General features: G+C 49.5%; 2 protein-coding genes and 1 pseudogene across 4 annotated transcripts; 2 read left to right on the top strand and 1 right to left on the bottom strand.

Moving 5' to 3' along the window:
• The first annotated feature begins 19,304 nt into the window (after positions 1 to 19,304).
• Positions 19,305 to 96,983, top strand: Ilrun (inflammation and lipid regulator with UBA-like and NBR1-like domains). Of its 3 annotated transcripts, none has more exons than XM_028888452.2 (5): positions 19,305 to 19,619; positions 43,959 to 44,113; positions 49,075 to 49,272; positions 75,455 to 75,558; positions 94,090 to 94,225. In XM_028888452.2, exons 1-5 carry the CDS (start codon positions 19,462 to 19,464, stop codon positions 94,123 to 94,125), a joined length of 651 nt encoding a protein of 216 aa, XP_028744285.1. In that variant the 5' UTR covers positions 19,305 to 19,461; the 3' UTR covers positions 94,126 to 94,225. The 3 variants fall into 3 exon arrangements, with proteins under 3 accessions (XP_028744285.1, XP_028744282.1, XP_028744283.1); XM_028888449.2 differs by having other exon boundaries at positions 19,309 to 19,619; positions 75,455 to 75,783; positions 94,090 to 96,983; XM_028888450.2 differs by lacking the exon at positions 75,455 to 75,558 and having other exon boundaries at positions 19,314 to 19,619; positions 94,090 to 96,983.
• LOC114706168 lies at positions 60,247 to 60,929 on the bottom strand (annotated as a pseudogene).
• Positions 96,984 to 119,239: 22,256 nt separating the features above from the next.
• Positions 119,240 to 135,520, top strand: Spdef (SAM pointed domain containing ETS transcription factor). The gene is made up of 6 exons (XM_037200000.1): positions 119,240 to 120,367; positions 129,080 to 129,511; positions 131,328 to 131,525; positions 132,351 to 132,398; positions 132,503 to 132,649; positions 134,894 to 135,520. Exons 2-6 carry the CDS (start codon positions 129,106 to 129,108, stop codon positions 135,070 to 135,072), a joined length of 978 nt encoding a protein of 325 aa, XP_037055895.1. The 5' UTR covers positions 119,240 to 120,367; positions 129,080 to 129,105; the 3' UTR covers positions 135,073 to 135,520.
• Positions 135,521 to 138,841: the final 3,321 nt, after the last annotated feature.

The raw sequence follows: 138,841 nt of genomic DNA, 5'->3' as shown, positions 1-138,841 counted from the left end.
GCTCCATGAACACCTACATGAATGAGCTCACATACATACACTTGGATACACATAAAATAAAAATTAAAGTATATCTTTAAAAAGTAAGTGTTTTAATTGGGGGGTAGAGCAAACCAGCTTCTGTCTGTCCATAGGAGTGAACGCTGCTACAACCACTTTGGAAAAGATTGGGCAGTTCTGCGAGCAGTGAACACAGCTATCCAAGGCCAAAGTATTCCACTCTCAGGCCACCCAAGAGAAATGAATCGGAGTCTATGTGAAGACTTGCCTGAGAACATTCAAAAAAACTTTCTCATAGCACCAAACTAAAAACTACAACTTCTATCCCTGTGGGAGGACAAACAAATATCCCACAACAGAACTCTACTCAACAGCAACTGCACTGCCAGGAAAAAATGAATTTGGTTTGTTTGCTTGCTTTGTGGTCTTTTGACAGGGTTTCTCTGTTTATGATATTTTGTTTGTGTTCTAACAAATAAACCGGCCTGGAGATCAAAGGGCAGAGCTAGCCACTAGTTAACCGTAGAGGCCAGGCAGTGGTGGATCACACTTTTAATCCCAGCACTTGGGAGAAGGAAGCAGGAAGATCACTCTGCGCTACACCAATCTAAAAGAGAAATGGAGCAGGGTGCACACCTTTAATCCCAGCACTAGGAGGTGAAGACAGGAATATATAAAGCAGGTAGAGACAGGAGCTCCTGCCCATTTGGTCTGAGGTTCCATAGAAGTAAGAAGTTTCCGGTGGCTGCTGCTCTGCTTCTCTGATCTTTCAGTTTTCATCCTCGATATCTGACTCCAGGTTTTTACTGTTAAGACTAATTAGAATCACGATTCATTTCTCTGTGTAGCCCTGGCAGTCCTGGAACTCGATCCATAGACCAGGGGGGCTTTGAACTCAAGAGATCTGTCTGTCTCTGCCTCCTAAGTGCTGGGATTAAAGGCAATCACAAATTCACCCAGTTTGGAGCACAGATCTTAAGTACATCGTTTGGCACTGTGATCCTTTGTTTTGTTTTTATGGGGTTTTGTTTTAGACAGCTCCCTATGTAGCCCTAACTTGGCTTGGAAAACTATGTAGACTGGACTGACCTTGAACTCACAGAAAACCTCCTGAGCTGCCTCCCAAGTGCTAGGATTAAAAATGTGCACCACCACCACCACTCAGTGATGAATTTGTTTTTGAGACAGTGTTTCATGTAGCCCAGGCTGGCCTCAGGCTTCCTAGGTAGTCCAAGATGGCCTTGGACTCTTGATCTCTTGCCTCCATCTCCCAAATGCTGGGATTACAAGTGTAGCCCATCTTGCACAGCTCTCATGAATGAACTTCTGTAAACAAGCTAGATGAAAGAATCCAGGCATAAGAGCGTACAAAGCATTCTTCCCAGTATGTGAAGATCTTAAGCAAACACAATGGTAATTACCTGGCAGGGAAGATACCAGGATCACAATGGAACGTTCCCACAGCAAGGCGTAATGACTGCTTTCCAGCCATGCTGGTCCCTGTGATTTCCTGGAATATGGGAAACTCATGTGCTTATTTTGTGATAATTGATAGTGACAGCTGTTCTCTCCCAAGGAAAAAAAAGAGTAAAATAACGCCGGGTGGTGGTGGTGCACACCTTTAATACCAGCACCCGGGAGACAGAGGCAGGCGGATCTCTGTGAGTTCAAGGACAGCCTGGTCTACAAAGTGAGTTCCAGGACAGCTAGGGATACACAGTGAAATCCTGTCTCAAAAAAAAAAAAAAAAAAAAAAAAAAAAAAAAAAAAAAAAAAAAAAAAAAACAACACACACACACTGCCAAAAAATAAAAATAAATAAAATAAAATAAAATGATTCCAGGTCTAAGGTTCAATCCCCCGTAATACACATGCAAAAAGTATTTCTGCCAGCATGGTGCTAACTGTACTCCCACTAACGGGGAGGCTGAGGCAAGAGGATCAGGAGTCCAAAGTCATCCTTAGCTATATATGTCAGGCCATCCTGAGCTACATGAAACTCTGCTTCAAAAAAAATAAATAAATAAGCTGGGCATGGTGACACGCACCTTTAATTCTAGCACTTGGAAGGCAGAGACAGGCAGATCTCTTTGAGTTTGAGGCCAGCCTGGTCTACAGAGTGAGTTACAGGACAGCTAGGGCTCTTACACAGAGAAACTCTGTCTCAAAAACCAATAGATAGATACATAGATACATAGATACATAGAGATAGATAGATAGATAGATAGATAGATAGATACATACATACATACATACATACATAGATACATAGATAGATAGATAGATAGATAGATAGATAGGCAGACAGACAAAAGAAAAATTAATTTGTGATGGACTAAAATGGAAAATGTGCACACAAGAAGCCAATTGGAAATAACCTGTAAGAACATTGCTGAGGAAATGGCAATTCGAACTTGTTCTAAATTTTGGTAGACAAGTGGGCTACATGAAAGGAGGCAGGGCCAAAATTCATTACTCAAACAAATGAAAAAACAAAAAAGTGGTGTGTGTGTGGGGGGGGTGTCTGTGTATGTGTGTCTGTGTGTGTGTATGTGTGTGTGTGTGTGTTTACGATGTACTAGAATGACTTACAGGCTGTATTCCAACTACCCCAACAGTGGCTCCCTATGAACAGAAGGTCCAAGAATCCAGTAGTTGTTCAGTCCATGAGGCTGGAGTCTCAGGCAGTCTTCAGTGTACACTGGAATCTTGAAGAAGTAGGCTCTAGTGCCAGTGAAGGAACGGACTTGCTCGTGAGGACAAGAGCAAGCAGGCAGAGATTGAGGGTTCCTTCTTCCGTGTCCTTTAAATAGCCTCCCAGCAGAAGGCATGGCCTAGATTAGAGGTGGGTCTTCCCACCTCAAAAGGTATGGATTAAAGGTGGATCTTCCTACTCTTGAACATATTGGCACAGGACACCACTTCCTAAATATAACACCAACAGCACAGACCCTGAGCATGACAATTAATAAATGGGACCTCTTGAAACTGAGAAGCTTTTGCAGGGCAAAAGACATGGTCAATAAGACAAAAAGACAGCCTACAGAATGGGAAAAGATCTTCACCAACTCCACATCTGACAGAGGATTGATCTCCAAAGTATATAAAGAACTCAAGAAACTAGACATCAAAATACTGAACAATCCAATTAAAAAATGGGCTACAGAGCTAAACAGAGAACTCTCAAAAGAAGAATCTCAAATGGCTGAAAGACATTTAAGGAAATTCTCAACATCCTTAGTCATCAGAGAAATGCAAATCAAAACAACTCTGAGATACCACCTTACACCTGTCAGAGTGGCTACAATCAAAAACACCAATGACAGTCAATGTTGGAGAGGATGTGGAGCAAAAGGAACTCTCCTCCACTGTTGGTGGGAATGTAAACTTGTACAACCACTGTGGAAATCAGTATGGCGGTCTCTCAGAACATTGGGAATCGATCTACCTCAAGACCCAATCATACCACAAAGATACATGCTCAACTATGTTCATAGCAGCATTATTTGTAATAGCCAGAACCTGGAAACAACCTAGATGCCGGTCAACTGAAGAATGGATTAAGAAAATGTGGTACATATACACAATGGAGTACTACTCAGCAGAGAAAAACAATGACAGCATGAAATTTGCAAGCAAATGGATGGAACTAGAAAATACCATCCTGAGTGAGGTAACCCAGACTCAGAAGGACAAACATGGTATGTACTCACTCATAAGTGGAAATGAGATATAAAGCAAAGGACAATCAGATTGCAACCCATAGATCCAGGGAGGTTACCTAGCAGGGAGGATCCTAAGATGACTGTGGCTTATAATAAGTTTTGGTTTTGCCCAATCTCTGGGCAAGCTTTAGTGAAACATTTCACTATTAGGATAAGAATTTGTACTGTATCAAGCTGATGAAAGGATCTGCTGGCTGTACTTTCAGGAGGGGAGGCTAACATCTTTTTAGATTATGGATTAGCCTATAGAAAAATATCTGCTGTAAATCAGTGAAGGGGAAGATGAATAGGAATCTTACTTACACAACTTAAGCAAAACATAGCTCTCTGAACAGATGAAGATAGGTCTCTTCTGTATCCCAGAATCTAATCAATATTTAAATATATAATTCAGCTATTATTTGTCTTAAAAGGGTTTATTGGGAAATGTTATCATTTTTACTATTTTCTTTAGAGAAAATATTTTCCAGTTTCAAATAAAAATAAGTGGATCTTCCCACTTCAAATAATTTAATTAATCAAAAATCTCTCATATGTGTGCCCAGCCTTTTTTATGATGTTTTAGTTAATTCCAGATTCCAGATGTAATAAAGTTGACAAAAGAGCCATCAACCAGGTGACTCTAGGTTGTGTCAAATTGAGAATAAAAACTAACCAGCAGAGTGTACAAGCACATAGGCCACAGCACAGTGTATGTGCAAGCACACATGTCACAAACACAGTGAGTGTGCAAGCAGCCATGTCACAAGCATTCATGTGGCTGTCAGGACAACCTGTGGATGTCTGCTCTCTTCCCCACTGTGAGCCCCTGGGGTCGAACTTGGGTAGTCGCGTTTGGAAGCAAGAGCTTTACAGACCAAGCCATCTCACTAGCTGTGCGTTGTTTTAGTTGTTGGTTGGTACTGGGTGTTTGTTTGTTTGTTTGTTTTTTGAAATAAGGTTTCTCTGTATAGCCCTGGCTGTCTTGGAACATGTTCTGTACACCAGGCTGGCCTCAAACTCAGAGATCTGCCTACCTATCTCCCAAGTGCTGGGATTAAAGGCATGCACCACCACCACCTGGCAAATAATCATTTACTTTGAATTCCCTTTTTGTTTATTTTAGTTCTAAGACATGGCCTTTCTGTGTAGCCCTGGTTTTTGTTTTTAGAGACAGGGTCTTGCTATGTAGCCCAGGCTGGCCTCCTATTTCTAGGTAGGCAAACCTGTCCATGAACTTCTGATCCTCCTGCTTTGACCTCTCCAGTGCTGGCATTAGAGGTGTGCACACCATGCCCAGCTTTGGACTACAATTTGAATATGGTTTATGTCATCAAACTCATACTCAGGGCCAAGGTGAGTTGGTTCAGCATTTAAAGGTACTTCCCGTGTAGGCGTGGAGACCTGAGTTCAATCTTTGGAGACCACAAGGTCGTGGGAGAAAACATTCTGGATGGCTGCCTTCTGACCTCCACACACAGGGCCTGGGGAAAGGGCTTAGAGGGTGAGTACTTGCTGTGAAAGCCAGAGACTGAGTTGAGATCTCCAGCACTCATGTGGAAGCCAGGCATGGTTATGTGTGCTGTAAACCCATCATGGAGGGGTGGAGACAGGTGGATCCTGGGAAACTGCTGGCCAGCCAGCCTAGTCTAACTTGAGGTTCAGTGGGAAACTGTGTCCCAAAAAAATGAAGCAGACAGGAACACACACATAAATACATGTAGGTAAAACACCCATACTCATAAAAAGTCATGTAGGTAAAACACCCATACTCATAAAAAGTATATTTTTTTGTGTTTTTGGGATAGGGTTTCTTTGTGTAGTCCTGGCTGTCCTGGAAATTGATTTGTAGACCAGGCTGGCCTCAAACTCACAGAGATCTGTCTGCCTCTACCTCCTTCCTGAGTGCTGGCATTAAAGATGTGCACCACCACTATCAGTCAAAAAATAAAAATAAAAAATAAGGTGGAGAGCAATTGAGGGAATAACCAGATATCCTTCTCTGACGTCTGCATGATTACATACTCACCAATCCCCCCAAAAAAACCAAAAACTTCATATGCAATTGTTACGTTGTTGATGTTGTCTAAATTAGATGTCCACGTTTTTTACATTTATCTGGTGTGTGTGTGCATGTGTCAAGATCAGAGGACAACTTGAGGGAGTCTTCACTTCTTCCACCCTGTGGGTTCCAGAGATCCAAGAGACCAGCCAGGGAGTGCCAGCCCAGTGGCATGTACCCGCTGACCGATGTCAGTCCTGAAGTCTCACAGTGCATTCCGCACTTCCCTGAGGTCTGCCCCACCACTGCAGAAACAGGGGCAGCCTCTGAGTAAGAAGTCCGCTGACAGCCCCGGCTGTGGTCAAGTCAAGGCGGGTGGGGTCAGAAATCCCTTCTCTGTCAGACCCAAGGCAGCCTGTGCCCATGGTCAACGTCAGACTCTGCTCAGTTGTGCTGCATTTGTTGGCGGACTCTGACCTCTTGGACTCTAGATCTGATTATGCCTGTCTCAACTTCTGGTCTGGTTCCACTTCACCCTTACCCCAGTGATCTCTGCGGTCCCTTTTCTGCTGGTAGGTCCAGGAAGCCCCGCCTCAAGAGCCCTAGTCTCTCTGGAAGGACCTTAAGCAGGTCCCCTTTACAGCATAATTCCCAGGGAACCCACTGCCTTGTACTTCTGGGACCCCTAGAGTGATGACTATTGGGGACATCGAAAGCCAGGGAATGGCTATGGAGTTCCACATATGCGGTGTTATTTTCATGTAAGCAACGTGCACATCTGAGTATCCCGGCAGCAAAGGGTAGGGAGCCTGCAGCTCTCCCCCAGTGCCAGGATTTCCACATACAACAACCTGGCATGGCAATAAATATGTGGAGAAAAAAATGCTGGGAAAAAAAAGTGCCAGGCCATGGTGACTCATACCTTTAATTCAAGCATTTGGGAGGCAGAGGCAGGAGGATCTCTGAGCCTGGTGTACAGAGTGAGTTCCAAGTCAGCCAGGGCTACACAGAGAAACTGTCTCTAAACAAACAAACAAAAAACATTAAAAAATCAAGAGTGGCCAGGCAGTGGTGGCACATGCCTTTAATCCCAGCACTCAGGGGAGGCAGAGCCAGGCAGATCTCTGTGAGTTTGAGGTCAGCCTGGTCTACAGAGCGAGATCCAGAACAGGTACCAAAAACTACACGGAGAAACCCTGTCTCGAAAAACAAGACAAAACAAAAGCAAAAAACAAAAAACAAAAACAACAACAACAACAAAAAACCCCAGAGTCAAATATTGGGGTGAAAGCTGAAAGATCAGAGAAACAGAGCAGCCACAGCCAACCTCACCTCGCCAACTTCTCAGCCGATCCTGCTTCCACAAATCCTCAGACTGAAAGCCTCTGAGCCCTCACCTCGAGGGTCTCAGTGGAACTGCTCTTAGTTCACGTCTCCTCGGGACTTGTATTCCATTCTCCACCCAGCCAAGTCACTTTCTAGGATTAAAGGCGTGTGTGCTTCCCAAATCCTTGGTAGCAAAGGCATGAGATCTCAAGTGCTGGGATTAAAGGTGTGTGCCACCATGCCTGGCTCCGTTCCCAGTGTGCCCTTGAACTCACAGAGATCCAGATGGTCTCTGCCTCCCAACTATGTAACTGGAGTTTTCCTGGTCCCACATGGCTCGCAGTTGCCCAGACCCAAATAAACACACAGACGCTTATATTAATTAAAAACTGTTTGGCCTAATGGCTCAGGCTTCTTGCTAGCTAGATCTTATACATTAAATTAACCCACTTCTATTAATCTATAAGTTGCCACGTGGCTTGTGGCTACCGGTACTTTACACCTTACTTTTCATGGCGGTGGCGGCGGCGGCTGGCAGTGTCTCCTGACTCAGCCTTCCACTCCCCAGAATTCTCCTCTCTGCTTATCCAGCCTATACTATACTTCCTGCCTGGCTGCTGGCCAATCAGCGTTTTATTTATCATCCAATCAGAGCAACACATTCACAGCATACAGAACATCCCACAGCAGGACTGCTGGGATTAAGGGTGTGTGCCACCACTGTCTGGCCTCTACATCTAATCTAGTGGCTGGCTCTGTCCTCTGATCCCCAGATAAGTTTTATTTGTTAGAGCACAAATAAAATATCACCTCATCAGTAGGTGTACTTACATATTTAGGAATATATATGTACATATATGTATGTGGCAATGATTAATGAAAAAAGGCCACGAATTTGAAAGAGAGCAAATAGGGGTGTGTTAAAGGGTTTAAAAGAGCAGTGGTAAGCCGGGCGGTGATGGCACACGCCTTTAATCCCAGCACTCGGGAGGCAGAGCCAGGAGGATCTCTGTGAGTTCGAGGCCAGCCTGGGCTACCAAGTGAGTTCCAGGAAAGGCGCAAAGCTACACAGAGAAACCCTGTCTCGAAAAACAAAAACAAAAACAAAAACAAACAAAAAAAAAAGCAGTGGTTCTCAACCTTTCTAATTCTGCAACCCTTTAATACCTTACATTGTGGTGACACCCAACCATAAAATTATTTTCATTACTACTTTATAACTGCAATTTGCTACCTTTATGAATCGTAATGTCAATATTTTTGGAGACAGAGGTTTGCCAAAGGGGTGGTGACCCACAGATTGAGAACCACTGGTTTAGAGGGAGGAAAGGAAAGGAGAAAATAATGCAATTGTAATTTCAAAATATGAATGAAAAACATTTTTTAATTTAGATGGCAAAAATAGTAGCAAATATATTCAAATCACCAACAATAGGAACTATAAAAGTTACTGCAGAAATGCATCTGGTATAGGAAGTAGCCATGTGTTGAACTGATTTTCTTTTTTTTTATTAAGAGATTTTCTATCCATTTTACATACCAACCACAGATTCCCCTGTCCTCCCTCCTCCCACCTTCCAGCCTTCCCCCCAGCCCACCCCCCATTCCCACCTCCGCCAAGGCAAGGTCTCCCATGGGGAGTCAGCAAAGCCCATTATATTCAGTTGAGGCAGGTCCAATCCCCTCCTCCCTCTCCCAAGGCTGTGGGATATCTCACCATAGGCACTAGGCTCCAAAAAGCTGGCTCATGCACTAGGGACAGGTCCCTACCCTACTGCCTGGGGGCCCCCTAAACAGTTCAAGCTAAACAACTGTACTGCTTATCCAGAGGGCCCAGTCCGGTACCGTGGAGGCTCCTCAGCTGTTGGTCCACAGTTCATGGGGTTCCGCTAGTTTGGCTGTCTCTGTACTTTTTCTAGTCATGCTCTCGATATCCCTTGCTCATAGAATCCCTCCTCTCTCTCATCGATGGGACTCCTGGACCTCCGCCTGGGACCTGGCCATGGATCTCTGCATCTGCTTCCATCAGTCACCGGATGAGGGTTCTATGATGACAGTTAGGGTATTCAACCATCCGATCACCAGAGTAGGCCAGCTCAGGCACCCTCTTGACTATTGCCCGTAGTCTATGGTGGAGTCATCCTTGTGGATTCCTGGGAACCTTCCTAGCACTGTGCTATTCCCAAGGTGTCTTCATTTATCATGGTATCTCTTTCCTTGCTCTCTGACTCTGTTTCATTCCAGCTCAAACCTCCAGGTCCCCTAAACTTTCATCCCCCATCCCTTGCCCTCCATTTGAACTGATTTTCATCAAAACTATTACATAAGGCCAGGCGGTGGTGGCGCATGCCAGCCTGGGCTACCAAGTGAGTCCCAGGAAAGGCACAAAACTACACAGAGAAACCCTGTCTCGAAAACCAAAAAAAAAAAAAAAACAAAAAACAAAAAACAAAAAACTATTACATGAAACTTAAAATAACCAAAATCAAAACAACCAAAAAGAGTGTCTGACTTAAGCAGTCAGAGCTCAGCCTGAAGAAATCAGGCCACACCCACCCCACCCCTGGGACAAAGAGTTCAGGAACTGTGCTGTGCTGTCTTTTACAGCCTCTGATGTGTAACCCTATCCTGTACCTGGCTCCCCCACACCTCCAGTCACATAGGCTTCCCAGACTGAATCACATGGAGGGGAACTTCCCGACACCTCTTGAATGAATATAAAAGCCTAGGTCAGATATTTCCCGTTGATCGGGAGATTTCTCTGAGTTCTTTCTGCTGAGCCTCTTCGCCGTGCCTCCCCACACCCTTGCCCCTCGATAGCCACACAGCCATCTCTTATTCTCTTCCTTGAAGCTTTCTCTCTTGCTGACGCTCCTCTCCGGGCTGTTTTTCATTCGTCTGTTCATTTGTGCTTGTTTTTGAGACAGGGTCTCATTGTGTAGCCCTGGCTGGCCTGGAACTCTCAGAGATCCACCTGCCTCAGCTCCGAAAAGGGCTAGGAGCAAAGGTGTGATCTCACTGCCAGCTGCTCCTCAGGCTTTAAAGAGAAGCCTGCTTTTTCATGAAGGCCTCCTTATGTCGCCTGTCTCTAAGCTGCTGTCCTCCCCCGAGGCCCTGCCCACCCCTGCCCACCATGGTCAGGAGGTCCCTCTGCTAATAAAGCTCATTCCTGAAGGGTAGACTCGTGTCTGCTTCTTTCCTGAACCCACCCCTCCTCTCTCTAACAAAAGGCAAAGACGGTTCACAGTTTTCATCAGCATCTTTTCTTCTTACCTTTTTTTTTTTAAAGATTTATTTTTATTTTACATGCATTGGTGTTTTGCCTGCATGTATGTCTGTGTGAGGGTGCCATATCCCCTGGAACTGGAGTTACAGACAGATGTGAGCTGCCATGTGGGTGCTGGGAATTGAACTCAGGACCTCTGGAAGAGCTGCCAGTGCTCTTAACCTCTGAGCCATCGCTCCAGGCCATCACTAGCATCTTCTGAAAACTCATGTAATACAGCAGGAGTGAGACTGAAAGGAAAACTGGAGGTGACGGGGAGAGGGAGGGAAGAATTTTCCAGAAGTAGATCTACATGCATAGACATATCCACCGCCACCACCCATGGATTCTGTGGGCTGGTGACTCATCTCAACTTGAGGTAGAGTCTCCTAGAAGAAGATGGTAGGGCTGGGCCACCAGCTGGGTGACCCAGCTGTCCCAGCAGCGCCAGACCCTGTGAGATCACTAACCTCTTTTTTCTGAGTCTCCTGGTTTGTGTGAGGAGCCACCCTGGCCATCACATTGTCACACCCCGAGATCAGCAGGTACAGTGAGTGTTTGGTTTTGCAGAGGTATTTTTTTGTTTAACCAAAGTTCAGGGCTTATTGGAATTTCCTCTAAACCTCTGGGGGAACCTGATGAATCATTTCACATGAAATGATTTGTTCTAACTTCCCCGTTTTTTCTTCACAGCTTTTTATCTGTGTCGAGTATGTCTCAAGACAGTGTCTCCATGAGAGTGCTTGCTCTGTACACAGGGCGCTGGGTTCTCGCCCCAGCCTCATACAAACCTGGAACAATAGAGTACACATGAAATCCCAGCAACTGGGAGGCAGAAGTAGGAGGATCAGAAGAATTTCAAGGCCATTCTGGGCTACATAAGACTCTGTCTTTAAAAAAAAATGGGGCCAGGGTGGCTGTAGAGATGGCTCACAAGAGTTCTAACTTCCTCTATGTTGTGGAATATTACTTTTACTATGTAAAGATGTGTTATATTTCTTTATGCTGCATTTGTGTAACTACGTGTTGCTGTTTTACCTTGCCTGCCTAAGGCACCTGATTGGTTTGATAAAAAGCTGAATGGCCAATAGCTAGGCAGAGGAGGGCTAGGCCGGGCTGGTGGGCAGAGAGAATAAATAGGGGCCAGGACCAGGCAGCTGCCAGCAGCTAGACACTGAGTAGGACTACAGAATAAAAGAAAGTTAAAAATCCCTGAGGCGAAATGTAGATGAAGAGAAACAGGTTAAATTAAGTTCTAAGAGCTAGTGGGACAGGCACAAGATAAGGCTGAGCATTCCTAACTAATAGTAAGTCTCCTTGTCATGATCTGGGAGCTGGTCGGTGGCCCAAAGGGAGCCTGCTACACCTCTACTCATGCAGAGGACCAGAGTTCAGTTCCTGGCACACACATCAGGTAGCTCACAATCACCTCTAAGTCCAGCTCCAGGGATCTGACACTATTATGAACTCTTCATCTATCCGTACTCACCTGTACACACACACACACACACACACACACACACACACACACACACACACACACACAAAACGAATAAAAGCAAAGTGTAAATATCAATCTTTATGTGATGGATGTTTTGCTTGCAGGTATGTTGTTAATGTATCATTTGTTTGGTTGTTACTCTTGGAGGCTAGAAGAGAATATCAGACTCCCTGGAACTGGAGCTATGATGTGGACAGTTGTGAACTGCCACGTGGGTGCTGAAAATTGAACCCACATCCTCTGAAAGAGCAGCCACTGAGCCATCTCTCCAGCACAAAATAAAACTTTTTTTTAAAAGGCAGAGAGGCCGAGTGGTGGTGGCGCACACCTTTAATCCCAGAACTTGGTAGGCAGAGGCAGGCAGATCTCTGAGTTCAAGGCCAGCCTGGTCTACAGAGCAAGTTTCAAGACAGCCACGGCTATACAGAGAAAATCCATCTTGAAACCGGCCCCCTGCCACCTCGCAGGGGGGTGAGGGGTGGGGGGAGGCAGACAAGTTCAAAAGCAAACTTAAAACTTCTTTCTCAAGGTTGCTGAGGGAAATACCTGGCTGAGCACAGACATATTTGACTGAGTTTACTGTGCCAGGGAAGGAAAATCACAATGGAGTAACACTGTTTCTAAATACTTAAAATACACTTGGGAAGCCACTGTAAATCAGAGCTCGCGCGCATGTGCATACACACACACAGAGTGTGCAAACTGACCTTCAAGCATCACTAGTCTCTGATGAGCTCTGGTCCCACACACTTGGTCTGGACACTCAGACCACATCCAGTTCCTTTCCTACAGACAGTCTCCCTTCTGCAGGGCTAACCATAGAGACTGACAAGTGCTGTCATTTCCAATCCCTCTGTGGTTAAAGCTGTACAGTCTCCATTTTGTAAATGCTAGAGCATGCATGTGCATGTATTTCAGGAATCAGTTCTTTCCTTCTCCATCTGGATCCAGGGAATGAACTCAGGTCATCAGATTTGGTAGCCGCTGACTTCATGCACTAGGTCATAAACAAATAATTTTTAAAAGTAAAATTTAAATCAGTAATTTAAAAAAAAAAGCAGCATAAGACATGAGTGGAACTTCCTCGGGGCCGCCTTTGGTTGGGAATAATTTGAGAACTCTGCCAAGGCAATGGTATAGTGAGCGTCGGGACTTGAGAGTCCAGCTTCTCTCTGGCTCCAAGGATGGGGACAGTCACTGAATAATTCCTACCTGGACTTCTGCAATGGAGAAAGAACGTCAGAGCAGAGAAACACTGGGGCTTTTTCCAACTCAGCATTGGGGTTCACCCACATCTGAGGCTGTGGATGTGGTTCCTCTCCATCAGTAATCTTCTTGCTGACTCGCTCGTGATCCAAAAGATCTTGAGGTCAGAGTAAACAAACGTAGAGAAAAACCCCTGGGGGAACTCTGTGGCAGGGAAGACGTGTTCCTGGAACAGAATGACTGTAGGGGTTTACACACAGCCCTGCTCAAGCCAGCTGTGGTTCTGTGCAGCGGTTTGCACACAGCTCTGCTCAAGCCAGCTGTGGTTCTTTGACCTTGGGGATTTCCTTGGAGAGGTCAAACTATTTTTATCACAAGAAAAATGATTTGATAAATTAAGGATGGGGACTGCTATTTCTAACCCTCAAAAACTGGGCAAATGAACCTTAAATAAAAAGGATGCTGTAAGCCAGGTGTGGTCTGTAATTCTGGCACTTGGAAGGTGGAGGCCAGAGGACAAAGGTTGAAGGTCATCCTTGGCTACATGTGAGTTTATGACCAGCTTGGTCTATGTAAAGAGATCCAAGCCAGCCAGGGTTACATGCAGCTAGAGTTTTCCTGGTCCTGACTGGCCCACGGTTAGGACAAATCTCTCTCATCCGCCAGTCCCACAGCTGCTTAGACCCAACCAAGTAAACACACAGAGACTTTTATTGCTTATAAACTGTATGGCTTCAGCAAGCTTCTTGTTATTTAGTTCTTATATCTTAGATTAACCCATTTCTATCAATCTATACCTTGCCACATGGCTCGTGGTTTACCAGTATCTTACATGTTGGTACTCATGGCGTCTCTGACTCAGCCTTCCACTTTCCAGAATTCTCTCTCCTTGTCCTGCCTATACTTCCTGCCTGGCTACTGGCCAATCAGTATTTTATTTATTAACCAATCAGAGCAACACGTTTAACATACAGAACATCCCACAGCAGTTATATAGTGAGACCCTGCCTCAAAAACAAAAGTAACCTTACCACCCAGAAAGAGGTATGGTTAACATGTATCCTCTCAAATTGCTTTTTTTCCATTTAAAGATTTATTGGGCTGGTTGGATGGGTCTGTGTGTAAAAAGCATTTGCTGTGAAAGCCTGAAATCCTGAGTTGGAGCCTCAGATTCCACAGCGGAAGGAGAAAACCAGTTCCCCAAAGCTGTCCTCTGACATCCACACATGCACCATGCGCACACGCACACGCACACGCACACACTCACACAACATAGGAAAAAATATTTGTTTTTATGTGTGTCTGTGTGAGTGCATGAGCGTGTGAGTGCATGAGCATGTGCGTGTATACCAGGGTGTGTGTATCTGAGCATGCTCTCAGAGGCCATGGGGACTGGTGCTCTCTTTTATCACTTCTCCACCTACTTTTGAGAGGCAGGTTCTGTCTGTCTGTCTGTCTCTGTCTCTTTCAAACTGGAGACTGCATTTTCTCAGCTCGTTTTCACTGAGACAGAATCTTATGTTGCTCTAAATGTCTTTAAACTCACTATGTAGCCAGACTGGCCTTGAACAAATAGCAGTGTTGCCAGCCCGGTCCCCTAGTGCTGGGATTACAGATGTAAACCATCCGGTCTGGCTCCAACGATACATTTTGTTTTGTTTGAGCCTGAGTTCCATGTCACCCAGGCTGGTTTCAAATTCACTATGTAGCTGAGGCTGGCCTTCAATTCCTGATTCTCCAGCCTTTGCCTCCCAAATGCTGAGAGTACAGGTGTGTGTCACCACACGAGGCTCTCTCTCTTTTGGCTTTTTTGAGACAAGGCCTCTTGTAGCCCAGACTCACCTTGACCTTGTACGCAGTGAAGGCTGGCCTTAAATCCTGATCCTCTGCCTCTTAAATACTGGGATTACACCATGTGACATGATACCCGGGTCATCATTCTGTGTGTTAACTTGGTAATTTTTGTCCTCAGGAAGCAGGAGGAAGGAGCAGAAAGTCTGGAATAGATTGTTTGGAAGAATGGGCTACACTGCCAACTTCAGAAACACACAGATCTTCGTCCTGATCATCCTGAGTTTTGTTCCTCATGACCTCACAGTTGCTTTTTGTGAGATAGATGCAAGTCAAACATACCAGTAAAAGTAAGTTTAACTTGCTAATCTTTAATCAAGTTGAACTGTTGAGCAAACCATTTGCCGCCACAGATGGTACCGATCTTCAAACTTGAATAGGATAAAAATCACCAGGTGACTCCTGAGCTCCAGCCCAGACATGCTGACTTCAGTTGGGCTCCTGGACGTAGGAATTTTAACAAGAGTCTCTTTTCAGTAGTCCTCATGGTAACCCCTGTAATCTCAGCAATTAGCAGGTAGAAGCAGGAGGATCAAGAGTTCAAAGTCAACTTCAGCTGCTCCTTTTGTGGTTTTCTGAGACAGGGTATCTCTGTGTAGCTCTGGCTGTCCTGGAACTCATGAAGATCTGTCTGCTTCTGCCTCATGAGTACTGCCTTAACTTCATAAAACAAAACAAAAACAAAAACAAAACAAAAACTAAACTAACCAGATGGGTAATAGTGGCCCACACCTTTAATCCCAGTACTCAGGAGGCACAAGCAGGTGGATCTTTATGAGTTTGAGGCCAGCCTGGTCTACATAGTGAGTTCCAGGACTGCCAGGGCTACACAGAGAAACCCTGACTCAAAAACAAACAAAAACAAACAAGCAAGAATTCCTAGAAGCTGGGCATGGTAATTCATGCCTGTAATCCCAGCAAAGAGATGGACACAGGTTTTTGTTTTTGTTTTTTTTTTCCTGAAATTCAACTTATGTTTGGCTTTTTCAATGTATATCTCTTTGAACAAAGTACTTACACCACTGACTTTTATTTCCCTGTCTGAAAATGGTAATAGTAATAATATTGGTGTGATTTGGTTGTAAGGATGGAGTGAGTCAGCCGGATGTGGGTGAACACCCCCTGGCACCAGGTTCCTTATCTCCACCCTCCCGTACCCTCCTTCCTCTTCTCCCATCTCACCGTCTGGAGATGGAGTGGGGCTGCAGGAGGTGGGGCAGATTGGAATAGACTTGGCGAAAAGAATGAAGGACAATATCATACTAAATCAGAAATTCCTTGGGGTTTTGTTTTTGCCTTTTTAAATTTTGGTTTTCTTCTCTTTTGTTTGTTACAAAAGAAAAGCCAGTGACTTTTAAATGATTAAGTATTATTATTTAAAAATTATGTATGCCTTTTTGTTAAGATTTACTTTTATTATTATTATTATTATTTATTTTTTTGTTTTTTTGAGACAGCGTTTCTCTGTGTAGCTTTGCACCTTTCCTGGAACTTGCTTTGGAGACCAGTCTGGCCTCGAACTCACAGAGATCTGCCTGGCTCTGCCTCCCGAGTGCTGGGATTAAAGGCGTGCGCCACCACTGCCCGGCGTACTTTTATTATTTTGTATGTGTGTATTAGTATGTGCACATGTGTGCAGGTGCCTGCAGAATCTAGAAAAGAATATTCAGTTCCCTGGAAGTAAGAGTTCTAGGCAGTTGTGAGCTGGCTGATGTAGGTGCTGGGAATTGAACCTGGGTCCTCTGCAAGAGCAGCAAGCACCCTTAACCACTGTGCCACCCCTCCAGCCCCCTTACCTATGTTTTCCATGGTTATCAGGAAGGGGGGAAAATAAAGGAGTCTTCAAAGAACAGGCAAGGTCTTACAGCTGCACAACACTTCTAAAAGCCTTCACTGCCTCCAGCCCTGTGGACAATCAGCTGGGCTGGGGTCAGGGCTCCTAGAAGGAGCCTCAGGAAACTCCGTCCCTTGCCTGTTCCCTCTTCCAAAGTCCTACAGCCGGCAGTGGAATACAAGTTGTCTTGCACGGTCACCTTCTTTTTAAATATATACATATATATATATTACATTTAGCCTATTAAATATAATATTAAATCTATATTACGTTTATTATTAGTGCGGTTGGATGAGTAGGTGGAGTCAGTGTTTTCCTTTCACCATTTCAGGTTAAACGCAGGCAGTTAGGCTTGGTGGCATGGCCTGTCACCACTGCCATCTCAGTGGCTGGTACCTTTGGTGGTGGGAATGAAACCTGGACTCTCTGGAGCTAAGCACGTGATGGCCAGAGGTTGATGTCCAAGGTCTTCCTCTCTGACTCTCTGCCTTGCTTGGCTAAGACAGGCTTTCTCACTGAACCTGAGGTTTGCCTTTGGGGCTAAACTGGCTCGCCTGCCATCCATCGCTCAGGATCTGCCCGTCTCTGTGCCCCAGGGTTGGGATGACAGATGCAAGCACCCATCCTTCGCTTTTTAAGCGAGTGCCGGGGATTCAAACTCAGATCCTCAGGCTTGCACAGAACAGCCATCTTCCCAGCCTCCCTAACTCATGTTTTCACAGAGGGTCAGCAAGTGAGAAAAATGAACTCTAAGATAGGCCAAGTGAAGAAACAACCCCTGCATACGTTGGTACTTTGGCCCACGTCGAATCCCAAAGCCATCTCCTCTTATCTCCTGCCTTGTACGATAACAGTTATGTTCTGAATGCCCATGCTAATGTCACTCCTACTGAGCAATGCAGTGTGCTTATATATTGTTACTTCATTACATAAATCAAGGAGAGAGGTGGCTCAGCGGTCAAGAGCATAAAATCAATTTACTGGATGGATCCTGTTGTTACAAGTAGTTGGCAGAAAGAAAATTTAAATCCCAAATGTATATGACCCAAAGCTACCCTCTCCCCTCCAAAAGGATCTCATGCAGCCCCGAATGACCTATGTAGCAGACTCTAGCCTTAAACTATTGATCCTCTTGCCTCCCCCTCCCAAGTGCAGGCCTTACAGGCCAGTGCTACCACCCCTGGCTGAAGACTATTGTGTGCATGTGCCACCACCATCTGGCCTTTTTTTTTTTTTTTTTAAGAAAGTGTCTTATACCGGGCGGTGGTGGCACACTCCTTTAGCCTTTAATTCCAGTACTTGAGAGGCAGAGGCAGGCGGATCTCTGTGAGTTCGAGGCCAGCCTGGTCTACAAAGTGAGATCCAGGACAGTCAGGGCTATTATTCAGAGAAACCTTGTGGGGGAGCAGGGCGGGGCGGGGGGGGGGGGAGTAAGTATCTGACTATGCAGGCGTGGCTGACCTGGAACTCACTATGTAGACCAGTCTGGCATGGAGCTCACAGAGACCCGCCTGCCTCTGCCTCTAGAGTGCCGGGTGAGACCAGCGTCACCACCCTTGGCCGTCAGCCAGACCTTATAAGCAGGGGCTGAGTAGCAGGTCTCAGGAACTCAGGTCTTCATGCTCACAGGCAAACAGTTTATTAAGCCATGGCCCCGGTTGCAGGTCATTTCTTACCATACCTTCTCCATACCTAGTTCTATCTGGCAACAGGAGATACTGAAAACACATTTGGTAACAGAATGGGCAGATGGGTTTCTCCACAGCTTTCTAATCCTTCATCTTCAAACGGGACCTCCAAGAGGTAGTGAGACACACTGCACACGGTATACAGTCATGTTTTTGTCTTGTTTGAAAGGCAGAACTGGATTTGCTGAATTGCAGCAAAGGCAGTGTGTGCATCTGGACCTGTGACTGACGCTTGTGTGCGGCTGCCTTTATTTCCTGGAGACGCCATGGGAAGGCTGCATAATTACATAAGCCGTCATGATAAACTCCAGTCAGAGGCCTGGGACCAAGCGTCCCCGGGGGCGTGCCCTCTGGGAAAGTGTCTTTTTTTTTGAAGAAGTCCTTTCAGAGCTCAGGAACAAGATCGGGCTCTATGGTGCCCTTTGCCCTCTGCCCTTGCCCCGTTCTCTGTCCCCCGAGGCGACTTCTGGCTCCCCCATCAGCACAGGGGTGGGGCTGCTGGTCACAGCAGTACATCCCAAGCTCGAGACCCCTCCCACGCAGCGTGGGGACTCGCGCGGGGACAGAGAGACCCGCCGCGCCGCCCCGCCCGCCCGTCCTCTCCTGCTCCCCCCCGACTTTCCCGCCCCCTCCGCTCCGCCGAGGTGAGGTCACGCGAGAGACGTCACCGGCTTATGACGTCACTAAGGGCGGGCCTCCGGGAGAGGAAGGGGCGGGGCTCAGGTGACCCCACCCCCACCCCCGCCGCGCGTGCGCATTGGGCGCGGCGCGTGAGGAGGCGGAGGCGGCTGGGCTGCAAACAGCGGCGGCGGCAGCGGCGGCGGCGGCGGAGGCGGGCGCTTGGGGGGGGTGGGAGGGGGGGGAGCGCGAGCCCGAAAGCTAGCCGGAGAGGGAGCGAGCGGTGCGGCGCGGCGCGGCGCGCGCAGCCCATGAGGCGGTGAGAGGCCTGGGGCCTGCCTCGGAGCAGCGCGCGCGGCGCCGGCCAGCAGCGGGCCGCCCTTCGTGGGGCCCGGGCCCGGGCGCGGCGGCCGCCCGTGGGGAAGCAGGCCAGGGCGAAGGAAGCTGGGCGTCCGGGCCCCCCGCCATGGAGGGCATGGACGTGGACCTGGACCCCGAGCTCATGCAGAAGTTCAGCTGCCTGGGCACCACCGACAAGGACGTGCTCATCTCCGAGTTCCAGCGGCTGCTCGGCTTCCAGCTCAACCCGGCCGGCTGCGCCTTCTTCCTGGACATGACCAACTGGTGAGCCGGCCCCGCGCGGAGCCAGCCGGCCCTGCTGGCCGCGGCCCCGAGGGAAGGAACACCCGAGCCCGCTGGCGGGACAGGGCAGGGCCGGGCCGGGCCCAGGCCGGGAGGTGGCTGGGGGAGTCCGAGCCCGACGAACGTGGGAAGAGGGGAGAAGTCGTGGGATCGAAGCCAAGGCAGTTGATCTGGGACGAACAGCGTGTGTTCTGGACGTAAAAAAAAAAAAAAAGGCACAGGAAATGAGCGTTGTGGAGTATTTTTCTTTTAAATAGGTGTGAAGGAACTGAGGATGGCAGGGCTGTGAGGGAACTCGGAGGGAGTGTGTTAGGTGCAGAGGTCGAACCCTGCCTGGGCACGGGAGGGATCTCGGAGCTGAGAGTAGATCGTGTGTGTGTCTCCATCTGAGTAGAGATAAGGAAAAAAACAACTTTTTTTGGAGGGGGGGGGGCGCGGGAGGAACGACCCAAACGATAATCAGCTGCGTTTGAACAAGGAAGAGTTGTGCCAGGCAGAGGTGAGATCTGATGGAGGACCTGGAGTGTCAGACCTGGGGCAAGATCTAGGAAAAGTCCTCAGAAAGTGAAGGAAAGGAGCCGATCTTGGGGGCGGGAACGTAGTGAAGACGCTGGAGTCCTGGCAGGGGGTTGGTTGGCGTTGGGAACTTTGACAAGCCTACTGAATACACGGAGTAGAGGGAGTGGAGACCGGCCGGCTTATCTGACCGAACACCCCTGGAAAAATGGAGAACGGTAGCTTAGGCTGGGGACCAAGTGTTTTGGCTCGTAGTTGAGTTGTGGAGACTGAAGCGGGGCAAACGACTATGGTACGGTACCGACGTGTTTCTCGGCTCTGACAGCTGCGCTTGTTTTTGGTAAGCACGACTTTCCCCTGGTCTCCAAGTAGTAGGGATTGTTGAGTTCGCTCAGGAGGAGGGAGGAACCGGAGACCATTAGACTGCCTTTGAAAGGCTCCAGGTGAAGCAACGAATCGGGATTTGGGCGAAAAGCAAGGAGGTGCATGCCCTTTGCCCCGTGTTCCGCGTTTGGTGCCCGGACTTGTGGAGTTTTGTTTCTCTTGGCACCCCTCGAACAAACTCGCGTTTATTTCCATGTCCACCAAATGCCTCAAGCAGTGCCTGAAAAGACTTTGTAAGCTTAGGTCTTTATCCCACTCCGTGCCTATTCCCCCCCGCCCCCCCCCCACCATGACGCTTATTTGTGGATGAGACCCATGGGTGGAGTGTACGTTTTTGTTATTGGTCTTTAAAAGCCAGTCGTTAACAGCAAGAGCGGGGTTGAATTTTTAAAGTTTGGTAAACTCGGAGGCATTGAATGCAGGATACAGCCTTTAGAGTTAAATAAGCGCTTGTAACTTCTGCTGTATCTTAAAAACAAAACAAAAACCTTAGAGGTTTATTATTTTGTAATTACAAGTTAGTATGTGCATGTGTGTGCAGGTTCTTTTGGAGGCTCGAGGCATCAGATCCACTTGGGCTGGATGGAGTTGGGGAGTTGTGAACTGCTAAGTAGTGCATGCTGGGAACTCAACTCAGGCCCTCTGCAGGAGCAGTGTGCTTTCTTAGCTGCCAAGCTATCTCCAGCTCCTCCGCTTGTACCTGAGGTCCAGGTGATCCGATGCAAGGATTGTAGTTAACTTTCTAGGCACCAACTTGCTGGGTTTGGTGGACGCATGCCTTTAGTCCCTGCACTCTGGAGACAGAAGCAGGCAGATATCTGTGAGTTGAAGCTAGCCTGGTGGTCTACATAGCAAGTTCCAGGCCAGCCAAGAGGTACACACCAAGATGCTGTCTCAGACTGCAGACCTATGACTGGAACAGAGTGACAGGTGATTGACTAAAGAAAGAAGGGCTATTGTTCTAGTGTCATTCCTAGGCGCTCTATCTTGTGTTCTTTTGCCTGCCTGCTTCCCACCTCCCAGCTTTTCCCTCTTATTTACAATAGGAAGCTTGGCATGTTGTTGCCAGTTTGGTAGGAAAAGAACATTATTTCTCTCCAGTTTCTCCTGACTGACCATTTAAGTACTGAAGTAAGTTTTTAGTTCACTCATTGGTTTTTGGTTTGTTTGAGACAGAGCCTCCACTGTATCCCAGGCTAGCCTCAAGCATGCATTGATCTCTTGAGTGTTCGGATTACAGATGTGGGCTATCATGCCCAGCTAAGTTTTTAGTGCTGCCAGTGTTCGTTGTTTTATTTTATTTTTTGCTGTCAGTGTTTATTACTGGAGTTATTCTGATTACAAAACCAACTTAATTTTATATGCTTGAGGGGTATGTGCTATCTAAGATTGTTTTGGGGTTTGTGAAAAGTGAGGAACATCTGAGGCACTGTGGGTGGCTAAGAAAAAGTAAGAACCTGACTGCCCAAGCCAGGTGGTAGTAGTGCACGCCTTTAGTTCCAGCACTTAGGAGGCAGAGGCAGGTGGATCTCTGTGAGTTTGAGGCCAGCCTGGTCTACAGAGTAAGTTCCAGGACAGCTAGGGTTGTTACACAGAGAAAAGCCTTGTTTTGGGAGGGGAAAACAAAAAAAAAAATCTGACTCCCAAAAGTTGACCTCTGACTTTAATACACCTGCATGCAGTATTCACACAAAGTAATAATAAAGGTGAGTTTTTGTTTTTGTTTGTTTTTGAGACAGGGTCTCTATATGTAGCTCTGCCTGTCCTGGAATTTTTCTGTGTAGACCAGGCTGGCCTCAAACTTACAAGAGATCCGCCTGCCTCTGTCTCCCAAATGCTGGGATTAAAGGCTTGTGCCACCATCACCCATCTCATATTTTTTAATTAAAAAAAAATTAAAGTTCTCAAAACAAAACCCCACAAAAACAAGACAAAGCCAAAGACCACACCACCAAACTGTGTACTTATGATCTGTAGCCAGAGCCAGGGTTGTTGCGCACACCTTTAATCCTAGCACTTGGGCAGAGACAGGCAGATCTCTGAGGTCAAGGCCAGCCTGGTCTACAGAGCCAGTTCCTGGACAGCCAGGGCTACCCAGAGAAAACCTGTCTCAAAGACTTTATTAAATAAATACCATACAACATTCTTTAACATTTAACTCTGAGCAGATGGAAGGTGAGAAACAATGTGTCATTCAAGTCTTCAAAATGACATCAGCGTGTGAGATTTGAAATACAGACAGAAGGTAGCATGAAGCAGAGCTTAGATAATAAGCAGCTAGAACAATACAGTGGCAGTGAACCTTTATTTTAAAATGAACATCCCGAGTCTTCTAAAATGAAACCCAAACTGAAAAGATTACACTGTTGTTTTCAAAATTAAGTATTTTTGTTGTTACTATCAACAAACTAATGGAACATTTGGCCCTTACATATTTATCATCTACCTCCTCCTCTTTTTTTGTTCATACAAGATCTTACATAGTTTAGGCTGGACTAGAGCCCCTGGTCTTCCTGCTTCTACCTCCCAGGTGCTGGGGTTCAGGTGTGTCCCCTCTCTGTCCAAGAAGTTCTGGTTATTTTTTTGAGACAGGGTCTCATTTTGTAGACCTGGCCGGCCTGGAACTCAAAGATTCCCTTTGCCTCTGCTGCCCCAGTGCTGGAATTAAAGGTGTTCACCACCACTCTGAGCTTTTTTTTAAAGATGATTTTTTTAATTATTGTTTTTACAGAGCATCTTTCTAGTACTTATTTTAGCTTCCAGAAATGGTGCTGGGATCAGTAGAACTTCTTCTTCACAAAGGCCACCAGTGACTGTGTCCTGCGGGAGTAAACTCAGTATCCAAAAGCCAAACTGAAGGCTGGGATGTGCTCAGTGGTTAGAGCAGTTGCCAACCATCCATGATATTCTAGATTGAATCTCCAGCACCAAAAAAGCTAAATGTAATGTTTTGTAGATTAGTAAAATTTCCTATTAGTGGAACTTTTTCAGACATGCTACTGGGCTATGAATAAAGAATTTGGCCAGGTGGTAGGGGCACACACCTGTAATCCCAGCACTTAAGAGGCAGAGGCAGGCGGATCTATGTGAGTTCCAGGCCAGCCTGGACTATATGGGGAGTTCCAGGACAGCCAGGGCTACATAACAAGACCCTGTCTCAAATAAAATAAAATAAAATAAAATAAAAAATAAAAGAATTTGTAGGTGATCAGTTGCCTATAATCCATCACATGGAAGATTGAGGATGCTTACCAATTTTACGTCAGTTTGGGCTGAATGAATCGTTGTCCTGTATTAAAATATTAAAAAAAAAAAAGATACACTTGTAGTTGGAGTTTTCCTAGTCCCACAGCCGCTCAAACCCAAATGAACATACTAACTGCTTCGCCATTAGCTCAGGCTTAATACTGACTAGCTCTTACACTTAAACTCAGCCCATTTCTGTTCATCTATATGTGTTCCGTGGCTTTACCTGTGTGCCATTACATGCTGCTCCCTGGATGTGGGCTGGCATCTCCTGACTCAGCCTTCCTGTTCCCAGAATTCTCCTTGTTTGCTTACCCTGTCTCTACTTCCTGCCTGGCTACTGGCCAGTCTGTTTTATTTATCCACCAATCAGCAACACATATTCACAGCATACAGAACGACATTCCACAGCATACACTCAATGAAATTTACCATCTTTTTTTTAAAATTTTCGAGTCAAGGTTTCTCTGTGTAGCTTTGGTGGCTGTCCTGGAACTCACTCTGTAGACCAGGCTGGCCTCTAACTCACAGAAATCCACCTGCCTCTACCTCCCAAGTGCTGGAATCAAAGGTGTGCCCCATCACTCTTGGCAGCACTTTATTTTAGAGGACCTTAAGCTAGGAGTTAGCCTTGGGCTGATATGTGAGTGTGGCTGTAGTTTTTCCCTGTTGGAGGATAGTGTTGGCTATTTTTTAAAATTAATTTACTTTATGTATATGAGTGCTTTATCTGCATGTACAACTTTATATCAGAAGATGACATCAGATCCCACTATAGATATTTGTGAGGCACCATGTGGTTGCTGGGAATTGAGCTCAGGACCTCCGGAAGAGCAGCCGGTGCTCTTAACCACCAAGCCATCTCTCCAGCCCCCGATGTTGGCCATTCTTAGGTTCATGCTGTGCAGTTTAGGTGTTAAAACCTTATAGGCTGTCACTAGGGTCTTCATGGAGCAGTGGGTTATTTTTTGGCTCATTGGCTGCATCTACCATGGGTATAAGCAGGTATTTTTCTAATGTCTGAGAAAGGGTTTCCTGTACACTAGGCTGGTCTTGAGTTTGTTGTGCAGTTTAGGATGACCTTGAACTTTTGATTGTCCTGCCTCTACTGGAGTGCTGGGATTATAGGTGAACAGCGCCACACCTAGTATATACCTTGCTAAGATTTTGTGGATGCTGGCCAATAGTAATGGTTTGGAACAGATGTTTTTTAGAAGAAGCTGAGGAAAGCATTCTTTTTTGTTTTCGTTTTTCAAGACAGGGTTTCTGGTTGCCCTGGAACTCGCTCTGTAGACCAGGCTGGTCAAAGGAGTGGGCTGCCACTGCCTGGCTAAGGGAAGCATTCTTGTGCAGTAATGCTCTCCTGTATAAGCATTGTCGGAAGCTCCCTGTTCAGTGAAGGTGGAACCAGAGTAATGGAGCTGAAATCTGGTGTGAAAACCAATTTTATCTGTAGTTGGACTTTCCTTGGAATACCACCTCCCAAATAATGACACGGAGACTTATTATTAATTATGAAAGCTTGGCCTTAGCTTAGGCTTGTTTTTAACTAGCTCTTGTAACTTAAACACATTTATATTAATCTATGTTCTGCCACATGGCTCATTACTTCTCAGTACCGGATATCTGACTTTTTCCAAGTCTATTTGCTTCAGATTCTTTTCCAGAGTTCCTGTCTCTGCCTGGAAGTTCTGCCTATCCTCTCTTGCCTAGCTGTTGGCCATTCAACTCTTTATTAAACCAATCAGAAGGTGCCTCAGGCAAGCGAGGAAGGACATAGGCACATCTTTGTTCACACAGTGTTCCAAAAGATTATCCCAACATTGACTTGTATGATGACCCATGAGTTCTCATCTAGTCTCTGGTTTAAAGATAAAACTTGATATTTCAGTAGTCGTCTTTAAAAGTATGTGTGAGTCAGGCTTAGTGGGGCATACCTGAAATCCCTGGAGATGAAGGTCATCCTCAGCTGTTTGAGACTTGCTTCAAACCCCCCCCCCCAAAAAAAAATGCATGTTGGGGTGAGGGAGTCATTCACTGATAGTGTGTACTTAACATTTGTGAGGTCCTGAGTTTAACTCCCAGCACCAAGAGAAAAAAGTGTGCTAAACACTAACATGAGAAAAGAACCTGAGAGGGCCAGGGCCAGCTGGTTGCCTGAGGTTATTCTCCACTGTGGAGAGTTCTTACTCTAGGTTTTCTGTTACGTTCCTTCTTAAGTAGCACATAGAATGTGGGACTCTTGATATAACAGAACCTTATAGCTTATAAATAGAACATGTTCATTTTAGGGTTTTTGCTTGTTTGGTTTTGGTTTGTCTGAGACAGGGTTTCTCTGAGTAGCTCTGGCTGTCCTGGAAGTGGCTCTATAGACTAGGATGGCCTTGAACTCAGAGATCCACCTGCCTCTGCCTCCTGAGTGCTGGAAGTAAAGGTGTATGCTACCACTGCCTGGATTAGGGGTTTCTTTCTTTTTCTTTCTTTCTTTCTTTCTTTCTTTCTTTCTTTCTTTCTTTCTTTCTTTCTTTCTTTCTTTCTTTCTTTCTTTCTCTCTTTCTTTCTTTCTTTTTCTTTTTCTTTTTCTTTTTCTTTTTCTTTTTCTGTAAGGTTTTCTTTTTTAAAAAATTGTTTGTGTGGGTTCTTGTGTGCTCTAACCTGCCCTGGAAGGACAGAAGTGTCTGGGTCTCCGGAAACTGTCATTGCAGGTGGCTGTGAACTGACTGATATGAGTGCTGGGAACCAAACCCTGGGGCAGTGGCAAGGCCTCCCGACCTTTTCCCTTTTCTTTTGAGTTATTGCTAAATAGCTCAGGTTGGCCTTGAACTTGATCCTTCTGTTTTTGCTCCATGAGTGTCATCTTGGTTTAAAAGAACAGAAAAAGTACATTGCTGTCTTTCTGAAAATGTTTACACTGTGCTGTTACCACAGGGCTTGCATTTCCAGTCACAGGTAAGGAAGGATTAACATTACAGTCAGTGTGGGCATAGGCGTATTTCTTTCTTTTTTTTTATTATTTTTTCTTTTTTATTAATTTTTGTGGGGAGGAGGAAGTGTGCATTCCAAATCGATAGTGGAGACCAGAGACAACTTGTGGGAATTAGGTTCACTCCTGCAGTGTAGGACTTGGTCTTGAACTCGGGTCATCAGGTTTAATCACAAATGCATTACCCACTGAGCCATCTTTTCAGTCCCAGGAGTAGTTTCTTTATCACCTCCCACCCACCACCAACCCAAAGTTCATCTACTGTGCAATAGCAAAAACTAACTACCAAGAAGTATTTTTAAGTGCTTTTATTATTTTAAATTATGTGCGTGTTTGTGTATCTATGCTGTCGTATGTACACGTGAGTGCAGGTGCCCATGGAGGCCAGAGGCATTAGATTCCTGGATCTAGAGTTATAGGCAGTTGTGAGTCATCCATTGTGGGTGCTGGGGGCTGAACTTGGGTCCTCTGAAAGAGAAGTAAGTTCTTTATTTAACCACTGAGCTGTCTCTCCAGCCCCAGTCACAAACAAGTGTGTTTTGGGTGGGTGCTAGCACCAGTGTAAAAGAAAAGGAGGAGACGGTTGCTCCTGTTAGATTTTATGATTTGCTCTCTGATAGTAAATTCTGAACCTGAAGCCATGAAGGAAGGTTGCGTGATACCCAGGAAGATTCTTGTGTCTACACTTAAGTTACCAGTAAAGTCTCAGAGTACAGTTCAGGTTGTGCAAAGATTTGTGTCTATTGTGGAGTTTTATTTGGATAGGGATGATGAGATCATGAGTGACAAGTGTGGAGTTGATTGTTTTTGGTATAGAATATTGGTGTGGTGGTGGTGTTAAGAATGAGAAAAATTGGGGTTGGGGATTTAGCTCAGTGGTAGAGCGCTTGCCTAGCAAGTGTAAGGCCCTGGGTTTGGTCCTCAGCTCCAGGAAAAAAAAAAAAAAAAGAGAGAGAGAAATTGCTGTCACAAAATTAACTGTCTTGTTTTGAGGCGATCCTGCTGTGTGACCCCAGCTGGCCTGAGGCTCACCTGGCCCCTCCTGCCTCTCTCTACCTCTTAGCTCGCTGAGGTCACAGGTGTGAGCCAGCAGGCCTGGTGAAATCACCCCAGTGTGCTCACAGGGCTTTGCAGCAGTTACCCCAGAGGCCGCTGCAGTCTTTATGTAATTGCCCCCACCCCTCCTGTCCAGGCCCCCACCACCATCATTGGCAACTGCCCTCAGTTCTGTTACCTCAGATGGAACTAGGCTATAAATAGAATGATAAAATATTTGACCTTTTGTGTCTGGCTTCTTTCTTCCTTTCTCCCATCTCTGCTTGTCCCGTCTTTCTCTTTTCCTTCCCCTTTCCTTTCCTCCAGAGCTTCACACATGCTAAGTTAGCCTGAGTCTCTGAGCTCATCCCAGCCCTGTGTCTAGCTCTTTGATTTAGCACGTTGTTTTCAGGGCAGCCATGTTATGTGAGTACCTGGTTCCGTTTTGTGGCTGAGTAATATTCCACTGTATGTGCATAGCACAGTGTGTGCATCTCTCACCTGCTGCAGGAAATCTCGGGGCTGCTGTTCCTGGCTGCTGTGTGCGCTGTTCTGAGTGTGGAACTGTGTTTGAGCACTGTTTTCACTTGTGTAGAAAGCGTCCTGTGGGATGGCTAGGTCCTGCAGTCTTTGAAGAACTGCTAATACTTTTCAGTGACTGATTTTACATTTCTGCAAGAGATGAATGAGAGCCTGTCCTAGTTTCTCCACATCTTCACCAAAACCTGTTTTGTTTTGTTCTTGTTTTTTTGAGACAGGGTTACTCTGTGTAACAGCTCTGGCTGTTGTGGAACTCACTCTGGTCTCAGACTCACAGAGATCCACCTGCCTCTGCCTCCTGAGTACAGCTACTTCTTTAAAAACAACAACAAAAAATCATCCTAGTGAATGTTAAATAATACTCCATGACTTTTCGGAGTTTCATTGTGTGGCGGATGTGGGTGTGTAGAAGTCAGGATGACGTTGGATGAACTAGGTCAGTAGGCCTTTACAGTGAGCACCTCTGTCTGCTGAGCCATCTCCCCCAGCACCTCCCCATGGTTTGGACTCCCGCTCTCCTGGTTCCAATAGCGCATCTTTTATGTTTGTTGACCATTCATACCTTTTCTCTGCGCAAATCTCTCTTCTAGTCCTCTGACCCTTTTCAGTTGGGTTTATAGGTTGTCTGTGAAGTTGTGAGAGGTCTTTATATGTTCTGGGTGGTAGACACGTTTCCCCATCCTCTGTGTGTCGTCTTTGGTGGAGGCCTTTTCACTTATTTGTGCTCACTTCTCACACCCAGCTTTGCTTTTCCAAGGGTAAGCTACTTTCTTCTCCTTAGAATGTGCTCTCCTTTCTTTCTGGCTTAGGAAATCACAGGGTTTTCTGGAATTGTCACACTTAGCGCCATTCTTAGAAAACTCTCCTTTGAACTCTTACATCTATATAACATCAGCATGCACACAAACTTACTCAGGGACAATGTCCCTAAGGGCTTGTGTGCTCCTGAGCATCTTCTGCAATGTTTTAGACATGAGAGGAAATGGGAGAAAATGTTTACTGTTATAGACCTCATCTCACGATGGCCTCGAACACTTGATCCCCTGCCTCAGCAAGTGGAAAGGCTTAATTTTTTTATTATTTATTTATTTATTTTTTGTTTTTTTTCAAGACAGGGTTTCTCTGTGTAGCTTTGTGTCTGTCCTGGATCTCACTCTGTAGACCAGGCTGACCTCGAACTCACAGAGATCCACCTGCTTCTGCCTCTTGAGTGCTGGGATTAAAGGCGGCCGCCGCCGTCACCACCACCACCTGGCTAGTTATCGGGTTTTTGAAGCATGCATTTATCTGCTGAGCTAACTGGCAGGACCCACTTTTTCTTTTTTTCTCTTTTTATTCCTTAGAATTGAACACAGGACCTCCTGCATTTAGACCAGAGCTCAGTTATAGCCCTATCTTTTAGTGACATGGAACCTTTCTGCCTCCGTCTTCCTATTGCTGCTTTATAGGTGTGCCCTACCTACACATAAAAAGGCCAGGTTTGATGGCACATGCCTGTGATTGTAATACGTGGGAGGTGTGCTGAGCGTTCACATGTGAATTACTCTTCTGTGGTCATCAACTCATGGACTCCTACAGACCATCCACTCTAATGATTGGCCAGCAGAAGACTGACTTCTAAAGTACCCTCTGGTTGGGTCTCATTCTGTAGGCCAGACTGGCCCTCACCTCAGGTGACCGACCTTCCTCTGGAGTTTAGGAATTACAGGTGTGAGCCGCCACAGCTGGTTCTTGGGTTGTTTGTTTGTTTGTTTGTTTGTTTGTTTTCATTATCTTTCACAACCCATACTAACCTCAAACTTCCTGGTGCTCTGGTCTCCATGTCCCCCGTGCTGGGATCACAGATGTTCATCCCCGTGTCCAGTTTGTGTGTTGCTGGGGTTTCTAGGCAGGAATTCTACCAGCTGAGCCAGCCAAAGCCTCTTTTTTTGAAGTTTTTTAAATTTTTCTTTTTTTCCATTTGTGGAAACATCTTAGTGTTTTTTAAATTAATTTATTTATATTATTATATTTTATGTATGAGTGTTTTGCCTGCATGGTATGTGTACCATGTGTGTGCCTGGTACTCATGGAGGCCAGAAGAGGTCATCAGATCTTCTGAAACTGGAGCTATAGGCAGTTGAGCTATACTACATGGATGTTAGAACTGAACCCAGGTTCTCTGCAAGAGCAGCCAGTGCTCTTAACTGCTGCGTCATCTCTCGTATTCAGGAAGTTTTTTTTTTTCCTGATTTCCTTTTGAACTTACATCATAGACCTTCAATCTGTTAGCAGGATTTGGAGTAAAACTGTGTGCCCAGGCTAGTCCTCTTATGCCTACATTGTTGGTGCTGGGAAGATTTAGGTGCGGATGGGTATACATAGACTCACACTTCTGAATCTTCAAGTTGCCTCAACATTTGTCTTTTTCAATGGAAACATCAATACACGCTTTTTCTCTAAAATCTTTAAACTCCAGCTAGCAAGCATCTTCCAAAATAAGACAGCCGCGGGGTCTTTAAATTGTTGTGTTTATTACACTTTTAACTATTTGGGGGATGGTTGTTGCCCGTAGCTTTTTTTTCTTTTTTTTTTGGTTTTTTTCAACACAGGGTTTCTCTGTGTAGCTTTGGAGCCTGTCCTCTGCCTCCCAAGTGCTGGGATTAAAGGCCTTCATCACCACCGACCTGCCAGATTTATGCACACTGTTAGTCCCAGCACTCTAGAGATAAAAGCAGTTCAGATCTCCAGGTTCGAGGCCAGTCTGGTCTACAGAGTGAGTTCCAGGACAGCCAGGGCTACAGAGAAACCCTGTCTCAAAAACAACAAGCCCGGTGGTGGTGGCGCAAGCCTTTAATCTCAGCACTCGGGAGGCAGAGCCAGGCGGATCTCTGTGAGTTCGAGGCCAGCCTGGGCTACCAAGTGAGTTCCAGGACAGGCGCAAAGCTACATAGAGAAACCCTGTCTCGAAAAACCAACCAACCAAACAAACAAACAACAACAAAAAAACCCTAAAAAATTCCATAAATGGCTGTTTAAACAATTCATTACAAAAGCACCAAGAATGAAATCCAATCGTCCCTCAGTATCTTGGGGCTGGTTAGGGCTCAAGCTCTTTTTTTGAGACAGGTTTCTTTGTGTAGTTTTGGTGCCTGTCCTGGATCTTGCCCTGTAGACCAGGCTGTCCTCGAACTCACAGAGATAGTCCCAAGTACTGGGACTTAAAGGCCTGCGCCACCAGGCCCCTCAAGTTCTTATAGAAAGTGGCACAGTACTTCTACCACTATGGACAGCCTCATCCATCCTCGATTCTAGATCACTGACATGGTGAGAAACAGATGTTAAAGTATATTGTAAACTCTGCACAGATGGGAGATTGGAGATGACTCGGCGGTTAAAAGCACTGACTCTTTTTACAGAGAACCTGGGTTCAGTTCCCAGGACCCACAGCAACTCACAGCCATCTGTAACCCCAGTCTCAGGGGATCCAGTACCCTCTTCTGGCCTCCCAGAGCACCAGACATACACATTCAGGCTAAACACACTCATACACACAGAAAATAAAATAGATTTTTTTTTGTTTTGTTTTGTTTTGTTTTTGTTTTTGTTTTTGACTGTTTCTCTGTGTAGCCCTAGCTGTCCTGGAACTTACTCTGTAGACCAGGCTGTCCTCAAACTCAGAGATCCACCTGCCTCTGCCTTCTGAGTGCTGGGATTAAAGGTGTGCACAACTACAACCCAGAAGAATTTTTTAGTTTTTAACTATTATAAAGTATGCCAACTTGCCTAATCTCTCTCTCTTAATGTAATTTATGACTGACAACAAGTTCATTTGTTTAGGACAGAAAAGATAGGCACCCCTTCCCCATAGACACTTGCTTTGAGATTCTCCCTGTATTCCTGGCTGGCCTAGAACTCATAGTGGCACTGTGCAGACTCACTGTGTGGAGGCTGGCCTGGAATCGGCAATATTCTGCCCATAGTTGCTTCCTCAGTGCTGGGGCTACAGATGTGTATAGCCACATCAGATCCCTCCATTTGTGTAGCATGGCCAAGTTTTCATGTATCCAAGACTGGCCTTGAACTACTGCTGATCATACTGCCTCAGTTTACAGCCCTGGGATTACAGATGTGTGCCACCATATCTGGCTCATTATTTTAGAAGATCTCAAGAATGTTCCAGATTACCTCTTTGAAGGATGTTGCAATTCATCTTGATAATGAGGCAGTAGAGAGCCTGCTTTCTGTGAAGTGTTAAGCTTTCACCTTTGCAGGTGTATCTGTCAGGTAAAAGGTGTTAACTGTTTTTGCATTTCCTTGATTGCTGGTGTGGATCAGTGCTTTGCTTATAGGCAGGGTGGCTATTTGTTTTCTTTACTCTTTCATTCCCCCCTTCCCAACACCCCTTTTGAGTCAGTCTTATGTAGCCTGGGGCTGGCTTGGAGCTCCTGTTCCTCTTGTCCTCTGCTGCCTCCAGTGTGTTCTATCACATGTAGTTCACTTTGTTATATGCTCAGGAAAAATACATAATGAACCCTGTTTATGTACTGGCCACCTGGATTTCAAAATCATTAAGAATTTCCTTTTTTTTTTTTTTTTTTAACCACCAGAACTTTTTGTTGTTCTATTACTTGTTTTTCCTTTTTTTTTTTTTTTTTTTGTTTGTTTGTTTGTTTTGTTTGTTTTTGAGACAGGGTTTCTCTTTGTATTTTGGTACTTGTCCTGGATCTCATTCTGTAGACCAGGCTGGCCTCGAACTCACAGAGATCCGCCTGCCTCTGCCTCCTGAGTGCTGGGATTAAAGGCATGCACCACCATTGCCCTGCTATTATTTGTTTTTCAATGTTATTCGGTTTAATGTATATGTTTTGTTTGTGTGTCTGTCTGTGTAACCATGTGTTCTTTTATTTTTTTAAAAATGTATTTTTTGTGTGTATGGTGTGTGTGTGTGTGTGTGTGCACGTGTGCACGTGTGTGCGTGTGTGCGTGCGCACATGAATGTATGAATGTATCCCAGAGTGTCAGAGGAGGCCACAAAGCCTCAGAAGCCCTGGCTATGGCTGGAGTTATAAGTATCTGAGCTGCTTGATCTGAGAGATTGTACATCTTTTTGTTTTCATTGGTCGTTTGTATTTTCTGTGACTTGTGTGAGGTAGTTATATTCTCCCTTGATTTATGTGAGGTGTTTGCATAGTAAGGAAAATAGCTGTATCTTGTATCCCTCAAATCAGTTTCTAGCATCAAAATCGAAAAAACGAAATGTTTATTTATGGGAGCTGGAAAGGCTAAGCCAGGACCATGTTAGGTAAATGCTGTACCACTGAGCTACACTCCCATCCTTTAATTTATCCATTTCAATAGATACAGTAGTTAACTTGTGTTTCTAGGGCATGGTGTGACATTCCATGGGTTTGTACTGTGTAGTGATCAGCTCAGGCTAGTTGGCCTAGCACACTCGGATACTTATTTCTTGTTGGGAACTTTTATAATCCTCATCAAGATAATTCTGGAAACTCTGTTAGCACTGGATTTGTAATTCATTATTAGAATAGTCTCAACATGCACAAACGAGGCCTGGGTTCAAGTCCCATGAAATTGACATTAAAAGTTGTCAGTATTAGAAGTTTTTCCTTCTGTTGAGTGTGTCTTTTAGCTTTGTTTATGACACTTTTGCCTTTACTTACGTAGCCCTCTGTGTGGATTTTTCTTTAATGATGTATAATCCACCTGTTCCCTTCCTTGCCCTCTTTTGGTTCAGTGCTGGGAAACAAATCTAGTCTTTTTTTGATTCTTTGCTTTTCCTTTCATGCTTAAACCCTATGTCCATCCTCACCTAAGAGTTATATAAACAAATACCCACATACCCCAAGCTGGCCTTGAACTAACTCTAACCAAGAATGCCTTGAAGCTTCTGACCCCCCTGCCTGGGATTCCAATCATGCACCAACACACGGGGGTTTATGTATTGGTGGGGATGGCACCCAGGGTTTTGTGCATGCTAGGCAAGAACTCAAGTGAGCTGCAGCCCCAAATTAGGCTTTTATAATACCTGGTATGTATTTAGAAACCTGGCAAGTCAATGTGATGTGACTTTTAGTGATTAAGCAGTGAGATGGTTGATATTGTTCATTTGACAGGATATAAAATCACCTAAGAGATGATCATACAGGCACACCTGGGAGGGATTTCTAGGTTAGGTTAATTGAGGTATTCCAGATTGTCCTGGTTGACATAGGGAAACCTCTAGTCCCTTCTGTTCCCAAAAAAGAACTTTGAAAAAGCTGTGCTAGAGAAGTGTTAGCTTGTGTGTTTTGAGAGGGTCTCCCTGTGTAGATTAGGCTGGCCTTGACCTTGCTCAGTCTTCTTGCCTGGAGTGCTGTGATGACAGACTTGGATGTCTGGGTAGCCTGGCTTTAGTGTGTGTTAACAGCCATTTAACTGCGTGTTGATTCTTGAGCCATTAGTGTATTGGGATTACTTTTCTTCTAGGGCCTGGTGAATGCTATATCCCTAAATCCTTTCATTAACCATGCACACATGCCCCACCCCCATTTCCAAGAAAGGGCTGGCCTTCAATTTGTTAGTCCTGCTGCTTCATCCCTCTGGAGCTGAGATTGCAGGGGTGAGCGAGCTGCTGCCCCCAGCACTGGCTTTTCTGCACAGTCTTTTGCTGTCCTTCCTGGAGATGGTGGTTTTCCAGTCTTTGATTGCTTGGTCTTCTAGGTGTTTTTGTTGAATTTTTTTTTAATTTTTGTTTTCAAATTAAATTATTCTCATTTCTTCCAGGTGTGTAATTTCTTTTCAGTATTATTAGATGCTCAAGTGTTCTGACAGCACTTTTTTTTCCTCTTAAAAAAAAGTAGTATTCTAAGGAATTGGAGAGATTGTTCAGTGGTTAAGAGCATTGGCTATTCTTGCAGAAGACCCAGATTGGATTTCCAGCACCTACATGACTCACAACCATCTATAATTCCAGTTCCAGGGTATCTGATGCTCTCTTCTGGCTTTGTGGTGCACAGGTATACATGAGAGAAAACATCCATATACATAAAATAAAAAAAATATTTAAGAAGTTTTCTATACCAGACATTGTGGCATATTCCTTTAATTTCAGCACTTGGGAGGTAGAGGCAGATGGATCTCTGAGTTCAAGGGCAGCCTTGTCTACAGAGTTTGTTCCAGGGCAGCCAGGGCCATGTAGGGAGACCCTGTCTTTAAAAAAATAAAATAAAATATTCTAGAGTCTTAGTTCCATACCGGTTTTCCTAGTTGAGCTGTAGGCCTGTTGCATGGTTCTCAACCTGGTGTTTCATTTCTGTGATTTAGAGCCTTTGAAAATCCTCTACCCCCTTAAAATTAGACTTTTTGATAATGCATTGGAAATATTTGAGACTTTGGCGTTCTGAATGAACTTTTTTCATACTCTGACCCATAATTGATAAGACATTTGGCTGGGCCATCTATTTGAAGGCTGGCGCTGTTTTTCTCTGGATTTTGAAGGTCTGGTCTGGTTGTTGATATATTGTAATTGTTTGGATTCTTCTTTGAGATAGCTGCTCTGACTCTAGAGTCCTGGAGTTGGACTGCACTGCAGTTCCCCTTAGCGTGTTTTCAGTCATTGTGCACAGCGTGGTGGGCCCTGCCAGTATATAGACACTCCCTCTTTTTAGCCTTGGCAAATTTCCTATTTGAGACAAGTCTTACATTGTAGCCAAGCTGACCTTCAATTCCTGATCCTCCTGCCACAAGGCCTCCCAATGCTGGGCTAGTGGGCATGTACTGCCATGTCACCTAGCTTCTGTCCTAGAAAAGGATGGGTTTTGTTTGTTTGGGTTGTTTTGTTTTGTTTTGTTTTTGTGGAGGTGGGGTTAGGGAGATGGTTTCAGTCAGTTTCTCAGAATGTAGCCCTGAGTTGCTTGGCATTGGAGATCAGGCTGGCCTTGAACTTTGGTTGTCTTTCCTGGGTCCATTTCCTAAGTGCTAGGAGTATTACAGGCCTGTGCCACCTGGCCTGGCTACTTTTACTTCTTGATAAAATTATTTATTTTGTTCTTGTTGTCTGGGTAATCTCTTTAGTGCTATCTTCTTTAAGTTGCACATTTTTTGTTTCTTTTTGTTTTTGTATTTTTTTGGGGTGGGAGTGTTTGAGACAGGGTTTCTTTCTCTCTGTAGCCCTGGCTGTCTTGGAAGGCTTTGTGGACCAGGCTAGCCTTGAACTCAAGAGATCTGCTCTGCATGCCTCTGCTTCCCAAGTGCTGGGATAAAGACATACTACCAGGGCTGGAGAGATGACTCAGAGGTTAAGAGCACTGGCTGCTCTTCCAGGGGTCCTGAGTTCAATTCCCAGCACCCATATGGTAGCACACAACCATCTGTAATGAGATCTGGTGCCCTCTTCTGGTATGTAGGTATGCATGAAGGCAGAACACAGTATACATAATAAATAAATCTTGAAAAAAAAAAAAAAAAAGCATGCAAATATTCCCCCCCCCCCCCCCCGCTTGTCATCTGAAGGGTGTGCTACCTGGGGTGTGAAGGTGTTAGGTCTGTGTACATAGCAGGCCTTTGTAGGAGCAGCTCTTCGTTGCATTTGAGGTGCTAAGAATGGGGTAATAATAACCCTAATCTTTATTTTTAGAGAAAAGATGCTACTATTGGTGGAGGGCATGCCACAGTGTGTTTGTGGTGATCAGGGACAACTTTCCAGGAGTTGGTTCTCTACTTCCACTGTGGGATCCAGGTTGAAGGGATTGGTGGCGTGTACTTTATCCAGTGTGCCTCTCTCTGGGTTCAGTATATAGGTTTTAAGGGTTTTTTTGTTTGTTTGCTTTATTGCGTTTATTTATTTGTGTGTACACATGTGTACCAAGGCTCTCATGTGGAAATCAGAGGACAGCCTGTTTCTCTCCTTTCACCCCCGGGTTTCATGTATTTGCTCAGGTCATCACGTTTGGCAACAAGTGTCTACCTGCTAAGTCATCTTGATCCCACTGTGTAGCTTTCTATTGATGTGTATGTGTGTGTCTGCTTGGTGACATGTGCACATGAGTGCTGGTGACGTGTATGTTTATGTCTATGCATCATGTACATACAGTACCCTAGGAAGCCAGAAGAGGGTGTTAGAGCCTTTGAGACTGGAGCTACAGATGGTGGTGAGCCACACCCTGTGGGTGATAGGATTGAACCTATCTTTGGCAAGATCAACAAGTGCTCTTAACTTCTGGTGTATCTATCCCGCCCTGTGTGTAGCTTTTTTGTTTGTTTGTTTTTGTTTTTGATTTTTTGTATTTTAAGACAGTTTTTGTATAGTCCTGGCTGATTTGTAACTTGCTATGTAAAACCAGTCTGGGTTCAAATTCACAGAGCTCCCCCTGCCTGTGCCTCCCGAGTGCTAGGATTAAAATCCTGTATTACTACTCCCAGCCTGTATATAGCTTTTTAAAAGTACCTGTTTCATAGCTATCACACAGCAGTCATGTATCATCAGACTAGGACTTGAAGTTGCAATTGCTGCAGAGTTAAGAGGTCAGAGTCGAGTGCCTGGGTCATGATTTGTTGGTGGTTGGTAACACTGGGTCGCTGTTGTCACTCTAGCAGTGGGTCGTGACCTCCTCAAGTGTTATGTACCGGATAGCCTGCATATCAGATATTTACATTATGACTCATAACAGTAGCAAAATTATGGTTGTGAAGTAACAATGAAGTAATTTTATAGTTAGGGGTGGCAGCATTAGTTACCCCAGCTGTAAATGTTCTCTTAAGTGTGCCTGGTAGTGTATACTCAGGACATATGTGGCAAGGCTTGCTTTCTTGTCATCTCCAAAGGTGGTATGGCCAGCATGTTCCTTAAGGGAAATGAAACCGAAGCCACTTTGAGGCTGGTGCCTGTAGGTAGCAGTGTCTAGGGACCTCAGAGGCAGGAAATCTTAGACAGGAGAGAAACATTGTAATCAGACTTTGTGTAAAAGGTGTATGGTATTTCTCAGCTAAGACCATAAAATCTTCCTTTATCATATTTCCTATTTGTACAGCAATAGGAGCTAGATTATAGGATAGAATGTGTGTTCAGATATTTTTGGCAACTTAAAGAGATTTTGGGTTTAATTTTTTTTTTAATTTTTTATTTAGAAAACAGCTCTTTGACAGGCTTGGGATCAGGTCAGTTTGAAACTCTGCTTAATTGCAGAAGTTAATCATACCATAACTCTTTTTGTTTGTTTTGGTTTTTTGAGACTCACTCGGTAGACCAGGCTGGCCTTAAACTCACAGAGATCCACTTTCCTCTGCCTCCCCAGTGCTGGAATTAAACCACTGCTTGGCATATAACTCTTTTAAACCGTCTACATTTTATGAAAAAAACCAAAACTGTGAGGAGCTCTGTGTCTGCACCCTCCTCTGTGCTGTTGTCCTGGGGCATTTGGGGCAGTCCACATTTTCATGTCTCCAATGGGTCAGTGTCTCAGCATTTCCAGAAACTGTAATCACCATAGACACAGCAATTGTAAATCATTTCAGGAAATCAGATCCACGGACCACGAGAAGTTACTCTAAATATTCATTTTTGATGGAAACGTGAGTTCTTGGAAGCAGAAGTCTGTGATTAAAGTGACTCAGCAGAGAACAGCCTCATGTCGGCAGTGTGCAGTTTGCCTTTGAGGTCCTCGTGTTCTGAGGGAGCCTTTGCATATGCAGTGAAGCACACCACAGCAGACCTTGCATTAGCTTTTTGCACTGCAGTAGATGAGTATAACAATGTGGCTTCCATGTGCGAATTCATCTGAACAGTTCTGTAGGTCACCAGCAGCCTGAACCTGGTCTGACTGAGCTGGAGTGGAGGGGTTCCTTCTAGGGATCCTGCTTCCAAAGCCACTGGCATTGTCGGCTGGGGCTCCACTTCTCCATCCTCCTGCCATCTGTCTGATTTTCTCCTCAAACTCCCTGTCTACTCAAGTGAGAGCGAACATGGGGCGTGGCCCGACAGCCCCGGGTGGTTTCTGTTTGAAGGTCTGCTGATGAGTCATTTTAATTTCTTTCACAGTGTGCTTTGGCATGTGGGTCTGAGGGCAGAGGACAGGCTGGGGATAACAGATATGAAGCACAGCGGCAGGTGCCCCAGCCTGATGACACGCCGGGTGTGTGACTGTAGGGTTGTAAGTTATGTGTGACATGGATCTATTTATGCTGGATGGTTTGGTGTGTGTTTTTGCAGTACCGGGTTAAATGTAGGGCTGCATATTGAGCACTCCACCCAAACTGTTTCGTCAGCCCAATGAAAGCATCTTTAAAAATTCTTGGTGTTTCTTTTTTCTTTCCTGCCTCGCTCCTGCATTTACCGTGTGTGGATACATGGTAGCCACAACTGCATGGGGAAGCCGAGGAGAGCTTGTCTGGGGTTGGTCCGACCCCACAGTGTGGGTTCTGCTGATGGAACTCAAGTTGTCAGGCTGGCAGCAAACACCTTTACCCAGTGAGCCATCTTTTCCGTCCTCTATCCCCTCCTTTTTTGGGATCAGGGTCTCATACTGTGGCTCAGGCTAGTAATCTAGAACTACTATGTAGCCCAGGCTGGCCCCAAACTCCTGACAGTTCTCCTTTTGAGCACTGTGACTAAAGGCATTAACCTCATGTCTGTCTGTTTCTTTTTTTTTTTTTTTTTTTTTTTTTTTTGCTTTAGTAGATCTAATGTTCCCTTTTCATGGAAGGTGGGTAGGGTCTCATGTAGCCCATGTTGTTTTGGCTGTGGGCTGAATTGGGATGCATGGGAGGGGTTTGATGAAGGGGAGTGTCTGCCTGTAAGTGGCTTGGCCTGACTTGTTCTTGGTGTCCTCCTCTGGGTCAGGGAGGCCTGACCTGATGGCACACTCGGGTAAGATAGGACACAGACTTCCCTGAGAGTTGCTGATTGTACTCAGTGTGTAAGACTTTATCCCTCCCAGTTGGATTTTATAGCAGAAGACAGTGCAGGTTGCTTGTAAGAAAGTGAGGCAGAAAATCCGTCTTTTCAAAAAATGGATACAGCTTATATAAAATGTTTCAAATGAGCAAAATGAAAACGAAGCTTCTTTTTCTTTCATTTTATCTTCAGTCTTTGAGGGTAGGGCTGATTGCCATGTGCTTTTGAGTCTGCCTATGGGTCACCTCAGCTTTAACTAGCCACATATTTATGGCTTTGATCATTGTTATCTACAAAGGAAACCACTGGAAAGACTCAAGTCCAAGCCTTTGTATGCAATAGTGAGTGAACAGGTGCAGTTTGGCTCCTGGCCCAGCTCTGCTCCATGTAAATTTCATCAGGCACATGGGACAGGCATGCAGCTGGTGTTGTAATTCCAGTCCTTACTGATTAGTATGACCGGCCGCCATCACATGATGCTTACTCTAAGTATAGCCTGCCTTTCTGGCAGCTGCAAACACCTGGAGAAGCAGGCACGGAGACCCTAGCCAGAAAGTATTTGCGTCTCCTAGGTGTTCGTTGTGCAGTTGTGACTGTCAGGCTTGTTTCCTGCTGTTTTGTAAAGGGTAGAAGCAGCCCACTGGCTCTTCGGCTCACACTTGGGGTATGCTGAGAAGCTTACAGGTTGGCCTGTTTCTGCTATGAGAACTGGTGATGAGCTCACTGATAGACCAGAAGAATCCCTTAATATCATTCCAGAAGTGCCTTTGATCTCTGTAATGGACATAGCTTATTTAAACAGCCTTGTAGTCTTTGGTTTCTGACACTGGAGAACTGAGCCAGCCCTGATGGGATGCTGTTCGGTTGGTGAGGACTCTGAATTGTGTGCTTGGCTACTTATGAGTAGTAGTTAACCAGGTGGCTCTTCCGAAAAAAATTGCAAATAGCGTTTTGCCTTCTCCCTGTTCCTTTTTTGTTTTGAAACAGAGTTTACAAGCTAGTGTACCATCCCAGCTTAAAAATAGTGCTTGTTGAGGATGAGTATATGTGTGCTGGTTTGTGTGGAAACCAGAGGTGGTAGGATGGCTGGTCACTCTCTAGCTTTTGTTTTGTTTTGAGATATGGTCTTACTATGTAGCCCTAGATGGTCTGAAATTTGCTATGTAGACCAGGCTGGTCTTGAACTTACAGAGATCTTCCTGCCTCTGCCTCCTAAGTGCCGGGATTAAAGATTTGTGGTACCACACCCAGGCCTCCACAGTTTGCTTTTAGAGATAGGGTCTCTCACTTTGAGTTCACCAGATGCTAGAATCCTGACCCGTGAACCCTGAGATCCTCCTGTCTCTGCCTTCTGTGCCTAGCTTTGCATGCGGGTGCTAGGGACCCAGACTCACATCCTCATGCGTGCACACCAAGAACTTTACTCACTTGCCCTCTCTTCAGTCCCACAAATAGCTCTGATTAAAATGTAAAGATTATTATATTTTTATTTTATTTTATAATTTAATTTAATTTTACATATCAGCCACGGATTCCTCTGTCCTCCCCCACCCTCCTCCCACTCCCCCTCCCTCCAGCCACCCCCATTCCCATCTCCCCAGGGCAAGGACTCCCCTGGGGATTCAGATTCAGTCCAGGCAGGTCCTCCCTTCACCCAGGATGAGCAGAGTGTCCCTGCATAGGCCCCAGGTTCCAAACAGTCAGCTCATGCACTAAGGACAGGTCCCGGTCCCACTGCCTGGGGGCCTCCCAAACCGTTCAAGTTAATCAACTGTCTCACTTATCCAGATTATTTTATGTGCATGAGTGTTTTGCCTGTATGTCCATATGTGCACCACATGCATAAATGGTGTTTTCAGAGACCAGAAGAGGGTGCTGGATCCCCTGGAACTAGAGTTACAGATGGTTATGAGCTGCCATGTGGTTGCTGGGAATTGAACCCCAGTTCTCTGTAAGAGTAAGAAGTGCTATTAACTTTCTCCAGCACCTCACTCCACCCTAGTAGCTTTTAAACATGTAAAAAAGTAGTCATTTCTCATTATTTATTTACTTACTTATTTTTGGTTTTTCATGACAAGGTTTCTTTGTGTAATGTTGGCTGTCCTGGAACTAGCTTTGTAGACCAGGCTGGCCTCACAGAGATTACTTGCCTCTGCCTCCCAACTGCTGGGGCTAAAAGTGTGTGTCACCACGGCCCAGCTGGTCACTTCTCTTAATGTATTTTAAAAACAGTCTCCATATTTAGCTAAGACTGGCTTCAAACTGTAATCCTCTTACCTCATCTTCTTGGGTGCTTATAGGCTTGAACCACCACACCCAGCAAAGGGAAAAGCATTTAAAAATGTCAGTGAAATATTCTACTTAACAGGTTGGCAGAAATCCAGCACAGTGAAGAAGCAGCAGGCAGCAGGGGAGCAGGGGCTGTCATACATGCAGTTTGAGCATTGCTCTGCATCTTGTGTTACAATGAAAGTACAGATTTATCCTCTAAGACTTATCACATAAAGGAATTTATTCTATAATATGCTTGGATACAAGGCGATATGTTTAAACTGTGGAAAAGTTGGCTAGAAACACTTAGTTGATTGTTAATGACTGCAGCTATGACAGACAGTGAGACTACTCATCACTGACAGAGACTGCTCGTTACTGACAGAAATATCTTCAAGATCCAGTGTCAAGGTAATAAAGCCAGGGCAGTATAAGATGCTATCTGCTGTGGGAAGTAAGAACACACTGTATGTGCATTGTGTGCATATGGACACTCTGGGAGAAACTCTGTCCTGGTGTAAAGTGTTGAGGGAAGAGGTAGCATGCTTTAGTCCCACTGTACATTGCAGATTTTGTTTTATATGCATGGATTGCTTTCCCAAAAAATTAAGTCAATAGAGTACTTTAAAAGTGGAACTAGGCCATCAAGATGGCTCAGTGGATAGGGACGTCTACCTCTGAACTTTATGACCTGAGTCTGAGCTCCAGGAATCAGGTGGTCACGCGAGAAGACTGACTCCCATAGGTTGTCCTCTTGTCTCCATGTGTACACCATGGCGTGCACACACCTGCACTTAGACATGCAAGAGTAGAGGTGTAGCAGCTTTCTTGTGCCACCAGTCAGCTTTCCAATCATGACACGGAGACTTACTAGTTATGAATGCTCGGCCTTACCTTATGCACGTCCCACTGGCTCTTAGAACGTAAATGAACCCGTTTCTCTTCTACATTTTGCGTCGGGCCTTTTTACCTTTCTGTCATTTTGTATGTCTACTTTCCTGCTTCCTCCATGTCTAGTCAGCTGGTGGCTGCCTGGCTGGCTGGCCCTGGGTGTCTCCCTCTCCTCTCCCTGTTGAGTCTAGATTCCTCCTCTTCCTCACTCTCTCTGCCCACCAGCCTCACTTGTCCCTCTGTTGCCTAGCTTTTTTATTAGCCTAGTCAGGTGCCTTAAGCAGGCAAAGCAACCCATCTTTACACAGTTAAACAAATGCAGCAGAAACATCTTTGCCTAGTTAAAGTAATCCTCCACAACAATCGTGGTCTGTTACCCTCTGTGCAGTGTCTTCTGGGGAAAGTCACACATAAGTTTGTTGGTCCTGCTTTTCCAATTGTTTCTCAGCAGTGATCAATGAAGGCTTGGATAGTGAGAGCCTTGGTCTCTGTGACCAACCCTTAGAAAGGATTTTCCTTTGTTTTGGCAGTTCATGTAATTCCCTTTAGACAGCACTGAAGTCTTTTGTCTTTTTATCTACAGGAACTTACAAGCAGCAATTGGCGCTTATTATGACTTTGAGAGCCCAAATATCAGTGTGCCCTCCATGTCCTTTGTTGAAGACGTCACCATAGGAGAAGGGGAATCCATACCTCCTGATACTCAGTTTATAAAAACGTGGCGGATCCAGAATTCTGGTAAGTGTATACCGGGAATTTCTATATTGATGGGCTTTTAATAGTTAGAATGAGAAAGAACTGGCTATGATGTCCTGACTGAGCTTTTTCTTATCCACAGTATTATCTTATACGGGCACAGTGGCCAGACACCAGTGAACTATCTTAGAATAGGAAGAAGGCTTAGTCTGTTGCTGCATCCAGATACAATCTAATACTCATTTGCTAGTAGAAACTAGGCTTGTGTGTCGTAGAGTATTGTTTCCACCTGAAGTTCTCCATAATTCCACTTGTGATCTTATTAATACTCATCCTCCCTGGCAGCCAGAGAAGGTGCCTCCTTGACTGGAGTGGGGTAGTTGGGAAGAGCTGTGGTCATCTGCTCCCTGCAAGTTCATTTCGTGCAGCCACAGGACTCAGATTGCACTTGAATGTCTATGGGGATTAAGACCACTGAAAATGGGGTAAGGAGTGTGGAAATTTGTTCAGAAGAGTGAGTCACTTTAGTAAAGCACATTGTAGCTCAGCACAGTGGCACACAACTGTGATCCCAGGACTCTAGAGGCTAGAGGATCGCTGCTAGTTTGTGGCCAGCCTGGGCTATGTAATGATCAGCCAGAACTACATAGTGAGACCCAGTCTCAGACAAAAACGAATACTAGCAGGTGACTAAGTAAACCATGTTGTTTTGACTCGTTGGTGAGTTGACCATAGTTCCTTGTCAGTGGACAGACCTGTTCATGGTGTGGTAGATGCAGTGTCTGTTACCACCTCTTGCCTGTTAACTTCTTTGAGTTTGTATTTCTGTCCATCTAGTGGAGGTTTGTGCTTCCTTAACATGCTTAGTAATGAAGAGAAAACCTGAGCTGTGGAGAGTAAGCTAGGCAAAGAGTGGTATTTAGCTAAGACTGTAGTAGTGTGTGAGCGCCCTCTCTATCATAATTTGATTTGGTGATTTGATGTGAGATGACATAAAACTCAGGGGACCCAAGCAGACTTTTAAAAAATTACTTTTTTTGGACTGGAGACTTGGCTCAGAGGTTAAGAGCACTGGCTGCTCTTCCAGAGGTCCTGAGTTCAATTCCCAGCAACCACATGGTGGCTTACAACCGTCTGTAATGAGATCTGGCACCCTCTTCTGTATACTAAATAAATAAATCTTTAAAAAATTAAAAAAAAAAAAAAAAGACTTTTTTGGGCTCAGTTTCTTTTTTAGTTCTTGGCAATTTAGTTTGTTGTGTTGGGGACTCTGGCTGAGCTAACCTGTTTTGTTTTGTTGAAATGGAGCAGCCAGGACAGGTGATGTCCTGTAGCCCTCGCTCCCCGTTGTCACAGCGATGCGTTGTTTGGAGGCCTGTGGTGACACAGGAAAATGCTCTTATTTTCTAGTTTTTGTTTTTTCTTTTAGTTCTCAGCCAAAGTCTGGATTTGTTTTTTTTTTTTGTTTGTTTGTTTGTTTTTGTTTTTTACTTTGCTTAATTTCTTTTTCACCTTAAAAATTTCCTGTTTTAAAGTACATCAAAAATCTCTCTAGTTCAGCTTCTCTTCATATTTCTCAGAATTATGCAAACTTGGTATTGTAAACTAAAAAAGTTTTTCAGACATACATGTGCTTTTCTATTGGTTCATTTTCTTTTCTTTTTTTTTTTTTTTTTTTTTCCTGAGACAGGGTTTCTCTGTGTAGTCCTGGCTGTCCTGGAACTCACTCTGTAGACCAGGCTGGCCTAGAACTCACAGAGATCCTCCTGCCTCTGCCTCTTGAGTGTTGGGATCAAAGGTGTGTGCCACCACCGCCCGGCGGCAAATCTGTTTTTATTTCATTTATTTCGTATTGTGGGTGTGCACGAGCGCCATAACACACGTGGAGTCAGTCCTCCTCTCCCTGCGTGGTCCTGGGGAGTGAATTTGACTTGCAGGCCTGGAGCAGGCGCTTTTTACCCACTTGGCCACCTCACCAGCCGTTTGTCCTTCTGTTTGGAAACGAGGTCTTACTATACACCCCTGCCTGTCCTACAACTTGGGATTTGCCTGCCCAGCTGTTTATTTGGGCTTTGGCTTTTGTTTTGAGACAGGGTCTTACTGCTCAGACTAGCTTCAAGAGTGCCATCTCCCTGCCTCGGCCTCCTTAGTTTGGGTTATAATTTGGGCTACCACAGCCTGCTACAAGGCTATATTTAAGAGGCTGAGGAAGCTGGGTGTGGTGTTAATCCCAACACTTGGGAAACTGAAGGTGGGAAGAGGTTGACCACCAGGCCAGCCTGAGCTAGAGAAGGAGGGAGGGAGGGAGGAGGGAAAGAAAACAGGCAGGCAGAAAGACAGAGACAGGCAGTGTCTCAAGACAACAACAAAACCTGATTTGTTATAGAACAGCTATTCTGCTTTCTGTAAAGCCTGATGTCTATCATTTACTCAGGAGATAGCTCTGCAGATGGTGGAGGAGTCGGGGAGGTTGTCTGTGATGGTCAGAGTAACCGGTCATAACTCCAAAGCTGCCTTCACCTTGACCTAAAACACTGTTTGGGTAACTGCTGTTGTCTCTCAGCACTTCTGTGTGTGAAAGTCAGTTCTTGTATCTTAATTCCTCTTGAAAAGTTGGACAGCAATTGCTTGAGATTTTATCCTTCAAGGTACTGTGCACAAAAAGGTTTTTGACCTTTTGAAAGTAGTCCAAGCTATACCTGCAACCTGAATGCTCTCTCTCTGACTAGGGAACTGAGTAGGGGTAAATTATCAGAGGACACGGGCATGTGATGGTTCCTCAGCGTTGTCCTAATCCTGCTGACGTCTTCAGGAAATAGATACTGGTGTAGAAGTAGGGTAGGCACCTGCCACTTGTGGCCTCTGACTCTCCTTCATAGCCTGCCTTTGGAGAGAAGTGGAGAGAGTGAAGTGCATAGTAATTGTCAGGGCACTTCTTGTTTTTCGTAATAGATTAATGCACAACAGATGAGATACACAATAACTGCATGGAGCTGTCCCAGTAACTTCCCCAGGGTCTGTCATATACTTGAAGTCGGCCCTTTGATATTTAGCTATGTAGGTGCATACTTGTAGAATTGAGACTTTTTCTTTCTTTTTGCTATAGAAGCTTTGGAAGCCTTACAAATACAGAGGTTAGAGTTTAAACTAGAAATATTCTCTGTAAAGATGTAAGGGGGTTGGTGAGATGGCTTAGCATTTAAGAGCACTATCTGCTCTTCCATAGGACCTGAGTTCAATTCCCAGCACCCACATGGCAGCTCACATCTGTTTGTAGCTCCAGTTCCCAAGGGGTTGAACACCCTCATACAGACACACGTGCAGGCAAACACCAATACACATAAAATAAAAAATAAAAATAAATCATTCAAACAAACAAACAAAAAAACAAGATGTAAGCAGACTGGGTACCCATGTAGCTTGGCTGGTAGAATTCACCTTGAATGCACAAGGCCTGGGTTCAATACTCAGGACTTCGCATACACACACACACACACACACACACACACACACACACACACACACACACACACACACACACGGAATGGAAGTAGACAGAATTTTCTTTGTCATCAGCTTCCATCTTCTTAGTGTTTCCAGTGAGGGTTAACTACACTTGCGAACAGTTTCTCTTGGGTGTTACAGCTGTGATTCTCACACGAGAGTGGCTTGAGCATGCTCCTCACTGTCGTTTGTATGTTTTGTGCATCATAGAAATGAAAATGAAAGTAGACCTTGAAAAGGAAGTTGAAAAAGAACAACTGTTCCCTCTCCTCCTCCCTCCTGAGACAAAGTGTTACCATGTTACTGAGATTGTCCTGTGCCACCCGCCACCACACATCCCCACCCCCCTACCCTCACTACCCCCGTTCTCCTCTTCAGAGCACTAAAAGACAACTTTACCTTCTTTTTTTTTCTCTGTGTAGTTTTGGTGCCTATCCTGGATCTTACTCTGTAGACTAGGCTGGCTTCGAACTCACAAGAGATCCACCTGGCTCTGCCTCCCAAGTGCTGGGATTAAAGGTGTGGGCCACAGCCGCCTGGCAGACTTTACCCTCTTTTCAGGCTGGCTGTAGAGAGGAGATTTCACTGAGCTCACTTATCATGTTTTAGCGTTTTGTAATTGTCTGTTAGATGTGGGAAGGAACTTGGGACTGTCTTCATGGAGCAGCCTCCACACACCAGCCTGGTTGGGGAGCCCTCCATGGGGTTCGTCTTCTGCATCTCCAGACTTCTGTAGCCACAGACCTGTGGTCATGTCCAGGCTTTCTGGAACTCCTGGTTAACTACCTTTTGATTTTTCTGATGCTATTATCTTAAAATTGGTACATGACAGGGTAGTATTTTTTTTTAATAAAGTGATATTCTGTGATAAGAGAGCATTACTGCCTTAATCATATATGGAACCTAATTTCCAAAATCATAAAGCACATTTGAGCCATCCTTTTGTTCTAGAAAGACCTATTCATGTATGAGAGATAACAGAACAATAGTAAACAGATCTCTAGGCCAGTGGTCCTCAACCTTCTTGATGCTGAGATCCATAATAGAGGTCCTCAGCCATAAAATTTTCATTGCTGCTTTAATTTTGACACTGTTATAAATCGTAATGTGAGTATCTGGTATTTCCAGTGGTCTTGGGCAACTCTCGTGAAAGGTTTGTTTAACCCCAGGTAGAGAAACGCTGTGTGTGTATGTACGTGTATGTACGTACACATGCACATATGTGGATGCCGAAGGACAGCTGAAGGGAGTTGATTTCCCGTTATGTGAGTTCTGGGGTCAGATTGAGTTCACCAGGCTTTGCTGTAAGTGCCTTTTACCCACTGACCTGTTTCTCTCACCCTCAGAGTTCCCTTTGCTGAGTGGCATGAGACGTGGCGTTGCTCAGGGAATTGTGGGTAGACTGGCATGTGTATATGAAGGCCTTTCCCTCAGTTCACTGAGGACTCCAGCACAGGACGACTGATTTCCTAACGTGGTTTTCTTTTGCTTGAACTCAGGGGCAGAGGCCTGGCCTCCAGGGGTTTGTCTTAAGTATGTCGGGGGAGACCAGTTTGGACATGTGAACATGGTGATGGTGAGATCGCTCGAGCCCCAAGAGATTGCAGATGTGAGCGTCCAGATGTGCAGCCCCAGCAGAGCAGGAATGTATCAGGGACAGTGGCGGATGTGCACTGCTACAGGACTCTACTATGGAGGTGAGTATTTCTTCATGCAGACCAGGGAGAAGGAATTAAGGCAGTACCAGCAAGCTTCACAGCGTTGTTTACAAAGCTAATGAGTGTGTAACAGTACCAGAGTGGCCTCTTGTTAGCCATGCAGGTAAATGCCTTGAAGTTAGTGACACATTGGTCCAGTCCAGTTCACTCTCTTTTGCCCTAGAAATGTCAGCTTCAGTGGAGTGTGTGAGCTATACTTGCATTGTAAATCATCATTTACTGGGGGTGCTGACTAAAGTTACTGTGTAGTCTCATAGTGCTGTCAGAATACCGGCTGCAGGCCTGTGACCACCTAGACCTATAGATGTCTGTAAGTCATGTCGATCGAGGAGTACACAAAGTGTGGGTGTTCTCCAAGTCCCAGGACTTGTCCTGCTGCTGAGGCCTCTTAGCCCTCCCTTTATTGCCTCACTTTTTAAACAGTGGTGCATACTCTACATTTCCCAGTCGCTCTCCAACCCAGGCTGTTCTTTACCCTCTGCACTCTACAGTGAGTAGTTAACAGTAACTGTCCAATTGCCAAATGGAGTAGCCATTACAGTCTTCACACCGCCCAGCCTTATCATCTGTCCTTAGGTGTACTGCACTGCATATAGTTCTTCAAGGCAGTGTCTTTGGCCCGTCCTGTTGCTCTTCCTCTCTATTCAGTTGCATCTTTACCCCGAAATGACTGCCTTGTGAGTGGAGTTCCACTCGGGCCTGCTGACCTCATCCACCGTGTGGGTCAGCTGCTCCCAGTTGTCTGCACAGGATGTGCATATTCACCTCTGAGGCCAGGGTCTGTTTTCAGAGCTTCAGGTCTTTGTTTTAACTGATTATGGGCAGAACACCTGGATGTTCTATAGATTTGGATTTTAAAATTTCCCACCAGCAACATCCTGTGGTAATTAGGCTCAAACCTTGGATTGGTCATTTGTTCTCTCCACCTTTCTTAATTACAAGCCAATTCCTGTTGGTTCCGTTATATCCTATGCCCAGACTGGTCTGGGAGTGATTGGGACCTTTGGTGTTACGTCATTCATCCTTGAAGTAAGTCCTCACAGTTAGCCCATGGGAACTTTAGATATTTCTACAGTCTGAAGATTTAATAGTAGAAAGAAGGTTTTATAGTGCTTACATGACATCATTGCTCTGCTGTGCCTCCTGTAATGTGGCAGATTCCTAACGCCAGTCCCTGAAGATGCCTCATGGTTGTTTTTCTGTGTCCTCACTCACAGTTTGCTGTTTGAAATCTTTCTTTCCACGACCTAACACCATCACCGTCCGTCATTCCCTGCCCCTTCCTACTTTCTTCAGGAAAATTCACAGGTCCCTTCCCAGTCCCTCCCTTTTACATTATTTTAATTTTCTGTGGGTGGGTGTTTGGCCTGAATGTCTGTCTGTACACTACCAGCATGTAGTGCCTTTGGTGACCAGAAGAGGGCATTGGATCCCAGGAGCTGGAGTGACAGATGGTAGCAAACCACCACCCCAGCACCAACCCCTTTAGAGACAGGGTGTGGTTTGCCCAGGCGTTCTGAGATCCCTGCATAGGAGGAGTGACCAGTCACCTTCTGAGCCCTCTGCCTCCAGCTCCCAAGGGCTCTGATGACAGCATGTGCCACCATCCCTGCCAGTTTTGTCCTTCCATTCCTCCTCCTCTTCCTGTGTTGTGGATAAACCCAGGGCCTCTACCAATGGACTGTATCCTCAGCCCTCCTCAGATACTGTTTTAGTTACATATATATCAAGACCCTGTATCAAGGCTATTATAACTCTGCATATAACCCAGGCTGGCACTAAACTCTTTCTAAGAATATATTTAATTTTATGTGTATGTATGTGTGCCTGGGTGTATATGTATGTGTGTGTGATACGATGTGCATGCAAGAGCCCTTGCAGGTTAGAAAGCGGTGTCAGATCTCCTAGAACTGTAGTTAAAGGTGGTTGTGAGCTTCAGTGTGGTGGGTGCTGGGAATCAAATCCAATTCTCTGTAAGAGCAACATATACTCGAAACCACTGAGCCATCTCTCAGCTCCAGCATTGAACTCAAAGATCCTCCTGCCTCAGACTACCAAATATTAGGATTACAGAGGTGTGCCCCATGCCTTTTTCTGTAAAGCTTTTACTTTTTAAATTTTGTTTCATTTTGAAACAGGGTTTCTCAGTGTAGCCCAGGCTTGCCTTGGTCTGTAGTGATCCTTCTACTTGTACGTCTAAATGCTGCAGTTGCAGGTGTGTGTTGCCATGCCTGCCGTATCCTGGGCTTTGTTTTGTCTTGTTTTCGCTCACACATGCCCCAGCTTTAGTGAAGTTTAAAACAGACATCACTGTTCTTGGATGAGAACAACGTGATGTAAGTTTCCTTACTGTTTCAGAGGTGCCAGTTGGTCATGGTAGGAAAGTCATGGCAACTGGGCCGTTCTGTCCATGGTGTCGGTGCTTTTGGGCCATCTTGTTCCTGTCTTGGCTCATCAGGAAACAGGAGAAGCAGACTGACCCTCAAAGGCCCACCCTTTGTGGTTTACGTGCCGGTATCTGAGCCACTACCACCCTTCTCCCAGTTCTTCCGCTCTGGAGCCACCTCCATGAGTCATGAGCGAGACTTCGCCTCCTCTTCCGTCACCTGTGTTTTTAACGGCCGCGGTTTTGAATGCCCTGCATCCTCACTTTCTGAATGACCTGCATCCGCACAGCTGTCTGAGTCTCCAGTCTCCAGCCACCGGCTGTTCCACGGGGCACTCCTCTGGCTCTTCTAGAGCCCCTTTCTCACTGTACACAAGGTAGCTTTGAGTTCTTCCATTTGCCGTGGAGTGCTTGAGTTATGTATGGGCCGCCATCCTAGGCTCCTTTTCACTTGTTAACCCTCCTTTAGAACATTCTTCTCTGTGATCCCGTGGAATGGCTCTGGGGGGGAAAGTAAAGTACCTGCAGCCCGGGAGCTGATTTTCATCCCAGAATCCACACATGGTCCTTTGACCTCCGCATGCAGGCTGCACTGCTCAGCATGTGTGCACCACACGCACACACTAAAGAAGTAGAACGTTTCCTTCTTTTGGGGGAGAAAGTATACAAGCATTCTTTTTGGTTTGGTTTTTTTTTTGAGATAGGGTCTCAGTGTGTAGTCTTGACTGTCCTGGTACTTACTATGTAGACCAGGCTGGCCCTAACTCAGCAATACAGCCTCCCTTATTTTGGTGTGCTCCACTGCAACCCCCCCCCCCAAGAAATTTATTCTTTATGTACGTGAGTGTTTTGCCTGCACGTGTGTAAGTGCATTTTGTGTGTGTATGTGTGCCTGGTACTCTGAGAGGCCAGGTGATACCAGATCTCCATGGAACTGGAGTTACAGGTGGTTGTGAGCTTCAGTGTGATGCTGGGGACCAAACCTAGGTCCTCTGGAAAAGCAGCCAGTACTCTTAGCCTCTGAGCTATCTCTTCAAGCCCTAAAAACTCTCTGCAGTGTTCTTTGAATTGAAAATACATAGTTTTGTTTTTGGTAGAAATAATACTATAACAGATATGGGCTGTCTGAAAAGTGTTTTAGAAGAGACATTTAAAGTTATAAATGAACTTTTAAATTTTTGAGTCTTTTTCTGAGACTATCTCTTGCCGTGTGGTGAGGGCTGGCCAGATCTGCCAAGTCAGAGGCAGTGTGCGAAATGGCTGCCTTTAGAGAGTACAGGGAGGGTTGGAGGGAGGAAAGGATGTGATTATATTACAGTCTCAAAGATGAAGTATATTTAAAGTTAAAAAACAGAAATCACTGCATTTTTCAGACAAATCTGCATTCAGAAATGCAGATGGATGTGTTTTGAACATCTGTGACTATGGAAAGGCAAGTTGCATGAAGCAGTGATGCTTCTGTGTGGGGCAGTGACTGACAACATACTTGTGTGTCTGAGTTTGAATCCTCAAAAGCCTGTCACTGAGCTGAGCAGCCTCAATTAATGTTAACATCATTTCTTTTGTGATGGCTTTCACTATACCACAGTCCCCACCTACAAAGCATTAGAAATCAGTTAAGTCCCTGCTTTGTCTTTTTTCATTGTTTGATTTTTTTGAGACAGGGCCTCTCTATGTAGCCCTGGTGTCCTAGAACCCAATATGTAGGCCAGGTTGGCCTCAAAGGTATAGAGATCTGCCTGCCTCTGCTGGGATTAGAAGCATGTATCACACCTGGCTTTGCTCTGTCTTGAGCTCTGCGTTTCTCTTTTTGTCTTGAAAGAGCTTATGCTTTCCTGCCTTTGCAAAGGAAATGCCAAGATCAAGCTTTGGCCCTCGGCAGGAATGCCATGCCCTGTTCCTCATCAGGCTGCTTGGGGAGTTATACCTACCTTTTATTTTGACATTGTCTAGAAGGCATGAGTTAGGCGTTAGTATAATAGCACTTAAAGTCAGTTTTTCCTTTTTCCTTTTGTTGTTTCTCTTTTTAATTCTAGAAATTACTTGAGGATTTTTTTTTTTTTTTTAATGTTCTCCTGGGCTGGTGAGATGGCCTTGTGAGTAAAGGCCTTTATCACCAAGCCTGGTACCCTGAGTTTTATCCCCTGGATCCTCTGTGGAAAGAGAACTGGTTCCTGCAAGTTGTCCTCTAATTTCCACGTGCACACTGGCGTGCATACACTCCTACATGCACAGAATAAATGGATATTAAGATGTAATTGAAAACATGCTTAGTAATGCATTCTGTTTATTTCAGCATAGTATCATTCACTGTGTGATGGGCTATGGGCTTGCTCTGTAGGACAGGGCCGCCGCTGCCGCCGCTCCTGATACGTTCTACCGGTTGGTTTGGTGGGGAGGAAAGCCGCCAGGAGTTCATTTTCTGCCTGGTGCAAGGCACGGTTCTGAGGTCAAGACAGCTCAGTGTGGTGACGTGATGAGAAGGGAGGGAGCTCCTCCCAGCCCTGCTGGTGTCCCTTGCTCGCTGCAACCTGCAGAGGCTGCAGGGTGGAGTGGGTAGGCAGGACTCTAGTCCAGCCCACAGAAGCCTGGCCTGCTGTTCTGCCTTGGCAGGATAGGCCTGATACTGGCTTGCTGGGCTCGCTGCTTCCTCATAGTCGCAGGAGCCAGGCCACAAGTGTCCACATTGCTGAAGACTGAGGACTTCAGTCCTGGGGCCATGAGAGAATGGACTTCCTAAAGAAGAAGCAGGTCCACCCTTGCCTGCGGTGGGCCTTGAGGATACCTGGATAGAGGAGCACAACACCCGCAGAATACTTGGTGCCTCCTCAAGAGCCACATGTGCGTAGATAAGGTGTCCCGGCAGCATGGAGGAAAGATGGCCGCTAAACCTCAGGTCTTGGGGGTTGCAGGGTGTGGTCATCTGTTGGGGTAGGGAGGCCTGAGAGACAGTCACAGGAAAGGCCCTGGAAAGCTACTTCTCAGAAGATTCACACGCCTGTACCAAGTACTGATTGTGGGTTTTAGGGGTTGTTTTTGGTTTTGAGATAGGGTCTACCTATGTAGCTCTGGCTGGCCTGGAACTCTTAGACTGGGCTGACCTCAAACCCTCACAGATCCACTTGCCTCCCAAGTGCTGGGATTAAAGGTGTGTGCAACCAAGCCTAGCGATCCCAGTTTTTGATAAGGAAATCTAGGGACCTTGGGCTGGCAAGATGGCTCTTGAGGTAAAGGTGCTTCCCACCAAACCTAAGGATCTGATTCAGCCAGCAGGACTCACAGTGGAGGGAGAGTCGACTAAGTTATCATCTGAGTCTCATGTGGATGCCACGGCACAGGCGTCCATACCTGCACACACACAAATAGGTAAATGTAATAATACAATTTAAAAGAATTTTTAGAAACCTCTTAGTATTTTTCTTCTATAGAACTTGCAAATTGAACAGTCTGGCCTGGAATTCCCCCCACCCCCACGCCACCCCCCAGACAGGGTTTCTCTGTGTAGCTTTGGAGCCTGTCCTGGAACTCACTCTGTAGACCAGGCTGGCCTTGAACTCACAGAGATCCACCTGGCTCTGCCTCCCTAGTGCTGGGATCAAAGGCGTGCACCACCACTGCCCCGGCTGTCCTAGAATTTTTTAGGTTTTCATTTGTCAGTTGTATTTATTTTCCTAACTCTGCATAGATGATGTCATTCATCTTGTGTGACTCTGGGTGGTTTGCAGGCACTAGTCCTCTCAGCTCAGTGTTAGTCGGTGTAGTGTCCTGCTGTCCTTTCAACATGGTGTCTGACGGTAAATCCCTTTTCATCCTTGATGCTGTGGGTTTCTGCTCTTCCTAGCGTTCTTCTCTGGATAAGCTTGTCAATTTTACTGGCCTTATCAAAGGATCAGCAGCTGCTTTTGTTGATTCTTCCATATTCTGTTTTCAGTTTTGTAGATGCTCTGGTTTGCTTTTATTTTCAGACAGGGTCTTACATATGTAACCTCGCTGGCCTTGAACTCACTGTGTAGTCAAGGCTGAGTTTGAATACTGATGCTCCGAGGTACTGAATTACAAGGGTGTGGCTCAACTAGTTTTATGCATTTATAATCTTCATTTTATCATTCTTCCTACTTGGTTTACGTTTATTTTGTTCATTGCTAGTTTCTAGAAAGTGTAAGTCTTGGATTTAAGAGGTCTGTATACTGTAATTGTTCAGTACTATTCCCTCTGAGCATTGGTTTTAGTTATATCCTACAACCTTCAAAATACTGTATTTTCATTTTTATTTAAGTTGGAAGTATTTTCAAATCTCCCTAGAGAATTCCTGTTTGACTCACAAGTTATATAAAAATGTGTTGTGTAATCCCCACATTAGAAGTGCTCCTGTTACCTTGTTTAGAGGCCTCTAGTTGAATTCCCCTGTGGCAAGAGACCAAACTTTGTATATTTAAATCCTCTTGAATTTGTTGCTCTGTGTGTGTATGTGTGTGTGTGTGTGTGTGTGTGAGAGAGAGAGAGAGAGAGAGAGAGAGAGGAGAGAAGAGAGGAGAGGAGAGGAGAGGAGAGGAGAGGAGAGAGAGAGACAGAAGAGGAGAGGAGAGAGAGACAGACAGATGAAGGGGGCCTTGAAGTCACAGAGATCTACTTGCTTCTGCCTCCTGAGTGCTGGGATTAAAGATATGTACCACTTGCCGGTGGCGGTGGCGCATGCTTTGAATCCCAGCACTTGGGAGGCAGAGCCAGCCAGATCTCTATGAGTTTGAGGCCAGCCTGGTCTACAGAGTGAGATCTAGGACAGGCACCAAAACGACACAGAAAAACCCTGTCTTGAAAAACCAAAAATAAATAAATAAATAAATAAATAAATAAATAAATAAATAAGCAAGCAAATAAATAAATAAAGATATGCACCACCACACCTGTCTTCCTTCTGTGTTTTTGAGACATGACCTTACTTTGAGACATAGCTCAGGCTGGCCTCAGACTCATGAATTTCTTGCTCCAGCCTCCTGAGTCACAGATGAGCACCACCACACCTCATACTATGTCTAGATTTTTAGTCTTTCAATGGTACATCTTTGTCCATCGTTTTTTTTCAATCTACATATATCATGTTTGAAACAAGTTTGTTATGAATGGCATATGGTGATAAATTGTTTCCCCATTCTGACAACTTTTTGATTTTTTAAAAAATATAATTTAATTTTTATGTGCATTGGTGTTTTGCTTGTATTCATGTCTGTGTGAGGGTGTCAGACCCCTTGGAACTGGGGTTACAGAGAGTTGTGAACTGCCATGTGGGTGCTGGGAATTGAGCAAGGCATCTTTTATAAAATAAAACATTGAATTTGGCTTATAGTTTTACAGTGTTAGAGTCTTTCAGAGAGTGAAGGGACAGCTAGGAGCTTGTATCTTGATCCACAGCCATGAGAGAGAGAAAGAGAGAGAGGAGAGAGAGGGGAGAGAGAGCTCGAGAGCGCGCGCACTGAATCTCACTCGTCTTTTGAAACCTCAAAGCCCCACCCCTGTGTCACATCTCCTCCAGCAAGGCCACATCTCCTACTGCCGACATGGTCCACCAACTGGGGACTAAGTATCAAATGTATGAGCCTGTGGGGGAGCCATGTTTGCCCAAACCACTACACTAACTAACATGGTAGTTCCTTCTTTTGGGTAGAGAGGATATTGATACAAGAACTTATTTAGCCCAGGCTGGCCTTGAACTCCCCAAGCAACTAAGGATGATAAAGAACTGATTCTCCCACAGGTGTATGTCACCACACCAGGCTTGCTCTGTTTTAAAGTAAAAGATAATAAATGAGCAGAAGACACATTTTATTGTATTGATACACTGCTCTTGTGTAGCTGTTCTATTCTCTTACGTTCTTAGAAATTACAGACTCCTCCTTGTCAGCAGGCACTGCTTTCTTCCTCCCTGAAGTTCCTTAATGTGCTTTCTGTCTGTGGGGGCACTTTTCCTGGAGTCCCAAAATATAAACTATCATTACAGTAGGTTAACCATGTCAGAAATGAATCTGTGGTACTTGCTGAGTGAACAGATAGGACCTACTTGGTTCATTTGTAGTATGGTAATAATAGTATTATTATTATCCCACTTGGTTCATTTGTAGTATGATAATAATAGTATTATTATTAGTCCTTCTCCTCTTACACTAGAGAAAGAATGTAACTCACAGCATTTGGAATTGTTTGGATTGACTTCAGGAATGCAGTTACTGAGTGACCTGTAGAAAAGAGTACCTTCCACAACTCAGTTTCTGTGACTAGAGAGTAAACGAGTGCCACCTCTCCAGATTTTGAGGGGATTAGAGAGATTGGTGACCCACTTAGAACAGCACCCAGTAAGGAAGAATCAGGGTCAGGTCTGCTGTGATTAAAAGTAAAGGTCTGGCCATGGGTCACTTAGCACAGGGAATCCACCCCAACTGTCAGCTTGTCTCATAGGGACTTTTCTTAGTAATTTCCCTAAAGGTTTTCTTATTTACTCACTGTGTACATTTATTTATCTGTCTTTCTATTTGTTGTTGTTTTGTTTTTTGGTTTTCAAGACAGTTCTGGCTTTTCTAGAATTCGCTTCATAGACCAGGCTAGCCTCAAACTCAGAGGTCCTCCTGCTTCTGCCTTCCAAGTGCTGGGACTAAAAGGCATATGCCACCACCGCCCAGCAATTATATATGCCAGTGCCCACAGCTGCTCATGTGTGGGAGTCTGAAGATGTTCTTGGGCGATAGCCTTTGCCCTCCGCCTGTCTGCCCTCACTGTGTGCATCAGTCTAGCTGGCTTCTGAGGAGATATATTTCCATGCTAGTTCCATGTACTCCTGGGGATTTGAACTCAGTCCTTACACAGCATATCCTTACTCAGTGAGTCATATTTCCAGCTGCTTTTGAAGGATTTTCTTAAGCTTTGTCATTAATTAATTTATTTGTTGGTTTAGAGTCATGGTAGGATTTAGTCAAGGACAGTCAAAGATTCCAGATCATAGAGCAACAAGAACATTGACTGCAACTTTTTATTTCAGAGCAAAAGGGTCTGAGCCCTAGTAAGTACTTTGCCCAAGATTTGTTTGAATTTCTTACTACTGTATAAAAAGGAGTAGCATTTGCATTCTGATACCATCTATGTTGGCTTCTGAAGGCCCATGGACATTGGACTTTGAGTTGCTCTTAGGCATCTGTGGTGGTGAAGTGTTTCCTACCTCTTCGGTTGCATCGACATACCATATGTGAGATTAGAGTCGTGTGAGCAAACGTTGGAGATTGGGGCTGCATAGTTAGGATCCACCTGTGAGATGTGTGTGCTGGGTCAACAGTGTTTCCTAATGCCTTTGCTTAAAAATACATCTTTACCTTAGACCTAACTTCAGGGATACCCAGTTTTAACTTCCTCCTTCTCCTCCCCCCTTTCTTCTTTTTTCTTTTTTTTTTTTTTTTTTCTTCTGACAGGGTTTCTCTGTGTAGTTTTGGTGCCTGTCCTGGATCTCACTCTGTAGCCCAGGCTGGACTCAAACTCACAGAGATCCGCCTGGCTCTGCCTCCCGAGTGCTGGGATTAAAGGCGTGCCCACCGCTGCCCAGCTCAGCTCTAGCTTTCTTTCTTTTCTTTTTTCCCCTAGCTTTCTTTATAGACAAAGGGAGATAGCCAGTTGTACAGGAGAAACTGAGGCATGCTGGTGGAGCCCGCAGCCATGGGCAGCAGCTCCCAGAGATGGACCTGCCCGTAGGACTGCAGATGCTTCCCTCCCACCGTGCCCCTTCACCACAGCCTTCTTCACTGCACTGCCACGAGACCCGCAGAAACGCTGGCGTCACTGGACAGGGAATTATTTTGGTATATTTTATTTTGTGTGAGACTGAGTCTCATTGTATATCTCAAGTTGACCTTGTGGCAATCCTCCTGCCTCGGATTTCCATATGCTGGGATTGTAGGTGTGTACCACCATGCCTAGCTCAGACCAAGAATTTTTCAGAGTATTCACGCATGCTGTGTGTACTAGCTGAGTAATGTGAGCAGAGATGGGGAGACTCGAAAGAGTGAATAAGAAAGTATATATAAGGGACACGGCTGGGAAAATCGTCTGAGCTGGGTGCTGGGTTCATCAAAATTCTGGAACTAGAAAGCAGAAGGAAAGAGAAGTCCCTTAGCAGTAAAGACCATTTGCCACACCTCCTGAAGACCCAGGTTCAGTTCCCAGCACTCACAACAGCCTGTTATCAGTTCCAGGGTTTCTTGTACCCTCTCAACCTCTGAAGTCACACGCGCATGTTCAATACACACAAATACATAATCTCCACCCCCCACATTGGCCAAAGTGTTTGTTTGAAAATGTCATGGAAAATATTCCAAGACCTGCTTTGTCAGTCACCATTTGTTAAGTGATTTTTCACCATTGTTTGCAACTTGGTACATCTTGCAGTTCTCTATGCTCCTTCTAGGATTCTAAATATGCTGAAGAACAACCTTCAATCTGTTGCAGCTTCTAGTGCTGACATATCTTTATCTTCTGCCTGTGATCTGAGAGCTTGTGTCAAGTGTAAACTGTGTAGTGCCTGGGAGGTGATTTCATCTTTGTCGCAGAGGCAAGGTGTTTTGGTGGAGACACTGAATGTTCAGGACAGACTTTTTTGCAAAGATCCCATCAGATCTTCCTATCTTTGGTGCAGGGAATGATTCTCTTTCATTGTTTTTGTCTTAAATGACTTAAAATGAGTTAAGGCCTTGATAAATCTGCCGCCTTCTGGCAGATGCCTTTTTTCCTAGTTCTGTTTGCAATTATTACTGACTGAGCTGGGTAGCAAACAGTTGGTACCTAGTGGGCCAGTCCTAGTGGATAAGCAGTTTTCTTAAACCTAGAACCTTTTTTTTTTTTTTTTTTTTTTTTTTTTTGCTGAAACCAAACCCACCAGTCCTAAAGCTGTAGTTAGGCACTCCCATTTTGGGAAGAAAACCTTAAGGATTCTTCAGATAGATAGGTGCATCTTTTCCAAATTGTACTGTATTCATTATCCCATTCTTCATAAAGACTTAAACACCCTTGGACCAGCCAATATAACAAACATTTGTAGTAGAGATGGATGCAAAGCCTATTTGTAAATAGCAGGCTGTTCTTCAGCATTTTTAGAATGGAGAGGTGGTGCAGTATATACAAGGCTCTGTTCTGGGCTCACTAGCTGCTTTTTGGGTTCCTCCTCTTTGGCCAAGTGTACATTTATAGATGCATATAACAGATGTGCGGGCATGGTTGTCAACTTCCTGTGCAGAAGACCACCGTATCTATGACCCTTTGGCTCACATCTTCAGATGGAGGGCTCAGAGGGACAGAGCAGTTCAAGTTGACTTGTATCACCACAACCCCTCTACATAATATATCTTTAAAAAACAAAAACAAGGGCTGGAGAGATGGCTCACTGGCTAAGAGCACTGGCTGTTCCTCCAAAGGACCTGGGTTCAATTCCCAGCACCCACATAAACATACATGCAGGCAAAATACCAATCAACACTCATAAAAAATAAAAATAGGGCTGGAGAGATGGCTCAGAGCTTAAAAGGTTAAGTTGTTCTTCCAAAGGTCCTGAGTTCAATTCCCAGCAACCACATGGTGGCTCACTACCATCTGTAATGAGATCTGGTGCCCATTTCTGACCTGTGGGGATGCGTGCAGGCAGAACACTGTGTACATAATAAATAAATAAATCTTTAAAAAATAAAATAAAATAAAAATAAATAAATTATTAAAAACAACAAAAAAACAAAAAGGGACTATGTGCCAGTCAGACAAGGTGGAAAAGAATACTGGGAAAAGAATCAGAAGCTGGGTGGTGGTGGTGCTCACCTTTAACCTTGTTACTCGGGAGGCAGAGGCAAGTGGATCTCTGTGAGTTCGTGGGCAGCCTGGTCTACAGAGTGAGATCCAGGACAGCCAGGGCTGCTATACAGAGATTCTGTCTCAAAAAACAAAACAAAAACAAAGTATGAGCAGAATCAGTACAGGTTGGGAACTTGCCCAGTTAATGTCAGACACCAAACACAGACCTAGGAAACATGGGCAACTTCAAACACAAGTCCCCAAAGGAGAAGGAAAATGTCATAGGAGTGACACCCACAACCCTAAGATAAAGCTGGAGTCATTAGGACAGTGTAGTACTGTCAGAAGAAACACACACACACACACACACACACACACACACACACACACACATGGAGCAGTAAATCACCTCAGAATTCTCTCTCTGAAGAGAACAGCATCATCTCAGACACCACATGCACTGACAGACTCAGGGAAAGACAGCAGTGATGGAGTTCTGTTGAAGTGGTCCGTCCTTCTTGTTTTCACTTCACTGGCTTCTTCATTTCTCTGGCTCTATCCTCCTGATTCCATCACATAGCCCAGACAGGCCTGAATAGAAATAGATGGATCTCCAGAAATGCACTGGAGAAGATTATGTGAAGGTGCTGAGACGACCTTCACAGGCTCTACAAGACACCCTGGCAAAGAGTGGAGATGCACCAGATGGGCAGAAAGCAATTTTTTCCCCCCCTTTTCTCTTTTTCTTTGGGTTTTTCGAGACAGGGTTTCTATGTGTAGCTTTGCGCCTTTCCTGGATCTCGCTCTATAGACCAGGCTGGTCTTGAACTCACAAAGATCCACCTGCCTCTGCCTCCTGAGTGCTGGGATTAAAGGCGTGGGCCACCACCGCCCGGCCCAGTTTTCAAAGGATGGGTTTGATAAAGTGTTGGTATTGATGCCTCCTGATCTCTTAATAATAAAATGAATAGTTCTTTTTTAAAAAATGGGCCAAGTACCTAAACAGAGTAGACATCCTGTTGAGATGAGCTCTGTAATTATGAAGAGACACAGGAGAGTCTCCAGTGTGCATTATCAGATAAAAGAAGCTCAACTATAGAAAGGCTTTGACTTGTGTATGCTGTTCCCACTGTGTGACATTCTGGGAAAGGCAGAGCTGGAGTGGTAAAGGTACTCATTGGCCAGGGTTGGGGAGGGATGAACTGGCTTGGAAAGGAAGATGTTTCATTCGGTGGCAGGATGTGAAAGCTGCACAGCGATATATACATCAGTCCACATCTGCACGTATAAAACATACAGCACCAAAATGAACAGGATAAGCTGTGGCCCCAGGGTGGTGTCAGGGCCTTCATCAGTTTAACAAACTGGCACCAGTGATGTGGCCACCAGTGCAGGAGCAGGCAGGAAGACAGTGAGTGGGTATTACAATAGTAACCATGTAGGTTGAATGGGCAGAAAGGTGTGGGTGTGAATGTGTGTGTGCATGTGCATGCATGTGTTTTAAGACGGTTTCTCTGTATAGCCCTGGCTATCTGGAACTCGATCTGAGGCCAGGCTGACCTTGAACTCAGAGATCCACCTGTCTTTGCCTCTTTAGCACTAGGGTCAAAGGTGTGTGCCACCACTGCCCTGCTGTCAGACGTTGTTAACAGGTAGTTTCAGAGTGGTGACAGGGAGACAGCACTTGAGTTTCCGACTGAAATGGGATAGTTAGTTTGTGAGCTGTGACAAGTGTGGTTTGTGGTGTGTCGAGACTATGATAAATTGGAGACCATGTGTGTCCCCGGAGGAGAGGAGAGCAGAGCCGATGACAGTTCTGAGGTGTGCGCTTCAGTCTGTCTGGCCAGAGGGGCGTCCTTAGTTCTGCACTCACTGCAGAAGGCAGTGGGTGAGCGATGGAGCCGAGGGCCTTTTTAGAAGAGGCCCAGCCAGATGCCTAGGAGGGGCCCAGACCTGCAGCACACCAGTACTGATTAGGCCCCCAGATCTCTGCTCACTGCTAGCTGGAGAACAGGTTTGGTCCAGTTGAGGCCCCATGGTGGGACTGGATGAAGCCAGCAGGTGGAGATGAGGAGACGGACCGTGTGGAAGGGTCTGCACCACTGCTCTCTCCCTCTGAGCTTGTCAGCGGGTTTGGTGCCTCGGGAGGGTGTGGCTCTGCAGACAGAGACTGGGAGGCGGGGTTACTCCTTTGTTTATCGTGTTGGTTCGTGTGTTAGTCCAGCTAGGATTGTGATGTGGGGTTGAGAACAGTTTTCCTTTAAGCCTGAGACAAAGCAGGCTCTTTTTGAAGAGGGGGAAGGGCGGGCATAGGTCAGCACTGTGTTCTGGGCAGTCACTGGGAGCCAAAGCCTTCACCAAGGACAGCTCCAGACCACCACCATACAGCGTGTTATATCTTCAGCCATCAACAGGTCTGAGACTGGTGGGGCTCACATCTAACCATTTTGCTTATAACTATTCAAAACATAGTCGGTAGCTCTGTAGAAGTTAAATCCATCACATAGAAATGTGTGGACTGCTGCGCCGTGGTGGCACACCCCTTTAATCCAAGCACTTGGGAGGCAGGCAGCCGGATCTCTGAGTTCAAAGGCAGCCTGGTCTACAGAGCGAGTTCCAGAACAGCCAGGACTACTATATACAGAAACCTTGTCTTGGGGGGAAAAAGGAAAAAACAAAACAAAAACCCCAAAACAAACCAAATAAAAAAACAAGCAAACCAACAAAACCTCATAAGAAAAAAACGCAACAGAAGAAAACACTTGAAATAGACCTTTGGCCTCTGTACATGCAGGTATGCACACACATACACAAATCAGAAAAAAATTAAACACCCAAACCATCCCTCTAGTCCACATATTCCCTTTATCCCTCTGGTCCACATTATTTCTTTTCTTTTCCTTTCCTTCCTTCTCTCTCTCTCTCTCTCTCTCTCTCTCTTAATTTTGGAATTAAATTAATTTTGGAATCTGCTTTTGGAATTCTGGGATTAGGTGAAGCCATACAGCACCTCGCTCAGCCCATTTTATGTTTTGAGATAGAGGATCTCATTGAATCTGGAGCTCACCAAGTCAGCCAGCAGGCCCCAGGGCCCGCCTGTCTGTTTCCACCTCTGAGCACTGGGCTTTTAGATACAGCCCACACCTAGCTTTTACATGGGTGCTGAATCTAAACTGAGGTCTTCATGCTTGCCATGTAGGTTTTTTTTTTTTTTTTTTTTTTTAAAGATTTACTTGTTTTGTGCATAGTGTTTGGCCTGAATGTGCGTGAACTGCCTGCGTGCAGTGCCGACAGAGGCCAGAAGAGGGTGTGGGGTCTCCTAAACTGAAGTCACAGATGGTTCTGAGTCACCATGTAGGTGCTGTCTTCTGCAAAATGGCCATTGTTCTCTCGCTCTCGCTCACTCAAATATTTATTTATGTATTTTATGTATATGAGTGCTGTGTCTTCATGCATATTAGAAGAAGGAATCAGATTCCATTAGAGACGGCTGTGAGCCACCATTTGGTTACTGAGAATTGAACTCAGGACCTCTGGAAGGGCAGTCAGTGCTCTTAACCACTGAGCCATCTCTCCAGCCCCTTGAGTGTTTTATTTTAAATTGCTTTTTGCTGAAAATTCTATAAGGTACCAAGATTCTCTAGGTGTGCCCCTTCACTCTTGAGACATTCAGTTGGAAGTTTGAAACTATCTTCTCTTTTCATTTGTGTGTAAAATGACAATTAAAAATGTAAGCCCTTGCGGCTGGAGAGGTTACTCAGTGGTTGAGAGCGGTGGCTGCTCTTCCAGAGGACCCTGGTTCACTTCCCAGCACCCACATGGCAGCTCACAGCTGCCTATAATTCCAGTCCAAGGGGATCTGAGGCCCTCACTCAGACATACATGCAGGCAAAACACATGTGCACATTAAAAACAAAATGTTTTGCCTGGCGGTGGTGGTACACACCTTTAATCCCAGCCCTCAGGAGGCAGAGCTAGGTGGATCTCTGTGAGTTCGAGGCCAGCCTGGTCTACAGAGCGAGATCCAGGACAGGAGCCAAAAACTACACAGAGAAACCCTGTCTCAAAAAACAGGAAAAAAAAAAAATGTAAGTTCCTCTCATAATGCTGACTGGAAGGATTATTAAAATGTCATTTTTGATCTGTGTGTTTTTTACTAGTTGCAAACATTTGGCACTTTTAAAAAATTATTTATTCTTATTTTATGAAGATTGGTGTTTTGCCTGCTGTATATCTGTGTGAGGGTATCAGATCTTGGAATTAGAGACAGTTGTTAGCTGCTATGTGGGTGCTGGGTCTTGAACCCGGGTCCTCTGGAAGAGCTCTTGACCACTGGTCCATCTCTCCATCCCCCAAACATTTGGCTCTTTTTTTTTTTTTTTTTTTTTTTTTTGGTTTTTCGAGACAGGGTTTCTCTGTGTAGCTTTGCGCCTTTCCTGGAGCTCACTTGGTAGCCCAGGCTGGCCTCGAACTCACAGAGATCCGCCTGGCTCTGCCTCCCGAGTGCTGGGATTAAAGGCGTGCGCCACCAACGCCCGGCTTGGCTCTTAATACACACTACAGCTTGATTTCTTATGTTATCATTAAACAGTTTTACTTTGAAGTTTATAGCTTAGGAGTTGTTTTGCTTCTGTTGTGGTGTGTGTGTGTGTGTGTGTGTGTGTGTGTGTGTGTGTGTGTGTGTGTGTGTGTCTGTGTGTCTGTGTCTGTGTGTCTGTGTGTGTCTGTGTAGGTCAGAAGTCCCATGTTGGGTGCCTTCCTCAGTTACTCTCCACTGTAGATTTTTAAGAGTGTAGGGGTGGGAATGGGATGTGTGAGTGTACACTGTAGCTAGAGTTTTCCTGCCTTGCCCACAGTCAGGACAAATCTTTGTCACCCGCCAGTCCCACAGCCGCTCAGACCCAACCAAGTAAACACAGAGACTTATTTTGCTTACAAACTGTATGGCCGTGGCAGGCTTCTTACTAACTGTTCTTATAGCTTAATCCATTTCCACAAATCTATACCCTGCCACGTGGCTCGTGGCTTACCGGCACTTGACATCTTCCTTGTCCTGGCGGCTGCCGTAGGCAGTGAGTCCTTCTGCCTTCCTGTTCTTTTATTTCTCCTCTCTGTTAGTCCCGCCTATACTTCCTGCCTAGCCACTGCCGATCAGGTTTTATTTATTGACCAATCAGAGCAACACATTTGCCATACAGACCATCCCCCAGCACAGCCAAGTGCAGACCATCTCAGACACCTGCACTCAGGCCCGTGGTCCTAATCATCCTCTATGCAGACCTGCTGGGTAAAGCCATGAGGAACCCAAGAGTGGGCTCCCACAGGACATACAGAACATCCCACAGCAGTATACCTTGTGTGTTGGGTGCCCGTGGAGGCCAGAAGAGAGCATAAGATCACTTGGAACTGGAATTTCAGGCTTTGTGAGCAACCTGACTTGGGTGCTGTGAACTCAGGTCCTCTGGAAGAACCAGATGCAGTCTTGACTGCTAAACTGTTTCTCCATCCCTTCCACATTACTTTTTTAGACAAGTTCTCCCACTGGCCTGGCACTCAGCAACTAGGTTAGGTTGGCTAACCAGTGAACTCCTGGGGGTGTTGTGGGATCTCTGATGGCACTGTGAAACTTCAAGACTATGTTATACAATTAACGTTGGATCAGGAGGCGGAGCCAGCAACTTGTTGACAAGAATTAGCCAAAGAGAGTAAGGAGGACCTGGGAAGATGGATAGAGACACACAGGAAGGAGTAGGGAGGGACTTAGAGATTGGCAGGCATGTTTAGTTTGGGACAGGAGAGATGCTTCTCTTGCTGGGCTTCTGGCCGAAAAGGAAGGTCAGCTGATTGCTTCTTGGTTTCTCTGATCTGGCAGGCTTTTACCCCTTTACCCCAACATCTGACTCCTGAGTCTTTATTGATAAATAAAACAACCCAGATAAAAACAGCACAAGGCTTTGTCTTCCCTTCCCAGCTTTCCACACAGGTTCTACAGATGGAACTCGGTCCTCAGTGCAGGGGCCTTGCTGACTGAGCTGTCCCTGTCGCCTGGATTATGTTCTCAGGGTGTCTGCTGTTCTGTTCTTTTGAGACAGGCTCTTGCTATGCGTTTGTTTGTTTTGGTACCTTGAACTTGGGGCAGTCACTTGCCTCAGCCACCTGAGTGCTGGTATTGTGTGAGTGAACACCACCACGGCCCAGCTAGAAGTTGAAATGAAGAGAATTTACATGGTTGTGTTAGTGCACACTCATGGAAGCCAGAGGAGAACATCAGCTCCCGTAGAGCTGGCCTTACAGCTGCCTGCCATAGGTCTCGGCATCCAGACTCGGGTCCTCTTGGAAGAGCCTTCAACTCTCCAGGCCTGCCTGCTTCAGTTTGACTCCACCTTGGCTACCGTGAGTCTTACTACTTAGCTAAGGGCGGCTTCAAAATCATGGCAGTCCTCCTCCTCCAACCTCCCAAATGCTAAAATTACAGGCTTAGGTTACCACACAGCTTTCAATTAAAATTTGCTTTAAAAAAAAAAAAAGCTTTGCCAAGTCTCCTGTCCGTTTTCTTTGTAGCCAGAGCTGATGGGACCTGTGGGGCAGTGGTGCACTGTTTGGTGTGGTGTGGTGTGGTGTGGTGTGTGTGTGCACACGTGTGCGCGCTCCTGTCGGGGCAGCAGTGCACTGTTTGGTTTGGTGTGGTGTGTGTGTGTGTGTATGTGCGTGTGCGTGTGCGTGCGCGCGCTCTCCTGTTGGGGCAGTAGTGCACTGTTTGGTGTGTGCTCCTGTTTCACATGGGCTGCCTCAGCCCAGTATCCACATCCAGGGTGGTGGTTCGGTTCAGTTGGATGCCTAGGTCCAGCTGCTGCTGCTCTGGGGAAGGAGGAAGTCCCAGACGGACAGGACTCACTCTTGCACAGGTCTGGGAGGACTTGTGTTCCATGCTTGCTATACCATCACTGTCCTGCCCTCCATTTTCAGCTTCCTGTATTATGTGTTCACTTGTCAAAGACATCAGTATTGGAATGCAGCTGAGTCCTAAATGCCAAGCTTTATTTGGTTTCATCAGTTCATGATCTCTTTATTCCGGACTCCACCTGAGGCTGCTTAACTAGTTTTTGTGACCTCCAGTCTCCTTTTATCTGTGACTTTCTTTGCCTCACTTTCATGACCCTGGATGGTCTTGAAGAGTTCTGTGTGTTATCTTAAAGCCTCCCTTGTCAGAAGGGCCTGGTGATCTTGTGGTTATACTGGTGTCACCTGCTTCAGGACCGACACTTGGATGATAGGAGCTGCTGTGTCCTTGAGCAGCACATTGCACTCAGCCAGCACCACTGCTGCTGTGAGCCCTGGCCCAGGGCTCAGCGGTGTGTGTGTCAGGTTTGTCTGCTGTGGAGTTACTGTCTTCATTTCTTGCTGGGTTCTCAACTCATGCAAGGGTCACATATCAGGTATCCTGCCAATCAGATATTTACATTATGATTCATACCAGTAACAAAATTACACATGTGAAGTAGCAAAGAAATAATTTGATGGTTGGAGGGCACCACAACATGAAGAACTGTATTAAAAGGTTGCAGCTTAAGAAGGTTGAGAACCACTGTTCATCCTTAAGTGGGATAGAAGGTATAGGATTAAAATCTCCCAGAATTCTTTGCAAGCAGGTTTGTTTCTTGCTCATGTAGTGAGTCATTGGTGTGTAGCATTGTGGTCTCATGTATATTGATCTCTGGAGTTACCTAGTGCTGCAGTACTTGTTGCTCATAATTACTCTAGCTTTAGCCATGGGGGTACTTGCAAGTTTGCTCCTGTCCCCTGCCTATTACATGCCTCTGTCTTCTGTTCTTTAATGGCTTCCTTTCTGATACTCTGGTTTGTCTTGTGTTTCCCATGCCCTAGCCCTGGAGCTGGCTGTTTCTCCTGGGAGCTTTTGTTCTCTTTTATTGAGAAACCAAACTCTGGACACTGGCTATGTTCATGCTGCAGGAGTGTTGTTCCTAGTGGTCCTTTTAGCACTGGACCGATGTCCAACCAGTCCGTGCTTGTCTCTGTGCTTCTTCATTTGTGTGTGTCAAGCTAGTAGACTTGGTGCGGTGTCTCTGCCTACAGTGCAGTGCCACAGGCTTGGTTTGGAAGCTCGCTCTTGCTTATCTGAAGTGTCCCTCGGCAGTGAGACACTGTGCTCCCATCTGCCACTCCTGACTTTTGCTTAACCCTCATTTCACCAGCACAGCGGCTTTCAGAGTGATCCCACATCATTGTCTGGAGAAAGAAACTTGCAGCTTGGGTGTGTTGCCTTGGACTTGTTTAACACTTCCCTTTTATTGGACAGAGTGTAGGCACTTGTTTTAAACATTGTTTCTGTGATCTACATGTCTTTTTGTGTTGGTGAAATCATTAGCACAGTGAGCTCCAAGCAGAGCATTTCCTTTACTCTTTTTACAGTCCGTTATGTAGCCCAGGCTAGTGTTGAACATGTGATTGATGGCCCTGCCTTGGTTCCTGGTCAGTTACATTATTTCTTTACTAATTTGTTAAGTATTTCTACAGAAGAAGGTTTATACTTTACTACTGACATTTGCCACTGAGGCAATTTGTTCCCTGGAGAAATGTACCTACAACATCTTCCATCTGGAAGTTCTGATTCAGATCCTAAATTGCCTTCAAACCAGATATTTGCAAGCCATTTTTCCCCATAGGTTACTGAGTCCTGGCTGCTTAGCAATTGAATTTATCTTCTTGACTATTTTCCAGTTCGTCTTGTTTACTCTAGTTATTGGTATCAAAGCTCCCATGTTGGTGGGTAAAGATACAAAGACCTGAAGTGGAACTAATTTAACTCTAGCTTTAGTTCCCTTAGTGCTGGGTTCACAGCATCCTGCTCCAAGTTGGAAGAGCTGTGTGCTTTGTATTAGAGGTCCCATTCAGTCTCAGGCTCCAGGTCTGCCCTTGGCTGTCACTCACTCTCACCTCTAGACCTCCCGGTTCTCAAAGTGATATTTTTTCACTATAGTAGTTTATTTGATGATCTTCCAGTAACTAGTTTGGTTTTGATATTATCAATACAATCTCTGGTTTGTAGTTCTTTAAAAAAAAAAAACAAAAGATTCAACTTTTATCCTATTTTAATGGTACTGGCAATTAACTCAGGGCCTCATGCATGCTAGGCAAACACTACTTACTGAACTACATTTCCAGCCAGTCAATTCTTAGGTCAGTGATCAAGACATTCAGACAAGACTTGGGAATGGTCAGCTTATTGGAATCTTTCTGTTGTTTTAAAATAATTCCCATGTACTTTGTGCAGAAATGAACTCATTCTGAATCATGAGGCCCAGGTGCTGTACCCAGACAATGAGATTGTTTCACAAAGGCATACTGTCCATACCACCCACGGTGGGCATCAGAACTGTTTCCATTATTTGCATCTCAGAGGGCTTTCCTTTCACAGTTATTTGCAGAATCAGACCAAGGCAAAGAGGTGACATAGGTGTGAACAGTGATTATATCAAAGAAGCTTTAGTTCTCAAGGCAGAAGAAGAAATGTCATTAGCCTCCTGCTGCTGATGACCTTCATTCTCATAAGCATTTTGTCTCCTGAGCTGTGAGAGTGAGGCGTGTGGCCTGCATCTGAGAGGAAGCAGGAACAACTATACTGTAAGATGGAGCATGGGAGGCTGAGGAGATGGCTCAGCAGGTAAAGTTGTCGCTGTGACCAGGTAAAAGAAGCCAGGTGTGGTGGCTTGTGGCTATGATCCCAGCAGTGGTGGGTGGAGACAGAAGGATCCTGGAGTGTGCTGACTGATCATTCTAGCCAGTTGGTGAGCTCCAGGTTCAGTGAGAGACCCTGGTAGCTGGACTTTCTTTGGATCACCAGCTCCTGAGTAAATGACATGGAGACTTCTTATTAATAATTATGAAAGCTTGGCCTAGCTTAGCCTTGTTCCCAGCTTGCTCTTAAAACTTAAGTTAACCGTTTATATTAATCTGTTTTGCCATGTGGATCATTACCTCTCCTCAGTACCGTATGTCCAACTTCCTTTGCAACTTCCTCTGTGTCTGGCAAATCCCCCCTACCTCTCAGACTTCCCCACCAGTTCCTTCTCTCTCTGGAAGCCCATCTATCCTCTCTTGTCTAGCTGTTGGCCATTCAGCTCTTTACTAAACCAATCAGAAGGTGCCTTAGGCAGGTGAGGTAAAACAGAGACATCTTCACACAGTGTCATCAAATACACCACAACATTTCCTCCTTTTTGTCTAAACAAAAAGGAAAGGGTTTTAACTCTAACATAGTAATACTATAAACAATAAGAACAATTAATCAGGTAAAAATTACATTCATAATGTCCAGTCCATTTGTATTTGGCAGATTCAGAGATATTACTCTGTTATCTACATCCTATCTTGGTGAGTCCAAAGTTTTATATCAAAACCACTTTGTATCATAACTTGTATTACTAACCTAAAAATACCTTTTTAGATCTTAAAACATTTTCTTAGATAAACAACTTAAGCTTTTATGTTTCTCAGCCTTATAAACTTTACATTTCTTTTGTAAGTTTCTTTTCTGAATTTGGTGACAAGGAAAACTGTAAACCTATAACTATCTAGTCTTGAACCTCATCAGAGACCTGAGAAGGATAAGATATTACCTGAATTAATAGGAAGTGCAGAGCAAACAACTTTGAAAACTATGGAAAGTTTTCAAAGAGACAGCTAGCTGCCTGGACAATCACCCAAGGTTCCTCTGCAATATTGGGGCATCTGTCTTTGCCTTATAGGCCTAGAATATCTGACAGACTTTTGTATGTAGCAGGAATTTTGAAGGACTGTCCTACCCTGTCTTGGCAAGTTGACTTCCTTTGTGTCCAATTTGGATAGCATACTGTCAGCAGTTGAGGCAAGGGTAGTTTCTTGCCCAGTGGCTAGCTTTACCACATTTAAAGCAAACTACATATGGAGGTTCTTTGATGCCCATCATCTTCTCTGAAGTAGATTGGTACTGCCAGGAGCAGACATAACTCACTGTCATGAAAAGCCTTACGTTATCAAAACATTTTAAATGTCATATTCTATAGATCTTTGTAGTGTTTGAAGACTACCTATCTGTCTAAAATATATCTGTTTAACCTTGAAAACATACCTAACATGACTACAAGTTTGATTGTTATATATGACTAGTAACTCACATTTCTTAATTTTCCTAAGCAGTTTGTAGGACTAGCACTTTACATTTTTAAGTAATCTGCATAGGTACAATACCTTAAATGAGTAGAAACATATATACAGTATGTTATAACAAAAAAATTTGTATCAGTATACAAAAATCCATACCAATGTAAACTGTTTGAGACTGGTGGTTTTAGTTTAAAAGTAGAGTCAATAATCTACCCTTTACCCTGTCATTCCTGTACCCACCCCCTTTTATTTTTTACTAGAGGAGAGAGAAGGAAGGATAGAGGAAAGAAAAAGAAATCCTATAATTTAACCCCCTTTGTTTAGTTTTCTCCCTGACCATGACCAATAACAACTTGTAACTAACTCCCCAAACAATGACAAACAAAACCACCCACCTCACCTCTTGGGAATGTGTCATGTTCTTAAAATTACTTCCTGCTGTCTCGAGGCATTGGCATCTTTAGTGGACACTGAGAAAATTTGGATAATGTTCAAGTCCTGCGAGAGCTAGCTGTATCATTTGTTGTCCAGTCTCGGTGTGATGGGAGAGTGCAGGGCTTAACTGAGGTCCTGGCTGGAATAGTCTGTGAGGTTGGACCCTCTCAGCTACCTGCTTTGAAGTTGCTTAAGCAGTTTGTGGCCCCAAACTGATCTTGAGTGGCATTGCCACAGTCCAGGTGGAGTTGTCATTGCAGGGCCCATCATCATCTGGAGACCTCCAAGGTCATTGCTCGAAATAGTCATTATTCACTGCAGACAACTTAAACATGTTAAATGCCGCCCTGACTGAAGAAGTGGGAGTGATAAAAGGAAGATACTGGTATCCCTCTCTGGCCTCCACGCATGCTCCCACAGTCTTATATACCCATTTAGACACACAGACAGGACACATTCACTTCAGCTAGAAAGCTAATATAGGAAGATGTAGAGTGACTTCCTCAGGGCCTGCTGCCAACTTGCTCTTGCTTAAGGCCCATATCTCACTGTTTTACAAGATTAACTCAGTCTAGAACTCTAGTCTTCTGACTTTATAATAAAGTGGCATGCCACATTCAAGATGTCTTAACTGAACATGACTCAGTCTCCTGGGTAGGAGAATTGCCATGAATTTGAGCCCAGTTGGATATACATAGTGAGACCCCCATCTTAGAAACAAATTTTGTGGTAGTAGTTGGCGTGAGGACATGTAGTTTGTTATTGTTTGTTTTATTTTGAGACAGGGTCTCTCTACGTAGCCCTGACTGTCATGGAGTTCACTATGTACACCAGGCTGGCCTCAAACCCCCAGAGACCCACCTGCATCTGCCTTCCGAGTGCTAGAATTAAAAGGATGAGACACATGGTTTCTTTATGTGTCAGGAATGTTTGCCTGGGATACTGTGAATGGGAGTTTTGCAAGTGTGTATGGTTGGTGGATGCCACTTCCTTTTCTCAGGAAAAGAATTGCCATTCCAGACATGAACAGCAGGTGTCACTGCAGCTCTGCTTCCTATGCCCAGCTCTTAGCTGGCCAGTTCTCAGTACAGCTTCCAAACCACTCTTAACTCAGTGGTAGTGTGGCCCTGTAAGAGACTCTTCCTACGGGACCCCATTGAAAACCTGGGTATGGGCCCCAGTGCCTCCCTGTCTGTCCTTTCAAGTCTCTATTCTAATAGACTGCCTTGCCTGCCACATTCTGTAGAGCTGAACTGTAGCGCGGGTTTGCCTTCCTTAACCTTTCAGCAGCTGTGTAGCAGCAGCCAGTGTGGCTCTTCATGTCTGTGTCAGCATCAAAGGGGCAGCTTCTCTGCTCTGACAATAAAGAAATCAGAAAGGAAACTGTGACCAGGTGTCTTTTAGTATTGACGTGTATAGGTTCCGGTCTTCACTGTGTTTTCTCGGTGGCCTGTGATTACAGGCTTCCACCACTGTGCCCTGCCTGTACATCTTTTTCTAAAACAGAACTTAAGGGCTGGAGATATGACTTAGCGGTTAAGAGCACTGGCTGCCTAAAGAGGAAACAGGTTGGATTCTCAGCACTCACAGTTTACAACGGTCTATAACTCCAGTTCCAGGGATTATAGCACCCTCTTCTGGCCTCTGAGAGCACTGCACACATGTGGTGCACAGAGAGATAGAAAGGCAAAACACTCATATACACAAAATCAAAAGAAGTCTTTTTTAAAGAAATAACTTAATGCTTATCCCTGTTACAGAAGAACAGAGCTGGTGATGGATTGGGTTACCCTGGAAAACCAGGCTGTTCTGAACCTTCAGTTTACTTGCTTAGAAAGCATGATATCCTGAATCTGGTTAGTACATGGTTACATGGCATCCTTATTTAATTATTTATAATGCCTTTAGCTGTAGCTGCTCTTTTTGGACAGCATATGGTTATTCTAAATTGCCTCCCAAGTGGGGTAAGGTTAAATAGGTTGCGAGTCTAGTCATAACAAAAAGTAAGCATTTTTAGCTTTAAGAATTCTGGCTTCCTGGAATTTTCAGAGTTAAGCACATGCAAAGTGAAGTGAAACCACACAGAGCATCCTGTGACCTGGAGCTCTCTGGTTCTGCTTGCTCTCTGGGTAATGGTTTCCAGATTCTCCATGCAGCTTCCTTGCAGCTTCGTGGGTCCCACCACAGAACTGTACCAGAGCTTGCCCTTGACGTTATTGAAGGCTGTGCACATGTCTCAACAGCTTTCAAAGAGTTGGCTGTGGAGAATGGTTTTCTCAGTGGTTCAGTAGTATTTGGGTTTTCGGTGGTGATCACCCTGGGCCAAGGGTATGCCTGGCATTGATATGAGCTGCCTTTTTGTTTCAGATGTCATCTGGGTGATTCTCAGTGTGGAGGTGGGTGGACTTTTAGGAGTAACGCAGCAGCTGTCATCTTTTGAAACGGAATTCAACACACAGCCACATCGCAAGGTAGAAGGAAACTTCAACCCGTTTGCCTCTCCCCAAAAGAGCCGACAATCAGATGAAAACAACTTAAAAGACCCTGGGGGTTCCGGGTTCGACTCGATCAGCAAAAATACATGGGCTCCTGCTCCTGACCAAACCGAGCAAGATCAGGATAGACTGTCACAGAACTCTGTAAATCTGTCCCCCAGCAGTCACGCAAACAACCTATCAGTAGTGACTTACAGTAAGGTAGGTGCCCTCGGAGAAGGGGCAGGTGGTGGGCCTTGGGATCCGTGATGCTCCTTCCTGGCAAACTAGAATGCTAGACCACCCCTGCCCAGAGCAGACGTGGCGGCTGTCAATAGCATCGACACAAAAGCCTTCTCCTTCCCTGCGTGTCCTCTGGCTGCTGCTTCATCCACGTGTGCAATTTACTTCTGTCTGCTCTGATTGGGTGTTGAAAACTGAGGCTCTTTACCTTTGTTATTTTTAAAACTGACAAAACATCCTTAGAAGTGCTTTCAGGGCAGGTGTGTACTGAGCTTAGCGTCATCGCAGCACCCGTCTGCCACGGGCTCCTGATGTGGTGTCTTGCTTTAGGAGGCTCGATTATTTTCTCCTAGAGTGTTGCTGGCTTAGACTCTTCTGTCACGTGTCCTCTTGCTGATGTCTTTTCTGTTTGCTTCGGCTCATGACCCCCCCCCCAGCCTAGAGTGGCTCCGAGGGATGTTTTGCTTTGCACATGTGGGAGATAAATAAGGGAAGTGATTGCAGTTTCAGAGTCTGGGTGTCAGCAGTGTCTCCCACTGTTCAGGGGAGGGTGGCTCCTGACTGCTGGTTTGATCTGAGCCCACAGCTAGGGCTGTGGTCACGGCTCAGCCATGTGTGCACACTCCCCCCATGACTGCTAGAGCCTCCGTGTCCAGTGCGGTCCCAAGTCCACCTGTGCTGAGAGCCGACATTCAACCTTGGGGTTTAAAATGCACTTGTGTGTTGGCAGTCAGGGTAGCCTGCTGTAAGAATGGTACTGTGTGATCAATCTCAGAGGAGCAGCTTGGTTCACTTGAGAGGATGCAGAATTGATTTGTTGATTGATAGGGTAGTCATTGCAGAGACTGCATGTTGGCTGTTTATATATAAGAAAAGGAAATTGGCCAGTGACTTGCCTGATTAAAGAAAGATTCCACTTTCTGTTTTTTGGGGGCAGGATCCTCCTGTCTGCCTCCCAAGTATTGGGGTTGGAGGCCTGGTTCAAGGAAGCTAGTTAAGACTCCAGATCTTAATATTCAAACAAATTTTCTTTTTCATTTTTATTTTTGAGATCTCATACCCTAGATGAGCCTCAAACTTGCTATATAGCTGAGGAGGATGACCTTGAACTTCATGTTTTCCAGTGTCTGCAAATGCCGAGCTCACAGCCACCAAGCCTCCTTCCATGCTGTGCTGGGGATAGAAGGTCTCTTGCACACTAGGCAAGCACCCTACCAGCTGAGCCACATCCTAAACCCAGAATATTGTCTCTGCTCTCTCTCCCCTTAAATTAGACCCCCGCAGAGTCTGTGACCGTTATGGCAAGTAGAGCAGCGGTCCCTGCCAAGTGTGCCTTGTTGTAGTGAAATGATGCAGCTGAGGTCAGTGGGAAGATGAGAGTTGGCAGAAGCAGCTCAGGCATCCATTGTTTTCAGGACAGGATGCTGTTTTCCCAGCTGGGCCTTGTACTGAGCATGATTGCTTAGGATATTTCTGGCTAAGGAAGTAAAGTCATTTCTAGCTGTGGACCATCTTCTTCAGAGATTGATGCGTCTTAACCAGTTCCAGTGGTTCTTGACAGATTCACAAGATAGGTAGAGGGCTGAGCCTCCTGTCAGCCTAAAATCCTGCTAGGCCCTGTTGTTTTTTAAGTGCTGGACGGTGGTGAAGACATTGCATGTATTTCATTGATGATCTTATACAATTTTACTCCCCCCCTCCCATTTAAAAGTAACTTTTCGGGGCTGAAGAGATGGCTCAGTCATTAAGAGCACTGGTTGCTCTTGCAGAGGACACAGCACCCACATGGCAACTCACAGTCATCTGTAACTATAGTTCCAGGGGATCTAGCACCCTTTTCTGACCTCCATAGGCACCAGGCATGCACATGGTGCACACACATACACATACATTTGCTTACTTATTTATTTATTGGTTTTTTGGGACAGGTTTACTCTACAGCCCTGGCTGTCCTGGAACTCACTCTGTAGACAAGGCTGACCTCGAACTCAGAGATCTGTCTGCCTCTGTCTCCCAAGTGCTGGGATTAAAGGCTTGCATTAGCTTTCCTGGCTTACACATAAATTTTTTAATCATTTTTCAAAAATACAAATAAGCCAGGTGGCGGTGGTGGCAGCAGTGGCGGCGGCGATGGCTTCGCCTTTAATCCCAGCACTCAGGAGGCAGCAGCAGGTGGATCTCTGAGTTTGAGGCCAGCCTGGTCTACAGAGTGAGTCCCAGGACAGGCTCCAAAGCTACACAGAGAAACCCTGTCTCGAAAAAACAAAACAACAACAACAAAAACCCACCAACTACAAATAGAAATAAAAGCAGCTAGTGAGATGACTCAGTGAGGGAAGGGTCTGATAAACAAGAGACCCACATGGCGGAAGGAGTTTCACTGCAGTTGTCTTCTGACTCTCACAAGTGCACCTTGTCGTGCACACGCTAAATAATGTACTCATTAGAAAATGTACTCATTAGCTTCCCAGGAGAGATTGGATCTAGGAAGACTTGGAGAAAATGGATGAATAATGTGAAGCTTGAATCTTTAGAGAAATTGGGGCCTCTGTTGTTTTTAATCCAAGCAAAATTTTACTCAGAAAACAATATGAAGCGTCTGGCTAATTTTTCTGTGTCCAGCTAGATCTCTTGACTCCACCTCCTTCGGATGACACGGGCAGAGGTCAGTGAGTCGTGACACACCTGCCCTGGGTAGGACAGTTGACTGTACAGTTGGACTTGTGCCCACACTGTTTGCTGTGCATAGAGTGGGGAGCAATTCAGAGTCCGGTTTGGAGCGGTCAGCAGAACAGTCAGGTGTGTGGTTCACAGTGGGGAGGGAGTATTTGCACCAGGAGGTAGTGAAGTCGGAGTGAAGGGTCGGTGTTCACAAAGGTAGGTGAGGTTTGGAAACCGGGATGATACCCAGCGTGGACAGTGCTGTGGAGAGCTGTAAGTGCTGAGGTGTGGGCAGTGGGGGCAGGTTCGGTTGTTCCTAGAGTGTCCCTTTGAAGAGGAGTGGTTGGAACAATCACAAACGGCTTTGAAAATACTGGTACTAAGGGGCTGGAGAGATGGCTTGGGGTTGAGAGCAGTGACTGCTCTTCCAGAGGACCAGCAGCTCATGACCATCCTTGACTTCAGTCCCTGGAGAGCTAACTCCTCTTGTGGCCTCTGTAGGCATTGCATGCACATGGTGCATAGACAAAACACTTACACATATAACAATAAATTAATATATACATACACACACATATGCGTATGTATGAGAAACTAAAATGGATACAAGTGGACATCTAGTGATGAGACTTAAAGGGCCATGTGTATGGCAGTGAGACACTTGGTGGTTAAAGTCTTTGCTGCTAATCCTGACAAGTTCCATCCCAGGACCCACATAATAGAAGGATAGAACCAACTTCCATGTTGTTCTCTGACCTCCACATGCACACCATGTAATTTATTTTACTTTTCAAAATTTTTTTATGTTTTGTTTTTTGAGACAGGGTTTCTCTTGTATAGTCCTGATTATCCTGGAACTTGCTCTGTAGACCAGGCTGGCCTGAAACTCAAAGATCCACCTGCCTCCCCTTTCCGAGTGCTGGGATTAAAGGCGTGCAAAGCATAAGTAAGGGGACTGGAGAAGATGGCTCAGTGGTTAAGAGCACTTACTGCTCTTGTAGAGGGCCCATATCGGGCAGCTCACACTCACCTGTACCTCCAGTTCTAGGGGATCCAATACCCTCTTCTGTTCTTCTAGGACACTTGTACACATGCACACAGACATCACACTCAGGTGTGCATACGTACACACACACACACACACACACACAAAATTAAATAAATAAAGCATAAGTATATAAATAAAACATTTATATTTGACTTGCGAACACAGGATTAGTTGGTGCTTGAAGTTGTGAAGTGTGTCTGAGGCCGAGTGAGGAGACTACATTTGAGTTGTTCCCAAGAGCCCAGACATGCTGTTAGTTACTTTGCCTGTAGTTGGAAAACAGAAGCTGAGGGGCTGGATGCCTGGCCCAGTGTCACACAGAGCTAGGACTCCAGTGCAGCAACTCATGCCTGAGAAGTCTCTGCCTCTAGGTTGGTGTGCTTGCTTCCCTAGTTCCTCTTTTGGCTGAATGAACTATGTTGAGTGCCAGCGTGGATTGAAGTGACTATCAAGGCAGGAAAGAGGCAACGTTGACGTGTGACAAGACATTCTAATGTAAAGTGGCCCGACACACAAACCATGTGGTGTTTATAATGGATGAGCAGAAAGGGAGAATGAGGTCCTGGATCCCAGAGCAGAGAAGTGTCTGCAGTCCAGCGGGTGCCATCTTCATTGTGCCAGATGGGCTGCTGTCGGGAACACTGAGTGGACAAGGAAGGGGAATTACCCAGGGAAATTCCCACCAGCTATGGAGGCTGGGAAAGAACAGGATGCTCTTGGGAGCTCATGCATGGTCTTTGTAGATGCTTTCCTGCTGCCTCTGAGCAGAGCTTAACTTGTTAAAGTTGGGAGGACAGAGTGCAAAGATCTGTGGAGGCCCCTGCTCCGTGGGCACTGGGTGATTATGTCAACAGAATTGCACATCTGTCAGGGTTGGGAGCTGGAGACCCTGGAGCCCTTCCCTGGCTGCTGTGAACGAACTGTCTTAAGCTCTTGATGCCCGATTCTCAGGGGAGTCTTTGGGTGGGAGAGTGTGCCCGAAATGCATCCCACAACCCACAAAGGCTGACCCTCCCTGGGAGAGCTTCAAGGGAGTCAGCAGGGGAGTGGAGACTGACCTGCTCCAAAGATTTTTAAAGCTGGGTCCTTGCTTTTGTGGGAGTTGACTGGCCTCATTGTCAGCTCAGGTGTGGCTGATTTGTCCCATGTGCTGATGAGGATGACAGCTGTTTCAGTGACTCTGTCACTGTGAAAGTAACAGAACCTGCCTTCCTTGGGGTTACAGAAGGCAGGATACATTCTGGACAGTGCATTCCCACCCCATGATTCAGCTCTAGGGCCGAGGAGCCTCTGTTTGGGCAGTTGATTAGTGGAAAGTGTCCACGAGTGTGGGGAAAGGGAAGGGAGTGGACCTATTAAAGTCAAAGAGGCCATCTTATGGCCAGGATTGATTTCCAAATGCTTTCTGAAGCCTTCCAGAACAGTTCAGACACAGTAGTGACTCGGGACAGGTGAAGCTGTGGATAACAGATGCTGTCTTCCCTTCTGTAGCAAAGAGCCTTTGTGCCAGGCAGGCTGAGCCCAGGGTTTGATTTGTTACTTGGACTGGGAAGGCGCAGGCTGGTGTTTGTCCTGTGCTCCTCCCTCACACTGGGTCACCACCTGAACCACTGTCACTGCTTCCACCAAGCCCTGGTTAGAAGGAGAACGTGTGATCATCTTTGCGTGGAGTTCAGCTGTGCCTCCACTTGGCTGCAGCAGCCGCTGCTGAGTGCCATCTACCCTTTCTGCCCACACCCCCCTCTGTCCTGTATTTTTGAAAGTGTGTGTGTGTGTGTGTGTGTGTGTGTGTGTGTGTGTGTGTGTGTGTACACACAAGGGCTTGTGCACCATAGTGCTTGTCTGGAGGTCAGAGGTCGACCTTCCAGCGTTGGTCTGTCTTCAACCATTTAGGCCCCAGGAATCAGACTGAAGTTGTCAGGCCTAGCAGTAAGCAAGCACCCTTACCACATGAAACTCCTGGCCTGCCTCTAGTTGGGGCTATCTTGTTGACTAAAGCATAAAGAAGTTAATTTCTCTCAGATCAGGGTGCTGGAAGGATTGGGGTAAAATAGACCTTGTTTGTTTGTTTATGGGTTTTTTTTTTTGTTTTGTTTTGTTTTGTTTTGAAGTAAGGTTTCTCTGTAACCGAAGCTGGCTTGGGCTGTCTACCTTCCTGAATCTGTGACTGCAGGCATGGGCCCCACACCTGACTTTCCTCTTCCAGGGCTGCATGCAGAATAGGCCAGCCCTCTGCTGCTGAGCGGCACTCTCCACCCTGGAAAAAGCTAATCTTTTATTCTGTGGAATAAAGATGCAATGGCTTCTGGGTCATCTTAACCTGTTTTGAAGTGGCCACAGATTTAATATAGTAAACATGGAGTAGTGATGCACACTTTTAATCCCAGCACTCTGGAGGCAGAGGCAGGAAAATCTCTGTTTATGCAAGACCAATCTGATCTCCATAGCAAGTTCAAGGCCAGCCAAGGCTATGTAGAGAGACCCTATCTCAAAAAGAAAGGAAATTTAACATGGTAGTAAGGGAGTGGCTGGGGGAGGTCCAGGTCTCAGTTCAGTTAAAACCAAATTTAAGTTTGACCAAAAATGGTTGTTGTCACCACCTGGACTAGTGATTTCATGAGCTGCTAGAGGGCACCTCTGTTACTCCTGTCTAATTTTAGTAACCAAGATGTTCTAGAAAGCTATGAGTGCTATATTCTAGCTTTCCAACTGCATTTCAGATGGGCCAGGCAGCTATTGCCCTGCCCTGCTAAACATCTCCTCCTGAGGAACCTCCTTGATCTCTTGGGTTCAGATTTTATTGGGTTTTTTTTTTTTTAATGAGTTGGTGTTTTGCCTGCATGTGTGTCTCTGTGAGTGTCTCACATCTCTAGAACTGGAGTTACAGACAGTTGTGAGCTACCATGTGGGTGCTGGGAATTGAACCTGGGTCCTCTGGAAGAGCATTCAGTGCTTTTAACCCCAGAGCCATCTCTCAGTCCCTAAAGTTTCTATCCTTGTGACAGAAATTGTCCTACATTCCATGATGGTCTTCAAAAGATATAGTCTATGGTTTTCAGTTTTCCCTGAACGTAATGTTTTAGGATAAGGAGGGCAGCTGGCCTGCTACGCTTAGCATGCTCCATTCTGCAGAAGCTGCCTAGAATTTTAGGCACAGACACAGCCAGTCCAAGTCCCTAGGTAGGAATGTGCCTGGTGGGTTTGAGGAATGAGATGAATGGGGGTGAGCAGATGTGAAGTCAAAGGGCAGATATCAGATCCTGGGGTCTTTAAGGACCCTGTGAAGCTTTTGTTCTGAGGGGAGAGCCATCGAGGGCTTAGAGCCTGGAGAGATGTGTTCACCCTGTCACATATGGAATACAGGACACAGTAGAGGCAGGTGTACCACGGCAGCTGGAGTAGCCCAGAGGAGGTAGAAGTGGATCCTCAAGAGTCTGTTGGTGGCTGGAGGGACGTCAGCAGATAGAGGATGATAGAGCAGTTTAGAAGGGTGGACACACTGGAGGTGAGGGCTGTGGTAGAGCTGGGCTGTGGTCAGGAGATGGGTGTGTGGAGATCTCTGTAAACACCCAAACAGAGGGGCAGCCTCGCGTTAGAGTACCGGGGTGGGGCTGCACCTCTGGGCGTTGTGCCCCATGGATGATGTCTACTCTTCAACAGGGTTGCCACCTTCCAGTGAGGAGCTGACTTGCAGCTGTTGATACTAAGAACAGCACCAGTGTCTCTGGGGACAAAAGCTTCCATCGTATAGAGAAGGTCCAGGACTAAACTCTGCTCTCACATGTGTCCCGAGCAGCATTGCTAGCGTTCTTCCTGCCTTCTCTGTGGTTCAGGTACTTGAACCCAGGGCCTTGGGTGTGTTCTTCCTCCCAGCCGCCCTACTTTTTCTTGGTTTGGTTTGGTGGTGATTGTCACTGTGTCTGATGGTTGTGAGCACCTGAACTCCTGGTCCAAGCAGTTGTCCTGCCTTGGCTGGCCAGGCTACCCTACCATACCTGGCTTTTTGTTGTTGGAGACAAAGTTTCACTGTGTAGCCTGACTGGCCTGGAACTTGCTATATACCAGGCTGTTCTCCAACTCATGCAGCTTCATCTACCTCAGCTGGGATTAGAGGTCTGCAACCATGATGCCTGCCCCTTCCCTAATGTTCTTAGTGATCTTTCTTTTAGATTTACTTATTTTATTATTTTATATGTATGAGTGTTTTGCCTGAGTTTAAGTTTATGTCTGCCTGGTACCTGAAGAGGTCAGAAAAAGAGCACTGGACCCCCTGACACTGGGGTTAGAGATGGTTGTGAGCTGCCATGTGTATGCTAGGAATCAAACTTGGTTCCTTCTCAAGAGCAACAAGTACTCTTAGCAGCCTAGCAGCTGAGCCAACTCTGACTCCTTAGTGCTCTTCCTAATACACACTACTCCAGGACTTCCACAGTTACAGGAGATAGAACAGGCTTACCAGTGCCCGTCACACTCCCACAGCCATGGCCAGAACCCAGCTTGAGTCCAACACTCTAGATCACGATGTGATGAGGGCTGCTGGGGAGTAGAATCGGTTGTCTCCTCAGGCTGGGCACTTGTGTCGGGTGTGGAGACTTCCTCTCTCACCTGTGGGAGCTATAGAACCCGTGGCCAAGGAGGAAACAAGACAGAGCAGCAAGGGACCCACCCATGCTCTGGCAGCCCAGCACATTCTGTACCAGAAAGCGTTTGACAGGAGATTCTTGGTTTGATGCTGTTACAATGACTCCATCTCCTGAAAACTCAGAAGAGCCAGTAAAGGCCTATCCGCTCCACCAGTGTTTGCATTGGCATGGGCTGTGTGTGCGTTTTAAAATAATTTAAGCAAACAGTGTGGGCCTTGGAAAATATCTTTTGTTATGTAGCATTGCTGATTGACTGAGGCTGAGAAGTATATCCAGGAACACTCCTTTGTACCTCCACAGTGCCAACGGTGCCCAGCTCCTTTGTTTGTTTTGGGGCTCTGGGCACTGTTTCAGGCTGCTCAGGCCAGGCAGACCTATAGCAGAAACGCCAGCTCATTTCATGTTGGTTGTTACAACTCTCTTCTCCGAATTCAACATTTTAATTTCTGGTGGGGTTCTAAAGTCAGTGAACAAAAAGTGTGACTCACGGGTGAGGATCTGTTGGTGTAGGTGCTGAGCTCTCAGCCCTGGGTCTCCAGCAGGCTGCACTGACTAGACTCCAACAGGCTGTACAGAGTGTGAGCGTGAGTTCTGCTGCCTGGGTGGCAGAAGTGGGCCTCCTCCTCTGCAGGGGCCTGAGGGACTCGGGCGCTTGGCTTGTGACGTGTTGCCTGAGAACCAGTTACAGTCGCCTGCTTTACACAGACCATATTGCCGATGCTCATCGGTCATGAGTCTCCTCTGCTCAGCTGCTGCTGGTCCCTGTCTCCAAAGGTGTTGGTTGATCACAGGTGTGCCTTGCTGTGGGAAGGGGTGTGAGCCAGAAAAGAGAAAATAGGATTTGGGGAGATTGATTTTGTTTGCTAGTTTTTCTATTTTCTTTCAGAAAATTTTAATGTACTACGATAAATTTTTTAAAGATTTATTTATTTTTGACGTGTACATGTGTGTATCTATATGTGTATGGCATGTGTGTGCAGGTGCCCACACAGAAGAGGGCGTTACATCCTCTGGAACTTGAATTATTAGGAGTTGTGAGCTGCCTCATGGGGATGTTGGGAACTGAATGAATACTGGTCCTCTAGGAGAGCAGGAAACATTCTCAACTGCTGAGCCATCTCTCCAGCTCCTCTTCCTTTCAAGGTTTTTTTAAAAAAAGTTGAACATTTGTTTATTTGTGTATGAATGTGGGTGTGCATGCTGCGGCTCATGTAAAAGTCAGGGTGACTTGAAAATTGAACTGGTTGTCAAGCTTGGTGGTAAGGCCTTTGCCCACTGAGCATTTTTAAATTTTTGTTTGTTCTTACAGGCAGCCCATGCTAGCCTAATCCTTCTGCTTCAGCCTCCTGAATACAAGGACAGGATGTGTTTGCACTCCCATTGGCTTCTCTTGGTGGGTGATAGGTAGATGGGTGGTGTGGTGGTGGTGGATAAGGTACAGGGTCTTACTGCATAGCACTGTGTCTCAGGGTGTCTGTTGCTGTGAAGAGACACCATGACTATGGCAGTGTATAAAGGAAAGCATTCAGTTGGGGGGGGCTTACAGTGCAGAGGTTTAGTCCATTATCATCATGGCAGGAAACATGGCAGCACGCAGGCAGACATGGTGCTGGAGAGGGAGCTGAGAGTTCTACATCTTGATCCGCAGGCAACAGGAAATAAACTGCCACTGCATATAGCTTGAACATATGAGACCTCAAAGCCCACCCCCACAGTGACACACTTCCTCCACCAAGGCCACACCTACTTCAACCAAGTCATACCTCTTATTAGTGCCACTCTCTTTGAGAGGCATATTCTTTCAAACCACCACACCCTGGTTGTCCTGAAACTAACAGAAATCTGCCTGCCTCTGCCTCCCAAATGCTACAATTAAAGGCAATCATGCCCAGCCTACCTTTTTAAGATTTTGTGTGTGTGTGTGTGTGTGTGTGTGTGTGTGTGTGTGTGTGTGTGTGTGTTAGAGTTATGTGCAGCCCTGTCTGTGGATTCTGGGAACCAAGTTTGAGTCCTCTGGAAGATTAGCAAATGCTCCTAACCACTGCACTAATTCTCCTGCCCTCCAGTTGACTTTTAAGTGCCCATAGGTGTTGGGAAAGAGAAAACCTTTACAATAGCAATGTCTTGATCGGTGGCGGCGGCGGCGGCGGCGGCGGCGGCGGCGGCTGCTGCTGCTGCTGCTGCTGCTGCTGCTGCTGCTGCTGCTGCGGCACACGCCTTTAATCCCAGCACTTGAGAGGCAGAGGCAGACACATCTCTGAGTTCGAGGACAACCAGGCTACACAAAGAAACCCTGTCTCGAAAAACTAAAAAGAAAGAAAGTGGTGTCTTGGTGGATAGTGAATTAGAAATGAATTAGAGGGAAAACTACATGCAAGAAAGCCCAGAGGACATTGGGCAGCCACCCAGCTCTGGTGAGTGAGGTGTGCTTTAGAAGGGCGAGGGAAATTTCCAAAGATGGTCTTTGAGATCTGTCAGAGGAGGGTCACTTTTATTGTGAAAGCCAACAGCACCAGCAAAGGAGTTCCCAAAGTGCTTGGTAACAGCAAGATTGAACCAGCGTGGCTGACTGGGACAGAAGAGGAACAGCTTTACTTTCTTCTGAGTTAGGATGGAGGGCTTGCGGGCTTGTAGGACAGGGAGTTGACAGACGACAGTGGAACCTGAGTGGAGTTCTAGAAGAAGCAGGCCGAGGCTCAGCGGTGTTGAGCGCTCTCAGCTGAGTGCCAGTGTCTGCAGGACTAGACACTTGGACGAGCGCCTCTCCTGTCTGATTTCCTTCCTTCTTACTCTAGGAGATGGCCAAAGAGAGCTTTGTTCCCCAGTATCTGTCTCATCTGGATTTTAGCATACTTAGAGTTAGCTGAGGTCCTGACCATAAATCCAAAAAGTGTTCTGAAGTCTTTCCTGAGGGGAGTCAACCTCAGCTAAGATCCTTCATCTGCTTAGGGAACTTCAGTTAGTGGTTTGCTGTGTGGATGTGTGGGGAGCAGGGTTTCGAGCCAAGGCTGCTTTCTGTCGGCTCCACAGCCCTCACATGGTGCTGCGGCTCCTCGAGACAGCACTCTTGGTTAGATCAGGGGAAGTTGAAGGCTGGGCACTGGGGTGGGCAGAGGAGAAAAGGTGGGTGTGGGGGTGAAAAGGAGAGGGTGCAGGGGTGGATGCTGACTGCATTGAGGAGGGTGGGCAGAACTGGGTGACAGGCACATAGACTGGGGTGGACAGACAGGTTCCTTGGCAGCAACAGAAGTTAAGACTGGCTGGGAAAATTGCTATTATAGAGATAAGAATAAAAAGTGGTTTTACAAGGTTGTTTGTTTGTGTTTTCAAAACAGGGTTTTTCTGTGTAACTTTGGAGCCTGTCCTGGAACTCACTTTGTAGATGAGGCTGGACTCAAACTCACAGAGATCCACCTGCCTCTGCCTCTGTAGTACTGGGATTAAAGTTGTGCGCCACCCAGCGTACAAGGCTTTTAAAAGACAGAGACCACGGCTGGAGAGAGAGCTTAGTGGTTAAGAGCATCGGCTGCTCTTCCAGAGGACCCAGGTTCAATTCCCAGCACCCACATGGCAGCTCACAACTGTCTGTAACCCCAGTTCTGGGGGATCTAACACCTTCACACCAATGCACATAAAATAAGAAAAAAGAAGTTAAAATAAGAAAAATTAAAAAAAAAAAAAAACTCTCATAACCGAGTTAACCCTTTAAGCAGTTTGATAGGATCAGAAGGCCATGACCTGAGGCTACCATAGTCCTCATGCCTAAAGCAGACCTCCTGCACTTACCCGGCTAGCACGTAGGTACATCTTTCAACTTCGGGGCGCTTTCTTTGAAAGTGGCCAGACTGTAGTGGTATGGCACCTTCAGAAGTTCCTGCCTGCGTGAAGTGGCCCTGCCCCGCCATCAGCAAGCCCTCTGAGCAGCCAGCAGAAGGCTCAAGTATTTTGACCTTGCTGGTTGTCCTCATTACTCCAACATGTAAGTCCATTTCTCATCATGCCAATTAGTCCCTGGCCCTGGGTGGCCAGTGCACCCTGCACATTTGTGTGTGCAGTCCAGGGTCAGGACGAACTTCCTGCCAAACTTTGCACTCTCCTGGGCTTGTATTCAGTGTCTAGTGATAGACAGGGGCACTGGGCAGGCAAATTTAGGAGGCCTCCTAATGTCATCTGCTGCCTTTGGTGCAGGGGGAGGGCTGTTTTCCTGCGTGCAGCCAACGCTCTTGTTGATGAGCCTGTGTGGGCCTTTTTCTTCCCTTTTTCCTTTTGGATTTTCAAGACAGGGTTTCTCAGTGCAGCCCTGGCTGTCCTGGAACTCACTGTAGACCAGGCCACCTGCCTCTGCTTCCCGAGTGCCGGGATTAAAGGTATGAGCCACCACTGCCCAGCCTTTATTTATTTAAACCAAATCACAACTAAAGCAAAATAAAGACAGGTGTATGAAAGTCTCTGTGTTGTGGTGGTTTATCTAAGCAAGTTTTCATGTGGGGGAAAGGACTAATTCCAAAAGGTCTCAGTAAAATGTCCTTTTTAAAAGGAATTTTGGCCTCTTCTTGACCCCTCCCCCAGATAAAAGACAAGAACCGAGTCCCCAGCACAGCTGTCCCTTTATTCATTTTTAGTGGGAGATGTGAAGGGTTGGGGGCTCGGCCCTGTGGGCAGTGTGATGTGGCCACTGTGAAATGGGAACTGAACAGAAGCAGAAGAAGCAGACCTGGTTCTGGTGTATGCCACTGCACAGCTGAAGTGCTTTTCCCGGGGACTGCTGGTGTAAGTTCAAGGATCTTTAATCCAGAAGTACAAAGCAGGAAACTTCTAAACGCCAACAGGATTCCTCAAGTGGGAAGGTCTATGTCAGGAACCTTTGTTTCCTACAAAAAATGTCAAATTGCTACATATAATTTTCTTTAAGAGTAAACCATACATGAGACATAAGTAAATGGTGTTTAGTTTTGGGTTCCACCCCTCAGCCAGCACATGCAGATATTCCAAAATCTGGTGGGGGTGGGGTTCCAAACACTTCTGACAGAAGCAGTTCACATTCGGGTCCTCAGTGTGCACCCCTTTGGGGAAAGGTTTGGTGTGTGGTTTTTGTTTTTTGTTTTTTGGACACCGTATTTCAGGCACTCCTGTATTTACAGGGGCCCTTCACAGAAGCTCACGGTCGTGCCCTGACTCTTGCTGCTCCACAGGGTCAGCGTCGTGAAGACTGTCAGAGACAGTTGTTGATGTTGGGTTTATTTTGCGGACTCCATTGGACGTAGTAGATCTTTCCCCAATTATTACTAGGGCTTGACCCTGGGCAGCACCTGTGGAGCATGCGACCGCTGTGCCCCACCTTCTGAATACAAGTGCTAGATCTTACATTGTTCTTGGAAAAGATAAGGATGAGTAGGAGTGAACTTAAGTTTACACACAATAAATTATTTTAGAAAAATAGCCAATTTGGGGTTTGCAGTAGTTAGCTTTGCATTCTGCACAGATGATCAGGACCTGATGCACCTCTGTGTTCGTTCACATCATTGAGGCACAGTGACCTCTTCCCTCAGGGACAACCAGCTGTGTCCTGTGTAGGCTGGAGCACCTCACCCCCTGTCTCTCTGGCCCCTGTGCTTGGGCTGCCCACAATCTTGACAGCGGTTCTTTCCAAAGCCTGGGAAGAGTCCACTCGGCTACTGCAGGCCTGTGCTCCTTCCCTGGCAGGTGTAATGATAGCTGCAAGGAGAAGCCTTTTCCTGCAGAGTGAGCTCTAGGAGGAATTGGTCTTTAGATCCCTACTGGATTGGTGTCCTGGCAACCTTGGTTGGATGGATCATAGATCCTGATAAAGGTGGGTGGCCCGTAACTAGAGTTTTCCTGCCTTGCCCACAGTCAGGACAAATCTTTGTCACCCACCAGTCCCACAGCCGCTCAGACCCAACCAAGTAAACACAGAGACTTATATTGCTTACAAACTGTATGGCCATGGCAGGCTTCTTGCTAACTGTTATAGCTTAAATTAATCCATTTCCATAAATCTATACCTTGCCATGTGGCTCGTGGCTTACCGGCATCTTCACATGCTGCTTGTCATGGCGGCGGCTGGCAGTGACTCCTTCCGCCTTCCTGTTCTTTCTTTTCTCCTCTCTGTTAGTCCTGTCTATACTTCCTGCCTGGCCACTGGCCAATCAGTGTTTTATTTATTGACCAATCCGAGCAATTTGACATACAGACCATCCCCCAGCAGTGGCCTTCTACAACTCGCTGGTGGGTTTCTTTTTTGTCTGGGTCAGAGTTGAATTCTGAGCTCTCTGGTGCCATCTGCTGCAGCAGCGTCCCTTGGTCTGTCTGTCCCTTAGCGGCGGTGTGCTACTGCAGAAAATAAGGTCAGGGAGGGTCTGGCTTCTGCTCTTCTTACAAGCAAAAGCCAGGGCTCAGGAGGCAGCTTGGTGGGTAAAATGCACACTGCAGGGCACCCATATAAAAGTCGCAGTGGTGTGCCAAGTCCAGGTGACGGGGAGGTGGAGACACGGATCCATCCCTAGGGCTTCCAGACCAGGGTGAGACGCAGGGTGTGTTACTAGATGCCAGCAGAGATTGCTGTGCCACAGACCCCTACCAGGCCATGGTAGTGACCACCAGAACCTGTTCCGCTGGCTTGCAGAGCTGTATCAGAACCTGAACTGTGGATAAGCCTTGCATCAGGACTTTCTCTCTCTCCATGCCTCAGGTAGGAAAAACACTTCCCATGTGGCCCTCCTGCCACAGGCTGCTCAACACACTGCCTGGACCTTTGGGCGTCTCTCCCTCTGCAGCCGGTGTAGCATTGCCTGAGTTCTGTACGTGACACGTACAGTCCTGCATGTGGGAAGTCTCTGTCGGCTGCTTCCTTCCTCCCTCCCTCCCCCCTCCCTCCCTCCCTCCCTCCCTCCTTCCCTCCCCTCCCTCCTCCCTCTTCAGTATGCTACTCTTCGTTTGAAAGAGAATTTCATAGGCCATTCTTTCTGGAAGACATAGGACCTCAGTTATTAGAGAACCATAAATTAAGCCAGTTAGATGGTCCGAGGGTCCCATGGCAGGTGGGAATCCAAGAGTGCACGTCTTTATCCCTGTCCCTGCCCAGTGCATAGATCTCATCTTTTCTATTAAATGGGGGGTCGGGTCAGCTGTCTGGAAGTCATACTCCCTGTGTAAGTATTCCCAGACAAGCCACAGGCCTGGGAGGGCTGCATGCACTGAGGAATGGCTGGGGTGGGGGTGCGGTGTACTTCATTGCTTGCTCTCCTCGTCCCCCTGTGTGATTTTCCTGCTCAGACCTTTGAGCATTGTGCTGGTTCCCAGTCTGGGCTGCCTCTGTGGGTCGCTTTGTGTGAGTAGCTGCTGCTGCACGGTGCTCAGTCAAGGCTTGCCTTCAGCTGCTGTGTCCTTGCTGGTGCACGGGCGAGCGCCTTCCACTGGAGCCCATGAGATGGAATCTGAGAGTTCACGCTCGGCAGAGCCACCAAGGGCTGCAGCTGTGGCGGCCAAGGTGGTTGCAGTCTTCATTTGCCTACTGAAGACGTGGCTGGTGCAAGGGCCGGCAGGCATGCGGCATCCTATCATTCTCAACACCAACGTGGCTCTCCAGTGCTGTGCCCTCTATGAGTTGGAAAATCATATTTCTGTGGATCCCAGACTTAAGTAGACTGTTATGTGCTGCAGCACCTGGTAAAGAGTCGATGCCCCTTCTTTATCAGCCTTCCCTTTCTCCCAGTTCTTCTCTGTTGGTTACACACACACACACACACCACCACCACCACCACCACCACCGCCGCCGCCACCTCCAGTAATATTACCAAACAACTAAAGACATACCATACTTCTGTTCTTCAGTACTTTCCACTGGGGGAAAACTCAAAACCTCATGTTCCCATTCTTAGAAGCTTTGGCCTCAGGTGGTATTTTCCTTGGGGTACTGGTTTCAGCCTCCAAAGCGAGGCACTGTGTGCCAGCTCCCAGAACCTGGACAGTGAGTAGCTATATGGAGGAGTCAGGTATGTTGGGAAATACCCTCCAGGGTCATGTGAACATGCAGAGTGGGGAGCAGACCCAGCTGCCCCGGGTCTTGTAGCGCCACTGGCATCTCCCACTAACCCCACCCCCGGAGCCTCCACAGCTGGGGCCGACTGATAGGTGGCCCAGGCACTTGTGTCCCCTCAAACCAATCAACCACAACAAAACTGACTTTGGAGGGGCCTGACTTCCAGGTGTCTGACGCTCCAGGTGTTCTGAATAGTACCTGTCCTTGTTCGGGTATCAATTTAGCACACCTCTGAGACCCAGGCACTACACTGGGACGTAAAGTTGTCATCCTGGCTCCGTTAAAACCATATAATTCTGTTTAAAGAACTGTGCTAATTTTTGAAAGCTCTCTGACTTTGCCCACATTTCATCAGACTGATGGAGGTGTCCATTTCTTCCCGTTGTGGGTTGTGCCTAGATTTGGGGTTCTTTGGATGGACATCAAACACAGGCCAGCTCTCTCTGACCACTCACGGGATGGCTGGGGTTCGAGTGTTCTCCATGGAGGCCTGTTGCTGCCAGCCCACGGTGGTGTACAGCAGCCTGGTACAGCTGGTCACGAGTGAGACCCACCCAAGGAGAAGGGAGACAGGTTTCACACTTCAGCCCAATCCCGTGATGGTTCTGGTGCTGGCTTTCTGTGGAGTTTCCTCCTCATCCTCCAGGACAGGGTTTCTCTGTAGCCCTGGCTGTCCTGGAATTCTTTCTCTGCCTCTGCCTCCTGAATGCTGGGATTAAAGCTGTGTGCCACCACCAGCCAGTAGAGTTTCGTTTTCAATGTAGGGGCCGTAAGATGGAAGTCTTTACCACTCAGCCAAGGAGCATAGAAAGTACCTTTGGGGTGGAGTCTGTAATCCTAGCACTTGGGAGGCTGAGGGAGAGGATCAAGGATTCCAGTCTCGTGGGGTGGTAGTGGCGCACACCTTTAATCCCAGCACTTGGGAGGCAGAGCCAGGCGGATCTCTGGGAGTTCGAGGCCAGCCTGGTCTACAGAGTGAGATCTAGGACAGGCACCAAAACTACACAGAAACCCTGTCTCGAAAAAACAAAAACAAAAGGATTCCAGTCCACTTTGCTTGCAAACACTCACCTATAACTTGAGTTCCAAGGGACCCAGTGCCTGCTTCTGGCCTCCATGGGCTCCTGCCTGCATGTGGTGTGCATAAGCTCATGGACGCACATACCCATAATCTATCTTAAAAACATTTCCAGTCCATCTGGGCTACATAGTGAGACCCTGTCTTAAGCAAAACAAAGGACAAGGAAAGTAAGCGTCTGACTGAGTGCATTTGAAATGTGGTAGGAGGGGCAGCTCACTCTGGTCCTCAGACGAGGTTGTGAGCTCCACCTCCTAGCAGCTGCCCCCTCGAAGGCCTCCTTGGTCTGTGGGATGATAGCCCTAGGGTGGACTGGGGCAGGTTCGGTACCATGTACGGTGCCTGGTGCTGGGTAAACAGCAGCAGCAGCTCAGCTTGTTTTGGTTGTGTTCACTTTGTGTATGCCACAGCGTGCATGTCACCGTCAGGGGACACCTTGTGGGAGTCAGGTCCTCCACCGTGGGGATCCAGGGATGGAGCTTGGGTCCTCAGACTTGGCAGCAGCCGTCATCCACTGCGTCGTCATCTTCAGCGGAGAGGTTTGAGAACTGTTGTCAAGGACAGGCAGGAGTTTTGTGCCCTGGCTGGAAGAAAGTGGGCATCAGCCGAACCGCCTGTCTCTCCTCTCTAGGCTGGTGGGATTCAGGGGGAAACGCGGCATCTGGGCACATCCTGATCCTGGGTCTGATGAGGTGCTGCGTGGCCAGGGCAGTGAGCCTCACACCTCTGACTGGAGCTGGGTTTGCTTCTGGCAGCACCGGTGTGCACATCACTGACTGTCTTCACTCTCTTCCAGGGGCTCCACGGGCCTTACCCCTTCGGACAGTCTTAAACGGGTGTCAGCAAGAAGAAAAATTAACAAAAGACAGAAGGCCTGACTTTGGGGGGAGAGGGCAAGGGGTTCCTCTGGATTGCAGACCACATCGCACGGACCCCTGGCTCAGACCCCCACCTACCCCCCAATCACGGAAGAAGAGGAAGAAAGACTGGTTTTGAGTGAACTCAGTATGCATGTGTGAATGCTGAACTGCAGGAATGGTGTTGAGGCAACCAAGAAGAAATCCACGCAGAAATCCACCTTGGGTTTGGGTGATGACGTCAGTCTAATGAGTTGTTAGGTCATTCGGGAAGGGGCAGAGATTTAAAATGGGGGAAAATAAGCCATCTTTTTAAACAAAAATTATTTTACCTACAGAGAGGTTGTAGTTCTGAGCACATGTTAGTTTTCCCCTCTTCCCGATGTTTCTTTAAGTAAGGGACAGTGTGCTCTACAGAGCAGGGCTTGCTCTGGAAGCCGTGCAGTGAGATGAGGCTGGCGTGGCATGTTTGGGGACTCGGCCAGTCAGTGTTGCCGGGCTCGTGCCCTCACCTGACCGCAGTCTGACCTTGATGGTTCTTAGTGGCTTCTGCCAATGATATATCACCTTCCCCTCTTTTCAGTCTCTTGTTGATTTATACCTTTGACATTTGTGTCTGTCAGCCCAGGGCTGCTTAGCATCAGCACGCTCTCAAGTCCAGACTTCCTGTGTGGCCAGCAGAAGCCTGGAGGACAGTCTGAGAGGTGGCCTTTTGCACACTTGTGACAGCTGGGACCGCTTCCTCCCATGTTTCCCTTGGCAAAGGGAGTGTGGCCACGAATACGCAATACTGGGCCCTTCATGCAGTGGCCTGTCTTCCCTTGGCTCTCGCTGGGTAGGTGCGTGTGCTACATGCACACAGGGCTGTAACTCAGCAAGTGTGAACTGTGCCCTGCTTCTCTTTCCACACAGCTCCCCTCCCTGCCCCCCCCCCCATGTCCTCGTGGCATTCTCACACCCTATTAGTGGAGCTCGAGCTGTTACAGAATGATGATACAGCCCCAGCTGGGAGCCCCACTGCTGACCACTGCCCGAGAGGCCACAGTCAGGTGGAAAGGAAAAGACCTCCTCCGGCAGGGACTGCTTAGTGTGGGGTGGCAAGTTGCAGCCCAGCTGGAGTGCAGGCATTTGCTCCCTGGGTGGGGTGCAGTGCCCACTAGTGTCCCATGGACTCCAGGCAGGTTGAAATATGGATGTCTCCATGGGAATCTTAAACCAGGCTAGAACAGCTGTCTGCCAAAGATACAAGAATATGCAAAGTCCCTCTTCTTAACCCCTCCTTCCCTAAGTCAGTGGTTTGAGAGCCGGGGATGTGGATTTGGTGTGGCTGTAGGGTCCCCTGCCTGTCTCCAGCCCCCATGTGTTCCAGGGTTGTGAGCAGAGCAGGGAGACCAGGGTATGAATGACTGTAAGAGGTCCTCTAGCCTGGGTGTGGGTGCAGGCCTGCCTGCCTGCCTGTCTTTGTCTGGATGTTTGAGTTCCAAAAGTGTGTGGTGTTTGTTCCTCCTCATTCTCTTCTGAAACTATTGATTTTAAACAGTTGATTGTGAAAGAAAAGCTTGTATGAAAATCCCCCTCACCTTTCCATGTCCTGAAAAAGCAACCAACAATAAGCTCTTTTGTTGAGGAAGTCCCCTGGGCAAGTGGAAAAGGCCATGGAGAAGGGCAAGCAGCTGGATCTCCAGCTAAATGGGGGCTTCCCTGGGACCCTTACTTCCTCTGCACACTTGGACCCTTGAGCCAAAGGCAGTCCCTAACAGGTGCCCAAGCCACGAATCTCAGGGGGCTTTTGTCGGAGGGACTCGTTAGGGCCAGTCTCTGAGGACACTGCCACCCTAGAACACATGCATGCCCAGCCATTCTTCCTGCTTTCTGGCCTTGGAGCAAGCAGCGTGTCTCCAGCTGCCCTCTTGGAATCATGAGAGGCTTCAGCCCTGCCTCACTGGCTTCCCCATCTATCCCCTACTAGGTACCATACTTGCTCAGTTTCCCAGCAGGGACCTCGCGGGCCACTGTCACCGAGTGTCCTTCCCATCCTGTGCGCCTTCCCTCTGTAGCAGCCTCACTTGGCAGATGGAACGGCTCAGGTACCCTGGCTTCCTTCCCAGAAACAAGTCCTGTCTGTGCATCCTTGAGAGGTAGCTCGTTCAGAAGGCCAGAGCAGGTGCAGTCCTTGGCCCACGGCTTCCTGAGTCTGTCTTTCTACAGCCCCTTGGAGCCTTCACACGTACTAGGCCACCTCTGGCAGGACCCCCAGTCCGCCACCCACGAGGTGAAGCAGACACCAAGTTTCAGGTGGTAAAGAGCCTGAGCCCAGTTGGGGGAATGGGTGGGTGCAGGCTTGGGAAGACTCTGTGTGTGGAGTGAGGTGTGTGCGTGTGTGTGCGTGTGTAGGTGTGTGCACGTGTGCATGCCTGTTTTCTTTTTGCCATGGGGACGATTGAATTTGGGGCATTTTTCTATAAAAAACAGCCGCCTCTCCCCTGTTAACTGGCTGTAACCATAAGCCAGTCACTTGCATCAATGCAGCAGGTGGCCAAGGTGGGAAGTGGGCATGATGTGAAGACACCCCCCCCTCCCAAATTTAGCCTGAGCTCCCAGCAGGAAAGGATGAGAGGTTGCCAGGGCTCACAAATGCAAACTAATGTGTTGTCCCCAGCCTTGCCCTGCTATCCTTTGTTTCCTTGGGTGAATGTGGGGCGACCTGCTGCCCCTCCCAGCTGGACAGTGACGGGTGTCTGGTGGGCCTTGTGGTGCCTAGGAGGAAGAGAAGATGAGGTTTTCCTTACCATGTAAATGAATATTTGTATGATTAAATTAACACAAAACCCCACTTCTCATGTGTGCGTGTGACTTTTATTGCACTCGGAGCTGCCTGTTGACCTGGGTCACCCTACAGTAGCTCCAGTGCACCCGTGGAGACAGAACTGAGACACTGAGATCCATGTTTTGGGAAGTATGAGGCACTGTGTGACAGCCCGTAACAGTGCCCCACAAGGGAGGAAGAATGACCCTGAAAGCTTTGGGGGACTTGGGGTGTGGCTGGGACGCTCCGTCTCTGGTGGGTGGTAGGCTGCTCATGTGCTGGACGACCAGGACAGAGGCCGAGCTGTCCCTTCCAAAGGCTCATGGCTAATGGGAGGTTTCAGCTGGCTTGGCCCCAGCCCCTGGGGGTTCCACAGCCTCCCAAAAATAGTGCCACAGCTGGGAGACCGTCACTCGGTAAGAGTGATTAACAGGAAGTCCGCTTTGGTACACACTTGTATCTTCTGACACCCAGAAACCAAAATGGTAGCCTCCAAATGGTCTGTGTGTCAGGAGTACCACACCTGCTGATGTGTTGGCCGTGGGGCAGTGCTAGAAGGCAGAGCACCTTGGCCTCCGTCTGCTGTGGAAAACAGACAAGCCAGAGACAGAGCGCTTCCCAGCCACCATGGGAACCAAGTGTCTGTCCTGGGTGTTCCTCTCAGCCTGGAAACCTGAGGGCTTGGAACACACTGCAGGCAGTTGGCAAATGAGCGAGGAGCCAGCTTTGTGACCTTGGGGCTCACAGAGGTTCAAGAGCACCGAGGCAGCCAGGAAGGTCTCAGAGGCCAATATAAAGCCGATGGGGTTATAAAGCCGAAGCTTGTCTTCAGAGCTCAGAACTGGAGTCTGGCTGGGAAGAATCCTAGTACTTGGGAAGTGGAGGCAGGAGGATCAAAGGTTGTAGGTCATCCTTAGCTAGATGAGACCCTATCAAAAAAAGTTGCCCGCATCACTGCCTGGGCTGTGGAGAGCATACTCAGAGGGAAAGGAGCGGGGAAAGGGAGCTTCCTGTGTCTCACAGCTCTGGACGGGGCAGGCTGGGACCCCAGGTCCTGGGACTGGGACCTCCCAGGTGTCTGTGGCATTTTCACTAACTGAAGAGCCAGCTTGGAGCTGCAGACCGCGCATGGGCCCTCCCCCTGCCTGGCAAAGCTGTGTGTATTCAAGTGATGTTCATAAGCCAGATTCGGGGAGAGGACCGTCTAGCTGTGTCCCTGCAGGCTGCCTGGGGAACCTCTAAACACAGACTTGGTGGGAGATGGGGCCTCACAAAAAGCTGATCCCCTGTGCCAAGAGCTGATGCAAAACTACCCAGGAAGCACCTAATATATTGCCCAGAGCCCCCCACAGGTGTCCTCACCCATGACAGTACACCTGTACCCTGCTTCCTCCCCGCTGCCTACAGCTGTTTGCTCTTTGCAGGGGAGGGACCCCACCCTGTCACCTGGGTCATCCCCCCACCCCCAACACCCCTGCTCCTGAACAGTTATTTGCTTGGCAGAATCTGTTTATCTTTGGGGCTGTAACCTGTCAAGAAGTCACTGGGCCCTGGGAGAAAGGAGCAAGTTCGGTGGTAGCTCCTAGCTTGAGCCATTCCCACGGGGGCTAGGTGACAGGGAGGGGGCTCTCAGCTGAGCCTGGGAGACGGGAAGCGGCGACAGTGGTCGGGGAACCAGCCCTCCTCACAAAACAAGCAATGATGCTGCCTCCTTGCCAGGTTCAGGTTGTTCTTGGACCTCCCGCTCTGTTCCTGAGAAGGCCCCTCCCTACCTGGCCTCTGTGACCCAGCCGTTTCCCAGACCTCACCTGGAGTCCAGCCTTGACCAGCTGAGAGCACGAGAGCCCTGGGCCCCCAGATGGGAAGGGGCCGACAAGATTGCTCAAGAGAGGGCTGTGTTAGCGTGGGGGTGGGGGTCCAGACTGACGGTCAAGATGAACATGCTTTAGAGACGAGGACCACACGTTTTTTTTGTCTCTCTGATGCCTTAGTCCTGAGATGCAGATCTGGGGCACGTGTGGGTGTGGAGGCCAGAGGTTGGCAGCAGGTGTCCACCTCTCTTATGTTTTGGGACAGGGTCAGTGAAGCTGGAGCTCACTGATGTAGTTAGATGGGGACCCACTTGACTCTGCCTCCCCAGTGTTAGGGTTACAGGTACAGGGTCCTAGGGATCCGGACTCAGGTCCCCATGCTTGTTCAGCTCTACCAGTACCAGCCGAGCCGTTTTACGTAAAGACCCCGCCAAGCACGCCTCTCAGCTTGCAGAGCTGCGTTCCAGTTGGATGAGGCAGGCACAGATGTCATGTGTCAGGAGGTGCCCAGAGCTGAAGAAACACCATTGTCATTCCTTCAGGACGGCTGGGGAAGCCTTGTGTGAATCTCTGTGGGGTCACTCGAGGCAGAGAGAAGAGCAAGCGCTAAGGGAGGTGGTCTTGGGCGATGTGACTGAAATGTCCAACCAGGGTGAGGTGTGAGCCACCCAGAAAAACCTTACAGGATCCCTGCCCCCGCCTACATTGAGAAAGAACTTGCAGGGGGGGGGGAGCCAGATACCCACAAAGATGAGTCAGAGCCAGGTGTAGTGGCACTTGCCTGCCATCCCAGCATAGGGGAGGTGGAGGCAGGAGGATCAGGAGTTCAGGGCCAGCCTCAGCTACATAGTAGAGGAAAAGAAGGCCACTATGGCAGGGTCAGATACTAGTTGGCGATTCCTAAAGTTTGGGCCTGAGCACCTAGCATGTCCCAGATCAGTGGGTTACGGTCACCAAGGATGACCAGGCATCCGAGGCAGAATTGGAGTGTTAGGGCCTGCTTGCTGTGAGATGGCCCACAGACCAGTGCTTCTCAGCCTTCCTAATGTGACCCCTTAACACAGTTCTTCATGTGGTGGCCACCCCAGCCATAAAATTATGTCGATGCTACTTCTTTGGGTTTTTGTTGTTGTTGTTTGTTTTGTTTTAGACAAGATTTCTTGTGTAGCCTTGACTGTCCTGGAACTCACTCTGTAGACCAGGCTATCCTTGAACTCATAGAGATCCACCTGCCTCTCCCTGGAAAGTGCTGGGATTAAAGGTGTGTGCCACTACCACCCAGCTTATGCCATGAGGCTTTTATATATATATAAATTTATTTATTTTTATTTAGGGGTGTGTGTGTGTGTGCCACATGTATACAGGCACTTTTGGAGGCCAGAAGAAGGTATCAAATCTCCTGGAGCTGGAGTTACAGGCGTTTGTGAATTGCTTGATGTGAGTGCTGGGAATTGAACTCAGGTCCTCTGAAGAGAAGTAAATGCTCTTAACCATTGAACCATCTCTCCAGCCCACATTATGATTCTTTTTTTTTAAAAGATAGGGTTTCTCAGTGTAGTTTTGGTACCTGGATCTCGCTCTGTAGACCAGGCTGGCATCGAACTCACAGAGATACACCTGGCTCTGCCTGCGGAGTGCTGGGATTAAATGCGTGTGCCACCAATTCTTTAAAAAAGTGAGCCATGTTAACGATTCTTTTTTTCTTTTTTTTTTTTTTTTGGTTTTTCAAGATAGGGTTTCTCTGTGTAGCTTTGGTGCCTGTCCTGGATCTCGCTCGCTCTGTAGACCAGGCTGGCCTCAAACTCACAGAGATCCACCTGCCTCTGCCTCCCAAGTGCTAGGATTAAACTGGTGGTATGCTACAATTCTTAACAGTAGCAAAATTACAGTTATGAAGTAGCAACAAAGCCAGGCGGTCCTGGTGCACACCTTTAGTCCCAGCACTCAGAGGCCAGTGAATCTCTGTGAATTTGAGGCCAACCTGGTCTACAGAGTGAGTTCCAGGACAGCCAAGACTACACAGAGAAACCCTGTCTCAAAAACAAACAAACAAACAAAAAACAAACCAACAACAAAAAAAAGTAATGTAAATGTCTGATATGTGACCCCCAAAGGGGTTGCGACCCACAGGTTGAGACCGCTGCCGTAGATGGATACGAATCTGCAGACCAGGGGAAGTGAGGGAGTTGGGAGCCTTGGGACCAGCCGAGGTCATAGGAAGAGTGAATGGCCCCTCGTTTATTACAAGCCTCTCAAAGCCCTTCTCTGCCAAGAGTGGCAGCTGGCCTTGCCCCTGTCCTGGCTCCAAGCTTCTTCCTAGTCCTGGTGCCCCAGCCAGTGCCTGACACCTCAGCGGCTGCATGAGCGTGTGGCTGCATGAGCGTGTCGCTGTCCAGCCCAAGGGTGCAGCCCTCTTAGGGGCTGCCAATGATGAATGGAAAAGGTATGAGAGAGGCCGGCCCATGGGGCCATGCCTACCAGCACCAATGATCAACTCATCCGAGATCCCAGATCCACTAGACTGTCGCTGTCCCCAGGAAAGGACAGGAGCAGTGAGAAGATCCTTATCTCAGGGCATCCCCAACCCGTGGAAGGGTGGGGAGCAGAAGTGAGCAGTCCGGAGTTTGGCCATGCCTCCTGGTATAGGGCTTGCTATACCAGGCATGTAGCCCAGCCCTCATCAGGAAGGTGGCCTCTGCTCTGATGAGGCCTCCCCTGGAAGCATGGCCCCACACTTCCACTCCTCCAGGGTCTCTGCTCGCAGCTCCCAGGCAGCAGGACTCTGAGCACTCCAGAGTGACTGGGCTTGGGGGTCAGGTGGTGGCACTCACAACCTTGTGTCTAATCTGTTAAACGGGGACAGTTCTTAAATCCAGAAGTGTCACAAGAATAAAAATGGCCGGCCTCGTTGCCTGGTGCTTGGCCAAGTATCCAGTATGAGTGACCATGGTTAAAACACTGGGCATTTGAGACTGCACCCTGCTCAGTGTGCGCTCGCACCGCCTCCCCCCACCCCGCCCCACCCCACCCCCGCCCCCGATCTTATTTCCAGCAGACTATGCACCTTTCTTGGTTTAGGGTGGAGGGTAGGGAATGCCCAAAAGAAGCCTTGGATTGCCTCACACCTTTGAGAAGTGGCTTTCCGAGAGGGGGGCGCAGAGGCACGCAGTGGGCACAGTGTGTGAGTTGAAGTAGTGCGCAGGAGAGACTAGAGCCTTCCTCCGTGGTCCTGGCCTGTTTTCTCAGAGCGGACACTGCCCAGTTCAGACATCAGGCACCTCCTCGAGGGCTCCGGGGAAAGGCAGGGGCCCCAGATACACCCCAGGCTGAGGATGACAGACTGGAAACCTCAGTGTGGGAACTGGCTGGGCCACTGTGCTCCCAGGGTGGAATACAGGGGCTGGCACAGCTGCATCCAGGTGTCCACAGTCCCAGAGCCCGAGCTGTGCCTGGATGTCAGGGCCAGGAGGGCACCATGCAGCAGCCGGCCAGCCCCACCTGCTCTTGACGTCCCTGTGCCTGACCTCCCCACCCTGGAAGGCTGAGCACTGTCCACCAGGGCCCTGTGCCCCATCAAGGCTTGGCACTGCAGTACCTCTGAAGAGCTGGTGGGTTCTGAGCAGTTGTTGCCGCAGCTAGTTTAGAAGGAGTTCTGTGGTGAGCTCCTGTCCGGCCCCTCCTCTCTCCATGGGTCCTCCAGGGCTAGAAATACATACCCCTGTGGGGGTAGGTGGATCAGCACCTGGGGGACTCAGGTAGACCAAGGGTTCCATGAGTAGAGCCCATACACAGTACACCATGGGAGGAGCACCGAACATTCCTAAACATCCAAGGTTCCCCAAAGTCACAGTCAGTGTGAGCCCCTACTGCCCAGACTCCCTGCCAGAGCCAGAGCCAGCCAGGGATGCCAGGGCCCCCAGGGAAGAAGAGTCAGCGGTTGGTTGGGGAGGAAGTGTGGCTCTGGCTGGCTCAGATCCCTTAGCCAAGCTCCAGGCTGATGTCGGGGAGGCGGACGGGAGCACAGTGGCAGTTGGGCCCTAAGGGGAGGCAGCCTTCTTCTCAGGTTCTCAGGACTAGTTTGCATGGAACGGACGGGATTTGCATCTTTGAGAAGTTGCAGCTGTTGGAAGAGACCCCCTGGGTAGGGGGCAGGGGAGCTGCCTGCTTCCAGCCAGCACCTGTGTGCCTGTCTCAGTGAAGAACACCAGGTCTCCAGGGTCAGGGGTTGTCCAGTGCAGACCATGCAGAGCCCTCCACACACACACACACACACACACACACACACACACACACACACACACACACACCACTCAGCACACATGGTTCTGTGTCAGGAGTTGTCTAGTACAGAACATGCAGAGCCCTCCACACACACACACACACACACACACACACACACACACACACACACCACTCAGCATACATGGTTCTGTGTCAGGGGTTGTCTAGTACAGAACATGCAGAGCCTTACACACACACACACACACACACACACACACACACACACACACACACGCTTCTGTGCCCTGACCCCATAGGGACGGACCGCACAAGCGATGTACACGCCACCCTGTTCCACATGTGCACTCTCACACACCAGGCATCTCAGGCCCACACAGGTCCACACCAAAGCTCACACCGGCCTGGGGAATGTAGTGGTGAAGCGCTTGCCCGGTATCTGTGATCCCCGGGCTCAGTCCCTAACTCTGCAAAAGATGAAAGTCAGCAGCATCTGGCTAAGGCAACAAATACGGCCCCAGGCAATGGGCACATGCCTGTAATCACAGCCCTGGGAAGAGTTCACAGTCACCCACGACCACGAGTTCAGGTGTGAGCCACGGGAGGCCTATCTCAAACAATAAAAAATAAAAGCCCCACTCGAATGCACTCATACCGGCTTCCTAGCGAGCACTCCTCGCTTTTCCTATGAGCCGGGCGTATCTGAATTCCGCTTTCTAGAACAACCTCGACGGGCTCATTTGTCGCAAACATTCACACGTCACGAATGCAAAGCTGCCGGTTCAGCTTGCTGTGCTTCCCCTATGCACACGGGAGACTGTCGCCCAAGGAAGGACGTGGACACGGCCCAGCACCCCAACAGCTTCCACATTCCTCCTTCCCACAAGAGGAGCCACAAGAGGAGCCACTGTTCAGAAAAGGTAAATGTCGCCATTTAATGTGTGGGGGGGTGTCTTAAATTTTTTTATTTATGTTTATTGATGTTGTGTCTACATGTATGTCTGTGTTGGAGTTTCGGATCCTCTAGAACTGGAGTTACAGCCGTGAGCCGCCACGTGGGTGCTGGGAATTGAACCCGGGTCCTCTGGAAGAGCTGCCAGTGCTCCTAACCACTGAGCCAGCTCTCCAGTCAAGGCTCACCCTAGAAGCTCTATGACCACAGACCGTCGCATCACACAATACCTCCCGGACCGTCCCGCAGCCGCCCTCACCCTGATAATGACCGTGATCACAAAGGGTCCGAGGGCAGGCTGGTTCCTACCTGAGCGAAAGCACCTCAGACACCTGAAGCTATGTCAGCTATTGTCAGTCAGGCTGGAATGGATGACCTCAGGACTTAACTCAGGCTCCTTTGAGAACTGCCCAAGGCCCTCACCCAGCAACACCTGTAGCCATCCACCTGGCCAGGTCTTGGTTGTCCAAGGACTACACAGGAAGGGCTCAGAGAAAATCTGGATTCTTCCTGTAAGGAAGAAGGGGAGGGGCTGGAGGGCTCAGCAGGTGGAGCACGCACAGCTCTGCAGAGGACCTGAGTTCGGTTCCCAGCACCCTACTCCAGCTCCAGGGGATCTGATACCACACACACACACACAACTTAGAGAAATAAATAAATAATAAATATACCTTGAAAGAAAGAAGGTGAGAACAGAATTTAGGGAAGATACTTTCTTTTTTTTTTAAATGTTTAGTTTTTTTGTTTTGTTTTGTTTTAAGAAACTGTTGTAAGTTTTTATACAGAGAAACCCTGTCTTGAAAAACCAAAAAAAAAAAAAAAAGACAATTTTTTTATTCATTTTATATGCCAACCACAGATCCCCTCTCACCTCTCCTCCCACTCCCGCCCAGCCTTCTCCCCCTCTACCCCCTATCTCCTAAAGGTTAAAGCCTCCATGGGGAGTCAGCAGAGCCTGGTACATTCAGTTGTGGCAGGACCAAGCCCTCCCCCTGCATGAAGGCTGTGCAAGGTGTCCCACCATAGGGAATGGACTCCAGAAAGCCAGCTCATGTACCAGGGATGGATCCTGATCCCACTGCCAGGGGCCCCTCAAACAGACCAAGCCACACAACAGGCTTCCCTATACAGAGGGCCTAGTCCAGTCCCATGCAGGTTCCACAGCTGTCGATCTAAAGTTCGTGAGTTCCTACAAACTTGGTTCAGGTGCCTCTGTAGTTTTCCCTATGATGATCTTGACCCCCCTGGCTCATATAATCCCTCTTCCCTCTCTTTGACTGGCCTCCTGGAGCTCAGCCTGGTGCTTGGCTGTGGATCTCTGCATCTGCTTCCATCAGTTACTGGATGAAGGCTCAATGATGACAGTTAGGGTATTCACCAGTCAGATCACCAGGGTAGGCCAGTTCAGGCACCCCCTCCACTATTACTAGTATTCTAAGCTGGGGTCATCTTGTGGGTTCCGGGAAATTCCCCTAGCACCAGGTTTCTCCCTATCCCCATGATGTCTCCCTCTATCAAGATATTCATTGCTCTTCCACTCCATCCTCCCCTGGACCATCCTGTTCCTTTGTTCCCTCATGTTCTCATCCCCCATCCCCTCCCCTCTATTGCCTCCCTCATCCCCAGTTTACTCACAGAGATCTCCTCTGTTTTCCCTTCCTGAGGCGATCTGTCATCCCTCTTGGTGTCCTCCTTGTTACCTAGCTTCTCTGGGGTTGTGGGATGTAGCCTGGTTACCCCTGACTTTACATCTAGGATCCCCTTACCCTCCTGCTTTCTTCTGCACCTGCCCTGTGCTCTTGTCTTGATACGGCTCCCTCTGTGGGACCCCCTCCCTCTCCCACGCTCCAGCTAGGTGTAGGTGCCCAGGCAGAATCCGGGGCCTTCTCAGCTTCAGTGTCGCCCAGGCAAGATGAGTGAGAGCCAGCCAGGCCTGCCCTTGTGTCCAGCGAGAGGGAGGGAGGGGCGGGCTCCAGCTGAGCACTCCGGGCACCCTCAGCAGGGACCCAGAGCTGCTGGACACTCAGAATTCAAGTGCAGACAAAGACATCTGCACACAGACCCATGCCAAGAGAGGATGCCCTCTGGCACAGGGCACAGCGAGAAGATAAAGCAGTAGGCGAGATCAGACATCTGGCCCCGGAGCCCTGAGGGTTGCTGAGCTGTTGGGAGAAGGCCAGTGGCATCCCAGGGCCCAGACCCTGAAGGGCAACTGTGGGAGAAAGCGCCAAGGTAGGGTTCAGGTGCTGCTGACACAGCCCTGAGAGGCTAGCCCAGACTATGGGAGAAATGAAGGTGCCTGGGTGTCGAGGGATGCTCGGTCCTGAGAGGCTAGCCCAGACTATGGGAGAAATGAAGGTGCCTGGGTGTCGAGGGATGCTCGGCCCTGAGAGGCTAGCCCAGACTATGGGAGAAATGGAGGTGCCTGGGTGTCGAGGGATGCTCGGCCCTGAGAGGGCTCAGGACTGCTGCTGAGTTCTGGATGGTGCCCCTCTCCCGCTCTGTGTTTTTCCTTCCAGGGCTGGGCCCTGGGCCCTGGTCCATGGACTCCAAGGAGCAGCAGAAGGAAGTCTTCTGGGCAAGCAAGTTCTGGAGGGAACTCAGCCTTGCACCAAAGTACCAGGTGGGCTGAGTAACCCTTCACTGCCAGGCAGGGCTCAGTGTCTTGGGCCTGGCACCCTTGTTGGAGAGGTCTGCTTCTAAGTGCCCGGCTGAGAATCCTGCTGCCTTTGCTCTGGTGTCTCTGAGACGCTGCAGAAGATGAAGAGGTGTCTGGCTGCACTGTGTGGGAGCACTGATGTCACCGGTAAGAAATTGTAATGGGCAGGAGGGCTGGTGACAGTGTCCCCCCAGGAGGCTGGTGTCAGGGACAGGAAGTACATCAAACACCTCTGGAGTTGAGGGGAGTCGGCATGTGGCTCGGTTGGTAGAGTATTCACCTAGCCTGCACAAGGCCCTGGGTTTGAACCACATGAACTGGGCATGGTGGTACCTGTAACCCCAGACTGGAAAGACAGGCAGGAGGGGCAGGAGTTGACAGTCATTCCTAATTACATAGTCAGTTTGAGGTCAGCCTGAGCTACATGAGATCCTGTCTAAAAAAGGAAAAAAATGGGGGCTGGAGAGAAGGCTCGGTAGGTGAGCACTTGTTGGAGGACCGTGTGGCCCAGCACCGGGATGTGGAGACTGGTCAGCCAGTCTAGCCGAATTAAGGTCAGGGTTGGAGGTGAGTCCCTGTCTTAAAAAGTAAGGTGGGGAACCACTGAGGAAGACACCACCCAACACTGACCTCTGACCCACACACACGCGTGCACCGGTGAGGTGGGAACAGATGGATCCCCAGGACTCGCCGCCTGAGGAACACACCTGGCCTCTGGCCTCCGTGAGCACCCACACACAGCAAGAAGGTAAAAGTTCTTCCCGCTTTATAGTACAGGAAACTGAGTCTCAGGGAGGTCGAGACCTTGCCCAGGGTCTGAGGTACGTGGGTCAAGCCTTCTGTTCTACCCTTGCCTTGGGTCCCTGGCTCCAACGTCACGCGTACCTGGGCAAGTGTGACGTGGGGCCGGCCACTGGTCAGCTGGATCTCTGGGCTGGACCCCCACTCACCCAGCCCCTCCCTCTTCTGGGGCTGGGCAACAGCTGGGGGGCAGGTCCTTACCATGTCACAGGTCCCCCCCTCTGCCCTGGCCTTGTGCCAGGCAGGCCCGCCCATGCCACATCTTCCAGATGGCACCATAAAGCCATCTTGGAACCCGGGCCCTGAGAGCAAACAGCCCCTCCTAGGAGGCCTCACCCAGTAGAGACCACATCAGTAGCTCTCCTGGTGTGAGGTGAGGGTGCAGGACATGCGTCAGGCCTGGGTGGGGTGGGGGACACTGGACTCCCTCCTCGCCTCTCCCTTTTGATCTCAGATCTCGATTCCTCCTCTTCTGGAGACAGCCACCAACCTACCTCCCATCAGCCCCCGGGCCTTGGGCCAGTTCACCTCTGAGCTTTCTTAAAGCCTGCTTGAGAAGGCCAGGTCCAGATCCCTCTGGTCTATCCCCATCCCCTCTACAGGGTGGGTGAGGAGGGCGTGCCAGCCAGGGGGCACTGGCAAGCTGAGGGTCCAAGTGTCCCTTTGAAGGCCTTGCTGAGAGCCCGAGCACCGGTTTCCCAGCCTGGGCAGAAAGGCAAGGAGGCAGGCTGTGAGGAGTGCCAGCTCCCAGGGCGTCTGGACCAGAGCCTCGTACTCAGCTCTGCCCTACCCCTGCCAGCCCGCAGCTAGTCACAGACTAGGCCTTCACCCTCTCCCCACCGACAGCCTGCCTGTTCGTTACACCCTAGGCCAGATGACTCAGCTCCGTCACCTGCCTGTCATGGCTGCAGAAGGGGAACCTACACAGGGAGTTGACTTAAGCTAAGCCCCAGCTCCCACCCTATACTTCCTGCCTGGCTCCTCTGCCTCAGTTTCCTGACCTGTGAAATGAGATGGCACTGGCCCCATGGGGTCGGAGTGAGGTCAAGGTCCACCTCGGAAGGGAAAGGCTGCAGGCAGGCACTCATGGCACCACCGCCAACCTTCCTGGAGAAGCAAAGGGTGGACCGTGGAAGATGGAACCCGGGGCCTTGGGATTCCAGCCAGCTGTGGGCTGGTCTGTCAGGCCTCCCCAGGCAGGGTGAGAGGCAGCCAGGGATGGGGGGCTCCTATGAGACTGGAGATGGCCTACCCTGGAGGAGAGGCGGAGGCATGGCGGGTTGGGGCCTGGCCACTGCTCGCCATCTCCGGGTCTCCGCTTTCCCGTCTGTAAGTGACAGAGATCTTCCTCACAGGGAAGCATGAAAACGAACACACACGTGAAGAGCTGGTGTAAGCGAGAGGTCACTGGAGTATCACGTGGACTCTGGAACAAGCAAGGCCTTTCCATGAGGACAGGGTCTGTGGGTGTGTCCAGGAGAGCCAACCGAGGGGCAATGACAGCCAGTGACAGCGTCTAATCCAACCTTACCGCTCCCGTGCCTGATTAGCTTGTTGTTTTATTTTTATTTTAGGGGTGGGGTCATGCTATGTTGCCCAGGCTGACTTTGAGCTCATGGGCTTTTGGGATCCTCCTACCTCAGCCTCCCAAGTTCAGGTACCATGACCATGTCTGGGTCCTTTTGGCTTTTTTTAGAAGATCGGGGTGAGGCCCAGAGAGGGCAAGGAACTTAGAGTATATTGCACAGCAAGTCAGAGAAAGAGCCTGGTCTTGAACTCACTGGTCCAGGTTCTGAGCCCATCCCCAATGAAGGTGGCCCAGAGAAAATCTTCATCTGGCTCTGGCTGGCACCTCTCTGGCTGCTGACTCCCTACATGCCTGGGACCATGTGGCTAAGCTGGCCTACACTCAGATCAACTCTGCTGCTGTCTGTGATGTTGCCTCCCTCTGCTGCCTGCCTCAGTTTGCGTGTCTCTAAAATGGGCTGGAAGGTGATCCAAGCCCCACAGCTCTGCTGTGCATTCTCGACCACTTAAGAGTTAGTGGTGACACGTTGAATCCCAGCGCTCGGGAGGCAGAGACAAGTGGGTCTCTGAGTTTGAGGACAGCCTGGTGTAAATAGCCAGTTCTCGGCCGGCCAGGTCTACACAGCGAGTCCCTGCCTACCCCCAAAAAATGCTCTTCCCATTACCTCTACACCCAAGGTCAGGTAAGTGGCCTGTGCCCTATCCCAGTCAGCCCCGCTCACGGGTGAGCAGCGTCCAGCCCTGCACCACGGGGTTCCTGCCCCACTTCAGCCCTTCCGTCCCTGCCATCCTGGCGTCCCCATCTCTGCCCAGTGACCCACAATCCCAGGTGTGGTTTGGGTTCCCATGAGCTCTGAAGGCCCGAGTGGGCAAGCCAGGGAGCGGGCAATGGGGAAGCCGGGGGTGTGGGTCTCCCTGCCCGCTGGGCAGTGACACCCGAGACGCTGGGTGGGTCCCACTTCCTGAAGCAGCTGCCAAGTGTGTGATAGACACGACACTGGGATCCTGGCTTCTCTGACATGACGTGGGAGCCTCGTCAGGGGCAGAGTAGACCAAGGGTCACTGGTGGGCTGGGGTGGTTGGCAAGGGTCACTGGTGGGCTGGGGTAGTTGGCAAGGGTCACTGGTGGGCTGGGGCAGTTGGCAAGGGTCACTGGTGGGCTGGGGTGGTTTCTGGGAACCACCTGGGCTGCTCGGTCCAAGGCAGACCCCAGGTGACAAGAGGCGGAGGGAGACACAGGACAAAACTCCCCCGGCACCCACTGGCCCTGTGGCCCCGTGGTCAGCCCCAGGGACAGACAGAGCCTGGACGGGTTGGCCGTGCGGTCTGGCTGCTCCCTCCTGGCTCGTTGTCTCGGGTCGGAGTGCTCACCTTCTCATCTGCCCCCCAGAGCGGCAAAGTGGGAAAGCGAGCGAGGCTGCATAGGAAAGTGTCCGTCCACAGTGACCAGAGGGGGTCAACACACTGAACTGGTGACATCATTGTCCCGTGTGTTGTCACCAGGGCTCAGAGACCGGAAGGAGAACTGAGCTGCAGAGCGTGAGGTCCCAGCCCAGCTGTAACAAAGTATCAGGTTTGCACACGGCCCCCTGAGGCTGGCTTTTCAGAACCTCCACTCACAGCCTGTGGGACCACCAGCAACTTCCTTAACATCTCTTCTACATACCATAGATTGCAATAGTTCCCCTGCCTGGGGGGAGGGGGCCGCTGCTGAGAGGGCTGGGAAGCCCAGCAGTTAGTGCTGTGTGACTCTGAGCATGCTCTTTGCCTCTCTGGGCTTCCTCCATATCCTTACAAGATGAATCCTCAGATTAGCCCAGCTGGTTGCCCTTCCAGCTCCGTGGTCTGTAGTTCTGGGGAGTTCCTACGAGTGCTCCCCTTTTGAGAGCTGCACATGCCTGAGGGCTCTTGTTTAGGGCCCACCTCCTCCCCTCTCCCCTTCTTAAGCTGGGGGAGGGGCACTACCTGAAGGAGCAGGTGAGAACTGTGGGGGGGGAGGGGCACTGGATTCCTCCTACCAGCTTCTCGCTCAGTGCCCTGCCCGCTAAGACCCTCAGCGGGACAGCTAGGTCGGAGCCTTCAGAGGCAGGCCCGTCCTGTCTCCTCCGTCGGGATCTCCAGAGAAGTCTCAACGCCTCTGCGGCAGCGGTCACGGCCCTAAGAAAGACACCGTGCACGACCTAGGGCCGACCTTTCCTGACCCTGAGCCTGTCTCGGGGCCTGAACACAGGACCAGGCATTCACAGCCCGTCTTGAGCGAGTGACGAAGTTCCTCCCCCGTGACCTGACTCAGTGGTCTGTGTGGCCTGTCCTGTGCCCCGCACCTGACAGGACTTGAGTCACTTCGGGGGAGTCCCAGGGTGTGGTGAAAGGTGAGAACCCCACACCCGGAAGCGGGTCTTGTTGCTGTCACCCTGCCCTAGCCCTCCTCTTCCTGCACACCCATGACCCTGGCCACACTGGGCAGGTCTCGCCACAGCTGCAGGGAGAGAACCGTGTCCCACAGCCCTGTCCATCCAGAGGAAAGCCCACACCTGCCTCAGCGCTAGCTCCTCGCTTTCCCACTGGCAAAACCTGTCCTTCCACCCCATCCACCAATCTGTCCGTCTGTCGGCCCATTCACCAGCTCGCCCATCCACCCATGTACTCATTCACCCACCCGCCAGCGACCCGTCTACCATCCTCACCCCATCCCGTCATCCACCCACCCATTCAGTGACTCATCCATCTACCTGTCCGTCTGTCGATCCATCTACCCCCTACTCATCCATCTCCAGATTCACCTCTTCACCCGTCCACATCTACCCATGCACAGACTCATTCACCTGTCCACCCATCTGTCCACACACATCTGTCCACCCGTTCATCAGTCTGCACATCCATCCATCCCCCTGTCTACTCACCCACCCACCCATTCATTCTTCTTGTCCTTTTCTAGGCCCTTCCCTGAGTCCAAGGACACCAAGCAATTAGGACACAGCCCGTCTCCATGGGCTCCTGGCCTAAAGCGGACAGGCCGGAGAACTTAGTGGGTGAAACTAAGTCTAGCCAAAACTGCCTCGCTTTCCCCTCCTTTTCTGTGGTACAGGAGATGGCGTGGATGGCCTCAAGCTTTCTAGGCACAGTACTCTGTCACATCCCCAGCCTCACCCTCATCTTCCTCCCTGGAGAGTGGCTGCCATACCAGGCTTTGTCCCTTGCCCTGAAGGGATCCAGGAGCCAGACAGGCAGGCTGTAGACATGAGGCCAGGCAGCTGTCCCTGAGCCCCCGGGGGCAGGACTGTGGACTGTGGGCCCCGCTAGAGAGGGGCCGACTGTGGACTTGAGTGACTGAGCATGTGGCTCTGACTTCTCAGCTGAAGTCACAGAACTTGGCTAGGGGCTCGCGAGGTTGTGAGGCGACCCCGTGGTCCAGGGTTCTGTCAAAGGGAGAAAATAGCCAGTGTTGTCAGAGCCACCGTGGAGAAGGCTCTGACGTCTTCAGTGGGTTTCCATGTCTTCATCAGTGCCCGCAGTTCGGTTTATACCCCGAGTGCAGGAGTCACATGGGCAGCAGGGCCGCTAACGTGTAGTGTTGTACACGATGACCTTGAACACTAAAGAGGGGCCAGGCACGGTGACACAGGCCTGTCATCCCAGCACCCGGAGGCTGAGGCAGGAGGATCCTGAGTCCCATGCAAGCCCTAGCCACATAGTAAGACTCCCCAAAAAAGATTGGGCTCTGACCCCCATGAGTATGTGTCCTAAAAGAAGGGTGTGGGTGGGTTAGTCTGGTGTGTACCCGAGGACCTAGGAGCAGCCTCTGAAGTGCTTGGCACAGGCTGCGTGCCGAACCGCTACGTCCGGGCACTTCCGTCCCACCTGCTCTGACGATACGACAGCGCCGCCCCGTTTTTTGTGGTGTTTTGTTGTTTTTGTTTTCAGAGACAGGGTCTCATGTGTTCCAGGCTGGCCTCAAATTCACTGTGTAACTGAGGATGACTTTGAACTTCTGAGCCTTCTGCCTCCACCTCCTGAGTGCCGGGATGGCAGCCCTTGGCACCCAGAGGACAGTGACCCTGGGAAGGGGCACTAGGGGTCCCGGGAGAGCCTGGGGTGCTGACAGCTCTCTAGAGTCAAAATGCCCCCCATACCTCTCCACAGTCTGCCAGCTCTCAGCTCCAAACCAGCCCGGCCAGCACCTCGGCAGGGAACACCTGGGCCCCCATCCACACTCAGCGTTCCATCCCGCCCAGGGCCCTGCCTGTGCAGTAGCAGGAATGGAGTCCTGAGTGCGCCGCAGGGCTGCTGGGGTCTAACCTTTGTCCTGCTGTCACTGTGCCGTGTGGCCTTATTAAAATAAGAACTTGATGTGCTGACGGGCCACTGCCTGGTTCTGTTTGGACAATCCTAGGGATTAAATCCAGGCCCGTTTATCATTTTCAATCCTGGACAGGCGGTGGTGATACACACCTTGAATCCCAGCACTAAGGAAGCAGAGGCAGGTGGATCTCTGTGAGTTCAAGGCCAGCCTGGTCTATAAGTGAGTTCCTGGACAACCAGGGCTACACAGAGAAACCCTGTCTCTGGAAGAAAGAAAGAACGAAAGAAAGAGAGAGAGAGGGAGGGAGGGAGAGAGAGAGAGAGAAGGAAGGAAGGAAGGAAGGAAGGAAGGAAGGAAGGAAGGAAGGAAGGAAGGAAGAAAGAAAGAAAGAAAGAAGGAAAGAAAGAAGGAAAGAAAGAAGGAAAGAAAGAAAGAAAAAGCAGAAAGCAAAAAACAAACAATTTTCAATCCTGGGGTCCTTTTATTTTGTGATTACAAACAGGAACTCCCTATGTAGCCCAGGCTGGCTTTGAACCGGTAATCTGCCTGCCCGTGTCTCCCCAATGCTGGGCTCACAACCATGATGATAGAGACCCAGTGTGGGTCTCTGTTCCTCTCCTGGCTTTCCCCTCCTGTGTGTGTGATTCTGTGTGTGTGGAGGGAGAGGCTGGCCTCGCTCTCCATTCCTGAGCCACCCGCAAGGGCACTTCCGCTAACCCCATGGGCATAAACCTGTCCCCAGCACTTCCTGTCTTCCTTCCCTGTCTTATTTCCGCCCCCTGCAGCACAGAGCACCCTCGGACACGAAGCGCCTGTGTTTGCCACCTGTTTCCACAGCAAGAACGCCAACTCCAAGGGAGGGGAGAGTGAGGCTGGGGTCCTTCCTCACCTCCACGGCCCCCGGGACTTGGCGTGTAGTAGATGTTCAATAAACATTTGCAGAAGGTGCGGCTGGGGGACCAGGCGTGAAGCAGGTCTCCGTGGCCGAGGAAGTGCCCGAGGAGGAAGGACGCTGTCCTCCCCACCTGGCACCTGTGGAGGAGTGCTGGCCAGAGGAGGGTGGGCAGGATGCTGAGGATGGAGGTGACGGGGTGACCGGGAATGTTCAGAGAGAAGGGTGTGTGGCCGGCTGGCAGTGACAAACAGCTTTGTGTGTGAGACTGGGGGCCTCTCTCGGGGTGTGCGGCCCAGGTGCTCTTTCCCAGGAACCCACCCCACCCCCAGCACCCCCACCCGAGGTAGTCCCCTGGGCCCAGGTAGAAGTCAGAGCACACACAAAGGGCAGCTGTCCCTGGAGTGTAGGGGAAGCCTGGGGCTTTGATAAGGTGGGTAAATTTCAAAGGGGCTGCTGGGGGCGGGGGGCGGGGGCTGGACAGGGCTGCTGATAGCGGCTCCCGGGCCGCCGGCAGTCCCTCCACCGCGGCGGTGGCCTCGTGGCCCAGCCCCTCCAATGGAGCAGAACGGGCTTGATTGTATTCTTATCGGACCTGTGGTTTTGTAAGGCCCAGCGGGCTGGCTGGCTCTGCGTCAGTAGGGGAAAGGTTCCCTGGGTGAGGGCATGACGTGGGCCACCACCTCCACCCCCTGCGGAGGCCTGGGGTCCACCTGGTGCTGGGGCAGGGAAAGAACAACTGATACCACACCCCGAGCAGGGAGGCCCTGATGGCTGAGAGCTGGCTGTCTTCCATGCCTGGCTCCCCACCTCTCAGCACAAGCTCTGTGCCTCGGTTTCCCCACTGAGAGTAATAGGAAGCCTGTGACAACAGGGCCCTTCAAAGGAACCGCTGAGACCATTGAAGAGACTCGTCTAAGGGCCTGGAAGCCCCGGGTCAGCAGCTGGCTCGCAGCCAGGGCTGGTGAGTGACAGGCTTTAGCAGGACAACCTGGGGCACCTGAGCCTGGGCCTCAAGGCTGTACAGTGTGCCCCCCCCCAGCCTTCCTTCTCCACCTGAGTGCTTAAAGCTAACAACCTCAGCTCCCAACCTCAAGGAGACGCAAGCAGTGCCCCACCTCCTCAGCCTGCTGCCCACCACACACACCTTCCCCGGCTTGCCTGCCGCTCCTTCCGGCACCAACAAAACCCCTCTTTTTAGCCACTGTCCTCTTTTGCTGTGGGCATCTGGGACCTGGGGGCCACGCCTGACCTGACGGAGCTCAGTGGCCTGTGTGGAGTGAAGCGATTCCTGAGCACCAACACCAGGCCAGAGGCAGCCATGCTTCCTGACCCAGGAGGATGGGTGAAGAGGATGCTGTCTGTCTGTGTGTGCATACACATGGGCAGGTGTCCTGTGTGTCCAATCGGCCCAAAGCTTTCGGCTCTGACTACAGGCTTGCCTGGACCCCGAGGGTCACCCCTTCAGAGGCCGTCTTGGGAGTAAGCAGGCAGTGGCATTGAGTGAGTGGGAGAAACTGTGGGGGTGGGCGGGGGGCATGGGGTGGGCAGCGAGGCCTGGGTGCAGGGAACAACGGCCTTCCTCATGGCGTGTCTCCAGGGTGCATCTGCAGGCAGGGAGGACAGGTGGGGAGACCCTGGGCCTGGGGAGCTGGATCCAGGACTGGCCGAGGACAGGAATCGTGGCTTCTTGTAACTTCACAGAACCGGGAGGCCCACGGGTGGCTGCCCTTGGACCAGATGCTGGGGGCTGTCTGTGCCCTCTGAGGCAGACACAGAGAGGCTTTGGCTGCTAGACCAAGTACAGCGGAACACACGCTAATCTGGAATAAGCAAGGAACCAGGTATGCCTGGGACACGAGGTGACATGTCCCAGGTATGAAAACAGCCACTTGCTGGGCTATTCTTGGTCCCTATCTTCCCTACCCAGGCACAGCCTAAGGCCTGCCCTGCCACATCCTAACCCTGACCCTGGTCAAGCCAGTAAACCTCTGCCTGGCACCTGTAAATGAGCCACATGGGCAGTGACCCCCAGCGAGCAGGCTTATTGGCATCAGTTACCTGAGTGACCACTTGTGGGAGCACAAGCTGGGCTCTGGGTTTGGATCTCAAGCTCGCTGTGTGTTCTTAGGCCTATTCTCCAGCCTCTCTGGGCTCAGGATATTTGTCTCTGCCACATCCACTGGATACTGCCTGGAATCTCGTGAACCAGACTTCCCGATCATGCCACCTTTCCGCCATGGTCCCATCAACGTGAGAACGTCATGTCAAAGGAAGAAGCCCCATCCCCCCAGTGTTTCTGCCTCCTTAAAGCCAGAGCCTGGGACTCAGGATGTGGCAATCCTACCCCTCTGGTTCTGGAATGGGCTCAGACTTCTCTGCTGTTATCACAGACTGAAGTTCTTCAGAAGGCCAAACACAGAGGATGGAAGTTCTAGGAGATAAGACAGAGAGCAAGCCAGGACGACAGCTGTCCGCCAACAGATGGACAGACAGTCTTTCCCAAGATGTGTGCACAGCCTTTAAGTTGGGGCAGGGTGGGTCTCACCTTCACTCACAGAACACCTGGGACTCGCCACTGCCCCACAATGTCACCGACACCCTGCCCTGGACCTCAAGTCCCAGCTCAAGAGCTCCACAGAATGGGAGTCTGTGGAGTCAAGGTAGAGAGGGTATGCCAGGCAGCGGCCCCAGACCTTGTCGTCCTGGGTTTGATAGTGCCCTAAGGGGGTAGGCAGGAGGTGGGTATGCCCACAGGTGGAAGGATTGCCAAGATCAAGACCAGCCTGGGCTACAACATGAAACTACATCTCAGGAAAACACATACAAGAGCATAAGAGAAAAGAAAGGCCAGGAGGGCACAGTCTCTGCGAGGGTGATGGGGAGCCAATAAAGTAGAGGAAAGAGCCAGGTATGGTGGTGCATACTTTTAGCATACTAAAACTGCACTCAGGAGGCAGAATCAGACAGATCTCTGAGTTCGAGGCCAGCCTGCTCTACTGAGTGAGTTCCAGGACAGCCAGGGCTAGACAGAGAAACTGTCAAAAAACAAAAACAAACAAAAATGTGATAATAAAGTCTTAGGTGGAGGGAAGCCAGGCAGGTGGCACACCCCTGCAGCCCCAGCACTGGAGAATGTCCAGCGTTATCCTCTCCTACAAGTACAGGGCTAGCCTGGGCAATCTGAGACCAGCAAATATGAAAGTATGCTGCGCATGCTGCTGCTTGCCTTTAGGCTCAGCACTCAGGACGCAGAAGCAAGATGTCTGTGAGTTCAAGGCCAGCCTGGTCTACATAGAGTTCCCGGGCAAACAGCTGCGTAGTGAGACCCCCATCTCAAAAAAACAAAGGAAAGCCAAGGTGTGATCCTTCCATTTGTCTGTGTTCTTCAACATCTTGAAGGCTCACAGAGCCCAGACGGAGAGAGCACATGCTGCTTCTGGAGGCTGAAGAACAGTCCCAAGACAGACACACATGAGGACAAGGAGGGACCCTTATGTGGAGGGTAGAACTCAGCAGCCTCCCGAGGTCTGGGTAGAGGGTAGGCTCTGGCATGGTTCATCTGCTGCAGTGGTCAAGGAGGACTAAAGACTGGCCCACCTCGGGGAGCAGAGCAGGAGGCAGGAGGCCTGGAGTGTTCACGAGCCCGTGCAAGGGACCTGAGGCTGGATCCTGAGGAGTGGAGGGGCAACATGGACTGGTCAGGAGCCTGAGTCTGCCACATAGCTGTGACCTTGGACCTGACATCCAAAGTGCTCCTGAGAAGTGGGCCTAGCACAACCTTCCTGGAGGAAGCACTCCCAGGTGACCCCCCTCACAGAAGCCCTGAGTTCTGCTGGGGGTGGTGGGGGTTGGGGGTGACCATCAATTTCTGTTTCCTGGTGACCCAAGCACAACTATGTCTTTTGAAACAGGTTTCATGTAGCCCAGGCTGGCCTCCAACTAACTATGTACCCAAGGTTGACCTTGAACTCCTCCTCCGCCACCTCAGTACCCATTCATGCTAAGAAAGCATCCCTACCCCCAGCATGTATTGGATCAAAACCAAAGTAGGTGCCCTGACATCATACTAATGGATTAAGATAAAGAGTGCCCAGGGACCCAGCTGGTCCTCCCTTCCATCTGGCATCATCATCATCATCATCATCATCATACCTAGCTGCAAGGGAGTCTGGACTGCATTCACTCCGAGTGGCTGTGTGCCCAGATAAAAAAATCACCAGCTAGGGACGGGAGTAGGAGGAGCTCCCTACAAGAACACTTTGGAGCATGCAGGAACCCCTCAAAATGGAACATCGAAAACAACCTAGATCCGTTTGTTGGGAAAAGGAGGAGAGTGGGCATGGGAGTCACTAACTTTTCCTAGCACCCATCCACCCAGGTACATTTGTGCAGCAGCTGAGTACTAGGGCATCAGAGCACTGTGCTGGGAGCACCATTGTCTGTGAGAGTGGGGTCAAGGGGTTACCTGCCCAGTAGAGGAACAGGGAACAGGAAGGTGAAGGAGTCACTGGAGAAGGTAGCAGCCTTTTGCTTACTGGCCCTGGAGGACGAGACCCCTGAGGATCAAGAGTGGTCGGTTGCAGCCATTTCCAAACTTAGAATGACCTCCTCGCCCTCTCTGCCGCCTTCACTAAAGGGCCAGTGAAGACAGGAGCTGTGCTCAGGGCTGCACAGAAAGCCCAGGCGCTGCCGGAAGGTGTTGGTGTGCATCACGGTGAGAGGCCGGCCAGCCCGAAGGAAGCCAGGCTGTGGGAGGTCACACAACTACTTAGGGAGTCAGAAAGCAGCGGTGAACACTGCTGGGACTGGAGAGACGGCTCCGTGGTTTAGACACTGGCTGCTCTTGCAGAGGACCAGGGCTCAGTTCCCAGCACCCACAAGGCGGCTCACAACTCCTATAACTTCAGTTCCAGGAAGCCCAATGCCCTCTTCTGACCTCCACTGGCATTGCTTGCACATGGTGCACACACACACACACACACACACACACACACACACACACACACCAAAATATTTAATTAAAGAAATGTAATGATAGCCAGGTGTGGTGGCACCTGTCTTTAATCCCAGCACTCAGGAGGCAGAGGCAGGTGGAGCTCTGTGAGTTCGAGGCCAGCCGGGTCTACAGAGTGAGACCCTGTCATTCTGCTGACATGAGGAGAGATGCATTCTGGGATGATTCAGACATGGGCCTCACTCAGCTCTGCCCGCTGTGGCATGAAGAGTATGCTGCGTGCCCGGTGTGTGGCTTCTTGAGCAGGTGAAGGGATCTGGGCAGTGGGGGCCTGGGCTGCAAACTCCCGTCCTGTGCCGCGTACCGGCTGCTTCCCTTCGGGGGCTGGAGAGAACGTTCTGTCACTGGCGGACCCTGCTCTAGGTCCTTTGCGTCACCGGGTAAGGGGCCTGCAGGCCGTTGTGGTGTACAGAGACCATGGCTCCTGCCCTCAGATGGGCTTGTAAGCCCTCCCAGGGCCCAGGGCGGCAGACAGCACCACCTCCTGGGAGCCCTCACTGACTTCTCTGGCCAGTCATGGTGATCCCCACGGGACTGAGTGGTACTGAACTGTCAGCACTCTTGCTGACTTGTCCCCAGTCCTCGATCACTCTGGATCCAGAGCCTGGTCCCACTGGGTGCATCCTTTGTGCTTTGTGTTTGTGAAGTGAGCATGCTGGTCATGGTCACTGAAAGGAGTGAGTGAGTGAGTGAGGGCCTGAGCCCTCTATCCCTCGGGAGGCAAGGCCCTCAAGGGTTAACCAGGAGCCCGCCTGCGGTCTGAGGTAGGCAGGGAGCGTATTTGTTCAGGTAAATAAGGAAGGATTACTTATAATGGGAAAGCTGGCAGACCAACTCTATCTTACTTCTGACTTCCTTCCAGCGAATTCCTGCACTCCGTCTGCTGTCCACTGTGCCTCCCACACCCAGTCCCCCGGCCTGCGGCTGCCCCTGTAAGCACCCCAGGTTAGGGCCTCATCATGGTGTCAACAGGTGTTCCTGAGCCTCTACCAGGGACCTGCCTGTAGACCCTCAGGCCTGGGACCCCAGACTCCCCCTCGGCGGTGGATCGACCCTGGTGGCCCACCTGAGGGTCCCCTCTGCCCCAGCCCTGCTGGCTCCACTGATGTCTGGCTGAGACCCAGCAGTGGCCCCAGCTGCCACTGCCTCCTCCTGGTCCCTGAGGTCAGCGCTACAGAGGACAACTCCTTGGACACCAGGCGGCTAACGGGTGAGTGTGGCAGAAGGCAGTGTGCCCTTCCAGAGGGTTCCCTCTCCGTTGTGGGGAGGCTGATGACTAACACAGATCGGAGGCACACTTTGCAAGCTTGGAGCGCGTGTTCCAGATACTAGGGACTTTCCCATAAAGTCTTGTTCCTTCCATATGCTCCCATTTGCCTTGCTGGGACAGACCCAGAGCTTAGGGGGCACCCCCTTTTTCTGGGGTCCCCACATTTGTGGGCCCTGCACAGAGCCCATCCTATGCAGTTTGAGGGGAAAGCAGCCACGTGGGTGTATGGCACCCCGGGTCCGGCCAGCTCTGTCCCGATTCAGGCAGCTGATCGGCCAGTGCCACCTTGGCTGCTCTGCCAGAGGGAAGGTGTGGATGTTTTCCTGGCCACAGTGGACAGACAGGGGCCCACGGGACCTGGGGGCTCAAGGCATGAACCAGAGCAAGAGAGACAGGTCCAGAGCTCCGGAAACTGGCCGATCATGGTGGCACAGGCCGGCGGTCTGGGGGGTCACCACAGAGCAAATCTAGACACCCAGAAAGCAGAGAGATCACATGGGAAAAGAGCAATGTGTGGGTTGGGTGTCCTGAAATACTCATTCTTTTCTTTCGGTTCTTTGGGGTGTTTATTCTGAGGGGGCCTTATACTTACTATGTAGGCCTTGCTGGTCTCCAGTTCACAGATCACCTGCCTCTGCCTTGGAGCGCTGCGATTAAAGGCGTGCGCCACCGTACTGGCTGGGATTTGAGACGTCTCTGTAGCCCTGGTGCTCAGTCCTGTAGTACAGGCTGGTCTTGAATTCGCATTAAACCTCACCCTGAAGGCACTCATTTCTGCTTGTTTAGGTTTTTAAAAATTGAGAGTGTGTGACCAGGGGTAGGGGTGTGGATGTGGGGGTTAGAAGAAAACCTGTGGCCTGGGGTCCCTTAGAGATTCACCTGCCTCCGCCCCCTGAGTGCCACCTCGAGGGCCCAGCTTGGAGTCAGCTGCCTGTGTGCGCCAGCCCCAAGGCACTCATTTGTAAAATCTGTCAAATTCCCATAGCCAGGAGAGAAGGGAGTGTGCAGGGGGAGTGATAGGGTGGGGGGCCAGGGCCTGTGCACCCGAGGTGCCCCTGAGGCTGGCTGAGGTATGCCTGTGTGTGTGTGTGTGTGTATGTGTCCTGAGACTGGCCAAAGTGTGTGTGTGTGTGTGTGTGTGTGTGTGTGTGTGTGTGTGTGTCCTGAGACTGGCCAAAGTGTGCGTGTGTGTGTGTGTGTGTGTGTGTGTGTGTGTGTGTGTGTGTGTGTAAGTGCGTGTGCATGCATAGGTCCACTGTGTGGCCCCCTGACCTCCTTGACTCCATTCCCAGCATGTCCAACAGTTCCAGTGCAGCCACCGCCCTCCACGGCTGACCCCATCCCCCTGGACAAGATGGAGACTCAGCTCATTTCCTGCCCCCACCTCACCAAGCAAACAGCTTCCAGACAGCCCCAATAAAGCTGCGATGTCCCATCCCAGCTGCTCCCCTGAGTAACAAAGTAAACAGGCCCTGCAGCTTCCCCTAGCCCGAGGTAGAGGGCAGAGCAAGCAGGCGCTGCCCACCGTGCAGATGGCTCCAGCACGCTGAGCGTCTGCTGCCTGCTGGAAGAGTGCCCCATCTCAGCACACAGCAGGCTGGAAGGCTGAGGCAGGGTAGAGATGGCCTCGCTGGGTCTAGGAGCCCGGCTGTGAGTGGACCAGCACCTCCTCTATGCCACGTATGGTGGGTGCCCGGAGCGTTGAACATTCTGTTCCTGCAAGTTTCACCTGTCACTCATAAGAACCCTGTGAGTCAGGTGGGACCCCCTGCCACCCGAGACAGAAGGGCTACACTCCACGGATGTCCAGTGGCGAAGAACGGGGCCTGGCGGGAACCAGAGCAGGAGACTCTGAACTGGCTGCCTTGCTGTGGCCTGTGCTGAACCCAGAAAGGGTCAGCGCTAGCTGGCTGGAAGACCAAGGTCCCGATGCAGAGCAGGAAGGGATGGGTTAAGGACCACGGGGCGTCTCTGTCCTTCAGTGTGCTTGCAGCTCCTTGTCTGCTGACTAAGAAGGTTAGACGAGCTAGTCTCCTCGGTGAAAGGTGGCGTCGTGAAGGAGACGTCCGAGATTGTGTGGGACTTTGAAAGCTGCATAGGAGTCGGCTAGACACTGGTTGGACTTACCAGCTTATACCTTAGGCTTGAGGGGTCATACAATGGGCAGGGATTCCTGGCTCTGGCTCTCACCAGAAGGTAAGGAGGGGTAGGCGAGACCAGCAGCTATCCAGACCTGGGAGGAGTGGGGGAAGGGCAAGGAGTCCAGCCTTCCCTCGCCTCCGCCCTCAGGTCTCTGCCGGTTCACTAACTGAGCACCACAGTCCGTCCATGTTCTCACCCCTCCTTCCTCTCCTTCCCTCTTCTCCAGTCTCTGCCTTCACCTGTTCCCAGGTGTGCATTCAAGCAGACTCCGCCATCGCAGTCTACAGGAAGGCCCCCGTCAGTAAGCCAGGCGACCCACGGCCATTAACAAACCTCACAACTCTCTCATAAGAAAGCCTCCAGACTGTCTGGAGAACAGGAGGCCGGGCCTCGCTCCCGCCAGGGACCCTCCCCTCGTCCCAGAGCCCCCCCAGGCAGCCCAGCAGGTAGAACCGCTCCTCTCAAAGCAAACCTTGGCACCGTGGCCCTGGGCCCTGGCCGACATTTAACGCTCTGGGCTCCGGCTGCCCGCGAGAAGCCTGAACCCGACACTCCTTTCCCACCCTTCCTTCTGATCAGTCCTGGCCACCCAGGACCTCACCAGCACACTCTGCAGGGGCCACGGGACAAGGGCCTCCCAGCACAGGAGAAAAAGCCAATGAGACCTGTCAGGGTTCTTCCAGATTGGAGGCACCCCTGCCCCCAGGGCTGAGATGGGTAAAGGGACAGCCAGTGGCTTCCAAGCTGGGTTCAGGCTCAGAGGCTGTGACAGAGGCCAGGCAAGGTCCCCTCTCTCAGGCCGAAGGGTCTAGCCTCCTGTCCCTTGTGAGTGCAGTCTCCCAACCAGAAGGGGCCTATGTCTACTGGCGCCTCCTCACTCCAGTCCCAGCCTCCCTGGGAGTTCATTCTGGGTCTGGATTGGTGCTGGAGGAGTCGGGAGCAGGGCGGGGAGAATCTGCTATATCCTGCCCTCTGAGGGGGGTCCCTGGGCTCAAATGTGGGAGACCTGTGCCTGCTAGAGAGGGAATGCAGCCACATGGACCCCGAGATCCATGAATAAAGGGGCTTCACTGGGAGGCACACACACACACACACACACACACACACACACACACACACACACACAGGAGGCCAAGTGAGTATATAAACTGCAGTTTCTGGAAAATTCTGACAGCCAGGCAAAATGGAACTGGACAGGGTGTGAGTGGACTCTCTCCCTTCCAGGCCCGGGCTCGCCTGGGCTGCGGCCTTGCTGACAGCAGGGAGCAGGGGCAGGCAGACAGTAACTGCTGTCAGATGGGAGCCTTTCAGAGCCTGTGAACACAGATTCCGGGGACACTCGGCTCTGTCCTCCTCTCCCCTCACTTCCCTCTTTAAAGACAAAAAGCAACCTCAGACGAGGCTGGGATGGTGGGTGGTCTGTTTGGTGGGGGAGGTCAAGGCCAGCACTCGGGGCTCTGCAGAGAGGAAGGCCTGAGTCCAGCTCACCTGGAGGGCTGTGATGAAGAGTAAGGCTGCTGGGTCCCAGGGAGGAGGGCTTGAAAGGCGGAGATGGGCAAGGGAGTGGCAGGCCAGGGGGAGACTGGAGCCTGCAAGCCTGAGGCTCCCTGAGGCCTAGACTGGTCTGGCTCTCTCCAAGGTGCTGACAGGCTGGTGGGTATTGGGGTGCAGGTGTAAGGGACCTACATACTCTATGGGGCTCTTCACCAGGTCCTAGTCTTGCCCCATACCCTGTCTCTAGCCTATTTAAGGGGTTCAGAGGTTGGCAGGGTTTGGGGAGTAGCCAACAGCCAGAGCCAGACCTCTTGTGAGGCCACCAGAGACGGAGCAGGGGGTGACGGTGACTGTAACCTCCTCACTTGAGGTCCCTCAGTGCTACTTTCCCAGGGCCTGAAGCTGGGTCCTGGGATCTCAGCCACTAAGATTGGGTCTCAGGACAGGGGGGTGGCCTAAGGCATTTTCATGCTACATCTCCATGTTCTGCCACCATCCCTAGGAGGCTGGGTCTGGAAGAAGGAACCCCACAGGACATAGAGAACAGGGGCTCCCAACACACGGCCACCAGGGATTTCATAAGGGCCTCCTGGGCAACTTCACTCCCTGAGGATGGAGTACTGGATGCAAACAGAGGACATGGGGGCAAAGGAGCCCCAAAGGGAATGAGGTCCCCAGAAACACCTACACTCAGTCTCCACCACCAGTCCCTCTGTGGCCTCCCCTCACTCACCTTCCTGGGGGACAGGAGGTACTGAGGGATGGACTCCAAGCTATGACGCTCTATCCACTAACCCTCTGGTGTGGCCCTGCCTACTGACTTGGCCGCACCAGCTGTCACCAAGCTTTCTTTTGTCCAGAGAGGCAGCCAGGGCTTCTGGGGGAAGAGCAAGCCAGACCCACTGAGCCTTAATCCCCCCCGAGATCAGCTCGAGGTTTGGAGACCTGAGGTGTCACTCGGGAGACTGTAGCCCTGGGCAATTGAGAGAGACAGAGAGTAGACTCTGTCCAAGACGCCAGGCCCTGGCAGACCTCAGGCTTGTTTCGGGACCTCAGGTCTACAGAGCGGGTGTCTGGTTAGGTCCTGATTCTGCAGCGTGTGTCTGGGTTCCTCCCTGCCACCCCCTGACCTGCAGCCTCCCACAAGTCCTCATAGTCCCATAGGCAGATGGCTTTCTGAGGATTTAGTCACGGACTAAGTTGCCCATCACTGGTGGGCCATCAGGAAGGGAGACGTGAGAAGGGCTTCATGGGGTGGGGCTTAGGGAGCTCGGGATGAGAAAGACACGGCATCTTGGGAAAGAGGATGGTACCATAGGGGAAAATACCATGACGACGTCCAGTGCAGGGAACAGAAATGCCAGCCTTAGCAGAGCCTGGATGTGAGGAGAATGTGCTGACTGGTGGTTCCGGCTGCCACACAGCTTCCCTCGTTCTGAGTCTCATCTGTGCGGCGCTAGAGACAGAACCCCTGGCTACGAGCATGCTGAGCAAGCTCACCAAGCCACATCCCAGCCCCTGGGGCCAGGCCGGCAGAAGGGGCCATGCTTGCCAGGTTCTTGAACAGAGAGGAGTCTGATAAAAGGGTGTCGGGAGGAAATGACCCTGGGGTGGGGTGAGCAGCCAAGAGCAGAAGATGAACCTTGGAGGGGGAAGGGACCCAATCGGGAGGAGGCCAGACACCCCGGAAGAGGGAGGTGGTCAGAGCAGGTGCCTTAAAGAGACTGTGGTCCAAGGGGCAGAGCCCACACACAGGCAGGTTACACTCTGCTGAGCCTGGCCGTCTCCACCTATGAGGGGAGACCCTATCCCACGTCCCCAAGGCTGTGGGTAGCTGTCCTAGTCAGGGTGACTGTTGCTGTGAGGAAACGCCGTGACCAAAGCAACGTGGGGAGGAAAGGGTTTATCTGGCTGACACCTCCACATCACTGTTCATCATCGAAGGAAGTCAGGACAGGAACTGAAGCAGGGCAGGAACCTGGGGGCAGGAGCTGATGCAGAGGCCACGGAGGGTGCCGCTTACTGGCTTGCTCCTCATGACTTAGTCTGCTTTCTTAGATAACCCAGGACCACCAGTCAGGGGTGACACCATCTACCATCAATCACTAATTAAGAAAATGCCCTCCAGGCTTGCCTACAGCCGGATCTTAGGGAGGCATTTTCTCAACTGAGACGCCCTTCTCTCTGATGATTTTAGCTTGTGTCAAGTTGACCTAAAACTGCCGGGCGGTGGTGGCGCACGCCTTTAATCCTGGCACTCAGGAGGCAGAAACGAGCGGATCTCTGTGAGTTCGAGGCCAGCCTGGGCTACAGAGTGAGTTCCAGGACAGGCTCCAAAGCCTGTTTTTCGAGCTATCTTGAAAAACCAAAAGAAAAGTTAACCTAAAACTATCCAGCACAGTGTGTGTGTGTGGGGGGGGGGCTGGCATGACAGTGTCTGCATTCTTTGCGACAGCCTTTTCTCCAGCCTCAGCCCAGCTGCAGCCAAGCTACCAGGCCCCAGGCGTCAGGGGCCCTTTCCTCCGCTGCTAGTTCATCGTTCAGTCAGGGGAGCTCTGGGCATTGGAAAGCAGAGAGGGGAGGCAGAAGTCTCTGCTGAGGAAGGGTCCAGCAGGCCTCCTTTGCACCTTGACTGCCCCACCAGTAAAATGGGGGTAAGAAGGAGTTTGGGCTGTGTCCCCCTGGGGAGGATATGGGTGCCAGGGCCACAAAGCCTACTCAACAGACGAGGCAAGAAGGTGACATTACATAGTACCCAGGCCAGCGCTGGCCCATCTGGCCCCTCCTGCCACAGTTCCTGGACCCCAAGCACCTGTCTCCCCGCGCACACCTGTGGCTGAGGCCAGGCAAACACAAGGCCACAGAGAATCGAATTCTCCTGCCCTTTGGAAAAGCTAGCGGCTGGGCACAGGGCCCAGGGAGCTGGCAGGGATTGCCCTAACGTGGCAGCCGTGGGGCTGCTGGGGATGTGGATGGGGCGGGAGGCCACTGAGGGCTGAAAGAGGAGGGATGGAGAATGGAGAAGGCTCTCCTGGGGTGGGGCCACCACCTGGGGTATAGGGTGTGGGCACAGGCCAGGGTGGGGACGCGGGCAGAGCAGGCTGTGGACACTGCCTTGGTAAACACCAAGGGCCCATGGCACACACGCGTGTTTGCACAGAAGGACTTGAAATGAATCCAGGCCTGCCCTCTGTCCCCCGAAACTCCAGACCCCCCCATCCCTGCCCACTCCACCCACTCTAACCTTTTCTTCCTTGTTACTTAAAGGATTCTTTGAAAGGAAGAGTTGGAACCAGAGGCAACACCTCCTCCTCTGTTGGCTTTCTCTCCCTGCAGGAGCCTGCAGGGCTGTGCCGGAGGGTGGGAGAGCTGGGCACTGAGCAGGGGGGTGTGGGCACTGTGCAGGGGGTGGGCACTGAGCAGGGGGGTGGGCACTGAGCAGGGGGTGGGCACTGAGCAGGGGGGTGGGCACTGAGCAGGGGGGTGGGTACTGAGCAGGGGGTGGGCACTGAGCAGGGGGGGTGGGTACTGAGCAGGGGGGTGGGTACTGAGCAGGGGGGGTGGGTACTGAGCAGGGGGTGGGCACTGAGCAGGGGGGGTGGGTACTGAGAAGGGGGGTGGGTACTGAGCAGGGGGGTGGGTACTGAGCAGGGGGGGTGGGTACTGAGCAGGGGGTGGGCACTGAGCAGGGGGTGGGCACTGAGCAGGGGGGGTGGGTACTGAGCAGGGGGTGGGTACTGAGCAGGGGGGGTGGGTACTGAGAAGGGGGGTGGGTACTGAGCAGGGGGGTGGGTACTGAGCAGGGGGTGGGTACTGAGAAGGGGGGTGGGTACTGAGCAGGGGGTGGGTACTGAGCAGGGGGTGGGTACTGAGAAGGGGGGTGGGTACTGAGCAGGGGGGTGGGTACTGAGCCGGGGGTGGGTACTGAGCAGGGGGGTGGGTACTGAGCAGGGGGTGGGTACTGAGCAGGGGGGTGGGTACTGAGCAGGGGGGTGGGTACTGAGCCGGGGGTGGGTACTGAGCAGGGGGTGGGTACTGAGCAGGGGGTGGGTACTGAGTCGGGGGTGGGCACTGAGCAGGGCGGGTACTGAGCAGGGGGTGGGTACTGAGCAGGGGGGGGTACTGAGCCGGGGGTGGGTACTGAGCAGGGGGGTGGGCACTGAGCAGGGGGGTGGGTACTGAGCAGGGGGTGGGCACTGAGCAGGGCGGGTACTGAGCAGGGGGTGGGTACTGAGCAGGGGGTGGGTACTGAGCAGGGGGTGGGCACTGAGCAGGGGGTAGGTACTGAGCAGGGGGGTGGGTACTGAGCAGGGGGGTGGGTACTGAGAAGAGGGGTGAGCACTGTGCAGGGGGTGGGTACTGAGCAGGGTGGTGGGTACTGAGCAGGGGGTGGGTACTGAGCAGGGGGTGGGTACTGAGCAGGGGGTGGGTACTGAGCCGGGGGTGGGTACTGAGCCAGGGGGTGGTGGGGACAGAGCTGAAATTCACCTCGGCTGCATTCGTCAAGTTTTGCTGGTCCGAAAGAACAGGAAGCCGTTTCCTGGGTCGTGGGACGTTTTCAGACAGGTTAGCTACAGCCCTTGAAGAATCCCAAGGGTTCGTCCAGTCTGGGCCTTTTCCTTTGCCCTGTGGTGGCCAGAGCCAGCTGCACAGTGGGCCCTCGAGAGTGACCAGAGATGGATCCAGGTGCCCTGGGCCTTCCCACAGCCGCATGTGCTGTGCACTTAGGAATTACAGCAGGCAGGAGGACCACGGTCTAGGCCAGCCTGCGCTTGCTACATACGACCTTAAAAAGAATTGCCCCTCCACCTGCCCAGGCCCGATCTCGCCCACACATCCACCTTATTGTCTTCCAGCCAGCCCTGTACTCACTGCCCAGTGACCCAGAAGCCCCCAGGCCTCTCCCAGGCCCAGCCCACTGCCTGCTGAGCCCCGAGTCTTATAACCAGCTTAGCGGCCCCCACAGAGCCAGGGCAACCATCATACCCACCTTCCTTCTTCTCTGATTTCTTGCAGACGCAGTCACCAGCCTCGGCAGCGGCATGGGCAGCGCCAGCCCAGGCCTGAGCAATGTGTCCCCTGGCTGCCTGCTGCTGTCCCCAGATGTGGCACTGCGGACAGGTGTGGAGAAGGCGGAGGCAGGAGCGGTGGGTCCTGAGAAGCGGGACTGGAGCCCCAGCCCTCCCGCCACCCCTGAGCAGGGCCTGTCCGCTTTCTACCTCTCCTACTTTAACATGTACCCTGAGGACGGCAGCTGGGTAGCCAAGGTCCCCGAGGCCAGTGCCAGGGAGGAGCCCCTGGAGGAGCCGGAGCAGTGTCCGGTCATCGACAGCCAGGCCTCGGCGAGCAGCCTGGATGAGCACTCGTTAGAGCAGGTGCAGTCCATGGTGGTGGGCGAGGTCTTGAAGGACATCGAGACGGCATGCAAGCTGCTCAACATCACAGCAGGTGAGACCCTCGCTGCCGCCTCCCCCGGGGACACTCTCAGGGTGGGGATCCCCCAGATGGACTCTGATCACCTTGGGCAGCCCAGGACACACAGCAGCTGGAGCCAGCGCCAGGCCCAACCACACTTAGTGGATAAAGAGTGTTCATGTGCTGTTCCATCTAGCTCCCACCTTTCCTGGGATTCAGCTCCCCTCTCCCGTCACTCTGTTCCAGCCACTTGGTCTCCCTGCTTTTTCCACACCACGCACCCCAGGACCTTTGCACCTGCTGGACCTTCAACCTAGAATGCTTCCCCATAGAGATCCTCCTTAGCCTGTCCCTGGCCTTCTTCGGGTCTTAACATGAGACCACCGATCCTCTGATGAGGTCGTCTCCCGCACCCCACCTCTTGCTCCCCCCATTTTCTTGCTCTCGCAATACAATTGAAAGGTCTGAGAGCATTTTTGTTCCCACCTCACTTGCTGTCTGTACCCCACTAAAGGACTTGGGTACCCCAGCTCCTAGACGGCACTGGACGTGAGAGGTCCTCAATAAACAACCACTGATTGGCTTCACCTGACCTCACCCTCAGGGACTGGGGGACTAAGCAATGAACAGGGCGTAGAGGTCCCTGTGTGCGTGGAGCCGGCGTGATGGATCATAATTAAACCGCTGAATGTGGCCCTAGTCAACTGGTAGGGAGGGCTGTGATGAGGAGGGGATACCAAGGAACAGACCGTGCGTGCGTGCGTGTGTGCGTGTGCGTGTGCGTGTGCCTGTGCGTGTGTGTGTGTGTGTGTGTGTGTGTGTGTGTGTGTGTGCCTGCCTGGTCTGGCGTGTGTCATGGAGCCAGTGCTCTAGGTGGGATGGCTGGAGGGGCAGAGAGTCCTGACCTCCATCCTGTAGCTTTCCCATTGGAGGGAGGGGCTTCTCTTGCCCTCGCACTCAGCTCCTGCATGCCCCCCCCGTCCCCCCCCATCTGCTTAGGTGCTCCCAGGTGGTGTCCCCCATTCGAGGCAGCTCCTGCCCAGAGCGCCTCTTCTCCACTTTCCCACACTCTGGAGAGCCCTACCCCAGGAGGCTCTCCCACGGTTCCTCTTCCCCCCTAGCGGCTTGGGAGGGCTGTACTCTCAGAACAATGGGGACAGAGACAAGTTGCATTGACCTCAGGGAGGAAAATGGCCTTACAACGTGGGAGCAGCCTAGCTTACGGGTCACTCACCTGGGACACTGACTTGAACCAGCGTTCTCCTGGAGGCCTCACTGCCACTGTGACCCAGTCTGGTTCCAGCTGTGTGCCCCCGAGAGCAGTTTCCCAGGGGACACACACAGCTGGTGAATCCCTTCTCTACCCTTAGCTGATCCGGAGCCATTTGGGGCAGCTGCTACGAACCCAGCTGTTTGCTAATCACTGGACAGGGATGCACCCCGCCCCTCATGTGCCTCAGTTTCTTCATCTCTAAAATTCCAGGATGGAGGGGTTCCTGGGTGGGTTTTCTTCTTGAGAAGATTGTGGAAGGCAAGAGGTATCTGGCTGTTGGTGACTGAATGTCACTGTCCCCTTCAGAGCTAGTGTCTCTAGAAAGGCAGACACCTGGGCGTGATGGGGTGGCAGAGGCAGCAGGCCTGTGTTACGGCCATGGCTCTTCCTTCTCACTTCCTTTTCTGTGGAAGTGTCTGCCACCACGGGGCTCCTCAAGGCTCTGGACGTCCCCACCCTTAGGAGCGCATGGTTCCGGGCTGCAAAGCCCCATGGGTGTTCCATCCCCCCATGGACAGTTGCCTTTGGGGTGGTGCCCGCCAGCAGTCCTGAGCGAAGATGCTGTCTCTTGCCCAGACCCTGGGGACTGGAGCCCTGGTAACGTGCAGAAGTGGCTGCTGTGGACAGAACACCAGTACCGGCTGCCTCCGGCCGGCAAGGCCTTCCAGGAGCTGGGCGGCAAGGAGCTGTGTGCCATGTCCGAGGAACAGTTCCGCCAGCGCGCACCCTTGGGCGGGGATGTGCTGCACGCACACCTGGACATCTGGAAGTCAGGTGAGACAGGAGACAGCCCAGGCCGAGTCCCGCCTCGCTCCAGGCCATTAGGTTGACCAGGCTGGCCTTGAACTTGAACCAAATCCTCCTGCCTCTGCCTGTGTGCTGAGATTACAGGCACACATCACCATGCTCCGCTCTTATTTTTCCTTCTAAAGGGAGCCCCTTTGTAAGGTTAGCTTTATTTTTTATTAAAGAAGTCACGAAGACTATCAGGGTGGCTCAGTGGATAAAGGTGCTCGTCTCCAAGCTTGACATCTTGGGACCTGCATGGTAGGAGAGAATGGATCTCCCAAACTGTCCTCTGACTTCTTCCACACGAGTGATGCCACACCTCTGTTTACACACTTGCACAGCACTGTCGTCTGCTCTTTTTTCCTCTTTGGCACTTTGGAGGAGTCTGTGTTTGCTCATTGGGTCAAGGCCCCTTTTCTTAGAGGTCTGGGATGAATCGGGGGACTCTGAGTGGTCAGCGCCTGCCCCAGCCCAGGTGCCTGGCCAGTGGATGTCACCCGAGCAGAAGGGCTTTGTCCCTGGCTGATGGCCTAGCAGTGGGCAGAGGGGGTGGCCGAGTGGATGGCTGGAGGGAAAGGCCTGGTGCAAACGCTGAGGCCTCAGCACCTGCTGCCTGGCCACAGCTCCAACGGGCGTCCCAGTCCCATGTCAGTGAGCAAAGGGAAGCCCCTGCACATGGGGGCGACGCAGTCGCAGCTCTGACATCCTCACCCCCTTGTTAGCACCTTGTTACCCTAGACAGGCAAGAGGCAGGGAGCTGTAGGACCCCAGCCACAGGGAGTCATCCAACCTCCCCTCCTTGTCCCACAGCGGCCTGGATGAAGGAGAGGACCTTACCTGGGGCCCTTCACTACTGCGGTGAGCCAGCCGGGCAGGCGCAGGAAGGCCTGGTGGGGTTGAGGGAGGCTGCCTGGGGAAGCGGGTGGTCGCAGCGGCCACTCACCCTCGCCCCTGGCTTCCAGCCTCCACCAGCGAGGAGGGTTGGACAGACGGCGAGGTGGATTCGTCGTGCTCCGGGCAGCCCATCCACCTGTGGCAGTTCCTCAAAGAGCTGCTGCTCAAGCCCCACAGTTACGGCCGCTTCATCCGCTGGCTCAACAAGGAGAAAGGTACGATCCACGATCCACGATCCACGATCCACGGACACGTTCACCAGGGCGGGGCGGGGCTGGAAGGGGGCGTGACTTCTGTCAGAGGGACAGGTCGGTGGTGGGAGGGGCCAGAGCGGGAGGGTGGGGTTTATATAGGGCGGGGCTCCGGGCTTTGTGGGCGGGGCTCACACTGCTGAGAGGGGAGGGGCTGGGTTAGGGGCTTGGCTTCTATACGAGGGGCAGGGTGGGGAGGGCAGGAAAGTTGAGGTTTTGCGGGATGGAACCCCTACACAGAGCGTGGGCAGGGCTGGGGCGGGGCCTCTGTAGGCGGAGGTGCCACAGGTGATGGGCGCAGGCATTTAGCAGGGCTGCAGAGCATGGGCGGAGCTCTGATTGAGGCGGGGTTGGGGCGTGGCTCCAGCAGGGAGAGGCGCTGGGGGTGTGGTCTAGACTGACTCCGCCTTCACCCTGTGCCGAATGTCACTCAGAGATCTGCACCCCTCCAACTCCAAGGATTCTAAGGTTTAGGGTGCTGTTTGTATCCTCGTCGCCCCAGACTTCACCCTGGTACTGAGACTCCTTCAGCACCTCACAGTGTCTGGAACACAGTACGAACTTGAGAGTATTTGCTGCTGACAATGGAAAACATGGATGGCTTCAGCAGGGCATGGTAGCACAGGCCTTTAAGGCCAGCACTGGGCAGGCAGAGGCTGGCAGTGAATTTTATGCCCACCCCAGTCTACATAGACAGAGCTTGTCTCAAAAAAAAAAAAAAAAAACAGGACTGGAAAGTCGCCTCAGTTGTTAAGAGTATTTTTAGTCTTGCAGAGGACCAAGGTTCAATTCCCAGAACCACATAGCTGTTCTGGAATCTCTCAAACGCCAGCACCAGAGGTCTGATGCCCCCCTCCGACCTCTGCAGGCACCAGGCACGCACTTACAGACACCCAAACAAAACACTCATACACATGAAATAATAAAGTAAATCTTTATAAAATCTTAAAAACCAGAAAACATCATGTTTTGGGGGTCAGTGAGACAGCCCAGTGAGGGCAGGCACTTGCTACCAAGCCTGAAGACCTGAGTTCAATCCCTATGGGATGGAAAGAGAAAACAATTCCTGCAAATTGTCTTCTGACCTCCACATACCACATACAGGCACCCTGGGGCATGTGTCTGCTGACACACACTCACATGATCACAGACAATAAATAAATGAATGCAAAAAAATAATAACAAGAAAAATCATAGCTTCAACCTAGAGACTCGTGGTTTTTATCAGAAACACACGAGTCCCATATATGGCATTAGATGTTCTAGGTCCAGAATTGAAATGTTTAAAAACAAGTGAGTTTCACTTTAATGATATTGCCTGACCTTAATATAAAACTCCTAAATGCTCCCCAAATGTGAACTCTTTAGAACGCTGTTGTGGATTTCTGGCCAGGAAAGCCTGTCAAATATTCCCAAATCCTAAAATTCCAAGCTGTGATGCAGTGCTGACCCCAAATTTCAGATTAGGGATCCTTGACCTGCATTTGATCTAATACTATGCATAAGTTAGAATTTCAGCCAGTAATAAAAGTAAAAATTATTGAAATATATTTGCTAATGCCAGGTGTGGTGACAAATGCCTTTAATCCCAGAACTCAAGGACAGCCAAGGCTATGTAGAGAGACCCTGTCTCAGAAAGAAAGAAAGAAAGAAAGAAAGAAAGAAAGAAAGAAAGAAAGAAAGGAAGGAAGGAAGGAAGGAAGGAAGGAAGGAAGAAAGAAAGAAAGAAAGAAAGAAAGAAAGAAAGAAAGAAAGAAAGAAAGAAAGAAAGAAAGAAAGAAAGAAAGAAAGAGGGGCTGGAGAGATGGCTCAGAGGTTAAGAACACTGGCCCTGAGTTCAATTCCCAGCACCCATATGGTGGCCCACAACCATCTGTAATGAGATCTGGTGCCCTCTTCTGGCCTGCAGGGATACATGCAAACAGAACACTGCATACATAATAAATAAATAAATCTTTAGAAGAAAGAAAGAAAAGAAAGAAAGAAAGAAAGAAAGAAAGAAAGAAAGAAAGAAAGAAAGAAAGAAAGAAAGAAAGAAAGAAAGAAAGATGTTTGCTGAGTCACATGGCCTGTCCCTGGGGCCCAGGGCTGAAGAGGGCCCCAGCATTTGTCTCTTATGCCTCCCCGAAAAGTGACTGATTGATCTCTCGTCTCTCTTCTCATGCTCTCCACATGCCCCTCCTCTCTTCTCACTTTCCTTTCCCCCAGGCATCTTCAAAATTGAGGACTCTGCCCAGGTGGCCCGGCTGTGGGGTGTGCGCAAGAACCGGCCGGCCATGAACTATGACAAGCTAAGTCGCTCCATCCGCCAGTATTACAAGAAGGGGATCATCCGCAAACCGGACATCTCTCAGCGCCTCGTCTACCAGTTTGTGCATCCCGTCTGAGAGCCACGGAGGCCAGAGGCCTACCGCCTGCCCCAGACAGCCACTCTTTGCTGCCCTGGGCTCTGCCCAATATGAATCCAGGGGCTGCTGGCATTCCAGGAGCCAAGGTCCGGGAGAGACAGTCACTGATCTGGGATACACATGAGCTCTCTGGGTTCCTCTTCAGATCATACTGCTCAAGTACACAGGCCCCTGGAGGGTCAAGGGAGCTAGGATTGCTCACAAACGGAGAATTCCCCGACCCAGGCTTGGACTGTGAGATTCTTCCTGGAGGAACTACCTACGGCAAGCAGGGACTGGACCAAGGCAGCTCACAGGACGGTGATGCTGCTGCTCTCTGTTTCTGTCACCACCCTGTGCCATAACTGGCCTGGTGCTCAGAGATGTCTGCACCGTGCTGGGGAGCCAGGGGCGCCCTAGGAATGGATAATAAAGATACGAGACAACATACAGGTCCCCAGTGTCTGGCTGTGGACGGCACAGCCAAGAGGCCAGCCGTGGTTAAAGGTGACTGTGGTCACGCGGGTTCAGGGTGGCGATCACAAGGAAAGCTTGCCCGGGGAGGTGTCATGGAGCTAAGAGAAAAACAGTAGCTGTTTGGTAGAAGTCATGGAGGAGGCAGAGAGTTCTCCCGGCTGAAGTAGCTAGTCTAGCTGGCCACAGCATCCTCCTCAACCCGGCAGGGCTGAAGCGGGAGTGGGCCAGGCTGGAGAGCATCTGTACACAAGCTCAAAGTAAGGAAGGCAGCCTCCGTACCTGCTCTGTTGAAGGGCAGGGCTTGCCGCCAGGTGTGCCCAGGTGTGCCAGGGGTCTGGCTCTCCTGCAAGAGGCCCAGAGCTATTATATTTGCTTGGCCACCCTAGAGAGCTGAGTCACATGGTGGACTGTGGGAGATGGTGGGGGATTCAGGCTGTTTAGGGGGCAGTAGCTTTGGAAGGATGCTGGGGTTTCAGTCTCTGTCCCCAGACTTGCCAAGATCCATCCATGGAGCTGTGTCCCTTACCTAGGCACGAGAGCCACCTGAATGTGGGGAGCTGGGCATGCATCTGCTCATTCTCCTGAGCAACTCAGTGTATCACACGTCCCTGGTTTATTTGCCCAAATCAAGCATTCTGAGGCCCTGCCATGCACTGGCCATGCCCACTCCTCCTTGTCATTGATTTTCTCAACAAAGCCATGAAGTCAGGGTCACTCACTTCTCTGTTCTGCACATGGCCAATCAGAAGTCCAGGATGACTGAGCAATCAGCTCACTGTCGCACAGCAATGGATGCCAGGCCCGGGAGCTGAGCTCACACCGTCCCTCCAGGGACAGGAGTCGCCCTGCCTTTCCTTCCTAAACAAGTCGGCACCTCAGCCCCACAGCCCTTAACTTCTGAGGCCAGTCTTCTAGGAGAAAGGTCAGGGAGCCAGCAGCACCCAGAGCACCAAGGGGTTTTTTGGGTTTTGTCTTTTGAAGCAGGGTTTCTCTTTGTAACCACCCTGGCTGTCCTGGATCTCCCTCTGTAGACCAGGCTGGTCTCGAACTCACAAGAGATCCACCTGCCTCTGCCTCCTGAGTGCTGGGATTAAAGGTGTGCGCCACCTCACCAGGTTGGACCACCAAGGGTTAAAGGCATCTTGCACCCTGCCTTCTGCCCCCAGCAATTTTATTGTCTCCTGAAGAATGTTTACCCCTGACAGAGAGCAAACAGCGCCTTGGCATCTGTCAGTCGGGATTGGACTTGACAGGAGGTGTGTGTGTGTGCGTGTGTGTGTGCTCTACCCAGGCCTCTGCCTTGCTAGGTCCCAGCTGTCTCCCATCCCCAGGGAAGAGGCAGACTGGGACCCTGGCCAGAGCAGGCTCAGTGCTCTGTTAAACTGGTTTTGTGTCCAGCCAGCCCATCCTGCCCCTCAGGAGTCCCTGAAGGCACACTGGATGTCCCAGCTGTGCCTGGGCCAGCCTCAAAGCTTAGGCAGGCCTGGGGGTTTCTCAAATGGGCCGAGGTATTGGGGAGCAGGAACAGCTCCACCTAGGGGAGGTATGGGAGATCAGAGGGGCAGCTTCCATCACGGAACATGCAGGCAGCTGCATCCACCCAGCGACACCTCGGGAGCAGGCAGCAAACCTGGATTCTCCTCCCTCTGTTGGTGCGTCCCTATTAGAACCTCACCTGGGCAAGACGTTTCCTATCCCCTTTTTAGAAGCCTCATTTCAAGGCTCCCCCAAACAAACTGTAACAGCCCATGTGACTAAGCGGCCACCACTTTGACTCTAAGATTCCTGGGTTGGGCATGGAGGCCTGAGCCTGTAATGCTAGCATTTGGGAACAGGAGGCAAGAGTTCAAGGTCACCCTCAGCTATACAGCCAGTTAGAGGCCAGCTACATGAGACTTTTTTATTATTTTATTTTAGATTTACTTATGCATACGGGTGTTTTGCCTGCACATAGGTCTGTACACCACATTCATGCAGTGCCTTCGGAGGTCAGAAGAGGGTGTAGGATCCCCGGGACTGGAATTACAGAAGGTTGTAAACAGCCATGTGGGTGCTGGGGACTGAATCTGGATCCTCTGCTAGAGCAGCCAGTGCTCTTAAATGCTGAGCAAACTCCTCAGCCCTAGTGAGACTCTAGTTTCAGCAAAGGAAAGAAAAGAAAGGAATGAATAAAGGGGAGGGGTGTGGAGGGAGGGAAGAAGAGGAGGGAGGGGGAAGGGGGAGGGGAAGAAGGCAGGCTGGTGAGATGGCTCAGCCTGTAGAGGGTCCTGCCAGGAAACCCGAGGTTGTCCACTGCCCTCCACAGGAAGCACATGTGCCCTCCAGCATTTGGCTCTTGGTTGCTGGGTCTCTGGAACATTCACACACATTCAATAAAAATGTAAACAAACTGTTTAAAGGAATGAAGGAGGAGAATGAAAGGAATAAGCAGAGTCCTGTCAGGGAAGAGCAGAGCTCAAGGCAGATGATGGCCATGCCAGCCTCACCTCCTCTCACCCTGTGCACCCTGGGGGGGAGTGCTGTGTGCACCCTGGGGGGGGAGTGCTGTGTGCACCCTGGGAGGGGGAGTACTGTGTGCACCCTGGGGGAGTGTTCTGTGCACCCTGGGAGGGGGAGTACTGTGTGCACCCTGGGGGGAGTGCTGTGTGCACCCTGGGGTGGGGGGAGTGTTGTGTGCACCCTGGGGGGAGTGCTGTGTGCACCCTGGGGGGGGAGTGCTGTGTGCACCCTGGGGGGAGTGCTGTGTTCACCCTGGGGGGAGTACTGTGTGCACCCTGGGGGGAGTGCTGTGTGCACCCTGGGGGGAGTGCTGTGTGCACCCTGGGGGGGAGTGCTGTGTGCACCCTGGGGGGAGTACTGTGTGCACCCTGGGGGGAGTGCTGTGTGCACCCTGGGGTGGGGGGAGTGCTGTGTGCACCCTGGGGGGAGTGCTGTGTGCACCCTGGGGGGGAGTGCTGTGTGCACCCTGGGGGGAGTGCTGTGTGCACCCTGGGGGGGAGTGCTGTGTGCACCCTGGGGGGAGTGCTGTGTGCACCTGGGGGGAGTGCTGTGTGCACCCTGGGGTGGGGGGAGTGTTGTGTGCACCCTGGGGGGTGCTGTGTGTATCCTGGGGGGGGAGTGCTGTGTGCACCCTGGGGGGGGGAGTGCTGTGTGCACCCTGGGGGGGTGCTGTGTGCACCCTGGGGGGTGCTGTGTGTATCCTGGGGGGGGAGTGCTGTGTGCACCCTGGGGGGAGTGCTGTGTGCACCCTGGGGGGTGCTGTGTGTATCCTGGGGGGGAGTGCTGTGTGCAC

The sequence above is a fragment of the Peromyscus leucopus genome, chromosome 16_21, assembly GCF_004664715.2.
Source record: "Peromyscus leucopus breed LL Stock chromosome 16_21, UCI_PerLeu_2.1, whole genome shotgun sequence".
NCBI classification, from domain to species: Eukaryota; Metazoa; Chordata; class Mammalia; order Rodentia; family Cricetidae; genus Peromyscus; species Peromyscus leucopus.
The sequence above is the reverse complement of the archived record's forward strand: the minus strand, read 5'-3'. Positions and strand labels throughout refer to the sequence as shown.

Excerpts from the sequence above, each read along its gene's own strand:
- Spdef (XM_037200000.1), top strand. The coding sequence starts at position 129,106 with ATGGGCAGCGCCAGCCCAGGCCTGAGCAATGTGTCCCCTGGCTGCCTG. Across the intron at positions 129,512-131,327 it reads GCTGCTCAACATCACAGCAG|ACCCTGGGGACTGGAGCCCT; the intron begins GTGAGACCCTCG and ends TCTCTTGCCCAG. Across the intron at positions 131,526-132,350 it reads CCTGGACATCTGGAAGTCAG|CGGCCTGGATGAAGGAGAGG; the intron begins GTGAGACAGGAG and ends CTTGTCCCACAG.
- Ilrun (XM_028888449.2), top strand. The coding sequence starts at position 19,462 with ATGGAGGGCATGGACGTGGACCTGGACCCCGAGCTCATGCAGAAGTTC. Across the intron at positions 44,114-49,074 it reads GTGGCGGATCCAGAATTCTG|GGGCAGAGGCCTGGCCTCCA; the intron begins GTAAGTGTATAC and ends GCTTGAACTCAG. Across the intron at positions 75,784-94,089 it reads CAGTAGTGACTTACAGTAAG|GGGCTCCACGGGCCTTACCC; the intron begins GTAGGTGCCCTC and ends ACTCTCTTCCAG.